Source organism: Haemorhous mexicanus, chromosome 1 (assembly GCF_027477595.1).
Source record: "Haemorhous mexicanus isolate bHaeMex1 chromosome 1, bHaeMex1.pri, whole genome shotgun sequence".
Classification (NCBI taxonomy): domain Eukaryota; kingdom Metazoa; phylum Chordata; class Aves; order Passeriformes; family Fringillidae; genus Haemorhous; species Haemorhous mexicanus.
Genome location: NC_082341.1, coordinates 144,525,479 through 144,657,188, shown reverse-complemented (window position 1 = coordinate 144,657,188; position 131,710 = coordinate 144,525,479). Strand labels below are relative to the sequence as shown.

At 40.9% G+C, this 131,710-nt stretch overlaps 3 protein-coding genes across 27 annotated transcripts; 1 reads left to right on the top strand and 2 right to left on the bottom strand.

The window, feature by feature from the left end:
- Positions 1-26,910: 26,910 nt before the first annotated feature.
- MAL2 (mal, T cell differentiation protein 2) lies at positions 26,911-37,751 on the bottom strand. The gene is made up of 5 exons (XM_059865964.1): positions 37,529-37,751; positions 35,265-35,435; positions 31,106-31,264; positions 28,689-28,775; positions 26,911-27,734 (listed from the first exon to the last, which is right to left on the bottom strand). The coding sequence occupies exons 1-4, from the start codon at positions 37,661-37,663 to the stop codon at positions 28,695-28,697; spliced, it is 546 nt and encodes a 181-aa protein (XP_059721947.1). The 5' UTR covers positions 37,664-37,751; the 3' UTR covers positions 26,911-27,734; positions 28,689-28,694.
- A 39-nt stretch (positions 37,752-37,790) lies between these two features.
- Positions 37,791-131,336, top strand: TNFRSF11B (TNF receptor superfamily member 11b). Of its 25 annotated transcripts, XM_059865823.1 has the most exons (15): positions 37,791-37,974; positions 38,252-43,675; positions 43,776-43,907; positions 44,136-44,278; positions 45,002-45,189; positions 81,639-81,741; positions 82,682-82,784; positions 85,039-85,216; positions 89,937-90,016; positions 91,321-91,562; positions 95,578-95,731; positions 124,501-124,870; positions 128,384-128,578; positions 128,913-129,137; positions 130,199-131,336. In XM_059865823.1, the coding sequence occupies exons 11-15, from the start codon at positions 95,726-95,728 to the stop codon at positions 130,585-130,587; spliced, it is 1,185 nt and encodes a 394-aa protein (XP_059721806.1). In that variant the 5' UTR covers positions 37,791-37,974; positions 38,252-43,675; positions 43,776-43,907; positions 44,136-44,278; positions 45,002-45,189; positions 81,639-81,741; positions 82,682-82,784; positions 85,039-85,216; positions 89,937-90,016; positions 91,321-91,562; positions 95,578-95,725; the 3' UTR covers positions 130,588-131,336. The 25 variants fall into 25 exon arrangements, 18 of the variants coding, with proteins under 18 accessions (XP_059721806.1, XP_059721789.1, XP_059721799.1 ...); XM_059865806.1 differs by lacking the exon at positions 81,639-81,741; XM_059865816.1 differs by lacking the exons at positions 81,639-81,741; positions 82,682-82,784 and adding an exon at positions 47,912-48,177.
- Positions 49,824-69,400, bottom strand: COLEC10 (collectin subfamily member 10). The gene is made up of 6 exons (XM_059865922.1): positions 69,221-69,400; positions 59,352-59,423; positions 57,916-57,987; positions 55,780-55,833; positions 54,713-54,808; positions 49,824-53,264 (listed from the first exon to the last, which is right to left on the bottom strand). The coding sequence occupies exons 1-6, from the start codon at positions 69,366-69,368 to the stop codon at positions 52,873-52,875; spliced, it is 834 nt and encodes a 277-aa protein (XP_059721905.1). The 5' UTR covers positions 69,369-69,400; the 3' UTR covers positions 49,824-52,872.
- Positions 131,337-131,710: the final 374 nt, after the last annotated feature.

The window sequence follows — 131,710 nt, the reverse complement described above, 5'->3', positions numbered from 1 at the left end:
ATTTGTGGCTGCTTCCATATGACAACTTATTAAATATCAGACATAATCTTGTTCTTGGGATTAGCTTTTAATTTATTACAATTTATCATTTTTAGCCAGTCCTAATGAAAAACCCAGTGCTAAACAACATTATATCAATAATTTAATCAAATCAGTCCCTACTATTAGTTTATAGTTTAGTTCTGGTATTTAATATCTAGATATGCTTAATCTATAAAGAGAGTGGGACATGGTACATGCAATTTAAGGCCAATGCATGTGAGGTGCTTCTGGTGGGGCCTGGAAACAGCAGGTAATGTACAGGATGCAAACTCAATTGCAAAGTACTGAAACCAAGCTTTGCTTTACCAGCTTTCTCTTGACAAGCTATACAAAGCATAGAAATAATAACTACAAATATTTTCTTTTATCTATGTGACTAATCTTGGTTGGCTTAGACTTGACACCCCTGCTTTTTATTTCAAAGAAGGATCAGAAGATTGAGAGAAAAAAAAGAGTAAGTCTTGAATTAATATAAAACAATAGTGATTTATACTGTCCTGTGAATATTTTTTTCCCAGCTCTGATTTTAACATTTTTTCCTGATGTTCTGACTAGCAAAATGCCACTACCAGTTTGAAGAGAGACAAACTCATTCCATTATGACACAGCAGCTATGACAACCTCTTTTATTGTTGCTTAATGGTATGTTCAAGAATGTCAAAACAGCTTCCAAATATTTCTGGTTTTGCTGTCTCAGGGACATGAAAACAGCAGCTTCACTTGTAGTGAAATATTCAGAACAGCTTAATACTTTGAGAGCATTTCTTGGCATGAGTGTGCTTGCCCATATTTCTAGTCATAAATTGTCCACTAGTCTTTAAAAAGTTGGACTTTTTAAGGCAGACGAGTAAGCTATACTCAATAAAAGAGAAAAACAGAAGTGCTGATTAATTGAATGTGGAGACAAAATTCTTGGTGGTGACTATTTAAATCTTCATTTCTCATTCACAAAAAATCAAAGAATTGTCCAGTTCATCATGACCTGTGGTTTCCATTTGAAATGACTGTGTATGATTGCCTGCTTTGATATAAAATGACTTCTGAATGTTTTTTGCGAAAGTGGTGCCAAATCATAAAAAATCACCATAGTAAATGACATGGCTTATCAGCAAACTTTACAGACAGAGGAAGGAATTTTCTGGACACATTAGATGAAATAGAGTTTAAAAAGATTAGGCAAAATTATTATATGCTTTCTTATACGTACAGTTTGGGGAAAATGTAATGAATCATTGGATCATAGAAAAACTCTTGTTGGAAAGGAATTTAGGATGTCTCTGTGCCAATCTCCTGCTCAAAGCAGGAGGGTCAGGCCAGATGGCTCTTGGGTCAGGCCAGATTGCTGAAGGCTTTGAGCAAGCCCTGTTGGGGTTGGCTCCCCACCTCCAGGATGGAGTCACACAGCCTCTGGGTCATCTGCTCCAGTGCCTGACTGCCCTCAGGGGGAAATTCCAGAGGGAAATTCTGAACCTCTCCTCCTTCAGCTTCTGCCCAGAGTCTCTCATCCACCCAGCAGGCACAGCAGTGCAGAGCCTGGCTCCCTATCCCTTCTCCAGACTGAGCCAGCCCAGCTCCCCCAGCCCCTCTGCAAGGACGTGCTCCTGCATTTACCATCTCTAAATTCAGCTGCACTCACTCCAGTGTGCCAATCTCTTGTGTTGGGGCTGCCAAAACATACAATACATCTCAAACTCATAAAATTATTCCTGTCTCCATCTTCCCCACTGTAGAAGAGCAGCTCATGGGGTGACAATCTGAAACTTTCAAAAGGCAAATCAGGTCCCAGGTGGAAAACCACAGGTCTTGATTCTTGGTCTAATGATTTTCTCTTGTTTGTTACTGATGTTTCTTTTCAGTTTTATACTCACACTGTTTCCCATTCCTCAGACTTGTATGAAAAATCAGTTCAGATTGCTGTCTACCAGAAGTGCAAATGTGCATTTTCATTTTTCTTTTCTTTAACCCACACTTCACTTTGCTGATCCAAATAGAAGTCTTGCTCTGCATCAACTAACTAGAGAATGGCAAATACAGCAATGGCCAAACCACACTGCTTTGCTTCCCGATGATCTGAGGGCTAACAGGATCTTTATCCTGCTGCCAGAACTCACTGCTCAATATCCTAATGCTGGCCTGACTTCTGCTGCCTTTATAGGTGGTGGAGGGTAGAAGGAAAGAAAATTAATTTGATCAAAATATATTTAAAATCAGAACCACTTGAGGATGTTAAGAAAAAATCAGTAGATGTGACACTATCATGACAGTTTCAACATAAGAGCAATTCAAGTTTTTTCATTTCTTAGGTGCAGTGCCTCCAAAATGTGCTGACTTCAGAGCACATTCTTTACTTCTTGGCCTTTCAAAGTCAGAAAAAATCCCCCAAACAAGTGCAAAGCTGCTAATTGCATTGGCTGTTCTATGCAATGAAGAGCACACTGAGTTTCTGTAGTTGTCCAGACCCTGACCTGCTGAAGCTGCTGAGCACGTGCTGCCCAGACTTGCATTCCACAGCCCATGGGACAGGAGGACCTGCTTTCAAAATCCCAACCTCTCATCAGGAAAGGGCAAGCAGATTGTGATGTGCATTGTGGGAATGGCTGCCAGGGAAATCTCTGAAATCAATGGGACTTGAGGGAACCCAAGGTTTCACCTGTGGGGAAGGGGCTGGGTACCCCACAAGACTCTGGCACAGCACTGACTCCTCCAGGCCAAATCTAGCCACCTTAATTTGGCCCTCTGGATTCCAAAGACCCTCAAGAAAGGTTGGCTTTGGCAAGTGGAGATAAAGGCAATACAATCTAGTCCACTGATTTCATTGGGGTCCTTTTAAGCTGCACAGGGCCATAATTTTCTACTGATCTTATTTCCCAAACAGCCTTGTGGAGGGAAAGCTGACTGACAACAACGTGGTGCTGGTCTGAGGGTTGAGAGGTGAGCACTCTTTGGCAAGCTGAACCTTTTCACATTCCTCTATGGCCACCATCATTAACAATTTATAACTGGCTTTTTCAAAGCACACCAGCAATATCATGGCTGCATGGAAAGCTCAGAGCATTCCCCACGGCTGACTGAGGTAGTGCAAGCCCACTGTCCATAGCTCTAAGGTAAAGAAGTTTCTTTTCTTGGGCTCCACAAGGAGTAGCTTAATCTGCAAGGTTTTCCTGATTGGGATGCATTTATAGTCATAGAAATGGAAAATAAATTATTTTAAAAGATAAAGGGGAGTATTATTTCATACTGAGGTGCAAATTATAAAAAGCCTTTTATCCCGGCTAAAATTTAGTGATGATAATTGTGGCATGAGCAAGGGAAATGGCTATTTCTTTTAAAGAGCTGTGGAAGAACAACTTACTGCACATGCCAGCAGTTTACAGCTGATATATTTTTATTAGCATACTGGTATAAGTGCATTTCCTCCCCACCCCAAAATTGTCTATGACTAGAGATTTAAATCTGAACTTTCTTTCATTCACACAGAGCTTTTCAGAGGATCCTGAGCTTGCACTCCCACACAAATCCCATTTTTATCTGCCACTGCTCTGGAGAGAGGCTGAGAAGAAAAGTGTGCCGCGAAGAGGAGATTCAGGACTGCCCTTCCCTGGATTTAAATAATGAATAATCATGACCCACACACCACCAACAATGTAAATGGCTTTTGTATTCTCACTAGAAAATATTCTGTGCCTTCTTATAGTTGTGGTTTTTATATTCACATTTTCACTTGACCATGCCACTTAGCAAATGATCCATGAACCCAGCTGGGGCATTGTGTGTTTTAGAATTGGTTATTCCTTTTGTAACTCAATAATGGTTTGGTCCTCGGTTCCCCCCATGAACTTCCCTCACAATGGTTTCTCCCTATTTCCTCCCTTTTGGAGCTGCCCCACCTCCCCTGCCTTTCATGGTAACCACCCCCCTTATCTCGAGAATTCCCTGTGTCAACCATCCCTTATTCGATGAATGATTTGCCCCTGGGGTTTTTCCCCTCCCCTGTGTGATCCTCAGTGGCTTAGCAGTAACCCACGCTCCTCCCTGGGTCCTCGTTATTGGTTAGTTTTGTATCTTCTCCCATCACACCCCTCTCCCTTTATCAGCTCCCCAGCAAGACCCCCTCCTTGTCACCCGTCCCTAGACGCGCCGGGGAAGATTAAAAGATCCTTGGTTCTTATACGGGTGTCCCTCCTCCTTCCTTTGCTTCGGTACCTCGTAGTCCCAATCCCACCCGCGCCACCCACGCCGCAGACGGTAACCACTACCAGGGTTCCGGAGGGAATCCGGGAGTGGCGCTTCGTTTGGCCATCCTCGGCCGGGCCGGAGGCGCCCAGCCGGGCTCCCGTACAGCCCCAGAGGCCGCGGGGAGAGGCTACACCCAGCTGTCCCCAAAGCTGTGGCTTGAAGAAAAGAAGCAAGAAGGGGAGATCAGTGACAAAACTGTGTTTCCCTGCAGCTCTGGGGGTGAGGCTGCCCTGGACTCCTGGTGTGGAGGGAGAGTGTGGACACTTTGGTTTCTACATCCTGCAAGAGAGGCAGAGGTAAGGATGTGTACCCAGGCCTCATCCTGGCACAGAACAGTCATGGCCAGGTTGAACATAGGCCTCATACTGAGTTAGAGTCCTGAGAACCTGAGAGCAGGAACCCTTGCCTCCTGAGCTGAGATGATGTCTAGAGTTAGGAAACAAAGGCTATGTAGTCGTCTGCAGTAAAATAATTTTCAGGTTCTGTTTTGGGTGCGTGCTCATCTCAGCTCTCAGTGAGGCGCTGGAAGAGCAAGAGCATATCCAGAGCCTAGGAGATGTATCTTTGCCTAAATATAATCCAGAGCCAGATCACAACACTGCACCTTTGTCCCTGTTTCAGGCACCTGGCTTTGGTGAGTATGGTTCTCAAGCGAGAAAATGAAAGAACTGTGGAAGAAATGTCAGCATTCCTTGGGGAATACCTGCCTAATAGTATATAAGAGGTCAGTGTTATTTGTATTTCAACAGTCCTTGATGGATTTCCCTTTGTTAGGTTAAGAAGTGAATATAGGTATTTCCAGTTCCCTTTACCTGATTCAGGTGCCTTTTGGGTTATGTAAAAGATCAGGAGTGCTGTGTCCCAGGTCAGTTAAATACTGCTCTGGTTCTAGTCATATGCTTCCATTCTACCAGCAGGAGAATTTATCCCAGAAGAGAACAAACAGAAACATGACAGAAAGAACTTACTTACTGTCTGGTATGCACCTTCCTTATCTCTCTTTTTTTTTTTTTTTTTCCAGAAGAATGATATACTATGGAGTGACACTGCTTTGAACATGTTTTCCCATCACTGCTCTACCAGCTCTAAAAACTGCTTTTGTTTGGATATTGTTATCATATGCTAGACACTGATAGGAATGTGGAGTCACTCACTGAGAAAGGGAAACATGCTTCTCATCCAGAAGGAATGCAGCTTCAGCCATGCAGTTTACAGCTCAGTTGTATTTGAAGTTGAGCCGTGAGATCTTGTGGCAGTAAAAATCATTGTGATTTATAGGAAAATATCACTCTGGCTGTCTCCTCTATAAAATCTTTTTACTACTCTTGTTGAATATAAATCAGAATTATTTGTCCAGCAATATCATAGTTTTGGCAAAATGTTGTGAAGACAAAAAATAATCGTGTTTGAATTGTCTTGGCTTTATTCTACAGAGAGATATTAGTGGAATTTATTGCCTTGCCAAGATCAATATCCTTGTCCTTAAAAATAGGTGTGTGTAACTGTATGTCTAAATTGATATCCAAACTAATTTAAGGATGTTCACCATGAAGTATACCTTCAAATTGCAATCACAGTAGAAGTAACTGCTTGAAATGAGGGTGACAGAATTTCAAAATCCCACTCTGACCGCATTTGTAGCACTGGACTTCAAAGCCTTTGGGGTATTTTTTCTCTTTTCCAGGGTGAAATTTGATGTGTCTCAGCATATTTGACTCTTTTCAAACTTCACCCAGGAATTGTTGTAGGAGATCAGCCTCCCTTCCCACGCTGTATATTAGTTCAATTTCTAAGGAAAAATACTTGTGTTGCAAGAAGTAAATGGTAAATGAATTGTTTGTCAATCCAGTTTCTGCCTCTGCAGTGAAGCCAGTAGGGAATGGACAAAAGTTAAAGGAAGGTGAAGGAGGCCAGGAGACAATAAGAGAGGTGATGAGAATTTAAGGCTAGACCTGAGCCACCCCTTTCAAAGCCAGTGCTAGCCAGGGCTTGCTGGCCGGCAGCATTTTAGCCATGTGTGGTTCATGGGTGTGTAACCAGTGTGGTTTCCTGAATTAGGCTGAGAACAGACTCAAGCTGCAGGGACAGTATCTCCAGTGTGCCCTGAGACCCAAGCAAAGGCCCAGCTCTGCCTCATTCCTGAGTGGAGCAGAAAGATTCATGGAGGCCCAGGGACACCTCTCGCTGTTAGATGTTTGTGGAGTCCTCTGGGGATGGTGGATCTTGGTCAAATGCAGATAGTGGGGGAAAAGGGTTAACTTCCCTTGCACCATACAGGAGACTGGGTTAAGCAGAGATTGTAATCCTCCTTTCTGGCCTTTTTGAATTCATGAGTTCACAAATCCTTCCCTGTACTAGAAAGACCTCTGCTGCTGGTAGAGGAGCATCTGTGCATGACTTGTGTTCAGAATTAGCTGTGGAGCAGCTGGAACAGGCAGCACTCTCCTGGTCCATAAATTATTCAGCATACCCAGTTCAGAGTGGTGCCCTGGCCAGAGGCACCAGCCAGAGATGCACAAACCACAGAAGGGCTTGTGCACAAGTGAAGGGCAGGAGAGACTCATCTGTCCTACACAGCCAATTCCTTTTTTCTTAGAAGTCCACATCTCAAATAATATTGAGCAGTATTGAACAGGGGTATAGAGGGCAAAATAATCCACTCCTTGCTTCTGTATCAATGTCAAAAAATTTCTAAAAAGTGAGATGTAAGGAGTAGTACAAGGCTGGGCAGAACTCGTTCTAAGGGTTTGTTCTTTGGTGGAAAATGTGTCATCTAGGCCAAACTAGCTGAAATAGTGATCCACAAGTAGTTAACAAATGGAGAAAAAAAAAATTTATGTCAAGTAATAAATAAAAAGGGACTGCAGGATGATTTAATCAGAAATGGATACTGACTGGATAAGCCAGAGCTGGTATGGACTTCAGAAGCAGCATATAATATATTTAATGTTCAGAAATGTGAATATATATTGGTAAGAAGCCCTGATGTACTTTTGTTTCTTTCTATTTTCTGTGTATGAAAAATGCAGCTATATCTCTGTGAAGAGTCACTGTGGCATTCCTGAAGTATACTGGTCCATTTTGACCAGTCAGCTGAGTATTCAGGATTAGGTGATACAGATTTCTGACTTCTGAATTAGAGGTGTATTTTGTAATAATATTATATGTAATTGTATCATATTACTGTATTATATGTAATATATATTATATTTCTGCCTTATTTGTGCAGTGGAGGTAAAGCTATCTACTTTCTTCAAGGAAGCCTGGTAGGATAAGAATATTTATTTAGGATTTTAAAAATGGAAAATATAAGACAGGCAGAAATTGAATTTATTATAAATGTGCATTTCTTGCCTTACATGCACAGTGAAAGGTGTTTCCCTTTGCCTCTATTATGAGAAAATTGCGACAGCCCAGAACATTCAGGAAAGCAATCACAGATGTTGACTACACCCACATCTTTCTGAAGCTGTTGGTGATAAGCACACAGTCTGCATACTACAGGAATAAGCATGTACTGGTTCACATAGAAAATGAAGATACAGCAATTTAAATCAAGTGCTGACGAATTGTGTCTATTCCCCTCTAGCTATTTTCTGCAATATAAAAAAAAAAAAAAAAAAATCTGTATTTTTACTTCTTCCTACACAAAACAATAGGCTTTCATTTCTCTTTCTTCTATTATGCCAATGTGTCAAAGATGTCAATGTGATATCTTTCAAAGTCACTTCAGTAGGATCAGATATCAAAAATCAAAGTGAGAAAGAAACTGGAATAAAACTCATATTGAAATTTCAATGATATATGTAAGTGTTAGAACTATAACAAACCTGGAGGTTTATAGCTAGCTACTGTATTTTTCTGTGTACACAGTTTGTTAGCCAATACTTCTGGCAGAAGGGGAAGCAGGAATATGGAAAACTATTATAATATGGAGAAATGTAGAGGCTTCAGCAATCTATAAACTCTATTCAGGTTTTCTGTGTCTCATTAATCCAGACTAAACAAAAGCAGTGTAAATAGGTACAAATGTAAATATGTGTTCATATGTAAATATGTGTACCTATACATATGTAAGCATTTGTATCTCCTGGAAGCACAGGCTTGTTTCAAGACAGGATAGCTTAGGTATAATGTTAACATAGGCATGAGAGAAACTGTTCCAAAATAACCTTCATGTGACCTTTTGGACCTAGGTAGATGTTACCAGAAAATCCATTTATAGCAGGCATTGGGAAAGGGAGGAACTCTAAGCTGTGTAATGTCTGTTAGTTTAAAATCCCAGAACACTCTCCAGATGTAAAGAAACAAGGCTGGCAACGGTGCTTGTGCATTTGTTATTTTATCTGAATATGTACATTGCTTTTGCTAATCAAAGAGTAATTTTGCTAAATTCATTTGTTTCTGCTATCACATTCCTCTACAAAGTTAGACATTGCTTCTGCAAATGGGTCACTCTTGCGATCTCCATCCTCAGAGGGAAGAAAGAGAAGATCTGCATTGCACCAGCAACCACAAAGTAGAGCCAGTGCCTGGTTGTGCTACTTGGAGAAGTTTAAAACATAAGGACTGCAACTCTATGCCAAACACAGAATAAAAACTGGGAGACTCAGATAGGGCTGTGGCTAACTCCAAGAACCTTGCACCTCGTTATCCACTGGTAGAATGAGTGTCAGGGAGTTTTCCTAAGAAAGATTTTCCCACTTATTCTCTTCTGTGGGTGACTTTTCTGTCTGCTGTCAGCCATGTGGTGTCACTGCAGGGGGAAATGCATAGAAAAAGAGTGCACCAAAAGCTGAAAGAGCAAACAGCCAGGACTGTTCCACTTTACCAAACCAAATGTCTTATCTCAGAAGGAACTCTGAAATACTCCTGAGGGCAATTAACGGCCTTAAGGCCTCTTTAGCGCAACAGAATAGATGTAACCAATGGGTCTGTGGCTGCTCACAACCTTAAGTGCTTCATATTTAAGGAAATGGCAGCAGAAATAGTGAGAACGTAGACTAATAAGATGGTGTCTGATATTTGTAGAGTTTTAACAGAACTTGGTTTACTAGCAGATGACACCAGGATCTCCCAGCTAACACTGAGTCAGATATGAAGACACAGATGGAATAGGAAACAATTTCTGCCAAAAGTACTAAGAAGGAAGAGAAACCATTGTAATCCCCTGGCTCTGTCCAGTTTTAGAAATGGCTGATAAATATCAGTGAGCACCATATATTTTTTTGCTTGGCCTTCTGGTGGGCCACATAATTGCATTGCTTTTAGCTGTTCTGGCGTTCCTTACAGGCCTGGGTAGGGTACACATAGGCTCTGCCATTAAAAATAGCCCTATGAGAAAGAAAACAGCATTTTGGAATCTGAACTGAAAGAAAAATACATGGTTTTTGCCATAAGTTGACATAATTTTTCTGTCTTATTAATCTTCATAAATCAAGTTCCACAAATAGATTCATAACATGATTCTGCTGGTAGAGGGAGTCTGACGTGTAGCTGATAAGCATCCAATCTAGAGGCCTGTGCTTTCAGTGCTTTCTTAATTACAGACTCTGTTTTTCATTCCTCCAATTAGATGAGCTGCAGCTGGGAGGAGTTCTCCCAGTGCTGAGGTCACGTCAGAGGGGAGAATATGACTTCGGCTGTACCTGCAGAAACCTCCATGCACAGCCACACCTACATCTGCTTTTCACTGCACACAGGATGCAATTGCAAAACACATTTGTTTGCAATTGCTGTCTTCAGAGGCCAGACACAAAAATGGGAGGCAGATTCTGCAAAGATGAAGACAGAAAACTATGCAAATCCAGGTTCTGTCTTAAAGCAGGCTATGAGATGGCCCATAACTTCACTTTCCAGAAGCCATTTCCTCAAGCTCTTATGGGTACATGGCAAGCTTATTCAGCTGTTGTGCTGACTTTCCCTCATGGCCCAAAGCCCTGGAAACAGGATTGAGACCATCCCTGCTGTCACAGACCTTTTATCATCAAAGCAGGAGCTCAGAAGACTGGTTGTACCTCCCCTGCTCTCTCTCATTCATTGGGTACTGCTAGAATCTGGAGACACAGTACAGGCAAATGTCTGTGTAATTTATGCTCCTTTATGTCCCTGCAGACTCTCAAAAGGAGCAGTCATGATATAATCCCCTGTTAAAATGCCATCTTAGAGATATTTGTTGAGAGTTCTCATGTGCTGCTGTGTCACTTGATTTAATTCTACCACCAATTCAAATGGAGTGCTGGGCTGCTTTCCTGTCTCTGTTTGGATTTTAAATCCTCTCTGGATCCTGCTGAAATAATCTCTGCCAGAGACAACTTATCGCTAGGTATTACTGAAATGCTCCCAAGGAGCACATTTATTTCTTTCTTATTCTTGGCCTAGACAGGTCACAAGAAATGGGAGGAATTTTAAAGAAAATTCACATAAGTGGATGCCAAAATACTCCTCCTTTTGCCCCAAAATCTCTTCCCCAGGTTTAGGGGGTGCAAGCCAAGCATGGCTTGCTTTACCTGTATCAGTGGTCTGTTTCCCAGGAACAAAACACAAAGCAATGTGCATTTTGCAGGTAAGATCATCTCCCTGTTTGGGAACAGAACTGGGAGAGCTTTCAGGTAATGTGGAAGGCTGAACTGACTCTCCAGTCTCCCAAACATCCTGGCTAAAAGCAGATGGTTGTTACTGGAAATTTGCTTGTTTAAGATGTTGGCACTAGGCTTCTGCAGACTTGAGGATTTATACAGATTTAGCTATAGCTATAGATTCAAAATGAGTGTTACACCTGCTGCCTTTTTAAAGCCCTTCACATAACTACTTCCATTTTCCTGTCTCCTCTGCAAGTTAATGGGCAGGGAATTTGTGCAACACCTGAATTTAAGCACTTTTTTGTAGGCAGCTGTCCCAGTGGCTTTTAGCCAGCTCTGACCATTCAGCAGATCCTTCCTCTAGGGCAACACCCCAGGGACATCTGGCAATGGCTCCACCACAACTTATTTCCTCTTCCAGCCTCATCAAGCATCTGGCTTACAGTGTGGAGCTTGTGTACCTGGTGCTTAGCCAGCGTCCAGGATAAAGTGTTAAATATTTGTGATACGTCGAGAACGAATATAAATATAGGCAAGGAAGGACTGTTAGCAAACCTTCCTTTAGACTAGTGGAAAGAAAAGGGTAAGAGCAAGTGGAGGATATTCCTAGAGCTGGTATCACAAAGCCAGCAAGTGTGTGACATAAATTAGTAATAAAGGACTCATTATAGATGCTGGAGACATTTAGGAAAAATGAATGTGGTAGATTCCAGTGTTTCAATTTTTTAGAGTTAACTCCTGCAGGAATGCTTAGAGTTTTATCTCCTTCAGTATTTTAGCAGGATATCCTATTTGTGCAATGAACAGAGGTTTGTATTCCTTGTAAGGAGGTGTTCAATAGTTTTAAAAAATATGTTGTCAGGAAAATAACTATGTGGCTTTATGAAAAACATGTTGTTCTTTATATGTAGTAAACCAGATTCATTAGAAGCAGTTGACATGACCTGTTTTTCCACCATATTTTTCAGTTCTTGAGACTCCAGGTTTTGACTATCAAAGGGCAGGAAAATGTGCCAAACTTCCACTGTTAAGGACACCAACTGGTAAAGTCCTCCTGCCTGGAGCAGTTGGGAGGCTCCAGTCCAAGGGTCTGATCCTTGCACAGGGAGCTGCTGCCCCTTCCAGAACTCCTTGGAAAGCAGTAGGAAACTCTGTGGTTGTAAAGGTTTGTCATTACTTCTGATCTTAGACTTGCATTTCAGATAATCTAAACCTGTGTCAGGCTGTTGTTCAGGAAATTAGCATTATCTCCAAAGAATCTGAAAACAGTTTTATACCTATACATACATAGGTATAGGTACACCCTATTCAAAATGGCAGGGAAAAGGAGTTGCTAACTATTTTAAAGAAAAGTAACCATAAAAATATGAGTCTTGATTTTTCTGCGGTATTCCTTTTCTTCTCCAATAAATAAAGTAAGCCTTAATGCACATACAATAGATTTTACTAGAATGCAAGTGTGCTTGGAAAAGTATAAACCATTTACTGAAGGAAACTTGAACTTCCTGTGAAATGGAAACAATTTGAGAGCAAAATATTAAGATCATTCTTTTATTATATTCATTGGCCTTAAACTACTTATTTATGGACAGTCAGAAAAGATGGGAGAGGTGTTAGACATATCCCAGCCACAGTACGTATATTTCCATTATTGATGCTAAATCCCAAGCTATTTTAAAGAGCATTGGTGCCTTCACCTCACCTTCTGCTTTTAATAAAAATACCATTTTCATAGAAAAACTAATAATGGCTTCCTGTCATTCCTCCAGATTTGGATTTTACTGTAGACTTTGGTATTAGAGTAGGCACAAGGTACAAGGTAAGACTTCCTAATGATTGCTTTTATGCCTAGCCATGGCAATAAAATCATGCTCCTTTTATACATGTATGTGTATACACACACACACACAGACACACACACACACACATAGAAAGTACCATATCCTCTTTAAAGGTTAGGAGAACATTCTATGACTTACTGATGTGGTGGAGATACACTACATGCATTGTGTATGTTCTCCAAGCCTGTGAAAGTCATGGAAAGTTCCAGGCCTATGGAAAGACTGTGGTGTTCCTTGGAGGAAATTGGATGAGGCTCTATATGATTTGATTAAAGAAATGGATTAAACACTTCTGTTGCCCTAACTCACTGCATATAGAAATATAGAGAATATCATTGAGTGATTTTCTTTGGTAAATTTCACGTCTTCTTTGGGCATCTAACACAAAGCTTCTGAGTGTTGCAGTTACTGCAAGAGATTAAATGCTGAAAACCTGAAAAAAAATCATCTCACCAAAATTCATGAGAAAGAAATATTATCATCAGGGACACAATCTCAACTTGACCAGAAAAAGGGAGGAAAATCCCTCAGTGGTATAGATTTGGAAAAACTAAGTGAAATACCCTTTGAGAACTATGCCTTGAAAAATACTCAAAGGAGTATTTGAAGTTGAAAAGAAGTTGAAACTAAGGTGAGTTGCAAAGCACTCTGCAGGAGACAGCAGCACTTAAGGGTGGGTGATTTCCATTACCATCTGCACCCAAAGGTGCATCCAACAGTCCTTGGACTCTGCAGAGAGGAACTTACTGTGATGCATTTTCAGGGCAGTAGAAATATAATTGGTGTTTTGGAGACAGGCAGCCTCTGGGACAGTCACTGGGACACTGAAAGTAGTGGGAAGAGGAGGAGGAGGTGAAGACTTTTGAGTCCAGAGCTTGCTGGAGGGCAACTTTTGATGTGGGATAGTTTGCTGCTGTTCTTTATTTCAGTTGTGAGTTTAGTGAAAGGAAGCTCTTTAAAAAACCCTTTTGTAAATAAATACATATTTTTTTTTTCCTGACTGCATACTTGAACCTTATTAACTGTTTCTCATTCTAAGGGAAATGACCCTTGGTGGGTTCAAATATTGGCTAAGCACTCATATTTAGAAAAAAAAAATGTGTAAACTGCTTAGGAACATGAATAGGATGGAGGATGAAACCTTACTGAAAAATAAACTGCAAATTATAGCCTCTTGTCACTAACCTATTTTCCTGGATGATTTTCTTCATAGGATCCACTAAAGGCATTAGCAAATGCCAAGGACTTCATCTGAGGTTATTGGACACCGTGTCCTGCTGTCAGTTGTCTCGGAAGCCACTTGGTGTGGCTTCTCTGCCACATTATCCATGTACAGCACATCTGGCACCTTTCTCACCCTCCCTCTAGAGTATTGCTCTTGACCAAATAGCAAATCCTGGCCCTGTTCCAGTTCCAGGTCAGACTCAGCCAGGACTGGGACACCCATGTGTGCTGTGATGATGCGCTGGGAGAGTCACTGCTCCTCTGCAGAATGGGCTCAGTTTGTGTGAAGCTGCTCTGGTGTGGGAGCATATGGCCTCTGTAAGTCTTAAGTCCTGTCAGCCAAGCTAAGGAGCCATGAAATACAAAGTGATTTCAGCAAAAGCCAAATGGGGATGGAATACTGGAACTGGGAGTTGGTTTTGTTCTGACTTGTGTGCACAGATGTTTGTGTGAGCCCCAGCATGAGCACTTGGCAAGGAAATTGTACAAAAATTACTTGCCAGAGGCTTGTCGTTTATGCCTGTATATATTTCTGTGGTGAAATTTCACACCTGCTGGCCAAGCCAACCCGTACTTGGCACTTCATGGGAAGAGTACTCACAAAGGCGTGCCTGTAGCCTTCCTGAGACACCAGTGCTGGAGCCTTTTCCACTGGCATCCCAGTTCTGCTTTTCATTCTGGGACACTCAGTGCCTTGGAGCATCCCAGAGGCAAATTCATAATCAAACATGTCTTTTTGGTATTCCACAGCAATGTGGTTTTGCATGGGTTTCCATCGTAGCAAATGTCGTGGTTTAACCCCAGGCAGCAGCCAAGCCCCAGGCAGCTGCTCACTAACCCCCACCAGCAGGACTGGTGGAGCATTGGAAGAGTAAAAGCCAGGACATTCGTGGGTTGACAGAAGTGTAATATAATAGGGAGAGCAAAACCCTTGGACAAGCAAAGCAGAACCGGAATTCATTCACCCCTTCCCATGGGCAGGCAGGTGTTCAGCCATCCCCAAGGAAGCAGGGCTCCATCCCACATAACAGTGACTTGAGAAGACAAATGGCATCACTCTGAAAATCCCCCCTTCCTTCTTCTTGCCCCAGCTTTATGTGATAAGCATAATGCCATAAATTATGGAATAGCCCTCGGGTCAACTGGGATCAGCTGTCCTGGCTTTGTCCCCTCCCAGCTCCTTGTGCACCCCCAGCCTCCCCTCTGGTGGAGTGAGGAGCACAAAAGGCCTTGGCTCTGTGTAAGCCCAGCTCAGCAATAACAAAACCATCTCTGCATTATCAACCCCGTGTTCTGCACAAATCCAAAACACAGCAGTCACTGTGGGGAAAATTAACACTACCCCGGCCAAAACCAGCACATAAGTGCTAAGCCTTAGAGCAGAAAAAATGTTAAGAAACTCCCTGTGGAAATACACTTTTTTAATCCTCTTCTCATTGCTTCTGATTAAGCTAGATAAAGCCAGAATGTATTAATGATTTGTATGCCTCATTTCTGTCCCTAATAATGAAAATTTTCCCCTGAAGTGTCTGAAGGCTGACTGTACAATGTGAATTTTGCTCAAATAAAAATCACAAAAGGATTTCTGCAGGGGTCTGCAAAAGAGCAACGAGGTTTCAGGGGGTAGAGCACAGCATTCTATGAAGAGAGCTTCTTCTCAACCCCATGAGGATCTGCAGCTGTAAGGGAACATGTAGACATCCTCCAAGATAGTCCTTTGGGATTTCATGGTCTGACTCCTAGTGAGACAACAAATAGAGTCCTTCTGCAGAGCAAAAGGTATGTGTAAGTCTTTACCAATGCAGTAAGGTGAATAAATAATTTGTGCCTTGCTTAATAGTGCAGGACTTCTCACAGCAAATCTCCCAACTCACTGCAGTCAGCTCCTGAGTTGTGGACTTGTTTGCCTTGGAAGAATTGTTCTCAATAATGGCTGTCTGCAGACACACCCCACAGATTGTCCTACGTGTTGATGTAATTCTCTGACAGTGAGTTCTGCAACAGCTTGAGGGAATAATTCACCTTATTTAGCACTGGTCTCTGCTCCAGGTCTTCCAGTGTAGCACAAAACCACATGAAATTCAAAAGCTAGACCAGATGCCAAAAGGAAGAGGAAAATGGGGTATTTCCTACTAAGCTGCACCTCAGCATCCCTGCTGGGTGTGGGTGAGGGGAGCAGTGCCCTGTACAGAGCAATCTGTGCAGAGTCCTTGCCTTCAGGCAGGGGTGATGAGGATGAAGCACTGTGGTGAGTGCAGCACCCTGTGCTGTGGGAGCACCCCTTGAGATTAAAGTGAAATACTGCACAGGACTTTTCAAATTAGGAACAGAAAGGCAAGCACAGGGAGCAGGTGCTGCCTTTTAGACATTTGATGGGTGCTTCCTCATCTCTTGCATCCCTTTCCAGTGTATTTTGTCACGTGGTACCTTTAAAAGGAAGTGACAATTGGCTGTGGACACCACAGTGTCTCCTGGCCATGCACTGGGACTCTTCACCTGTCTTCTCATTCTGAATCCAGTTAGGAGACTCCTGTTTGGACACTGACTATCTATACTTATGTATGACAAAAATGGTCATAATTTTGGCCTCTGTGGAGTTGGCCCTTCATGACTTAAAAAGCAATGGGATTTTTAGCCTTCCATATCCTATACATGGTTTTAAAAATGAGCTCATGTGGCATGTTGCTACAGCTGATTCACTACATCTTCTTATCAAAGACATTGTCTTGTCTTTTCTGTTCCTCTGTTGATAAAAGCTGTGAAGGACTACTTGGAAGCTGAACTGCAATCTGCTCACCAAATGGCAGCACAGCCAGCATCCTAGAAAAAAGCAGCAGAAAATCTCAGGCCAAGCATCCTATGAGGTAAGAAAATCTATCTGACATAATTTCTTTCTTAGAAACTTTCAGTGTTGAAAGTCTTTAGACTTTGGCCTTTCACCAAAATCCACAATCCCTACCACAAAATTAGAAGATATCTAAATAAGAAGTCCCTTTCCAGGAATGACACAAACAGAAATGAATACAGTGAGAGGAAAAAATCTCCCACTGTTCAGGGTAGATTAGAAAGAATATTTCCCTTTTAAACTTATGGAGCGCTAGGAATTTGATCTTAAAGAAATTATTATTTTTCAGTTAAAATTCTCAGACCTGAGTTCTGCTCTTCCCACAACTTATTATTTCCCAGAAGTTATATTTTTCATATTTTTGCTTGGTTTCTTTGGTACTGAACAAGATGAAACCAGAAGTCTGAAGAGGAGAAAAAACTAAGACACTTATCTCTAAAGAAAGTCCTTTTCCCATTTCTGCACGTAGCAAATTTAGTAATTTACCAAAACTGCTGTAAATACAACATTTTTTTACCCAGGCAAATTCTAGCAATGTTGACCATCATTCTGTCTGGCTGAATTCTACCATATTGTTTTAGGCCACTGAATATAAAAGAATCTGTTCCTGCAAAAAAACTGCTGCAGCTTCAGTTCACATTTCCAGCTCATTTGCTTGTGGCTTTCACAGAGAGAGCTGTTTTTCTATTCTTTGGTGAAGTTTATTATACTGTGGGCAGAACATCAAAGGGGAGTGCTGGGCTGAGCTGTAGAGTGAGCCACAAGGGGCACACTGGTACACTGGAGCAGTCTAGATTTTTTCAAATGTTAAAGATAGGAAATACTTGAAATCCTTTTTTCCCCTTTCTGCTGGATGTGCTGCTCAGTACACCCTGCCCATGTCTGGAGAGAGAGAGCTGCCAGCTCCCTTCAGGACAGGTACCCTCCCTGGGGCCAGCAGCCCGGGATGGGACATGCAGGAGCATCCTTGGGCTGGCAGCAGCAGCCAGGGTGGGGATGTCCACAATTGCCACTGGAAGCAGGCTCACCTGAGCCTACATTTGGGGACAGATGTCAGCACACTGTGGGCTGTCAGAAGAGTGGAAAATCCATCCAGGCTGATAGTGGCTATGGGTACTGGTAATGACATAAGAGTCCAAGGATTTGGCCATTCTACAGCTATTAAGATTTTAACCTGCATCTTGTCAGGGATATTCTATGGCCCCTTGGTAATGGATGAGAAGGATATGATGGGAAATTGATTATCACCTGAAGTTTACTGATGACTGCCACCATGAGAACACAACACCCCTTTATTCACTACAATACAAACTGAGCATGTTTGTGTATGTTTGATGAGAGGGTGGTGTTTAAGGATCTCTTTTGACAGTGGCAGAGGTGAGTTTAAACCCTTTAGGTGAATGGGCAATAAAAAGAGCAGCCACTGAGGAAAGCTTTCATCACAGGAGGGTTATGTGAAAAGATGCAAAGGAAAGGACTTCTTCTTAGACCTTGGTTTTGGTGAAATTCTTCCCCCTCTAGCTACAGGCTTTGTTTATGTGTGTTACCAGCACAATAGCATGAGCTAGAAGGTCACTTGTCTCCCTTTGGACTTACATGACATTATTGCTAAAGCCAGCAGGCTGGAAAATGGAAAGCTTTCCAGGTCTGCCTCGCCTCCTGTTAAACACAATCCAGGCAGTTGTGCAGCCTCTCTGCTGGGAGTTATAACCCAGAGATATATGGCATCCTGTGGTTACTTGCTACCCTTTAAGGGATATTTTAATAAAGAATACTTTCTGAGGGAAGCATGTTATTGTGAACCTCTGAAACACTGAAGTTTGTCCTCTCCACCTGCCCCTTTATGCTCATATCTCTCTCAGAGAGCCATTGGTCTTATTGTCAGTTTTCCTCACCATCCTGGTGATTGCCAGGTAAAGAAAAACAAAGCAGAAGGGTTCAAAAGGAATCTTATTAATGACCAGGTTGTATGCCCAGCTGATGTGAGCTGGCACAGCTGAACAAGCCAAGACAGTTGCTCCACAGCAGCAGGAGAAGAGCTCCTCAGCTTCAGACCTCCAGGAAATTGGCACATATGCTCAGGGGAAAAGGGGTACTTTAGAGTGGTACATACTTCCCTCAGTCTGAAAAGCAAACCTCAGTCTCCTTTACTCTAGAAAAATGGCATTTAGATTGTAATTGAGAAAACATGGTCATAACAATACAAGCATTTTCCAGTGATGACCACCGAGCTGGAATTTTGTCAAAAAAGGGCAGTGTTTCTTCAGTGTCAAGGGGCCTTGTAGGTGTGAAGGCTTTAAAGATGCTAAGGCCAGAGTAGGAAGCATTGCCTATCATTAAAGAAACATAACACTTTCATTTGAAAGGCCTTTTCAATTGCTTATGATTTCCCAGGTTTTAAACCAATTCTCCATGCTGGTTGCTTATTTTCTGCTGAACTGTTTGGGAAAGGTTTCATCAAAAGTCATTCAATCCTTTCAAAAAGAGTAACTGGGAAAAACTGCTTTGCCTATAGTGAAAAAGTAATCCTGTCTCCATAGTGCCAGGCAGCTGCATGTTAGCAGGTACCTGACCGCCTCTGAGGCCCCTCACTCAACACAGAACTGTGGCATGCCCAGCAGCAGAGTGTAACTCCCTGGTTACCTGAAGTCCCACAGCCCTGCTCAAGTCATTTGGAGCATGAAATCCGTGTCTTGTGTCCTAACACAAGTGATGAGTCAGTCATAGCCTGACAACAGGGAAGACAAAAACATGACACAAGGACTGTGAGAGAGGCAGGGATGGAACATCAGCAAGGCAAATGGGACACAAAACACTACACAGAGACTGAGACTGTCTTAAAAGAAAATAAAAGAGAGGGAGGAGAGGGGATGGCTGAACCAAGTGGCATGAGGAAGTGAGAGTGTGTGTGTTTGCATGCATGAGCATGGGTGTAAAGACAGCCAATCATAGAAGAAAAGGTAATGAACTGGGGAGAAAAATAGGAAGTATCTAGGAGATAACATGGAAATGTCATTAATCTTTTTTCAGTTACTTCATACATATAATTAGTTTTGACAATTAGCTTTCAGCTTGTCACTGCTGAAAAATGTTTTTGGAGAGAGTCTGAGGAGCAGTACTGAAGGGTAAGGTAGAACCTCCTCAGCTGACTCTTTCTTGTACCTATTTACTGCTCCCAAAACTGTGTATAAGAGCATGACCTGATTTTACCTCTTGTTCTCCCATTGCCTTGTGAAGGACCAGGAGCCAACACTGTTACTCATTTGTACCAAATCAAGCAGCTCTGTTTATGCTAGGATATACAAGTTCTACCTTTTCCAAGAAATCATAATTTACCTGCCTTGATTTTCAGCTATCAGCTGGCCAATGAACTCTGCATTTTGGTGATGGAGCAAGGACTGATTGTGCAGGGGAGGCTGTATCTCACAGGGGAGCCTTGCCAAGGGGAAGAAGTCCCAAGCTGCATATCAGAGACAGCCTGTTGAGCACATAATGAGCTCCTCACCCACTGCTCTGTTTCCAGTAGTGGCAAAAAGAAATGCTCTTTAGGAAGACCATGTGAGGCTGGTTATATCCTTTTCCCTAATAAGCAGCATTCATAACTGTTGTATTAGGCATAGTAGAGGATATGCTTCTGCCTTATCCTTTTAGCATAAGGCACATTTATTTGTCTAATCCTTTTCTGAACATGCTAACACTGTCTGCCTCCACAAGCTCCTGTATTGGCAAGCTCCAGAGGTTCACCACTCACTGTGTCAGCAAATACTTTCTTTTATTTCTTCTAAACCAATCTCTTGGTAGATGCCTCAAGTGTCCCCTAGATCCCATAAAAGGTCCCTGTAAACAACAGTTACATGTTTGGTTTAACCAACATGTTCATCATTTGGTAAATCATCAATACCTCCCTCCATTGTCTCCTCCACTCCTGAGTGGAGTCTCAGGGTTTTCAGTCTTCATAAGGCAGCAGCTTCAGCACCTCAGCTATTTTTGCTGCCCTTTAAAAGAACACACCACAGGGCTTTTTGGGGTTTTGTTTGTTTGGTTTTTATGTAGCAGTAACATTACACCCTCTGTCCTGTTCCTAACAACCTTCTCATGAGTTCCAACATTTTATTGGAGTTCATTTGCCATTGCATACTGAGCTTATGATTTCAGAGAACCATCAGTAATGGCTCAGAGGTCTTTTTCCTAATAACTCTCAGTTCCAGGTCTAATGTGGATAATTTTTTCCTAGATGCACTGCCCCAGATTTATCTATATTAAAGTTCATCTGCCACCTTTCAGCCAACTCAGTTTGGTGATGTCTTCATGGCCTGCCCAGCACTTGACTGTCTAAAAAGAATCAGCCCCAAACAATGCAATGACAGTGACTCCATGGTATGAGCTCGCTCAGTTGTCATTTTATATCAGTTGACTGTTTAAATTTATAACTCCCTAGGAAAAAGTAAACCCTCCAAAACTTCCTGAAGGCTTGAAGGCTAGTTTCTATTTCTCTAACCTAGTGGAGCTACATGGATTTCAACCACAAATGGTTTATAAAAGGCAATAAAGCCAGGGAGAAGAGTGAAGAATAGTGTCTGCAGCTACTTCTTACCATCACAAAAAGGGAATTTGCATTGTATTTGTGTCCTGGGATTGTTCTTGATAAATATGAAGTTTGTAATACAACAATAAAAACAAAAGTATGAAGTCATGTACAATGCTAAGCTGTTGCTATGTCTCCTCATAATAAAAAGATGAAAAAGCAAGCCTGTTTTTTTCAGATCAATCACCTGCGTTACAGCGAGTGCCCTGACTGCAGTCCGGGGAGCTGTGTTTGCCCGGGATGAGGCTGGCAGGCTCCGCGGTGCGCGGCTCCCGGCGCTGCGGCTCCATCTGCCGGCATCACCGCCCGGGCACCCCGGGCTGCCGGCAGCGGCTCCCTCCCCTTCGCGGGGCTCCTCTTCGCAAAAGAGATACAGGAAACGCAGCATGGATCTCTTCTCCTGCTATCCTTTCAGCCAGCCTGTAACTTGATGATAAGGCAGAAGCTTTTCACCTTAGGAGCTTTATGTGGCATTGTACCTCATATACCCTGCCCAGCATTGCTGACCCTAAACCATTCACAAGTCAGTCAAGTTCTCCAAAATAATGAGATCCTACAAGTGCTGGATTTTTATCTTGAAATCTTCACACTTTCTAAGCCTGCTATGGCTACAAAGGCTATTTGTCCCTTAAGAGCAGCAGCAACATATTCCAGCAGCAATTCACCCTAGCAGCAGGATCCTTAGTAGAAATAGCAAATGACACAAGGCCAAGGAATTCGTAATTCCATTTGTTTCAAAGGTCAGCTCTACTTAGTGCTGAGGGGAAATTCTGCTCTTGCTTCCATTAGTGAAATTTCTCACTGGCAACTAGACCTCAAAAGAAGTTGCATTTATATAACTAAAAGAATAATTTGGCTTTTTGTTCACCATTAAATTTCTCTCTGAGTTAACTCTTTTTCTAAGAACATTTGCTCCAGCTAAGACTCAGGCTTGTTGTTTGAAAATGTCATTATTTTTATTCTAATTTTTATTAATTTAATTTACTGATTTTTATTTTAGGTTGGGGGATGGATCTTGGACTTGGCACAGAAACAGCTGCCACTGCTGTGGGTAGGTCAGGTGTATCTCAGATTATTCTGTACAAGTCCTCATCTTTTCAGTCCTGCAGCTCATTCTAGGTCCGTGGTGATTGCAGCCAAGGAATGAAGGTAGAAGAAAACCATTCCTGCCCTACTCTCAGCTCCTAGAGCTGGTAACAAGTTGGAAAAAGGTCATGCAAACAACTCTCTTTCTCCTCTGCTCCTGAATTTTGAGTTAAAGTATCTGGTGATGATTCACCTTTCCTCTCATTCCAACAACCCAAAGCTCCAAGTTTGCCCTACAGGTTCCCCAGGGCTTTAGATGCCAGGCCAAGGTATTAACAGTTTGAAAAACAGGTATATTCAGGAGCTAAGTGCTGGATTTGATGCCAGACTTGATACAGGAAGCAATTGCAGCCAACTACTGAGCTCTTGGGCACCTTTTCTATCCGGTAGGCCTCCCACCCCATTTCCCCTTTTGCCAAAACTCTGTATTTTATTTTGGTGGAAACACCTCAAGACTGTCTATGCCCACAAGTGCTACTGAAGAGTGAATCACACTCCAATACACCACATTAGTTTTTTTGAGTTGTCCAGCCTGTCTAGATCGTGCTGCAGCTCTCTTTTTGCTGTCCAAAAATGGGTAAGAGGCAGGGAAAAGGGAGGTGCTGCTTTAGGTCTTACAGAGGCATAGGGATACAACCTATCTGGGGTGTTCTTCTGGACCCAGGAGTCTGGAAATACTTCCAGGCCATGAAGTTTGTGAGGAGTAAGATCATTAATTACATTATTAAGTTATGCTAAAGTATGTTTTGCACTTTCAAAATAATAATAAAAAAGGCTGTGATCCCTGTTTGGGAAAAACACGAGTCAGCAAATCTTCCAGCAAATCTTCCACACTTCTATTTTATATGGAAATAAAACACTTTTTGCCTCATTAGTTTGTTTGGTAAAGCTTATTGAACCCAAACCACTTGTAACAAAGTGATGTCAAAAGCCAATCATTGGTGGGCACTGCAAGCAGAATTGCTCAAGGAGGCAACCAGATCACTGGGAAATCCCAGCACCTCTGCACAGCTGTGGGAGGTCCCAGCTCTGCAGCAGGAGGAGTGCAGAACCTTTAAGACCTCTTCCAGAGCCAAACTATTCTATGATGCTTTTCAAGCTATGCAGAGCTTTTCTCAGGTGTTTTCTCTGCTGTTTCTTGTGTCACAGCACTGGTCCAATGACAGAAACCACACCTTGCTGAGACAACCAGGAAAAGGTGTTTAGATGAGATTCAAATCTGCAGTAATTCTTTTAAGATTACTAATAATGTTGCAACCATAATCAAACCCTGTATGGATCCACTGGGTTCAGTTCTTGCTTAAGAGCCCCTCTGTAGCCAGGCACAGTAACTCTGGACATAAGTGTGTGAATATACCGTCCACAATCTCCAGAATCTTTACCAACATTTGCAATTATCCCATGCCAAGAAAGATGTTAAAACCACACCTAGACGTAACCTAGTTTAATCATTGTGTTCCCCTGAAAGGTAGCGTGACAGGTTAGCTGCCAAAACTTAGCTCAGGTTTCTGAACTGAAAGGTGCTGTGTCGTGGCAGGCTCAAGGCAGGTAGTGTTTTGTTAGTACCAAGAATTTAAGGCTCAAACATGTCACATAGCAGGAAGCATCAGAAACCTACAGATTCCTGAGGACCTTTATCCTCTCTTAAGGTGCATAGGGTAGATCAGCACCTCAAACAGGAACTCCAATTGTCTACTTACAATTGGATAACCAAAATTTGTTACAACACCCGGAAACTATGATGTTTGATCTAGGAATGCTGATTTGGCATTTTGAACCTCCCTTTGACTCATAATCCTCCACAAACAGTCATGGTACCTTTTAACCTCATGTAACTAATTGCCAGAGTAACACCACCATGACAGAGACAGGAGTGAGGTCGGGTCACGCACAGCCCACATTACAATGCTTCCTTCCAGCCCACAGTGGCAGCAGTAGAGGCTGCTGGGCAAGGCACCAAGAAACTCTCACTTGAGAAAACAGGCTTCCTCTTCCTGCTCCACAGATCTCCTGAGAGAGGCCTGTGGCAAGCAAGTTGTTCTTCAGTGTCTCTATGTCCAGGTTTCCACCTGAAAAATGGGAACAGCACTTATTTTCTTTACAGGAGCACCTTGAGGATAAATACAGTAAATTTTGAGCTGGTCAAAATAATAATGTTAGATAAACACCAAAATTGAGCAAAAGAAGGGGGGAGAAAAGAGAACAATCATGCTGAATTCAGCTTTGTAAAAAAAATTAAATACTTTCCATTTCTGTTTACTAATTTTAGTACCTAAGATTTGCTTTTTCTTCTGGTATTTTTTTCTGGTTTTCTTTATGTCTCAACAAAGACGACTGTGTCATGACCAATTGTAAAAATACAGCTAATAAATAAAGACAACATGCTCTCACTTTCAAGTTTTTCCTTTCTTAAGACTGAAAAGAGTAATGTTCTATTTGCATCTCAGTCTGAGGACTAATGGTTCACTGTTATCTTTGGACAAAAACCTGGGAAACCTTTGTGTGCAACTTGGGCAGCCTGGCAGAGGAGCATGAAATGCATCAAGATGCTTTTGTTCAAAGACCAGTTTCCCAGTGTCTAGATAAATATGGAACAAACAAGTTTTTAGTTTTAAGCTCTCTTATTTTTTGAAATTCAGATGGTGACATTATAAATGTCAAAATTCTTTAAAGTTATAAAGCAAATGCAAATCTACAACAATTAGAGGAAGTGCAACAGGAGTCAGCATTGTCATCTGGTTTTGGAAGTGAAAGAGATAACACAGGTCTAGTGATTATCCAGTGGTTTTTCTTTTATTTTTATGAAGGGCACAGATTTGAGTAGTCACTATCTTTTAAAAGTTGTGCTTTACAGCTGTGTTTTAAGGAAACACTTCACAGTAGCACAACTTTACTCACATCAGGAGTTATAACCAATATATGCAGCCACAGAAATCATGAGAATCTGAACAGACTAATCCCGTGCAGATCAATAATCCTGCAGGACCTCTGCCACTTTGGGTTATTTCCAGACATTTAGCAAGGCAGAAGCAGAGTCAGGACTTCAGTGAAGCACGTGCTGTGCATATTTTCTGCCAAAATTCTAACAAAATTTTAGCTTTCTAACATGTGCACTTTCACTTATCTTTAGAAAGAGAGTAACTGCAATAACTGGTTTTTATCTCGGCACCCTTTGAAGGAAAGTCTCCTTTGAGGCTCCTTCTCCTTATTTACCAGCAGCTACCACAAAATGCTATCCAAAACACCATGAAATATTTTCTAAGAATAGGGACCTGCATGGTACCTTAGATAGTGCTGCACTGCAGCTTCACATCAGAAAGAGATGTTTGATGAAAACACTATTAGGCATCTGTGGTCTTGTTCCTTTCACCTTAAATGAATCGAGATAAATAATCTCCCTATGTCCCCCCCACATGCCTTCCATTCTTTGATGAGGTCTAAGCTTGAGTCCTTGAAGGTCATAGGCTTGGAGGAGTTTTCTTACAAGGAAGAAAGATTTTTTAGAACCAGCGTGCACATTTTCCCTGGAATACCTATCACAAGGATTACCTATTACACTCGTATCAGTATTTGCAGTACTTGCACACATCCAGCATGCACATACCATTTCTAAGTCACACCTACTTTTTTAGCTCCCAGTATAAAGCAATAAAAAAATTAACTACTGACTTTTTTTCCTTTTTTTTTCTAAAAGAACATAACTGCATATTCCAGTTTGACTGTCCATAGATCTTTCTCAAAGTACCGCAAAACTCTGTCCTTACACAAAAATTATATCCTTTCACTTCATTTTAGCTGTGAAAGTTGTTCTTCATTACAGTAGTTTTTACCTTTATCTGTTCTCTGTCCTTTGTTTGTCTTTGATACTTAAGAGGGAAAGTTCAGTCTTTCCTCACTATGCAAACATTTCCCATGCTACACTAACCACACTCTGCTATCTGGACTTCCACAAGTAGATTAAGGGACTTGAACAGCACTCACCAATCAAGGGTTTTACACCTCAGGTTTGAACTTGGAGGTTAGATACAAATGCCAACTAAGCTTGGACGGCTCTTTAATTGACTCCATGTGAAAGATTCATACTCTGTAGGTTTAAATATGCAAAACATTAAGATCTGCCCTCCATGATCTCAGCTGGCTGCAGAGACTGCAGCTGTGGCATGCACAGTCTGTGGTGTGCAGGGCACAGAGAGGGTGCAGGGCACAGGAAAAACCAAACCGAACATCGGCATCTGTGTGAAACGCTGTAATGTTGAAACATTGACTTTTATCACCAATATCCACACAGTGTCACATGGCAAAGTAGCTGTGACACTAATTAAGTGTTATGTGAAACCAGCCCCAATGCAACTGTGCCTTCTCATGAAATCATAGCCTCAATTTTCTATGTCCAGCATCAGGTGAGTCAGAGTACCAAGGTAGTTTTTTTTAAACTTTCCAAAGACAAAATTAACAACCAGACTACTGCCATAAATATATTAAGTAACTTTAATGCTGCTTAGCATAAGTCTTTGTTATATACTTTCATCCATATACTCCAGTGTAAATGTATTTTGTACAACATGAAATATTTTAAAAAGTATATGACTAGGTAAAATGTTGAAAAAAAATTTCAATGCAAGGAGAGAATTAGGGGAAAAAAATCAGGCAGAGTGCAAAAATCTTAGAAAACAGATAAATGACAACATCCCATTGTAGTAATTCAGGATGACCAAGTGGTTCCATAGTCAGAAGGGTGCCACTCACTGCTGTGCCATCCCCAAGAACCTGCCCTGGATCAGCAGGGCACTGCTGAGGGTGGCTGCCCCTCAGAGATCCTTGTACCTGACAAGTTTGATAAAGTAACCTCCATGGCAGACACCCTTGTTGGCTCAAGGAGAGTGAGTAGGCCTGGGAATGAAGGAAATCCTGTCTTCCATTATGCAACCACTGCTGGTCTCTGCAGAATAATCAGGTGCACTGGCAAGATGTAGTGAACAAGTTGTTTTACAAATGACAGGGAGCCTCTACTGTCCCAGCTTATCTTTTTGGCACTATTCACAAAAGCAAAAATTATTTACTAGCAAAATAACAAAAGCTTCACCATGTGCAAAACAACATGAGTGTCAGGGAGCAGAGCACAATGCTAGAGTTTAGTTTTGCTAAATCAATTTTCTGTATATAATATTGCATGTCATCACACACCAGGATATCCAAGAGAGGCTCAATGAAACATCATTCGTGCGAAAAGCAAACTCCATAGTGGGCGGACCGCTTTGCATCCCACTGCTTTCAGCAAGATGTTGCACAGGCATCTGTCCAAATAAGAACACCTTTACAACACTGCAGCTTCAGAATGCAACAAATAACACACTGCAAGAATTGAGGTCAGACATTATTCACTATTTGGTAACATTCCATTCAAATGGTACTGACTCATATAATACCTAACAAATGCAGAACTTGAAGTAGCAAGAACAAAGCTGTACTCCAACAATGTTAAACAGTGCAAAAATTCCTGTTAAACAAAAATATACCATGTATATACACACACAACACAAATGCACTGTTTTGTTTTGTAGTATAAATAGATCTGATTAAGCTAAATGCCTAAAACTAATAAACGACTGATTGAAAGTCCCAGTTTTCATCTAGTATGGAACACAGTAAGCTTCAAGGCTCAGGTGACCCTAACCAGACACAGCAATAAGAGAGTATAAAAAGATTAGACTGGATGATTTTTTAAAATATTTTCTCTGTACATCAAAGTTCATAACATATATATACTGAGTTGGAATCTCAAAGTCAGCTTGGGCTCTGATCATGCAAAGGGCAGCACACAGAACACCCATGACTCTACCAGGAGCCCCAAGGCTCTGCCTGTGTGGAGTGCACTGTAACGAAGCTTACAGCCCTTAATCCCAGGGCTTAAAAAAGGGGCAGCTTTTTAGCTCTCTGTGCAGTTAACATCTTGACTTGGTTTCCATTTTCTTCCTCTTCTGGTGTAGCACTGGAGTTCTGTTGTCTGCTAATGACATATCTCTTCATCCCTAAACTCTCCAATACCTTACAATGAGTACACAGTAAAAGTAATTATCAGAAAGGGAAGAGATACAAACTTTTTTTTCTGGTAAAGAAATCCTGATTAGGGGTTACTTGCATTTAAAACAGATTTTAAGCAGGAAAAAAAAGTCTTTTTAGAATTAAATTACAGTAAAACAGACAAGTAGCACTTAATTTGATCTGAAGTGGAACATGTGGGCATTAACCTGTCTTCAGCTGTTATTTAGCCTCCATCTCCTTAATGCCAGGGCTGTGCTGCAACCATAACAAATAGCTGTTGCAAAGGCAAAAATCTAGAGAAGGAACAGAGGAAAAAAAAATGAAAAAAAAAAGTCAATCATACATTGTTCTACAATATTTTTCTATTCTAAATGAATACACGAACACAAGTGATTCAAAAGGTACCTCCTCCAATCAAAATGCTTAATAAGGTAGGATAGGTTTGGGATTGTCTGAAGTCTTCTCAGGAATTTCTTTGTTATAACCCCATTTTACTGCTACCTCATGTTACTACTTTTCACTTGCTTGAGCAGACATTTAGAAATAGAATATGAAATATAATTTCTGCATAAGTTATCATGAAAGTAAATATGTGTATGTACACTGTGTATTTCAGTTCTCTTATCTAGACTGATCAAACATCAATCTCAGATGTTTCCAACTGAATGCCTTTACCCCAGCAAACATCAAAGCAGAAATCCCTTTAAACAGCAGAACTTTTTTACTAGCAGAAACACAGAAACAACTCCCATCTGGCCTCCTTGACCAGATACTCAGCCATTAGAACAACTTTCCAGGCAATGCCAGGGAAGTTGCTCAAGAACTGAATTGGACAGATTTGAACTGAAGGTCATGCCACAATGAAAGTGAATATGTAATGTACACTTGACAGAAGACATGAGAAACTGAATTTCTTAAAAACAATTCTCATATTGTCCAGTGATAACAATGAATTCTGTCTCTTTCAATATACCAATTCAATCATCCTTTACATACAAGTGTTAATTTGACTAATTAAAGTTTTGAATAAATGCTACACCATTGTTAAAATGACCATATATATATTTCTAATCACGGTACATAAATGTCATCTTAAAAGACAGAATGTTAGCAATCTTTTTTCTTTTTGTCATGTGGCTGACAAGACTGTTTTAATGAAATATTTTATATATTCAAAATCTTCTTCTGTATGTTCTGACTTCCTAAATATACACTCCTGCAAAAAAATGCAAAGACTACATTCATCTCATTCACTGTTTTCTAGCTATTCTTAATTAAGACACTGAGGCAAGTTACAAAAGAATCTTCTACTCCTCTATCTTGACAGGAATTTGAGGGGCTTGAAGAACTGAATTCTCCCTTAAAAAAAATAGTATGGAAGCAGGGAATGGTATCTTGGAGTGCTCAGTATTCTGTTGTCAAACAAAATAACTGCAGTGACCATATATTCAGTGTGATCTGAACACACTAAACTAGGACTGAAGAGGTACCCTTAGAAGTAGAATTTAATACAGTTGCTTAGTATAAAGATCCTCTGTTAGGCTCAGCCACAGCCGGAACACCATCTCTGTCCTTGTGCCACACAGCTACCCAGGGATCAGACACCTGAGTGTGTTACAGGCAGGGGGGTGATGTGAGGAACTCTGGCCTTGGGACACTGACACACCCACTTCACCTCCTCAGGGCCTGCCTTGCCAAAGCTAAAGGCTTCTCCTTTCTATTCTGCTCTTGCAGACAGTGTGAACCTTCAACCTTCAGTTCACCTCTTTTTATCTTAAGATGAACTGAGAGTGCTCACTATGCTAAAGTCATGGTGCACAGAGCTTTAAGGACAACAGATAAGCACAGAAGGTTTGGAAGCTTAATAAATGTATACAGTTCCCTGGTGTGAAAGTCTCTGGATAAAAAATAAAGAACAGTGGTTTCAATTCTGTAAGTTAAGGCTGACACACCTCTACTCATCCCTGAAGAATCAGCCAGGATAAAAACTAAAGCCTGAGATATTTTCTGATTCAGCCATGGACACCCACATCACCAAACACATTGATTCAGTGATGATGCAACTACAGGGAGAAAAATGTATTCTGGGCTTAGGCTATCAAGAAAAGCACTCTAATAATTGCAGTAAGAGACAGCAGAGCTCTGATGTAGTAAGCACATATGGGAGATTCACAGAGATCTAGTCCAAATTTTTTTATCTCCATGGCATGTTCAGGACTATCTAAATGGTATTAAAAAAGCAACTTTGAGCACAGGTGTAAATTTCATATCTTATGCTCTGATAAAGGCTCAGTTGTTCTTTTTCTTCTAATAACTAAAACTGTTTTTACAAAATACCTTGTCTAAAAATTAAAAGCTGTAGTGATCATATATTTAAAACCCTACAGTGAAGAGTATGAACCCTACACTATACTGAAGAGTAAGTAGGTATCCATAAGCATCAGCTTACACCAATATTTTTGAATGTTCCTGGTTAGACACTACTTGCTGCTGTCAAAGGCAACTCTTCTCTCACAGCTGCTCTTTCAATTCCAGTTTGCTGTAAATTCCCAAGCTGAATGGCTGGCTACAAGTGCTTGCTACAGACTTCTGCTCCCCCAATACAAACACACAAAACACATACCGAGGCTGCTATGCTTATGTTATATTCGCGACCACTTAGAATCGTCTCTTGTGTGGTGGAGTTGAATTTGCGGGGAAAGTAATGCAGAGATGTAGTTGCTGCTTGCAGTAGAAATGCTCCAAAATAAAAGACAAAAGTAGCCCCATGGAAAATAAAATCCTAAAAAGCAAATAACAGAATCAGTCTGGACTCCAATACATATCTAATTCTTCTGATCTCAATACAAATGAAAACACTGAAACATAAAACAAGAACTAATAACACTAACTTGAGATAAGCAGTGTTAAATCCATCTGACAGCTTAACCTGGACATGTTTTCACAGCTTCTTGCAATTATAAGCAACTCACTAACATTATTAGTGATAAAGGGCAGCTCTCCCTCTCTCCAAATCTTATATTCTTTCAAATTAAGAGGCACATGCTCATCTTTATATATACATGCTGACATTTTAGACCACCTTTAAGTTAGTGGAGTCTACAGAAATCTCCCTTCAGACAGACAAAAAAGAAGACATATACAGGCCAACTTGATCACAATTCAAGCAGTACAATACAATCTTGCAGTCCCATAATCAAAGCTTCAAAAATCTTCCCTCCATGCTTTGATTTTGCTTCTCTAAATGCCCAGAAACAATTCAGCTTTGACACAACTGAAATGCCCAATGTCCCAATACAATGAGATTCAAGAACTGAGGTATTTCCACAACTCTCTCTGACTCAGCTCTACCCAATAGTCAGCTACCTGACAGTTCTTCACGATATTGTGGAATAAAATGTCCAAGACTTGTGCAGACAGGTTTTAGGATTTACTTCAAATATGCTTCTCTCCTGGCCCTCTCCAGGCAATTCCCTCCTCTATGATGAATGCTAACTGAATGTAAAGTTTAAACACCTAACTTTCATTTCTGGGTTCCATTACTGACACACATAAAAAAGGTCTGATGTCTTTGCAGGCCCTAGTTCAGAGCCTAGTGTTCCAGCAACAAGATGTAAGGCATGTTCCAGTACAGTTTTAAATATCTAAAGTATTCTTCCAACATCTCCTTCTGTTATTTCGTCTGAAAAGCTGACATTTGCAAAGCACTCAATTTTTGATCCATACAACACACACTCTGTGTCTATACCTGTCAAGGTCTGCAAGAGCCACAGAGACAATTTTTAAAACATATGCAAGTATATGTATGCTTTATGATACCTACGAGATGCAGTCCAACTCCAGCACTAATGAGTTCTTTATGGACTTTAACTTCACCTGGGAGCAATGGACTATCAGAATGCCTTGAGTGAGAACCCAGCACTTTGTGTGTGTCCAGCAGACAGCACTCGCCTGCACTAGAAATTACTGTGAGACATCCCTACCTGCTGCCTGCCTGAGAGCAGTGAGAATATGCTGCACTACCCTGTCCAGAGAAATGCATTTGCTTCAGAGATGGGAGATTTTCTTTTAATTGAAAGAATCTTCTTTTCAAACTCATTAGTTGTTCCATATTTGATTGCAGCTAAAGCTACTTAAAGCACACCCCAGCCAGTTTTGATAAGTTATGATATAAGCTGCTACTACAGTTCCCCATTCCACTTAGATCAGGACTGATTGCATACAGGAGAGATATTTTGCAGGAGAGACTCTTTCATCTCCTTCATTCTCCTGCCTAACCCTCTAATTTCCTCCTCCTGGCAGCAATTATAGTGAAGCTTTGTAGCATCAGTAAGGTTTCACATTTACATGGTTATGGTTTCTGTGACCAAAATCCCCAAGACCTTATGAGGGACCTTTTTTTGGGATTTAGTAATTGTTATCATAGTGCCTAACTCTCCCTTGCTCCCACACTTGTATAATCATTGAAACCTCATACAAAGTGCATGCAAAACACGATCAGAGCAGCATGATAATTTAGTTCACATCTAATTTTGTAAATGAGTGTGTTGTGAGTCAGGCTGTAAAGGGCAGTACTTGTCATACCATCTGCTTTAATACACTGATGTACTGAGCAATGGAGCTCCATAAGGTCCATCTTTTCCAGTGTGTACCATCTTATTTTTTTAAATATCTCTATTAGTATGAGCAGATATACTTACAGCAAAAGGTATTACTAAATCCAGGACTATCCATTTATAGTAACAAAAATAGTTTTAGTGTTTCCAGTAATTAATTGTTTATTTGCAACAGAAGGTAAAAAACCCCCAACTTGTCACAGACACAAACTAAAGAGTTTAGTGTCAACAAGTTACAAAATATTTGGTACCTGAAACTAGTGGTCAAGTGTCTTCTCTTATTTTTGTTGACAGGTGGAAGGGGCTGGGTTTCAGCTACCAAGTTAGAGATAAAATGATTCCCTCTGCATTTATTTAAGAGGTTGACTGAGTTCTGTCAGCTTTTTTTAAAGTCACAGATGCAGTTTTTATATAAGTCATGTATCCATTTCCTGATATAGAAAATTTTCCAGCAATTTTTTATATACAAGGGACAAAATTAACTTTACAACAAACTGCCAGCATCAAGTAGCCAATGCGTAACACACGCACAATTGTTAGAAGATGAAATTTGTATACATTTTCAATCTAAGGCTTTGTCCTTACCCAGCAGCTCTTAAACAGATGCATGACTGTAAACTGGCAAATAGTTTCAATGAAACCCAGGACACTATTAATTTACTTTAGTTATGCTCAAGGGCTTTGTTGCATCATAATTTGTGAGGATGTTGCAGCATAAATCCCTGTAAAGGTCTCTGTGATTGTAACTGATTATTAGTCTAATTACTGCCTGTATTGTGCTGGAAAGCTGATGCTGTATGTATGTTTATTCACGATCAAAGTGCTAAAGTTTGTTTTTTAATAGAATCCAGTCTGTTAGCACTGATGGGCTTTGATTTATCAGAGCTCCAAACTCATAAGCTTTATGATTTGCTTTAAAGAACTTTTCTTTTAAGGGCTTATCCATAAATTACCTGAACAGATAAATATCCACAGTTGCTGATACTGAAGCATGCAATTCCAGCTATGATCAAGGGAAATGTCAATAGGAAAACTAAGCTCCCCAGGAGCAAAGTGAAGGTGATCAGCAGTTACAGGCAGACATACTTCAGTGGTTTAGAAGTTGCAATCCTTTTGCAAGAATTTTTTTTGAAAATTAAAAATTCTGATCACAGTTATGCCACTTCTTACTATTCACTTCCAGTAATATAAAAGAGTGTGATATAATCTCATGCTTAACTACCTGAGTACTAAAGACTCAAAGTAAAACACAGTTAACAGTTACAAAGGAGCATGTAAATTACCAGTCAATAACCTGAGGTATCCATGTGGTTGGCAAAAACTAATACAAAAAACTTCCCTATTTTAGGAGGAAGCTATAGTCTTTGAGAACTACTGGCACAAACCATGATAATCAATTACAGCAAGACTCAGGCTCTGTTTTCAAATTTTCAAAATTCTTTGTCTTCAAAATCTCAGCAAAGAATACTTATATCTGTAGTCTCACCGAGCTTCCTCTAAGAAACATGAAGACATTAAGTCTCCTAATAAGATGTTAAGATGTTTCATAGTGCAGATTATGATGTCTTTTACCACCTAAGGTCTAGCAGCCACTGACCATTGCTGCCTCAGCTTTGAGGAATTGACCCAAAAGTCACCAGGAGACCTTCTTAGGAACTGGAAAGGACCTTCTGGGTGCTGAAGTCCAGTCTGTGCTATCTCAGACAACCACATCACACAGTATGTTCACAAATGCATCCTTTCCTTTATAATATATGATATATCTTTCTATATCCCATTATTCACAAGGTGTTACTACCACTTCTCTAATAGTCAGGAAGTATTTTCTGATTTCCAGTGCACAATAATTCCTGGCCATTTAAACCAATTTCTTGTCACACCTTGTTAAGTTATTCCTCTTCCTGCTGTTCATACATTTTATGTGCTCAGAGAGAACAAGTGTACTCCTTCAAACAGCTTCAAAAGCTCCTTCAGCCTCCATCATAAAACAGTTTCCTCTGCCACCTCTGTAACCCTATTCTTTCTTTTTCTGGTTTTGAATTCCTGTTTGAAAAACTCTGTGCTATAGCAGAAAGCCAAGTGCTAAGACTTAGGATCAACACTTCTCATTAAATAATTTTCATTTTCTAAAACAAAGGGAATCCTTAAATAAAGAAAAAATCTTACCGCCTGGTTCCAGTTGACTGCAATTCTATTTGCATAACCAAAGAGGAACACAGAGAGGAAGACAATGGACAGGCACCACGCTGTCACTGCCACAAACATTACCCATCCCTGCAGCAGTGGCAGTGGAATTTGGGTAGAGGCGACCAAAATCCAGACTATTGTTCCAAACACCTGGAAGGAAAGGAATATAGAGAATAAACTGGACAACTCTTACTCAGTCCTTTCTGCCTAAGAACTGATATCACACATTACATATCATCAGATGACTCTCATGAACCAAGAGGAAACACTTCAAAAGTACTCAGAGAGCCCAAGTCCTCCTCTCAGAAATGATAGGCACTAAGTGGTGAAAAGACATAGCCACTCTGAAATTCCTAAAAGCTCTTAAAATAGTATTGAAAATGGGATTTACAAACCCAGGTGATTTGTGTGCTGCTGCTGAAAATTTCATCCTTACTGTAATTTTGAGCAAAATATAAGAAATGTGAAAACACAGTTCTCACACATCCCTCCCTCCCCCCCCGCCCCTATATACACAAATTAGCATGAAAAGGATGTACTACTACTTTGGATTCAATCTCATACTGTTTTGCTTTGTAGTCCTAATCAGATGAGATACAGAAAGGACATAAAAAGACACCCATTTTTTCAATGTATTTGCAATACCAAACTGAAAGAGGACACAAAGTATTAAAGGAAGAGAAAAAAGCTAGAATACTTAGAATACTAAGGTGAGTTGTAAACTATGCTGTAAAGACAAGAAAATATAGAGCTTTCCAGAATCATCATAACTTGGAGCAGAATTCAGCCAATTTTCATTTCAGCAGACTCCTCACAGCAAATGAGTGGTAGGGATGCTGTGCTAGGGATGGCCTGATGGAGAATTTATGTACTCTAAGGCTTTCCTTAATCAACTCTTGGCCTAAGGAACACTACTATTCTTCCTGCAAATCCTGCCTCTTAATAAAAAAGGATAAATAGATGACAATTATGACTCACTCCAAGTATGTTTGTTTATTACAGAAAGATTGAACTTCTTAATCCAACCTGTTGAATGTCAACTAAAATCTTTTTCCAAGCACAAGTTACTTCTTTCCTGTTCAAATTCTACAGATTTACAAACCAGGAAGTCAGAGGTTACATTTTCAGATTCAGAGAGGTTTCTTTTGTATCACGGTTGGATAAGAGATACCTTTCAAAAGACGCCTGCTATAAAATTAGTTGGTTCCCCTCTGGCGTTACACTGCAGCAGCACATATGTAAAGATGCATTGCTAGTCTCAGTTCAAAGCTCCCATGGGTTTATGTATTACTGTTCAAGTTGTTCTCTAGGGTTCCTTTTTTAAAAGAACCAAACTTTCTCTAGTTTCACAAGACTGCAGGTGCAAGTCTGTTACTTGGTGACCAGAGAGTGATGGGCAGTGAGGAAGCAAAAGGGATAGCAGAAAGTGTCTGTTAAACAAAAAACAGACACGTGAAATGTTTTCAGTATTTTAAATGTGCAAACTTGCAGGGTTCCTTAAAAATAAATTTAGAACTGTACAGTAGAGACTGCTAATCTCAGCAGCCACTGCTGTGCTATTTCCCTCACCCTACACCTGTCCACTACAGCTTGGCTGTCAGATGTACAATGGGTTGGCCAACCGAATTAACCTTTTGTCCCTGCTGCCTCCGGGCCTGATTTAGTGCCCGGACTTGTGTTTCGAGTTTCGACTTGTTCCTTGATCAGGTACAATTTTACAGCTTGTGAGGTGGGATCCAGCTCACCCAGGCTGGGACACAAGCAGTATTCTGCTCTGATCATAAGAAAAAAATTAAATTAATAAAGTCAGATGAGTTCTACCAAGCTTTTTTGGTTTCTATCTCCCCCTAATCAGTGGCACTACAGAGCGTGATATCCAGCCTCAGCTCAAAGGTCCTCAGCCCTGCGTACACCAGCGAGGTCTAACACACACATGACATTGAACACACTTGTAGGAGTAACAGAGGACGCGGAACACGCGCGCAGACACAGCCCGGTGTAACTCTCCGTGGTGCCTTTTCGGGCCGGGGCAAGAGCGCGCCTCAAAGCCCTCGGCAGCTCCAAGAGCCCCGCGAAACCCATCTGCGTGCGGGCTGCCCGGCCGCGGCCCGGCCCGAGGGGAGCGAGCCGGGGCGGCCGCAGCCGCAGAGCCCCGGCCCGGCCCCGCACCTGCCCCGCTCACAAAATGGCAGGTGAGCACACGGGCAGGCCCCGGCCGCTCCCACCCGGCCCCTCGCACTCACGATCTCCAGGAAGATGACGGCTCCCGAGAAGGTGCGCAGGATCTCCAGGCCGGAGGGCAGCGTGACCCGCGGAGGCGGGAAGTAGGGAGTGGGGTTGGGAGGCGGCGGCATGGACGAGGCTCCCCTGGGCAACATGTTGCTGCGGCGGCGGCTGCTGTGCCGAGCGCGGCCAGGTGGGCGAGCAGGCGGCGGTGAGGGCGGGCGCAGGTGCGGGAGGGCCGGTCCGCGCCTCCCCCGGCCCGGCCCGGCGCCGGCACCGCCCCGCAGCCGCCGCGCCTCGCCCGGGGCTGGGCGCGGCCCCGCCGTGCCGGGCACCGGGGCTGGAACCGGGCCGGGTCCGGCCGCTGCCTCTCGGCTTCCCCAGCAGCGCGGCGCTCCGCATTCACGAGTCCTGAATCAGGCCAGCCGGACTCGGGGCGTGATTTCCTAATGCCGGTTTGCAAAAGGTTGTTATTTAGCTTCTGGTTACGGATATTTGGGCTTGGAAGTTGCGTGGTTGCACTTTTTGTCTATATTAAGGGAGCCTACTATGTTATCCATTCAAAATATTGAAAACATTTCATTTGTATCTTCTTTTTGTTCAGTCTGGCTCAACTTTGTGTCACTGCTTTAAAGTAGTAGAAAATGTTTGTAAAAGTTCGGGGTAGAGAAAGGTGCACATTCACCAGACCACTTACAATTCATTTCTTTTCTTTTGCTTCTTTGTATCTGCATCTTCTCCAGATGAAGGATATGCCATCCAGCAGTACTTCACTTATTTCTCCGATCCTGACTTAGGCGGAGATAACCTGCCTCTGGAATGACCAAGACTGAGTTTCACCCAGTGTTTATCCTCCACACGTACAGCTGTGACTAGGGATTACATTTTTAAGAAGGTTCATGGAAGTGTGTGTAGCTGCTCTGGAAGTTGAACTAGCTTGGGCATGAAGATTATATTCCTTTATTTTTGGATGCGTGGTGTGTCTTGGATATTCTTTTGTGATGACGAGAAATGCCATATCCTGAGATGCCTGTCTTCCCCACCCCAATCCAAGCCCTAGGTGGAGAGCAGTTGGCTCCATCAAACAGGACTTATCTGTGTTTCTGCCATACCATTCTGTACTTAAATGGGTTTGTGATGCTTTCAATATGCATTAATAGCTGCTTGGCTTTGAAATCATGGCTTCTAAAGGAGGAAGAAGCAAAAGTTTGCGTTCTTTCTTGTGCTCTGTCTTCACCCCTATGCCTCTTGTAGCTGGATGTCTCTTGAATTCTTAAGTAGGAGATGTGGGCTTGAATCCCCATTAGGCTGAAGAAGGCACTAAGCCCAGACTCCCCTCTTTTCTGAGTGCATTACCCCATCACTTATCCAATGAGATATTTTATTCTCTATACGAACCTTGTGTCCTTTTATCTTCAGGAAAAAACTTGAGGCTCTGGAAGTGCTTGCCTACAGGACCTGGTTTGGGTGTGTTTTGGAAAGGAATGGCATTCATACTTGTGCCTTCTTCTTGGGGTTGCATTCTGGAGATGTCAAATTAACGTCATGTTCTGGCCCTAAATCTGTTAAGACTGCCCTGCAGAGGGAGAAGTCTGAGTGGGTGGAAAACTGAGTTGGTTTATGATTCAGAACAAGAAATGTGATTGTCCTTATCTTACAAAAAGGAAGTGCAAATAATGCTTGGTCGTAAACATTTCCAGTGTTATTAGCCAGCTGCATAGTTAATCTGTGTGAACTCCAGCAGTACTGGATTTCACTAATGATTACATACCATGTGCAATCACTGTTTCTTGCTTGTAAATTCCATTTCTTTTTACCTGCACATTCCTTGTAACACTTATTTTATTGAAATTTAGTAGAAATTTATTAGAAATTTTGACAAAAAAATCCAAATTTAACTTTACCTAGGTATAGATCCACTGAGTAGATTTTTGGCTGTGCTTTTTCCTAAATCCTAATCATTTAAATTAAAGTGGCTGTTTAAATTATTTTTGTTGTGTTCAGGCAAGATGAGCTGCAGTGCCATGTGGGATTGCTTTTATACTGATTCCTGTACTGTTTGAATCTTTAAAGAACTGGATTTTTTAACAGCTTAATGTCAGGATTGCATTTTCAAGTTTCCATGGAAAAGGATGTTTGTGTTGAGCTGCATTTTTGTGTAACTAATTGCATCTTGGCATGTTACAAGGTAAACTAATGATGCAGCTTCCAGTCCACCAAAGTCAACAAGTAGACAGAAGTATATTGATTCACTGTGCATAGGAAAGTCTGTCTGTACAACCACAAGGACTAAAAACTGCTCTTAAATGACTGTAAAAAGCTCTTTCCCCTTTGTGTTCTTATGCTTATGGCAGTCTAATATAAAGGAGGCATTGTCACAGAATTACTAAACCAGTTGCTATCAGTTTTAGATTATGAAAAATAATTGATGATTTAATTCCCCATATTGTGATTTGCATATTATATGTAAAAATTAAAATATATTTTTGGAATGCTGTAATTCTTCTCTTCCACATGACCAACAATTAGAAAAATGCAGTAAGTTATAAAAATGTGTAGTCAGTTAGCTATATTAAAAGATGAATCAGTATTTTGAAAAAACATATACATCATACTGGATATGAAAATTACACAGCAGTCCTATGCAACAAGATTCAGAGTACCTTTGGTGAGGTATGGCAATGATACTTCTGGAAGAGCTGAATATTGGTAAGGATACTAGAATAATAGGTGAAAGTAATGTCAATTTCAGAATTCATGGTCCTTAACACCTTATCTGAGTCTGTTAACAGAAGCACTTTAGGGAGAGATGTAATCTCATGTCCTATATTACAGTGTGCACAAGCAGATTTCCCCAAGCCAGATTGGAGCTAAGCAAGGTTTTCCAGACAGGGTCTGCTTCTTCCTGCTAGTTACTTTTTTGTTCTGGAGGAAGTTGCTCCCAAAAGTCATCTGTGTTTCTTTTAGATTTGCAAAGCTGTTCTTTCTTAAGATGGAATACAAACTCTCCTAATCCTATAGTTAGTTACATATCAAAAAAGAAAGCCTGGAGCTGATCATGCAAAACAAGCTTTTTGTTAATGGATGAAATAATTTAACATGCTCCTGGAAATTGCATGCAGGATTTTAATCTCATACTGATACAAACTCTGGAGGCATTCCCCTTTAGCCAGTGAAATTAAATTTGCATAAAACTGTTTTGCATAAGATGAATGATAAGGAAAGCCTTTAGCATCATTTGTGTAGTGTATTTACTCAGAGGTAACAGAACTTCAGGGTCATGGTTGTACCTATGCGTGTTATGAATTAATGTGCAAATACAACCACATTGTTGGGGTTTCTTGGGAGGCAGTGCAGCAGTTTTAGGTTTTTTAACAAGCAGGGCCAGGCTGGTGAATGCATGCTGCCCCTTCTTGCATCATTACACTAAGGGAAAAACAACTGTTGAAATGTCTCACTTCGTCCAGTTAAACTGAGCTTGGAATGTGTGCTGAGGAGAGGAAGTGAAGATAAATGTGCCACCTGTTTGGTCCACCAGTGCCAGGGATGGCTGGTTACCAAACTAGCCCCTGGGGCAGCTTCAAGCAGTCTCAGAGTGGCTCTCTGCAGTGTTTTCTGGCTGGCTCATAAGGCTGTGGTGGTGCTTTGGATGTGGCCTCTTCCTGCACAAGTGTCTTCTGTGCCCAGAGCTGTGGGAGGAAAGGCATTGGCCCGTCTGCTTTGGCTCTCAGGGTACCCTCTAAAGCAGGGAATCCTTTGCTGGCTGGTTAGAGGTGTTTGAGGGTCCCTTCACACAGGCACCACACAGCTGGAGGCTGGTGTGGAGCCAGGGACCCTCCTGGAGTAAACTGGTGCTAGGGAGGTCAGGCTGAGGTTCCTCACCTGTTCTGATAACATTGTTTCCATGTTCCTGAGCTTACCAGCACTTCATTTTTGACTTGGTGGCACTGCTGTTCTCTAGCAATACAGTATAAGGTGCCAAGGGCCAACCTTTGTTTTATTTACTTTGAGAAATTCCTTTTAGATGTGTGAGGGTGCAGCAAAGGTAAAAATGCAGAATCTCACCATAGCATAGAGGAAGATCCTGACCTGAAATGGTGCAGGAGGCAAGGTGGGTAGAGAGGGACATGGCAGAGCAAAGTCAAGTTACCTAATGGGAAAATGTCTCAAGAAGTCAGTGTCCTGCTCTTGGTATAGGTGAGCCAGCAGGAAAAACGGTTTGCATGGATTGTCCTCAGAAGAGTGTGAAAGTCTCTGAGGTACAAACTGGGAGCATAATGTTGTTGTAGATAAGGGATGAGTAAATAGCACTGGTTGTTTATGACAGAATTGCCCAGGGAAAACAGTGGATAGAGTACACAGCAACAATAATTTTTTTTTTCCTGTCCCCTTCCAGCTTCATGGTATTAAAGAGGACCAGTTCAGCTGGTTGCAGAGGGGCTGAAGGAGGAAGTGCCAAGTGCTGCCATTGCAGGATGCAGCACAGACCTGTGCCATTAGTACTGCTGGTAGCACTCCAGACTTGATGTAGTAACCTTTGCTCATAATGTGTTGGCCTCTGATCTTATCTCTCATTGGGCAGCAGTGGGTATCCATTGTTTTCATGAACTATCAGTGCTTTCAGGAAGTCACATTTTTCTTCAGTTGTAGTTTGTTTGCCTTTTGGGGACTGTTTGTTTTATTGAGCAAAATCCTGGCTAAAAATCCAGTAGAAGGCAAAGGATAATTAGACAAAAGACAATGGTGGCTTTATTTTGTGATGACTAAATTCAGGAAGGAGAAGCATGGAGACATTAAAATATGATTATATAAAAAAATCAACATAGTGGTTTGAAATGGCATAAAAATGCAGCTGCAATAGGAGTGAGTTTAAAGATTTCAAAGCACTCAGAGATTATTTATTTATTTGTAATATAAAGGATTTATCAGTGTTACAATGTACACGAATAATTAGGACTTACCTGACGACTGTTAGTAGGATGGTGAAGAGCTCTTTGTATGTAAGTATAGGCATTGTTAAGGGAATCATAAGTAACTTCTCTATTTTTAATTAGTTTCAGTTTCCTTAAAACAGCAGGGTCTTATTCTAAAGACATCTGTTGTTACTTACAGTAACTACTGGAGCTATCAGGCTGAGAGGGAACTCTTCAGCTACAAATCAATGGCAGACCTATAATCCTTTTACAGACTATGCATCATTTCAATCTGTCCTCAAGCATCCAAGTGCCTCTGGTGTTCACAAAATTAATTCATTTCAGTACTAACAGAACATTTTAAAAATAAACACAAAGCTTATGAGTCAGATACACTGCCACATTCTACCTTCTTTGTGGAATGTACAATACATGGACATTTTTCTCTTTTAAATGATAGATGGAAAGCCATTATTGGGGTTATTCTTTTAGATAAGAAATGCTGATACAGCTTCTAGAAACCTTCAGGTGGTCTGAGCCGTGCTTCTGCATCTTTAGACACTCTGTTGCTGTTCCCATATTAATTAAAGTGAAAAATGAATTGATCACAGTTGTTTGTTTGTATTGAAAGAATATTGATTTAATTATAAAATTGAAATTGTTCATAAAGAGTTGTTTTATTGTTCTTATGTATAGGTGATTTTAGGGATGTTGGTACCTGCAGTGTAATTTTCTTGAGTGAAGTTTACAACATTTTATATCCTGGAGGACTCCAAGGGTCTCAATTGACATGAATGATTTATGATATATCAGCACTGGTCTCTCTTGGTTTTGGGTTTTTTTTAAACTTTGAGTAAGCACAAATACATGCTCCCTAACCTTGAACTTCAGATTTTGAGTTTGCCTGTTCTCTGCAATGATAAACTCTCGTGGGACAGTCGGGTGTTTTCAGGAGCTGGATGTCCCTTACAGAACATGAAACTTCCTTCTAATGCTTGATTTTCTTATGTCAGATTGAGAAATGCTGACTGCTTAAGTGCTCAGACCCTCCGAAAGCTCGTCCTGATAGTGATGGAAAGTTCTACACAGTAACTCTTTCTGAGCCATCAAGTCCTGAAGCTACATCAGAAATTAACATAACACATGAGAACGATATCTATATTTCAGGGAATTACTGTGAATATATTTCTGCAGGCCTATCTCAGCTACTTAGTTCCTATTGAACCTCACCTCAGACTCTTTCACAATGTTTTTGTAAGTATAAGTATTTGATCAAGTAGTTTTTGATTCACAGGAAAGCAAACAGGTTTGAGGTTTTTTTTTCCTTTTCTTTCTTTCATAAATCCTAAACCAGCTAAACCGCATTCTTGTTGGCCTGACGTCCTTCATGAAGAAATAAGTGTTACACACAGCATGTATGCAATTTCTGGATAGAAAACAATCTGTGGTTCTGCTGGCAGGTTTAGCTTCTGCATCATCAAGGAAGGTGAGGTGGTTTGTGCTATCCTCATGTTGAGTCAAACTCTGCTAAGATGTGGTTTAGACTATGAAAAATTAGTTAAAAACTATCTCCCTTTCCCTCCACAATTTTTAACATGACAACCACATTAATATTTTATTTCATTCACACATGAATATTTTATTTCATTCACAGTTACTTGTGATTTCTTGTGTTCGTTAGTGTCTTTGTGCTTTGTTTCCTGATATATTTCAGGATGGACATGCTTGTGCACATGCTTCTCCTATGTAGAGAGTGTTTTCATCCACTACAGTGAATAACTCCTGACAATGGACTTGCACATTGTTCTCAGATGTGCTGGATGAGGGGAGAGAAGGGGATGGTGAATTGGCGACCAGGTAAGTTTTGTAATTTATTTACAAGGCAGTAATTAAAGAATAAAACCAAACAAATTTTAAGTAGACTACCTACACATTTAAACAAAATTATTTTTCTACCCTGGAATTTGATTTGGAATGGGACTTTATGTTCACATATCCTTCAGAGTATTTACACTCTGTAGCAGTGCATTTCAAATACTTCAATAGCCTTGCCTTTTGCTGCCTACCCATAGTTTTGTGGAGCTATTTAAGTAGCTTAAATTTTAATCCACAGGTATTTGGAAGCAGGATAAATCAGTGGTCAAAAAACACAGCTCATTAATTTTACATAATAGCAAAAGAATAAATAGGTCAGTATTCTGTGCATTACTAATAGGATAGTGTAATTGCTGTGTAGTTAGTCTTTATGGGGTGTTTGAAGATGTAATTTATTGTACAGGACTAATGTCTTCATGCATCTCTACATTTAGCTATACTCAAAAAGAAATGCTTAAACTCACATGAAGTCTTTTGGGGTTTTTGGTGCACGGTGAAAGAAACCAGCCTGGGATTCAGCTGATCAAGTGCCTATGTGTATGTCCAGTTGCCTGGCTAGACCCTCCACTACAAACAGGAAAGCAATAGCATCATTTGATGAACAGTTTGTTTTGTACTTTAGTAGGTATCTGGATATAGATCATAGGAATCGCTTGTGTCTGCTTTGTCCTTGGTTTTGCAGAAAATGTTTTTCTGCTTCTTCAGGTCCTGAGAAAGTGCTCTCTCTCCCACAATCATGGACTTGCAGAAAGCTCTGGTATTCCTGAGCTATTGAATTGAAATTTCTTGTTGGACCTACTGACAACATTTTAGATTTTCTCTGGCAAACTTTAAAGCCTTTTCAAGACCTAGAAGTTAGCTCACAGTGGGAAATAAATCCATCACCTCACATGGTAAGCATCTGCCAACTCTGTATTCACATTTTTCTGCAATGTTTTACCTAATCTTCTACTGACTGACTGATCATCACTGTGACCCCTTTCACCCTCCACATAGTAGAATGTTGCATGCACTCTGTGAATGTTATGGGAACTGATATAAAGACTTTTATTGTATGAAGTTGGGAAAAATAGCATCTTGCTGCTGAGAGGTTAACAAGATAGAAAACTTGCAGCATCTAGTAAGAGAAAAAAAAAAAGAACAGGGGATTCATCACTTAAATCTTCTTTCAAAAAGATATTACTTATACTTTTTATGACTCTTAAGGTTTGAACTGTCCACATCAATAAAACAAAAGTTATGATAGACATCCAGCTACTTTTTAAAAGTTACGTTTGTTTTGCAAAACATATAAGTAAAGAAAAATATGACAAAAAAGAGGACATGTAATGAAATTGCATCATTTGAGGTCGTGCCTCTGCAGATGCATCCATGATGTACTGCCTCATACCAGTGAGAAGCTTCAGTTCCTTGACTCCCCCAGCATCTGCATATCTGCACTTGATTAAGCACGAGACCTCGGTGGGATTTAAGCCCAGCTGTGGCACTGGGGGTGCTAGGGCACAGCACTAAGGGCCTTAGGGACTCAGAACTCAAAATGCACCGTTCACACACTGCCCAGGCACAGGCAGCTCTGTGTGGTCAGCCACTGTGCTTCAGGAGGCTGCTGCTGCTGTCTGCAGAATGGAGTGGTGTGAGTTCCTGGTCCCACCCACTTAAAAATCAATTGAAACTTTTCCTCCCTGTGTTGAAAGATCTGCATGGAGCAACCTTTCCAGGCCAGGAGTGGGTGGGGCCCAAGCTTTACTGGGCACACTGCACACAGCAGGTAGGCAGAAATTCTTTTACAATTTGCCATTCTCCCTTGACACAAAAGCATAAGAGAAATACAGATTAAGCTACTACTTTGATCTTGCTCATTCTTTTTTCCCCATGTTGAGGAGTTTATGTATGACTTCAACAAATTAGAAGGAGGAAAAAAAAAGAAATAGCAATTTATGTCTTCTGCACCCATGAAAACCTATTAAATCAAGACAATCTAGGGCAATGCTTTCCAAATAACCATGTAATCCCTCTCTCTGTGACACATTTACTGTTTTTGTCATCACACAGGGTGTCAAATTGCATCTCAATAACAATTTCAGCCAGCTGAACTACAATTGCAATGTACTTTTTAAGACTGTATGTAAAACTACAGAGATGCCTATATATTCTTGTGGCTGTGGTCAAGAATCTGGCAATCTATTGCTCTAGGTGCTTTTAAAAAAAAAGTTATAAATAGCAGTGAAAGAAGTAGAAAGAAAGAAATGGATCAGCTGAATGCCTATGTGAGACTGTTTGAAATGCTTGAGGTAAATGTATTCTAATGGGATATATTGATTCTGTGATCATTTTTGTTAGTATTAGTTTCTAAAGCATTTTATTTACCATAGATATCTGTGTCTTATATATGTTATGAGCCTTGGGAGAACAGGATGATAATACTTGTACTCAGTGACATTCCCCAGAATACAGAAGATGACAGATTCCTGGTTGTCCAAGAGCAGGAGGCATGCTGAAGTATTCTTGCTATCTTAGGCAGCACTCTTGTTTTCACTGCACATCTACAAGTAGCTTTGTCAGGAGGCTGGTGTGGCTGAACAGGGAGCTTGGTGGAGCTCCAATATGAAAAGGTAATATAGAGGAGATGGAAGAAGTGGCAGGCCACAGTGGAATAATTGAGAAGAATTACCTGAGTTTGTAGGAATAGTCTTGGGTGATACAAAGCCTAAATGCAGTTGAGACTTACATGGGAAGCACAACACGAGCTTCCAGTGCTTTGTTAGTATGAAAAGGCTGAGGAAGGAATATGTGGAACCATTGCTGAATGTAGGAGGTGATGTAGTGACAGCAGACACTGATAAAATGGAGGCATTCTAAGGTTATTTGCGATCTCTACCACCAAACTATCCCATGCATCTGTGCTTAGGGAAAGGGTCCAAAGAGAACTACCACCAGTGGATGAGTATTTAGCTGGGGGTTACTTGAGAGAGTTTGACCAGAAAACACCATGGGAGCAGACTGGTCATATCCAAGGTGCCAAAAAGCCCAAGATTAGATGTGTCTGCAGGGCCACTTTATCACATCAGAAGGGTTATGGAGATCCTGGAAGGTTCTTTAATAACTGGTAATATGTAAATGTTGTGCCATTTCTTCAGGAAGGCCAAAGACAATCTGGGGAGCTCTGAACTGACCAGCATTGCTTTGGTCCCTGTGAAACTTCAAGGACTGGATCTCCTTGGAGCACATTTCTGGGCATATGAAGGATAAGGTGATCGAAAACAATCAGCATGGATCTACCAAATGTCAGTCATGTCTGACTGCCTGATTGTATTTATGATTCTGTGACTGGATTTGTGGATGAGGGGAGAGAAGTGAGAAATTGACCTCAAATTTAGCAAGGCTTTTGACATTGTCTCCAACAACATTCTTGTACCCCAGTTGGATGTTATGGTCTGTATAGCTAAAAATTCATTGAGTTTGCTCAGAGGAAAATGGTTAAATGCATTGTTCTCTACTCAGATAACATTTTCCTGTTTACCTAGTAGAATGCCACAGGGATCTAGAGACTGGAACAGTCCTGTTTAGCATCTTTGCCAGGTGCTTCAAGGAGGTCATAAAATCCACTTTCCTCAGATTTGCAGATGATACCAAATTGGAAGGAACAGTGAATATGCTGTGGGCAGTGCTACCACACAGAAGAACCTAGGCAGGCTGGAGGAATGGGCCAAGAGGAACCTTATGAAATTCAGCAAGAACAAATGCAAAGTTCCTGTCACCTGGGAATGCTGAGCCCTTGCACCAATACATGGGGGTGACTGGCTTTCCTGCAAGGGCTCTGGAGAGTCCTGGCAGACAGCACACAGCCTGTGCATCAGGAGTGTGCCCTGGCAGCAAAGAAGGTAATGGCACCCTGACTGTGCTGGAGAGAGCACAGCCAGGAGCTTGTGGGAAGGGATTATGCTCCTGCTCAGCACTTGTCAGACCACATCTAGGCACTGTGTCCTTTTGAGCCCCTCCAGGAAAGGCAGTGAGAAATTGAAGCCAAGTTTAGCTGAGGCTCCCCAGAATGGCTGGAGTCAGAGCCACATGTGGAGGAGATAGAGGAACTGGATTTATGCAGCCTGGAAAAGAGGTGGCTTCAGGTGAACCTGATAGCAGCCTGCCAGCATTTGTGAGGGTGTCTTCAAGAAGACAAAGCCAGGCTCTTCTCAGTGCTAAGTTAAGTGCTGGGAAGGACAATAAGCAAGCATAAATTGAAACAAGAGCATTTGGCCTTTGGAATGGAAAGAAAAACATGTGAAAAAGTAGTACTGGGGTTGGGTAAAATGGTTTAGGTGTCATACATTAACAGACCATAAATCGTGAATAGCCAGGCACCATTTCCTATGTTCCTGGCTCCATCCACCTCGTGTATAAAAGATACTTTACCCACCACAGTGAATTTCCGTTGGCTAGCAATGGAAACCTTTTGATGTAGCCCAAATTCTTAATTATAGCAAGCATATTTTTTTCTACAAAATGTGGCTATAATAGTTCAGGCTCAAGCCTGTGTCCACAAGGCATAGGGCAGGCACCTGCCTGCCAGGTTTCCTCAGTGGTGTGGGCTTTTTAATTTGGCCTGGCCTATGAGTTCAGCTGCTTGGCAGAATTTATTAACTGGGACTAGTGCTGCAGGAATGGGCACAAGCACCTGCTCACACTTATGCCTGACTGGCTTGAACATTGGACACCTGCTGTGCTGCTCTGCTGTCCCTCTTCTCCAGCTGGCAAAGGAACTGCCATCCCAAGTCTGTTTGTTTCAGCTGGTGTAGCTCTGCCCAATGTTCCAATAATACAAAATGGGTAAAAGCGTTGGTTTTGTTTATTTTTTTTCTATTTAAGAAAGGATGATGATGGTGTGGTGGTAGAGGATGAGGATGGAAGAACTGGGCAGTCCCAGCCTTTCCATTGTAGAAACCCAGCACAAGTTCCTCACTCACTTCATCACTCAGCCGTGGAGCCAGAGGCTGAGATTGTCATTCCTTCCTGTACATGGAGCATGGTCCAGGATTACTCATAGTCACCTAAAAAATCCCTAAAGTTTTAATTTAAACGTGTATTTACTCATTTTAAATGACTTGGAGAGCAGCTGGTCTAATCTAAGGCAGAGATTCCTCCTGCAGCAAAGTATTGCTCCACTTTCACCTTCTCCCAGCTCTGAGTTTTCCTCTTAAGATCGGGAAAATCTGTGTCTATCTGTGATGGATGTAGCATTAAGGACACCTCTAAATCTTGTCAGCCAGTGGTCTCAGTATGGCCAGAGGTTTCAGAGTACGGACCTCCCATAAGTCTGGTAAGCATGTTTTGGTGGTTTCTTGAGTCAGAAGTAAAGATGAAGTGTGGAGAAGTGATTGTGCCTACCTACAGGGATATTACTATACCACTTCTGCATGACTAGTAGGAACTGACTTGAACTTCTAAAAGGCATTTTTCCTCAAGAAGCTTTTTCTTGAATTAATCATTAATTATTTATCATTACCCATTAATGCTTCTAAAACCAAAGTGCTTAGCTTAACAAGTTTATTACAATAGATCCTAAAAAAGTGTAATTCTGCCTAGTTTTGAGGAATATCAATTCCCAGAGTGGGAACAATTCAGACTGAGTTACATCATGCAAAGTGAATTTGTTTGCCCAAATAGTCTCATAGCATAGAAGGGGAGTAATGAGAAGAAATGTGGTCCCTCTTCTTTATTCACAGGTTTGAATAATTTCCTGGAGGGTGTGTAGAACACAGATAATTTACTGCTGGTAGCAACAGGAGGTGTTCTGGAGGAACAAGTATCAGAGAAACCAGATTACAAGAGTGGTTCTGAGTCACAGAGTCAGACCTGTGTTGGTCAGTGCTCAGGGGTGAACTTGGAGTCAAACAACCAGGCAAATGGTCCTGTTCAGGGTGAGGTTGAGGACATATCATTGTTTGGTTGCCTTTGCAGTGCTGTACTCAGCAGGAGAAGAGAGACTTGGAGCTGACCCTCCACATTACTAGCTGATGGTATGTCCAGCTCTTTGTATACCCAGAGGAGGACTGTGTGCACCTGGTGCTCAGTGACCTGCAGGCAATGTTGCTGTGTGGTGCTGACCATCTTGCATTCTCCTTAGCTTCCAGATATCTTTCCTTAATTTTTAGTGTTAGGTGGGAAGGAAAACCTACAGACTTGCATTGTAATGACCCTCAGATTTCTCTTGGCATCTCCAGCTGTGAGGAAAGGCAAATAATGACTAAGCACTTGATATGTCTGAAGAAAAAAAGCTCTGTCAGAATTCACAAATATATGAAAATGTGATTCTTGTGGTCATTGTGACATGGAGATCTAAGTAGCCAGGCAGTGACAGCAGAGCCTTCATGTTGAGTGCTCATAATTTTTAGTGAGTCCGTTTGAACTGCATGACTAAGTTGTTCAGCCACACCTGAATCTGGGTTCTTGGGGGATAAAACCTGTTCTGTAGCTTCTTCCTGTGTTACAAAGGCTTGGGTGATTTTAACATTAAACATCAAACATTACTGGCTTCTGAGTTAGGGAGTTAATATGTTCCTAGAATCACTTGTTAAACCAGCAATGCACATGGTATAGCTTATATTACATGTGCCTGTTTACAGCCTACAGGAATGGTATTGCTTCCTTAACACTCTTCTCTTTGTGCTAGACTTCTGTATGCTTATCACAGATTTTGGGGACTTCAGACACTAGAACTACTCCATCTGTTTTTAGGTTCCCTACAAGCTGTGTAGGCTTGCATGCCTATGTATAATTCCTCACATTTCAGGCCAGCCTGATGGATGATAGAGTTGAAAACAGAGATAAGCGAAATCTCTTCTGTGTAGGATCATAGAATGGTCTGGGTTGGAAGGAACCTTAAAGATCATCTAGTTCAAACCCCCATACTGTGGGCAGGGCCTCTTTCTACTAGACCAGGTTGCTCAGTGCTCCATCCAGCTTGGCCTTGGACATTACCAGGGGCATTCCCAATTTCTCTGGGCTCACCATCCTCACAGTATGGAATTTCTTTCTCATATCTAACCTAAATCTACTTTCCTTCAGTTAAACTCATTCCCCCTTGTCCTGTCCCTACATGACCTTGTAAAAAGTCTCTCTCCATCTTCCTTGTAGGCTCCTTTCAGGTACTGGAAGTCTGCAATTAGGTCACCCCAAAGCCTTTTTTTTCCCAGGCTGAACAAAACCAAATCTTTCAGCCTTTCCTCACAGGAGAGGTGCTCCATCCTGCTAATCATCTTGGTGGCCTCCTCTAGATTTGCTCCAACAGGTCCATAGCCTTTCTGTGCTGGGGACCCCAGAGGTGGATGCAGCACTGCAGTTGGGGCCTCACCAGAGCAAAGTAGAGGGGCAGAATCCCAGGGCTTTGGATGCAGCCCAGGACTCGTTTGGCTTTCTGGCCTGTGAGTGCACATTGCCAGCTCATGTCCAGCCTCCCATCCACCAGCACCCCCAAGTCCTGCTGGGCAGGGCTGCTCTTGATCTGTTCATCCCTCACCTGACTGAGTCCAGGGGTTGCCCCAACTCAAGTGCAGCACATTGCACTTGGTCTTGTTAAACCTCATAATGTTGCCATGGACCACTTCCCTCATGTCATCCAGATCCCTCTGAATGGCATCCCATCCTTCAGGTGTGTCAACTGCACCCCTCAGCTTGGTGCCATCTGCAGATGTGCTGAGGGTGCACTTCATGCCTTTGTCTACGTCATTAATGAAGATATTAAATAGTGCTGGTCTCAATACAGATCCCTGAGGGATTTCCATTGTCAGTGATGTCCATTGGGACTCTGAGCCACTGACAAACACCCTCTGGATGCAGCCATCTAACCAATTGTTTATCCACCTTACAGTCCCTCATTGAATCTATTTCTCCAATTTAAAGAGAATATTATTGTAGGGAACAGTGTCAAAGGCTTAACAGAAGACCACATAAATACCTATCAGGCAATATAATTGCACAGCCAAATTAAGGAGAGTATAATAACTTTTAAGTTTGAAGTTGGTCCTGCTTTGCATGCAAGATTTAACCAAATGACCTCCAGAGATACCTTCCACCTCAAATTATGATTCTAACAAAAGAAGGATTTTTTTCAAGAGATACTTAAAACCTTTTCTTTGAGTTCTGAAGTCATAAGGGAAATTACTGGGACTCCCTATGCAAGTCAGAGGTTAATGAAGGTCATGCTCTTTCCATCTGTGGACTTCGCAAACCACATCAGTACTTCATATACCAATGATCTTACTATTTCTGGAACTGGTGAAATTATATTCACTTCTGCATGCTCTAAATTTACCCCTAAGTTACACATAGAAATGCCAACCCTAAAATGCATGTAGAAATGAAATAAAAATTCACAGCTGGCTGGATGCCCCCTGCAGATCTGTGCTGACTTTTCGGTCACTGATGACTAAACTGTAGTTACTCTTGCTTAGCCCAGTGATGTGAAGGCCGGGTTGAACCCTGTCCCTGGTTTCCTATCCCTGATTTACTCTTCCTACCATAAATGAATGAGGATGGGTTATTGTATGTACAGCAGGTGCCAGGCACATTCTCTGGCACTTTTATTTCCTCTTCTTGAGGAATTCACAGACGAAGTAGATGGTGACTTGGCACTCTGAGTCGTTCCACTCTCCTGTGCTGAGCATTTCCACACAGTCCTCGTGACCAGCTGGGTCATGAGGCTCCCCTTGCTTCCAGTTACTGTAGTTCTGCAGTGGGCTGTTGTCTGCATACACAAACTGTCCTTCTCTTTCCATGTCATTCAGCCCAATGAAGGCTCGGAACAGGCCGCTGTTGGAGATGTAGTCAGCAATCAAGGCATTGGTTGCCTCGTCTTTAGGCATGGCCAGTGATCCTCCTCTGTCCCTGCAGTGGATCAAGGCTTCTCTGTAATTCTTCTCTTCTTTCACAATGTAATAGAATTTCTCATCTGTCTCCCTGATACCTGCTATAACTTTGAAGAAGAAAAATTGCTTAATGGCATGTCAACAGATGCTGAAGGTTATTCTATTCCAATATGACAATAAGATGATTTTTACATTAGAATTAATAAAAGGGAAGGAGGAAAAGTGTCCCACCACTGTATTTATGATGAATGATGATGACATGATCAGAGATTGATGTGACTAATGGGATTGTCAAGCTCTTAGCACACATTAGGACAAGAGCTACTCAGTCCTGATTGGCATGTCTCCTGTGACACTTCAGTTTTTTTTCCTGGATGTCTAGTACTAATCAACTTAAGGCAAATGTCAAATGGCAATGTCTAATTCTGGATCACCCTATTGCTTTGTATGTTTTTGAATACAGATTGTGAAAGAGTGCCTAGGGGTAGAAACACAGTGGTATAAATAGCTTTTCAAGCCCTTTCCATGTAGAGGCAAATGAATGTGACTGCTAAGATAAGATATTTTAGATTCAGCCTTATATTCAGAGCTGCTGTAGCACTGTGGCATTGACTCAGAAGAAAATTGTGGTTGCTGAGCAGCTTTAAAAGGCAGACTCTCAACCAGTGAGTTTATAGCCTAGTGAATTAAGCAGTGCCAAGGAGCATGCCTGGGTTGCTGGAAATTGATTGTCTCTGCTAATGGATTGCTGGAGTGGTCCTGAGTAGAGTTTGGCCTTGGAAAATTACCACTCTCCCAAATGATTCAGGAGTTACCCCAGGCACAGCTTAGAATTTAGTAGAGGGAGTGGTCCTGAGGGACATTCTTTGATAATGCATCATTCAGTTTTGTAGTATTTTTAAAATAGATGAGTGTTGTTCTGTGCTGGATGGCCACAGTGACAAAAAACAGTCTCCAATTCAATTAATTAGTGATATAACCCTAGTCCTGGAAGCTGTCTCAAAATCACTTTTATGCCAGGAAACTCCCTTCCTTTTAGTGGGGCACTTTGCACTGCCCACCCAACAGCACTGCCTGCAAACATGCATTCTTATAACCCATAGCCTCGAGTGTTGGTCCCTTGTTACAAGAAAATTGTGCATCACTGAGGGGAGCACTAGGAGTACTGAGTCTGCAGCCTTCCCAGGCAGCAGAAAGATCAAGAGGTTCTTATTGCCCTTCCTGTCTCTCTGGAGCAGACTGGCACAAGCTTCTGCCTTACATTGCCTGACTGGCCACCAAACCTGAGCAGAATGACAGTGCAGAGGTGGTTAGCCAATCATTCCTTGTGCTTTTCTTGATGTATTCTCTTGTGCTGTTGATAACTTGTGTATTTTTTGCTTTAGTCATCTGGTCCTTTTATCCTTATAGATGTAAGATTCAGAGTGCCTGAAACAGAGGACCCTCTCTCTGGGTCATCTGTGGACACTTCCATAGAGCAACAGTGGTTGAAGAATAGCAATGATATCTGTTATTGGAGGCAAATAAATCCTCTCAAATACTTAAGGATGCTTACCATTCTTCACAAACTTGATGGATGTGTTAAGACGAGCCACATTGATATTCAGCTGTCCGACAAATCTGCGGTATCTCCCACAGTCACAGACCGTGCCTGATGCAATACAAAGGGTAGAGGATTTACCTATGTAGAAGCATTTGGGGGTGTGTGTGTGCATGGAGAGTCACCTGTAACCCACTTCCAAAGCTTCTGAAGACCTGGGCTCCACTTATGGAGGGCCAGTCTCGCCTTACCCCACTGGCTACACTTCTGTTCATGTTTAATGTTTTGGCTCTGTCCACTGTACACTCCCTTGCTAACTGGCTTAAGCAAGTTAATACCAACCCAAATAATCAATAGCTTTCAAGCCTTGAAGTCTCAGTTAATAATTTTCTTTTTTTTTTTTTAACTGGAATTTGGCTTGCTAGAGGTTTTATTTGTTCTTTTTGTTTTTCTCAGAAAGAAAATAAGTTCCTGATGGTTTCCCATTAAGCACCAAATGGTCATTTTATATGCAATCTCTTAAAAATAAACACTAGTATATGTTCAAGGTGGGTAACCATTCAAGGTTTCTAGGTTTCTAGTTCATCAGAGTCAAATTATCCTCCTGTAAGCAAACGCATTGCATTAATTTGACAACAGATTATATTTCTATCAATATCACTTAGTTTTTCATCCCCATGCTCCTATTAGGAAACTGTTAAGGGGCTTAATTCCTTTGATATTAAGAAACTTTCTTTTAGTATCCAGTTTAAATGCATACTGCTGGCCTGTGTGTTAGTTTTTATGATACCTAATATTACCCATGAATTTGGGTGACTTCATATTTTGTGTATGCTGGTATATTCATAGGAATCAGTCATGTCCCTGCACTATCCTTTACATTTTTTAACAAAACATTTTCAGTCTCTTCCTTACATTTCATCTATTCTCCTTGGGCCTCAATTACATTTCGTCTATTCTCCTTAGGCATTTCAATGTATCTTCCTTGGGCCTCAAAATTTCATGGAATTCCATACAAACCAACCCTGAAATCAAAGATCCAGCAGATTTGGCCATTCTGCACAGAAGGATGCATAGCATACCTGCTTTTCCTTTTTTTCCTGAAACCCCTGGTAAGCCTTTGGCTCCTTTGTCACCTGAATAAAGAGGAAAATATATTCTCAGATCTCAGACAGTGCATGTGTCAGGGAAGCATATTTAAAAGCCCTTTTAATAATATATTAACAGTGTGCTTTTGATAGGAAGCTCTGATGGACTGTACTGGAAGACATGCCAAGTTAAACAAACCACAATTAATTCTGGTGCATGGAAATGTGAACCCTTTAATAGCTAACTCACTGATAACACAGGCATCTTGTGTGCTGCTGGCTCCTGGTACCACTTACTTTAAATATAAACTGCAAAATGATCCCGAGAGGCTGAAAGCACTTAAGAAATCTTGAAAAGGTGAGATCTGGGTTCTCTAGGGTCTGCAGGACAGAGCCCTTCCCCAGGTTCAGCAGTTCCCTGGTGAGATGAGGCAGCAGATGTGCTCTAAGCCCCTGAATTCATGTGTGCAAGAGATTGTGTATGTGGGCAGCAGTTGGCACCTGCATGGAGGGAGGTCATTAAGGAGCAGCATTTCAGTTCAGTTTATGGAAATGTGATTTATTTGCATCCAACTGCAAACTCTCCAACTCTCATCCAACTCTCTTTTGTAAATTATAAGAATGATAGAAATACTTCTCCAAATGCTCTGCTGCTATATAACTGGATGTGACCTGTTCTTTAAAAAATCTCAGTTGTTATTTGGGTCAGGAACAGCTGGACTTAATCTGAAATTCATGTCAGCTCTTTTATGAATAAAACCTTCAGAGGTCAAAACATACTAATACTTGCTTTGCCTTATTGATGACCATGTTCTTATGTACTTTTTACTTTATATGGTAGTGGTTTTTTAAAGAATTTAGATGTTGGCTGTCATTTTAATTAGCAGCACACCCACTGAACACTTGCAAGCTGGAATTTCAGGCTTGCTTCATTAAGAACTCCAATGTTTAGGCATAGATTTAAACAGTGACCTTTGCTTCCACAAATAAAGAAAATGAGAAACAACTGTAAGGGGACAATAAATTTTGCATTCACATTTTAAAAGAACTTGATTTAAAAGCTCAGAACATTCGTTTACTTTCAGATAAAGAAAAGCAACTTGTGAGATTCTTCTTTTTTGTCTCCTTTGGGGATTGAAGACGTTTTAAGAGATAACTCTCTGAGTTTTCAGTTTTCTAGGTACTTCTGAAAATTAATCCCTCAGGTCAAAATATTTTCTTCTTGTCTGATACTGAGGCTGGCTGGAGGCCATGAAAGGTTTGTTAAAAGCAGTGCTTTGAGAAGCTCTCCAGAGAGACTGTTCCACCCACTCAACAGTATATCCAAGCTGATTTGCTGGTTTGAGACCCCAGAGTTCTGGCAATGGCAGTGTCCCTGATCAACTTTCAAGACCTCCTTGTGGCAGAAGCAATATTCCTTCTCAAGTAGCTCTTTAGGAATATCAGAAAGGAATGCCTGAGCTTCTTCTCGAGACAAATAGAGCACAATTTCATTAAATGATTGTCCAGACAGATTTGGAGTCTACCTTGATTTGGAAGTAGTTGCCATCCCTGCTTATGTGAGCACCTTCTTAAAATTCCTGAATTCGTTCCTTACCAGGACAGGGATGTCCTGTGCATTGCTTGCTCACATGACCCACAGCAGTGCAGGTGACAAGGTGTGGCATCCTCAGCAGCAGTAGGACATTGACTTAGGCCTTCAGCATCCAAACCAAAGGTACACATTTGTCTCTTAGAGTGTTCAGAGGATTTACTTCACAGGAACTGGATTTCTCCCATTCTCTTTTACCAGAGAATCATAGAATAGTTTGGGGTGGAAGTGACCTTAAAGGTCATCTAGTCCAACCCCCATGCAATGATCAGAAACACCTTCAACTAGATCCTTCAAAGAGGATTGATGTCTTAACTCATAAAAGAAATTATTTTAGCCAAATTAGTTGGATATATTGCATGAAGAAAATAAAACTAGGGTATTTCAGTTCACTTTCATCACCAATCTTTATGCATAACTTTATTTGGAGAGCATTGGTCGTACCATTATTTAATATTGCTCTATATCTGGAGCTCTCATAAAGCACATATTTACCTTGAAGGAAAAAACCCCAAGAAAATGCCCAGACCAGAGCTTACCCTTTCCACCAATTGGACCAATTTTACCAAGCATTCCCTGGTCACCAATATCACCCATGGGTCCTTTGTTTCCTAAGAGAAGAAAAGAAGAGGAAATGAGTATGGGTGGTTGCTGTAATTTCTTTTCTGGGGCACTGTTTAGGTCTCTACTGCTGCTGTTTTTCCTGAGTGTGGCCAATCTGCCTGTGTGGCAAAGTGAAGTGAGCTCAGCCCTGAGGTTATTTGGAAGAGTACAGCCAGGTCTCTGCTCCTGTAGGGTACGACAGTAGGACATGGCATAGAACCTTAATAAAATTGCCTTTTCAAACATCATACTGTCTTAGAGAAAATAGAAACTAAAACTGCTAGTGATTTACTTCACAGTCAAACCAGGCTGACACTTTTTATTTTTCTCCACCCCAGGCAAAACACTTTTCTAAGTCCTTGTGGCTTTGCTGGGAGTCCTTGTCAAAGCAGGACTGCAAGTAGGGAGCTACTAATTTTGCTCTATGTGTTTTCCCAGTCTTCAGAGCACAAAATAACAGGTGTCCTTTTTAATTTATTAATAAATAGTGTAAGTTCTGAGATGGCTGTCTAATGATGACAGGCCAATCTAGGGAATCTCAGTTTGCAAAAGGACTTTAACATCAATGAGATGCTTTGTAAATGCTTGATTCCCTAAATTCCTTGTATCTTACCTGGTGTTCATTTTAAGGTAAGAAGTGAAATCGTAAGAATGCACTAAAAAATTGAAGAAGTTTTTTATTATAACAATAATAAGAGAGGGATTTTACAGTTTCAATAAAAGTAAAAACTTTCCTGATTAGTCTTAAGCCACAGTCAAGGAAGGAAGATCTTGGAAATGCATTGTCATTAAACTCTAAAGATAAATTAAGCTTTCAAATTAGAGTATGCAAACAAGGCTGACATGGTCACATCTGGTGCCTCCAAATGATACGCCCAGGTCACACTGTGGATGTGGAACCTATTTAATTGAGCCAAGTCCTGAAACATATGCAAGTCCTTGTTCTCATCTTGGATGCTGTTTGATCAGAGGAACTTTTTAATTGTGTGTGTATGGCTTTGTTTGCTTTGTCTGCAGAATACAGACAACTGAAACCAAATTTTATTGAGCACCCTGACATATTGCTAGGCAATAACGCTCAAAATTCAATTTCAACTAAAGGCTAATTTTAATAAGAGTAATCTTTCTGATTATGTATATGATCTAGGTTTTCTAAATCACGCTCATGACAGCCATATATATTTGTCTTAAGTATCAATAGGAATTGAACCAAGCTAAGTATTGTTATGTTTGCCAATTAATGTTTGACAGGATTGTGAAATCCACTGGTGAAACAGAAATGAAAAGCATTAAACACCAGTCATATGCATCAGTACAGTTGTGTATAATGATATTCATATGCCAGCAATAGCCAACAAACCATTATAAATACCTTTTGGTCCTTTTGGTCCAACCTTTCCTTGTTTGCCTACTTCTCCTCTGTCTCCCTTTTCACCTTCATCCCCTTCCAAAAAAACAGAAAATAAAACATCATGGTACATTTCTCTCAGTGCAGTAAGTACAGCTAAACACATTCAGAAAGAAAAGTTCATGGGGTTTTTTTTCCCCTACTGATTTCTTTTTATTTCACATTGAAGGCACAGCAGCCATGGGATAAATTTTCAGAAAAGAGATGAGGAATCTGACCATCATTAGGAAAAGCTAAAAACTCTCCCTTTCAGAGAGGCTGTTACAACATGAAAATTATACAACAGCAATTTCTACTCCTACACTTTGAGCATTATTAGCTATAAAGCAGATAAATAAACCAATCTTTTGGTATTGGGAAACTTGAGCACATAGGGGCAAACTGCCAAGGGAGGCAACAGGTGTTTATTAATTGTTCCTAGTGGTTCCATTCCTAGTGACTCTGTTCAGGGTATGCAGATGCATTCGGAATGAGAGGAATGTAAATATGTTGAAATAGATCTTGACATAGACCTTGGCACTTAATATGACACAATTCTTGCCTTCATTTTTTGACAGTTGGCATTTGTATGTTGATACAAGAAACTTGTTTTGCAATTACTCCAATGCTTTATTTTGAAAGGTCATACACAGAGTATCTGTAAGAAGCAAAATCATTTCATTTATTATGGTAGTGCAAAGATTTCTCTAAATGAGATTGAGACCCTATTACACAGGTTCCTGTGTAGTTCTGTACAGGCACTTTCACTGTTGGAAGACAGTCTCTCACTGTGCAGCATATTGGGTAAAGGTGCAAGGCAGAAGTTTGTCAAAAAGAAATGTTTCCTTCCGTAAGTAGCATACAAGGTTGCTTTGCATGGAAGGCAGGAAGAAAGGAAGGAAAGAAAGACTAAAAATGACTTTGTCATCTCCTTAGTTTGGAGCCAGATCACAAGAGGAAGATTTTTTTTTTCTCCCCCCAGCAGAGGTGGGGAGGAGACCCAGAACTCGCCTGCAGCAAAGGGCCATCAGTGACCAGGGCAGCCTTCCAGAGCCTCTCCCATTGTTCCCTGCCCTTGTTGGCAATGAGCCTTGCTGTGCAGTGGGAAGCAGTGCCACAGCCTCTTGGCTCAGCCAGGATCTCACATGGTAGTGGCAGCCAGTTGTGTCTGTGCCTGCTGCCCAGAAGGGGAGAGGGCTGTTGTTCAGTCTATGGAGAGCCAAGGGAGGGAAGCCTCTCTGGATGTCAGCCAGAGAGGTGAGGACAGAACAGCAGTATGTGACAAGACCAATAACCTGTCTCACCAAGGGTGGTGCCTGCAGCCCCAGCAGAAAGTGTGCAGGGAGCTGAGGTGTACTGGGGGTGACTGTAACCCAGGCAGCCACTTCCAGCCTCTCACAGCAATGGTTTCCTCATTTGTGAAACAGCTAATCCTAAAAATAGAACCCAGGAAAGAAAGTCATTATACAAGTGGAGAAGCTGTGATCACTTTCTAAAGATGTTTTATTCCTGTCTCAGTTTCAACATTTTGAGCCACTGAAAGATCCAGTGACTTTTCCTCATGGACTTTGGAACAACATTTTCACACCTAGGGCTGCTGAAGTTGAAGCTACTTTGTCCTGTATGTTCCATCAGCCTGAGAGCTGAGGGTGGGAGGAGTGAAAGGTGTGGCAAAGTTTGTTCTGGGGGTTTCCAGAGGTCAGGGAGTGCCTTAACTTTTATTAACACCTTATGTGATCCAAATTTTTGCTTAAGACATCTAAAAGCCTAAGGGAGAGGGAAATAAGTTCCATCACCTGTTTCATCTTGGTGTAAAGAAGGCTGCCACACTCTGTGTTACTTTTCATATCCAGGAAAATGGGAAGAACAATAATTTGTCTGTCTATAAGAGAGGGTAATCCTGCTTTTCCCCTCACCTGTCATCTGAGAATATGTAGGCCATTACAAAACAAGGGTAGAAACAAACAGTGTTAGTTAGTGATACCATTTTATTGTTAATTTAAGATTAGATTAAGCCCAGTACCTGCTGATACTGTACGTGCTGTGACCTCCTTGAGCTGCTGTGCGCTGTGATCTCAAATTTTGGCACGAAAGGTGAATTCTTGGGTCGGGCTTCCCTCTTGTGGTCTTGCCATGATTTGCAACCAGGGAGGGGAGACTGAGAGGTTGGCCGACTGTTTGGGCAGGGGTTGAGTTGGCTTTATTTCTAGTTTACCATAAGTATCCCTCCCTTTCCTCTGAGACTTCATGTGAAGTAGCCATGCCACTACCTTAGCCACCTTTTTTTTTTTTTTTTTTTTAAATCTTCCAGGAAAAAAAATCCTGTCCTGCTAGTACTCTGGACTGGGTTTTTGAGTTCTGTCGTACTGTGCTTTGTGCAACACAAATTTTCTGATCCCTGACCTCATATGCTTCTTAGCTATACCTAGAGGCTAACCTCTCCTTCGTGCTACTTTGCACTCGGGGCAGTGTCAGGTTAAATTTTACCTAATTAGCAGATTGTCACTTTAAAACTGTGGTCACAGAGATGTCAGATATTACACTGCACTGGCATTTGAAACATGGTTGAAGAAGCACTTGGAGTGATTAACTGAAGTAAGACTATTTCTCAGCCTTGTTAGTATTTCCTCAAGTTGATTGGTTTCTGGTGTGTCACAGATATGAAATACCAGATTGCTAAAAGAAACACCTGAAGCAGTAAATTACTAGACTCTTCCAGCTTGGGATTGTGCAAGGCAGAAGAGCAGAAGCCATAAGAAATAAGTAAATTTTGCAGCCATTAGAAGATTTTAATTGTAGTTGAGGGGGAACCACAGACCTTCTGTAAACAAGTTCAGGAAAATGCTGGAGGTCCAATTACCAGCAGGATTTTTTAGGCAGTTGAAAGGGGCTCCGTCTTTTTTGGAGTTTGACTAAAAAACACTAAATAACTAAATGTTGAGAGGTTACCTTTGGTAAAAATTTAATTAGTAAGAATTTATCGACCTTTAAGTGACTTAGATTTCCCTGATGAATCTTTTGTAGGGAATTTATCTGGTTTGTATTCATGAACTCAGGACGTATTCAAGTTCATAGATCTTGTTCACAGACAGTTAGTTACTCTCCAAGTCTTGTAATCAAGGGCTGACCATGGCTCTTGGAGAACCTGGGTGTAACTCCTGGGGGTTTCAGAGCCCATGATTATCTGCATCAGGCTGAGAGCGTGTCTGCAGGCTGAGAAGAGACTCTGAACTGGGCTTATGCATGAGTACCTCTCAGCACATTTGGAGCTGTGCTGAGAGACTCCCTGGGACCACTTTGTCAGCTGTGCTGGTGTGCCACGGCCTCAGGTCAGCTAAATACCACAGAAATGTTAATGCTCTCTCATCCTCCCTTTGGCAGGTGTGTCTCCCTCCAGGATCCAGGACATGCCCACCCCTTCAAAATATAGAAACATCACTTATGCTGGGCTACAGCACAGTTGTCCTCCTACACCAGATACTCTAAATAGAAAAAGTCTCAGTGCCAGCCAAAGACTCTTTGAAAAGCCCTGGGACTAATGACTAATTTAACATGAGGGGGGAAGGATGAGAATCTTTCTTTTAATCTTGATGAGAATACCACATGATGGAATTCTCAAGCAAGGCGAGCAGCTTTGCACTGCTTGCCTTAGATGCATTTATCATTCCTAGGCACAGCCAATGCCCTACCACAAAGGCTTTGTTACATGTGTGACACAGTTCTGCTGAGCTCCAGGTTTCATATCTTAGTCCCACCTCCAGGTGGGACTTTGTGGGTGGCAGATGGACCCTCCCCACCCCCAGAGACTGAACATGCCGAGTACAGGTGATTTCTGCCTCTCCTTATCCAAACTAAAAGGATAAGGAGATGAGCATAATTCTGAAGCCTTGAGAACCCTGCAGGAGCGACTGAATGCCTGCCCTCCTGGAAGAGCCTGACAGGGTTAGCTGTGTAGCTTGGGACACGGAGTGACCCTGAGCAGGAAGAACCTCTGCAGCACTTGGGCATGCACAATATCTGCCGAGAGGGTTTGTCACTAGAGGGAGTCACAGACTTTAAGAAATAAGCAAACACAGCCCTGTTTGTATTTCCAATGTATGAGCGCGTCACAGTTACGTCAATGGAAAGACTCAAAATTTCCTCTGATTTCACTTTCAGTGTCTTTTAGATCCTTAGCAAATTTCCCATCACAGTGTGCATTCTTGCTTTCATGCTGCATTTGGCCACTGAGGACAGGATTTCTTGACATCAGCTGCCTCTTTGACGTGATGTTCCCTTCCCTGTCCTTCCTCCTCCCCTCAGTTCCCAGCACTGTCCTGCATGCCTCCTTTCCCTCTGCCTGATGCTGAGCACTCTTTTCGCCCTATTTTGAAGGAATTCATCTCCCTAAACAGAGGAATATCAATAAGGCAGATGCACATTTTTAGTGAGAGAGCTGAAGCAGCTCAGTGAAGAGCCAGGTGTGGCCAGAGCCCTGTGCTGCCAATGCTGGGATGGTGGGTTCAGTCCCTAGATGGGCCATTCGAGTAAGAGTTGGATTCAGTGATCCTTGTGGGTCCCTTCCAACTCAGAATATTCTGTGAGTCTGTGAAATAGCTGAGCCAGCACAAGGTGAAGTGGGGACCACACGGTCAGAGTGGAAGAAAAAGAAGATGTTTGGCCTCCCTTTTTTTGTCAGAAAACCTGAGAGCTGAGTTGTATGTTCAGCTGTAGTGTGAAACTGCACCCATGGTCACCTTCCCAGGTGTCCTGCAGGAACATGCAGGGCTCTTACATGTGCACCATTCTTACACAGATTATCTTTCTTCACCCAGGTTCAAATTAGACAATACAAGCCCTTCCCTTGTAAAATAAAAAGAATCTTAAAGAAAAAAAATGAATTCTCTGATTGCTTTTCTACTTATAAATTGGACTTCATTAGAAATACCCTCCTCTCATATTGCATTGCATGAGGCATAGCCAAGCCTTCAGTAGGCTCAGTGAACCTCTGCTGACTTGTATTATTTGAAAGTGAGGACCTTTGTGCATGAATGGAATATACATTATTTCTTTAATAACACAGAAATAATTTCAATCATTCTTGATTCCCCTTTTACTTGGTCTGCATGATTTGATTTTCCCAGCCTCTTGTGCAGCCATTCTGACATGAACTCAGAGACCCGTGAATTATGGTGGCTTCAGTGAGGAATCAGACTGCCATTGGTGAGAAATACAGACCCTCTATCTCTTGAATTTATGTATTTAAGTCCCCTGAGCTTTGTAGTTCAGGCTGATAATTTCCAGAAATTTACTGTGTGCTAAAATGAGGAATTCTAGAAGCCACGAAAAATAGAATTATGCATTGAAATTAAAGGACTCTTCAGATCAAAAATGAGGCACTAAGAGGGAAATTTAGTTATAGATTTGAACAGCTATAGGATGTGGTAAGGCATTTTATATTTTTGGAAGGCAACGTGGATAGCAGCATATCTGGTTTCTGAAAGAGTTTGAGATTTTCCAGGAGTGGAACTGCGTAAGCACAATTAAAGCTGAGAGATGGACAGCTATACTGGTGACCACAGAAAATGCTATTTTGAGGTGCCAGCCAATGTCACAGAGTTTATAAGCATCATTTGTCAGAAATAATGATAAAGAAAGATTTTACATCTAAACTGCTATGGGAAACTCCCGGTGCTCTTCAGATTTCATCTTATTCCAGTTTCTCAACCTGGATCTGGTTCAAGACTTTCAAAGTTCTTGTGTCTGGATTTCAAAGAAAATCAACTGGGATCAGGGACAGATAGCAAGACCTAGAGCCAGTCTTCTGAAGTGCTGAGAGCCCATGAACCCATGTGAAAACAGCTTTTGCAGTGCCAGCCCCTGCTCACATATTTAATGGGAGTTCAGAAGTCAGTTTTGGGTTGTCCTCTGTTTGTTTCTACCCTCATGTTGTTGCTTATTGATTTGCTCAGAGCAGGTCAACTCCTGTCTCATCTATGCCAACAGCCCACTTAAAACTTCCTTTGCAGATCAGAGCTTGCAGTCTCCAGGGGAGAGCAGGCTGGAAGAAAGGACAGAGCTGGGACACCCCCTGAAGGCAGAGTCCAGGGGAGCAGAGCCTGATCCTCCTGATGCTGCCAGGGCCACAACAGCTGGTGCTTTTGCTCTCACTGTGTTAGCTGCTGACTGCCCACAGTCCCAGACCCTTTCTCAGCAGCAGCAACAGCCAGCCTGCTTTGCTTCCAAGCTTGGAAGGGTAGAAAGTAAGCAATAGGGCCATGACTACTTTTGCTAGGCCAGTAACCTGGCTGCCCTGGAAAATTCATTGTTTCATTTATGCTTCATTTCTTGGTCCTCTTTGGACTCAAGAAGTCAATGAAGAATAAAGCATGGTCATTATTGCCCCAGTTACCCTGCTGTGAATCAGTGTTAGCTGATGTAAGATGTAAGTTTTCAGTTTCTGTGCCACAACAGCCCAGCTAGGACCAAGTTGTTCCTAACATCTTGGGTCAAACATCGAAAATCACTAGCTATGAACACTGAAAATCTCTATTTTTTTTTTTTTTTTTTTACTTTTTCTTTTTTTTGTTTTGTTTTTGGTGGGGGGGCAGTGGATAAGAAGGGCAGGGGTGTTCCCAGGGTATTTCAATAAGAATCCTAGAAAATACATCACACATTTCTGTTCTTTACTGCCATATAAGCCAGCTGGCTGTGTACCTCAAATCTTTTTTCAGGAAGGCAGTACAAGACAGCCATTGCAGTGGGCTCTTTTTATTGAAAATAATCCCCTCTTTTTGAGAAGAGACCTGAGTGTTACCTAGAAAAGGAAATGGAGAAGAGTGCAATTTTGCCTCTCTCTTCTTTTTATTTTTCTGCTTTTCTGGAGTGCCCATTTGGCAAATTTCTTTGCATAATTCTTGGCAAACAGGCTTCAGGTTTCATTTTCTTGCCCCAGTGAGGGGAACCAGGAGCTGGGGGGGACAGGAGCACCTGGTGGGCACCACGTGAGCCCCCAGAGGTGGGGCTGGAACCCGCTGGGTTCGCTGCACCACGCACCGGAGCCCGGACATGCTGCTGTCCTTGCAGCACAACTGCAAACCTGACAGGACATCCCCTGCATTCCTTCTCCTCCTGGGAGTCTGCAGTCTTCCAGAGTACTTCCTAGCTCTTGCTCTTGTGCACAATGGCCTCTGCTTCTGCCTCATGCTTTCTGGGAGTTGGTGGGGCTGTCGCAGGTGATTTGAGGACTTTTCTGGTAATCAGCCTGCAATTACCCTTTCTTTTTTTTCATCCCACTGCTCATGTCATACTTCTCTTGTGACATCTCAGGTGTGAGCATAACAAAGAGATGTTTTTGAAGGGGAAGAATGCACAAAGTTACTTGGGCAAGTTACATGTGGATTGTGTAAGTGGCCTATCTTCACAACCCTTCTTGAACAGGTGATTTTCAGGGTGAGCACGTGAAGAGGTTGAGAGCTTGCTCCTGTAGCAACTGTGAATGCCTAGAGGATTGAGTCATGCAGCCTCCAATAGTGCAGGCAATAAAGAGTTATCAATTCTGAATTCTCCAAACCCCCCCACTTCTCCCTCAGTGTTCTCCTCTCCACTGTACTGTGTGATGGAAACAGCTGCATCTATCTCAGCTGATGGACCAGGGTCTACTCCACTTGGAGCACACAGATTGGATCTAGCCTGTAGGATAATTTACACCTCGCACTGGGATAGGCGAGGTGAGGCAGTGTAGGAAATCTTACAGCTATTGAATACCTTTTAATTCCTTTAATTCTGGTTGCTTTGGTCCATTAGACACTTCCATGTTCTCATGGAAGAAGGAAGTTTCCACAACAGGAATCTAACCTGTGGTGGTAAAAACAGCTGGTCAAAGTAGTGTGTGAGATCAGCACCTCTGTCTTCTGGGAGCACCACCATGTTTTACCCTAGCTGAGATGCTGAGCAGGTGGAGGTGAGGGGGTAAAACTTGTTCAGGATGAGTCAAAACCCAATTTTAAGAGAACAATCAACAAAGGGACACAAGAGATATAGCACAGAGAAAAAAATCTACAGCAGCAAAAGTCAGAGGCTTGTCTGTTACCAAGCTTAGAGTTTAAACAGCAAAGTTCTGCCTATGGCTGTGGTCATAAGCTTGGGATCATGTGCTCTGAGTCATAGACATTAGATGGATGAAGGAAAACTGACAGCAGGACAGACTTTCTTCTGGCACACTAGGTAAGCATTTTTCATGCTTACATATCATACAGGGGATGCCTGAGAAGTAACAGGGTAGTTCATACACTCAGCCTGCTTTGTCTTTAATTGCCCAGATGACTGGAAGCTAGAACAACCAGTGCCATTAAGGGCTACTTGTAACTGTCCTGGATGAGCTCAGCTCTGGTAGGAACTGAAATTAATCCTAAAGGATCATATCACATAGTCTCCAAAATGTATTTGATGACCTGCAGTGCATATGAGCTAGTAATTTGGAGGTGATTTATACTCAATACTTCTTCCAATCGTGGATCTTGGGGATGGTGATCTAAAGTAGTAGATTGAGCTGTGCCAATAAACTGCTGGTCTCCTGTTTTGATGTCAGCCAGGAAGAATAGGACTGGAAATTACTAAATCCTGATTTTCTCAGTACTTCACTTACAAAGAATAATAATATCTACCCTTCAAATGCTCCCTATACAAGGTAGACCACAGAAGCCAGCTGGAGTCCCAGCTACTCTGTGGTATCATGAGACACCCTCATTAGCCTTGTGACTTGTTAAACACAATTCTGTCAAACTTTGTTCTCCAGCCTGCCATTACTTAGATACTAACTAAACCAATACCCACTAGCTCCCTTGGGGATCATTACATCTCTCTGCATTTATGCTGTGGCAGCAAAAGTTTAAGCTTGGATTGTAATCATAAAGAAATTAATTTCCTGATTAAAAATGGTCCTTTAAGCAACATGCATTTGAATAATCCATCATAAAAACAAATGAGTCTGTAGCAGTGCTCTTGACTTGATAATATTTTTTTCTGCTTTAAATTTAAATCAGCTGCATTTTTCCCCTCTCAGTCTGTAGCCTATAGAAAAATACAATGAATTACTAAAAAGAAAGCAATAGTTTGAAACCGCAATAGCCATGGCGTGGAATATATATTTTAGATCTGTCACTGCAAGATAGATTTGTATGTCATGGACCTAATAAGATACCCTTCAGGCAATTCCGCTGACGTTAGTTGTCTTACAGAAAAAGTAAGTTAATGCAGAAAATTTGGTTTCAGATATTTGCAAAGTGTTTCGAAGATAAAAGACCTGTACATGCCAGATTTAATCTAGTTATTGTTGAAATCTCTAGCAGAGGTCCTGTTTAATTCAACAAAAGCTACTGGATCAGGTCTGATGAATGTAGCAGAGATGTATTTACAAATAAACATTTGAAAATAATGGCAGTTTGGTCATTTTAAATTTTGTGTATCTCTCCCTATCTGTAGATGCAAAGCAGACCATTAACAGTTCACAAAAGGTGCCTACTTTTAAACAAACAACTCCCTCAGTTTGTATCTCTTAGCTGTTTTCATTGTGTGATGAGCACAAGAAATAACACAGTGAAGATTTGTGTAGCTGAGGAAAGATGCAAAAAGACACCTCTAACTTATATGAAAATACATGACACTGTTCCTGAAACTAAAGAAATGAAAATTTAAATCTCCTTGTTTCTTCATTTTCCCCCATTACAGTTACAGTTTACTAGATGTTTGTACAGTCTGCAATATTTCACATCTTTCATGCCCAGCCCATGCCACAAGCCCTCCAAGTCTCCACTGATAAAAAATCAGCTTTTATCAGTACTGGTCTCAGCATTAGCAACCTGATAATTCCTCACCTTTTGGTCCAGGTAAAATTGTGTGTGTTGAGCAGACATCTGTTGTAGGTCGATTATCAACATCAAAACCAAAAATCTGAACTTGCAAGATAAAAAACACTACAAGGGTCCCATATGTCGTTAGCTGCTGTTCTTTCTTGCTGCTCATCCTTGCAGTTTCTCAGGAAATGCCTTTCGTTGTTACAGTCTAAAGAAATGCAGCTGACTCAAAAATAAAAGCTTCACTAGCTGGAGCAGTGGAAAGCTTGGGAGCTACATGCAAGAACAGCTAAATAAAGTGAAGAAAGGAGTTTGACAATGCTGTAGTTATTTCTGTCCTGCACATTATCCAGGATATTTATTTAACACTGACAGCTGTTTATTCCAATTTATCTCTTATCTGAGTTAGACATTTAGCTGCTTTTGCCATGGAAAATTTCTCCAACATATGGGAATATCTCTCTTGTAACTTTTTTGCCTCTCGGCACTGATTCTTCATGCCCAGCATTTCACTTACTCAAGGGACAAAAGACTTTGGTATTGTATCCAAGTGTGTACTAATTAGTTATAGGATACATTTGGCTGGGTGTGTGCTGGAAGAGTAATGCAGACTGCCTATAACATGTAGAGATACTTTTCCATAAAAGCTTTCCACCAAGAAAACTGTTAGTGACAACAGACGAGCTGCCAGTCCACTGTGGGTGGAAATCCCCAGTGCTCTATCTCACCTTTTGGCTGTCAGGTACCCAGAGCCCCAAGAGCAGCAAATGAAAAGTTGGCATTATGCATGGGTGTTTTAGCCTGAAACCCACAAATGATGGGTTTGTGCTTACAGATAGCTCCACAGTGCTAGCCCCAAGCCCAGATCATGTTGGTGGACAGAGCACAGAAGGGACAAGCTTCAGGACGGAAGACAGAGAACAAGATGAGCTTGAGTGACTGCAATACCTTCTCCCACATCACTCTTGCCGTGCACCGGGAGAGGCCATTTATGGGGACAGTGGTGTAGCATAGATCCCAACAGAATGTTATCTTTGGCTTGTCCAGAGGAAACTCCAGCTGGTTTGAATCCTGAGGTAACCTTCTGGTGTTCAGTTGCGTGCTGGGACCCTGAAACCAGTGCAGGAGGTCCCTTGGGTGGAGGAACAAGTTGCAAGCATCCTTCCTTTTGGAAGGAGCTATGACAGATACCTACCTGTGTGCAATCCCTTCTAGAAAAAACTCTAGCTTTCTCTAAAGGAGAGCACAGTAACACCAGGGATAGGAGGATGTTCAAGGTAGCCTGGCAGAAAAGAAAGGACAGATGACTATTTGTAACATTTCCAGGAATTTTCTTAACTTCTGGTTTCTCACACAATGAGACAGCTACTAAAAAAGCTGAACTAGGCTTTTGAGCTACGTAGTGTGTGAGAGGGTGTTTGCTTTCCATCTTAGGGAAAAAAATGTATTTCCTACATTAATAGCTTTTGAGGGGCTTTCCTCATTATTTAAAAGAGTATTTGGTTCCCTAGTCCTGTGTTTCAGTCTTTGGGCATACAGAATAAGTAGTGATATACTGATGTAAAAGTGACTTTACTTAAAGTCTGAAGGAAGGCTCTGACTTCAGGCTTTCATCTGTGATAAAATGTTGGCCAAAGTCCCAAGAAGGGTCAAGATACTCCTCTCCCTTTTTCTTTCTAGCCTGCTCACAGACTATCCCCCTTTCCAAAACACTTTTTTTTCTTGTTAAACTGTGTACAGTGCTCTTCAGAAATAAATAGTGGTCTCTGTCCTAAAGAATGTCATCTAACATACCCTTCAAATGTGGCCTTGATAACGGGTACACACAGCTAGAGGGGGAGGAAAGACAAAGCCAGGATTATAGTTGAGTAGAGTCATACCAGAAATAAACTTGTTCCTCTGTGATTTGCATTGGGCACTGTGCCTCTGCCTTGTACACTGTTAATCTGTTTTATTTAACTTTTTCTTCTCCTCACTTTCCATTTTGTGAGCAGAAGGTCAATGTAAGAGCAAGAATAGGGAGCGTAGGAGTGGGAAGCTAGTGTACTCAGGGTTGGAGGAGGCATTTTGGGAAACGTTGCCAAACTGACATGAATGATGCTATCTGTTCCATGGTACTGAGAGACTTACAGTGACTTGTTTGTTATTTATCAGGGATAAAGAGGGGTAAAGTGTAAGTGAGAGAGGAAATCATTTGTTTAACTACTTCACTTACTATCCGGGACTAAGCAGGGAAAATTTTTCTGACAGTGGTGTGATCATTTGCAAATGTTTTCAGTCCACTTTAGAAAATAAATCAAGACTCTGTTCTTCCCCAGCCCCCACCACCCCCCCCCCCACCTTCCCTGACAGTCACAATCCCCCTGAAAATACTGTGAGAAATTAGATTTAATGGATCTGAAAACTTGGAAAATGAAAACACTTAATCAAAATGTAGGAGATCTAGGTTTTAATTATTTCTCTCCTAGTTCAAACCAGTGCTTGCAGTAGAGCCTTAAGGTTATATTGCTTTATTACAAGGGTGTGTGCTAATCAGTTATGTCTTCCTATGTGTTGGACCAGGAATGCTGTCCTGGAGCTAGAAAACCTGCCTTAACAGGCAGTCCATCAAAACTGATGTACTACGACAAAAAGCTTGGGTTTTGGCAAATCAATATTTATCAAACCAGTTTCACTGAAAAATCTTCAAGCAGCTTCATTGCTGATGGAGATTTAATGAAGCAGAGTGCCTATTGTGCATGTTAATCCTCATTGAATCAGGCTTAAAGAAATGACTGCAGGCAAGGAAGAAAAACTAACTAGGCCACATCATCCACACATAAAAGTCACAAAACAAATGCTTCCAAGGGCATGAATGTTTTACAAGGAAACCCTGAAAAGGCACAAAAAAATATCCAGAAAGATTCTGTTCTTTGAGATGAGCACTAGTCAGGTAACCTTTGTCTTGTGCATTGTCTATTTGGAGTCCAAGTAACTTCCTTGGAGATTTGCATAACCCTCATTTTCTTGCTCCTCAGATGTTAGTAGTTAAATGTAAACAGACTGCAAGGAGCACAGACAACATGCTGAAATACTGTTCATCAAAAGGTGGCCAGATCTACAGCCAATTTTCATCATTTGTAGACTCACAGATCCTGTGGCTGGACTGCAGTTAATACATCCTGCTTGTAACCATGGGCTGATTCAGCCATAAGTGTTGAGAGTCCACTGGCATATTTTCTGACCCAAATTCAGCATCAAGGAGAACATTCCCCTTCTGTACCTTCCTGTACTGAATAAACTTTGGAGCACCTGAAGGAAAAAAAAAAGGTGGGATATTTCTTTGCTTTGGTATCCTAGATGGTTTCTCTTCTTGTGTCAGGGGTCATGATGATTTGGGGTGTTTCATTCTGTCATGCTGGATACATCAATCAAGGTGGCAAAGCTTAGAGAAATTGGAAAAGGAAGGGCAGAGTATTTGGTTTGCAATATGTAGGGAATAAAGTAATCCTAGGGCTATTTTGTAAAGTGCTGGTTTTGGATTTGACACCATGCAATGGCTACTTGAGCCTGTAAGCACAGTTTCCACCACTTGTTTTTGTTCTGATTAAGATATAACTAATGACTAGATTCTGATATGCCTGAAAATACAACTGACAAAACCAACCAACCTAAGGACAAAATTGTCCAAAATCTTATGGCTTATCTGTTAATAAAGAGAGCATGTAGGACTCTAATGATTATAGATCATCAGCCAACATCTTGTTGGATGTTTGAGAGGCTTCATCAGCCTCAGCTGTGTAGAAATTTATGCTCCACTATCAACTATGATCTCTCTGGTTTCCTGCTGATGAGTTTGGCTCTCTGTTGAGTTGGGTACCTTGAGGGATGGGTGTGAGTTTTTTCTGGTCTGACACAGGGATGGCACTCTTGGAGAGCCTCAGGTCTGCACTAGAACTTACAACCCCTTCTTGGGATGCTCCTACCTCCCCTCTCCCACTCCTATTCCCCTCAGCTTTTAGCTCTAAACAGAAAAGCTGACACAGGTTCCAGCTGTCTGTATCTGCTGTGAGGCAGGAGAACAGAACAGCACTGAACTCTCAAAAGGAGCTTGGGTTGCAGACCCAGGGAGCTGCTGGATGCTTCATGAGGTGCAGTACTGACCCCTGGACCTCATCTGGCAAACAGACCTCAACTGTGTGGAACTTCTGCTCACTCAGGTGAGCATTACAGCTGCATTACAACTTTTTGTTTCTAAATTTGCATTCAGCAAGAATGTTCTGGCTCACTGTGAGTGTTTTATAAGCACTTTTATTTGGAACACTTGGACTGAGAATGCTTCTCTGTCTGTTAGCCTGCAGGCTTTCAGTTCTACTGAAGGCACCTTTGACATAATGGCACCAGGCTTTCAGAGAGGCCTAAGAGATACTTATTGCTATTGTTTTCCTTGCAATCACTCAGAGAAGCTATCCAAAAATGCAAGGCATTCACGTATGTAGTCAGAGATGTGATAGAAATGAAATACTCAATGTGGCTTGTAAATGTGTTTATCTAAGTGCAGCCTCTTCCTGTGTCAGAACAGATTTTTGCAAACAACAGGGCAATGATTCAGTTCCAGGGGAAGACTGACAAAATAAACCCCAGCTTCTACTGACCTGATGCAGTGCTGAACAGTGTCCTACCCTGGGAAAATATTTCCTGCTTCATTTTCATAAATATTTATATAATTCCTTCTGGGAAACATGTCTTCTTCAGAAAACTAAACATGCTGCTCCCTGACATAAATTTAACTGTTTGTTTACACATGAGAGATTATGGGCATGTACCCAGCCTCAGATTTTTGCATTCTTATCTCAGGCATTTTTGTCTTTTAGAGTTCTTTGCTCTCCTCCAAGAGATCACATCATGTCTTGAGCTATAGAGCTCATTTCTGGCTCTGGAATTTGAGCATCCCTGATGCTCTTTGGAGAGTTGGTATTTTGGGCTGCAGAAATAGGAACCAAATATAATGTTCTGCCTGGAATCACACTTCTGTGCTGCTTAGTTATACCCCTCCCATCCTGGTTTGAGGCTCCTTTCTTAAAAAAATAAAAATCATGTAAGCAATTAAACAGAGGCTTGCGAGGCTAATGAATGAAAGTATTTCTATTTAGAAACAGACCTGGACACATAGCTCTGAACTGAAATAGCACTGGTGTGCTGTGCAGTCTTTTGTGTTTGCTTTCTAAGTTTATAGTGTGGATTAGTGACAAAGTGGTGCACAAATTGCCCCAAGAGAATAGATATACTACACACCGTGACAAACTGAAAAAGGATGATTCTGCTCTCTTTAACACTTCTTAAGAGAACAGAGAAGTGGCTGACATTGCAACATAAACTGACAGAACTTGTACAAAGCCTTGGATTAGGGCAAAGCTGAGCTTTGCTTTCCAGCATGCTCTGAAGCCCCTCAATGAAGTGATAAACTGTGTGGAGTGCTCTGGGAAAAGCAATGTGATGGGGCAGACACAGTCACAGGAGATGGCAGATGTCAGGCTTGTGTCCAGGAGAAAACCCTAAAATGACTAAGTGGTACATAGGTGATGTGCTGATCTGTGGATTTTATATGAAACCTGTTTATCCTGCAGAGCAACAACAAAACTTCAAAGCTCAAGCTCTACCAGTCCTACTTGATCTTACTCTCCTGGTCCTAGAATTCAGATGATGTGTCCTGCATTACCCATGTTATAGGTTAACCTTATAGGTTCTTATTATACAGATAATCTGGATTTATAATTGTTTAATTTCTCTTTTTTCCTTCCTTTTCAATTCAAACTCTGCTGCATACCTTCTGAAGAGAGCTAAAGCCAAATAGCTTTTAGCTCTTCTTTTGGCAGTTTGACGAATGAACTCCAACAAACCAGGGGGCAGCTACCTGCCCAGCAAGATCCAGCTAAAAGGGAGGGCAAGGATGTGAGGAACACGAGAGAGCAGGAAAACAGAGAAAGCTTGAAAACCTCCCTCCAAGCCCAGAGGCTCCTGGCCTTGGTCATTGCCTGAACTCTGCTTCCAAATGGGTCTCAAGACATCTGTCCTGCCCAGTGAATTCTATCTCATGGCCTAAGATGTTCCCTGCTGTTTGGGGACGCACAGTGTTGTGCAATGTGTTGTAACATTGGTTTCATGTCTGTGTGGGTGTCTTTCTGGCAAGAAAAAGAAAGTTTTGAGCCTCATTCTCCCATCTTCCTAGTTATTGTCTGCCAGACTGTTTGCTAGTATAAAGGAGGCAGGGTGATGGTGGTGGCTTATTTTCCACTTGAGAGCATAACAAAACTACAGGGAAAATACTCCTTCACTCAGTTCATACTCAGAAAGCCCTTTGTTTTGTTGTGGGTTTATTCTGGGGTTTTTTGTTAGTTTTTTTTTTTTTAACCTGCTAATGAATTAAGTCTTTTACAAGTTCAAGTTTTGTGTCATGAAGATTTTAAAATGATAAGGTTTTCCTGCTCAGTGATGGTTAGTGCTAGTACCTCTGGGGATTTTGACATGTGATTTGGAAACTGGAAGGCTGGATTCCACTCCCCAGTTCAAACTGGAAGGCTGGATTCCACTCCCCAGTTCAAACTGGAAGGCTGGATTCCACTCCCCAGTTCAGACTGGAAGGCTGGATTCCACTCCCCAGTTCAGACTGGAAGGCTGGATTCCACTCCCCAGTTCAAACTGGAAGGCTGGATTCCACTCCCCAGTTCAGACTGGAAGGCTGGATTCCACTCCCCAATTCATATACACGCCTCTGAATTGTGGATACTTGCTTAGGTGTACAATGTGATGTCATTATGGCTGGGTTTTAGTTTAATAGTGCTTTAACATATAAAGTACAGTACTAGCACAGACTGGATAAAAGGACTGCTGTGACCTCTACCAATCCAGAGTAATTCACATCGAATAACTGCCGAGCCACCTCTGGCAAGGAAAAAAATGAGCTACAGGGCTTATAAAAATATTTCTGAGTAGTAATGATTTTGTCATTGATGGAAACTGTTGAGAACCACAGAGCTTTCTGCATTTTTCCCTGAGGCAGGATTCTCCTAGACTTCACATTTTTGTTTGCCTCATCCCCACATGGGAAGTGATGCCTACCTGGATGTTCTGCTTTTTAATCTACCTGCTCTCTGGCTGCAGCAATATGAGTACAGATATAGAAGAAAGATTCATAAATCAACCCAGTAATTCTCATCACCAAAAACTGGGGCATGGTTTTGTTTAATGTATGGAATTTTATGACAGCATTCAAAAGAATTTATGAGTTTACAAGTAAGATTAAATCAGTTCCAAAGACAGTGTCGGACCGTGTCCAACAGTATCAGTAAAACATTGTGTAGCACTGTCATTTCTCCAAGTGTTTTGGAGATTCCAGCTTTATTCTTATGGGTTTCAAGGTCACTTTCAGCCTAAGGGACAGGAAATTGCCACAATCTACTAAGTGCTTGCAATTTGGTCAGGGCAGCATGAATTGGGAGCAAAGAGTAGATCCTGGCAGGTTCTTGTGCTGTTCTGTGGTAAAGAGGTCTTACTCCTCGGGCAGTTAAAAGCATCCTTAAGTTCTTACCAGGACTAGTTAAGAATAAACCTGAATTCATGAGCAGTTGGGTTAATGGTAAGAGATTACTTCTCATTAACTGGTCCTTGGCTTTATAGCACAGAAGAGGTTTGCCATGCAAAGCATCCACAGTGCTGCATCACAGATCAGTTGCTCTCTTTGCAAAGACCAACAACTTAATCAAAAGCACAAAGGCTGTGCAAAGAGCAGGGAGAGCATGAATGTACAGCCCATCACAAAGTGATTGCTCTTCTCCTTCTTCACCTCTTTTCTGCTGCAGTATATCCCTTGGCAATGAAAACGGCTTCACTCAGAGAAGGAGGCTGTTTGGCTGATATCAGAGGTGATTCCAGCTTCATGCTGTTGACACGGCCCATTTACTGTTGAATCTGTGCTTACACTCCAGCCATGCTGTTGCATCCACATTCCTGGGCTTGGATTTGTGCCCTTCCTGCCCACAGGCAGTGTGTGCACATGGTGGCTTGGCTGCCCACCCTTGTACCCGTGCAGCAGGATGGCACAGCGCCTGCTCACAGAGGTGGGAAGCCAATTTCACAAGGGTACAGATGAGCACTGGAAATAGAAATGGACTTGCATTCTGCTCAAGGCTGCCTCTGCCAGTTCCCCAGCTGGAACTGGCTAATTTTCAATTGTAACTTTAAAAAAAATTTTTTTTCTAGGCTTAATAAATCTGAAAGTGAATTACTGCCAATTAGCACTAGGAAGATATTCACGTGTTTTACTTTAAGAGGAATTTGTGGTGAGGAATGAGTCAGTAACTGAATGTTTAGTGACAGCTTCCCCGTATGTGATGAGTGTACCTGCTGTCATGCTCTGCCTACAGACAGGCACATGTCCAGTGAGTGCTGCTCCATGGGGGGCTGGGCAGGCAATGGAGTCAGAAACTGAATGCTGAGCTGCCTTTTTCCAGGAAACAGAAAGCAAGAGATGAGATTTGTTGACTAGAGCCACTGAACATCAGGGCAAATATTATGGCTTTATACCTCCGAAGATTTGCATCAATCAGCACTTAATAAATAGTAAATAACAGGGGCCCACAATAATAGAACAAGGAAATAAGGGAATTATTGATCTTAAAAAGAAAGCAGGGATGAGGCAGAGAGAAGTTATGATTTATCTGTTTTTCTAATTACATGAGATTAGAACCAGACTAGAAACATCTGCTGCTTTGATTTTGCTGCTCCTGGGATTGCTCAGTCCTTTCTTCCTAAGTGGAAGATTTCAAGTGAACAGGATCTGGCCTGAAGAAGTCCATCAAGCTGTATTCATGACTTGGGTTTTCTGTTTGTGCTGATTTAAAGATTTGGCCAATTTGATTTTCTTTGGATTAGATAAGCTCAATGGAGCTCTCCAAAGGAATGTGTCATTGGTTTTCTGTTCGTAGTTTTTTATGTGATGCAATTCAATAAAACTTCCATGTAGGCAGTCATTAATTGTCAAAACCAAAAATACCCCTAAACTCCTGTCTGCAATTATCCATGCTGTGCTATATTCGGGACACGTAATGGTTTCTATCATTAAGGAGGCCTCCTTGTAATTCCCCATCATGGATAAAACATAGCCACAAAAATGATGCATATGCACAAAATATAAAGTGAAATTATGGGTTTCTATACTGAAATGGAACTAGCGATGATGCATATGCCAGACACGAATGACACACAGAACAGAACTGTTGGTAAACAGGGGGAAAACTATAAATATGCTTAAGATGAGACATCACACATTGTTTCAAATGACAAACTTTGTACTAAAAGAAAGAAAAAGATCGCAAATCTAGACAGACAGCTCTGTTAAAAGTTATATAGCTGCATGATTCATTCCCCAAAGAAATCAATGTCAGGATGACATTTTTCTTCAGGCAATACTGGCAACTGCTCGTAATTTGGGTAAACTTTCTCTGCCCTCTAAAAACAAACCATCAAACCAAAAGGTAACCACTGAAACAGCTACCACTCAACCAAAAAAAAAAGTGTTTTGAACTGAGCACAACATAGAACTGCATGAGTCAATCTACCGTAAACTTTCAGCAAATAGGATGTGTCACCAAGATCAACTTCGCTGTTTCCAATGAGCATAGGCTTTACAGCAGGCTTTTTAGAAACAGACTTTGCTCCAAATAGTAATTCCCTGCTTTCAATAAACCCTGACTGGGTGCAACCAGTTATTTCTCCTGATACACACAGCCAAAATAACTGACACGTAAACAGAAGCCTATGGAGCTAGATTAATTACAGGGATTATGTATAGTATTCAGAGCACTTAAACCAGAAGGGATCATTACGGTGATACAGGCTGGCTTCCTACTGTTGTGGTGGGGGTGATGTGAGAGGCAGAGAACGCCTTGATACTGTGTAAGCACTGCCTAGCTGTGACTAAAGCATCCCTGTCTTATCAATGTTGTTTCCAGCACAAATCCAAAACATAACCTCATATCGGCTACTGTGAAGAAAATTTCCTCTGTCTCAGTCAAAACCAGCACACCTATTATTGTGGCTCACCCCAGCCAGCAACTAAGCCTCAGGCAGCTCCTAACTCACTCTCCCACCAGCAGGAGTGGGGAGAGAAGCAGCAGAGTAAAAGCCAGAACACTCGTGGGTTGAGATAAAGACAGTTTAATAAAGAAAGCAAAAGCTTTGTACAAAAGTGAAGCAAAACAAGGATCAATTCACTGCTTCCTGTGGGCAGGCAGGTGTTCAGCCTTCTCCAGGAGAGCAGGGCTCCATCATGTGCAATGGTGACTTGGGACAACAAACACCATCACTCAGATGTCCCCCTCTACCTGCTTCCCTGCAGCTTTGTATCCTGAGCATGATGTCATGTGGTTTGGAACATCCCTTAGGCCAGTCTGGGTCACCCATGCTGGCTGTGTCTCCTTCCAGCCTCCCAGGCACCCTCAATTTCCTCTCCACTGTGGCCATATGAAAAGCAGAAAAGGCCCTGGCTCTGTGAAAGCCCTGCTCAGCAACAACAAGAAACATCTCAATATTATCAACTTTGTGTTCAACACTAATCCAAAGCATGGCCCCACAGCAGCCACTGTGAAGAAAATTATCTCAACCCCAGCCAAAACCAGCATGTGTATGTAACATAAGACTGGGAATTTCACATAATGATTCCTGCTCAGAGATGCTGGTGGTGATTGGAAGATGTGTCATCCCTATATTACTACTTCAAGTGAGTGAAAATACAAGTACCCTGTTCTTAATGCCTAGTTACCTTGTTTTGTAACCTGCTGGGTCTTCTGAAACACATATTTCATAAAGTGTATTTAATATATTCACCTGTTTAAATAAACAGTTGTATTTGAAGAATGTATAACTTTCTATCTTAGGCCCAAATGCCAACTGGTTCTGCATCCTTTTTCCTAGAAACTGATTTATCTCATGACGTATTACAGTTAGAGAGCAGCTTTCCTCCTGAAGTGTAACACTTACCAGTGAAGTTTTCCAGCCTACAGCCTACAGCAGTGCTTGGTCTGTTTCCATTAGATAACAGTCCCAAGGCCCACTGCCTTAACTTTCTGCAGCATGTAGTGTTCTTGACAACTCCTTGACAGCTATTTAAGTTAGAGCCATGTCTTACCTCTGTCTTTCATTTAGACAGGTGGCTGAGATGTTGTTTTATCAACATAGGGAACATAATATAGAGATGTTTTCATTATTACTGAGCAGGGCTTACACAGAGCCAAGGTTTTTTCTGCTTTTCATATGGCCACGGTGGCGAGGAAACTGGGGGTGCCTTGCTTTCCCAGTGACCTTGGTTGTTCTCACATGGTGCTCCATTTTGTCTCTATTGGGAAAAAAAAAGGGAGTCTCAAACTGGGACAGAGTTAAGATATTTGCAAATACCTTTATCTGAGGTTAAAACCTCAACATTTTGCCTAAGTAACCTTTTAGATGACACAGACAATTTGCTTGATAAAAGGAAGAGTCATCCCCCATTATGCAGGGGAAGACAATTTGGTTTGCAGATCAACCAGTGCAGTGGTTACAGAGACAGCTAAGATGATCCTGTGAGTCAGTCTACATCCAGCAAAGCTAAGAAGTTTTGGCACAATGCCAGAGTATTGTTTATGCAGTTGTTCCCAAGAACAGTTCAGCTCCAGAAGTTGTGACTGTATTTTTCCTTTGGCTATATCTCATAACTCCAGAGTGGAGAGTTGATTCTGTTAGATTTCCACAAATCATTTGTTTTTGTCCTGTATGTGGGAGAAAGAAATTTCACTATGAATGAGAATAAGACAGCCAGGTAGCTTTTTCAGACACACCTTGTTATACCTGATAGGTGTCTAACAAGGGTTGGGAAGGATGCATGATGCAAATGGAAAAGACATGAGAGCAACCAAGAATATCCCTTTTTTTTTTTAATTTTTTTTTTTTGTGGAAAGAAGAAATAGGGTAAAGAGAAAAAAAGGAAGCTACAGAACTGGAATGAGATTCTCCAGCACATCTTTCAATGCAAATGAATGAAAAACTCAACTTCCCCGAGTTTTGTACCAAATCCTTTGTGAATATAGAATGGAAAAAGGAGTGTTTAAATATGAAGAGCCCAATTCACCTCTTCACCAGGTTCATTTCAATGGAATGATGTAAATTCACAATGGAAACAGGGATATGTAGAAGAACATAAGAATGGACAAATCAAAGGTCCTTCCATTAAAAGTGACTGGTTTTCACTTGCTTTGGAAAGTAGAAGAAATGCAGGGTGAAATCACATGACACATAATATGATAAAGATAGTGAGACATGCAGAAAGGTGCCACTGAAGACAATTTTGTGCTTTTGTCCAACAGTACAATTTTTGTCCATAACAGCTTTTGTTTTGACATGGCTTAGCAGTCTGTATTGTTTTCTTCAGAAGTTTCAGATGTTTCCAAAAAAGAGAAAAAGCAAAGAAGGGTTGTTACACTTAATGCAGATGAACAGCTTATCTATTGTCAACATCCCCATGAGGAAGCAAGGTATAGTTCATTTCACCTCCACGGGAGCAAGGCCACAGATTGGATTATTCAGTCAATCATGCTGGAGGGCAGTAAAATGGGCCAACTTTCTCAGTATTTAGTCAAGTTCACAGAATTTTTCTAATTTAACTTGGGGGTTTTTTTGTAAGACAAAAAATCCAATAAACCATAAAACAGCCTAAATGTCAGATCTCAGGTAAAAAATACTTCTGAATGTTAGAAGACCAGAAATTTGGTACTGTTTCTTCAATTAAAAGGTTTATTCTTTAAAGTCATAGATGTGTTTGCTGACCATCAGGGCTTTTTAGCTCTGATGGAAAATTCCTGACTACCTAACTACAAATACTACAGTTGGTATCTGCCAGAGACTGTGACAAATGCTACCAGTAATTCAAAGAGTCATCCAAAATCAATTGTTGATATGACCTTATGGATACAAACTTTACAAATTATTAGCTTCTAAGCAATTTCACAAAGCTGGGCTGTGCCTTCCCTTAGCTTCCTGAGAAACTCTGCTATCATCTGCATCAGAGGCTGAAATTGCATGCTCTTGATAGTCACTTGGGAATTATTAGCATAACCTCTGTTTTTCTGTCCTTTATTTTTATAATGCTCACTGACTGGAAAAATGAATAAACATGTAACTGTAAACGGCCCTTCGGAAAATCCAGAACTTTCACAGAACAGTCATGTGGACGATCACTTGTTCCCCATGTCTCAGCTTTGTGGTGGTCTGGGAGGCAAAAAAGACCTTCCTCTGGTAACCCCCAAAGATAAATAAGTTAGAAAAATAGTTGTGCTTGCGTATTATTTTCCTGACATCAAAGTGTCTTGAGAGAGACATGAGCTATTATGTGACATTATTCTTTTGTTCTTCCTGTAATAGTTGTGGCAGATACTCAACATTTATTTTGCACATTTAAAATTCACATTCATTTAGGAAGACCAGACAAGAAACCTGCTGAGGATTCCTCTCACCCAGTTGACAGTGATAGCACTTTTATTGGGACAGTCTGGACCAGCAACTTGCAGCTCATATGTGGGTATGGAGGAAAGGAGGAAATTTTTCTCCACCCTGTGGTAGGCTGTACCTTGCATTGCTTTAATCATCAGGGTGGCAGTTGTTCTACCTGCACACCTGGGAGCCCTGACCCATTATACCATAAAATGTTCTTGTTACTTCATCCTGAGAAGTTGTAACATCTTTGGTGCTTCAGCAGGGCTTTGACATGTGGTTGAGGAGTGTACACACATGTATGTGGCAGGACAAAAAGGAGAAGCTCTTAGTGTAAAAAGAAATATATAACTTTTTTCTTGCAAAATTGTTTTTGCAGAGATGTTGCTGCCTCTCCCTGTCAGAGCTCAGGGAAGCTGTGGCAGCCTGCCAGCACCACAAGCCGATGCTGGTGTAGCTCCACTGCAGCCAGCACAGCAGAAGAGGTTACAGAGATGCTGGAGCAGCTCTCTGGGGAATGGGGGCTGGGAAAGGCTCCTCCCTTTGCCCCACTTTAGGAGCCCTCTCCACCCCGTTTTCAATCAGTTCTCTCCACTGGAAATAAGATGTGTGTGGCTGGCAGCTGAGTGTATAAATGATTGCTCATAGAGCTGGTTTATGTGCAGCTATCACAAGCAGTCAGAATCAATGTCCCACTGATGATGAGAGGTGGTTTCATGTGAACAGAGTGGACTTTTTTAAACTAAATAAATTAGCAATATACACTTGAAACTCACAATTTTAGGTGTAAAATCAAGTCCTCTGAAGTTGAGAATTGCCAGATATTTGCCTACCTGGCCAATCCAAATTCAGCCAGTTTGTTTTATGCCCTGCTACAATCTTCAGTTGCCTTTTTCATGGCTCTTTCCTCCCTTGGGTCCTGATTCACATGAAGTCAGATCTGGTTACAAAATCAACACTTTGAAATAAGGAAGTACCAAACCTGGGGTTTCCCAAGAACCCTTCATTCTGCAATGTTGCATGCCTGCCATTCCCCATTTAGTCATGCCCAGACTGAAGACAAAGTGTAATAGTGTATAACAACTCCCACTGAATCCAGTAACCTGAAAGGATCAATGACGTGCATGGACTGTGATTACCAACACAGCATTGCTGCACTTAATGGATCAGTCATCCATTCATATGTACCTGTCACTTTTGCAGAACCTAAACCAGAGGCAAGTATAAGCTGCAAGGTATGGGAAGGAGAAAAGCAAATAATAGGTGGGCTGTAAGCAGAAATTGAGCTTTTGTACTGAACAGTAGAGCAGAATTGTAGGAAAATTGGCAGATAGGAAGATAACCCATCCAGTCTCCAAATCAAATTATGAAGAAGCTGTAAAAAACAGCTTCAGCCATAAAGAAGACTAAGTATTATAGACACTTCTTTCTTTTTATTTTTAGTTTTAGTTTTTAGTTTTGGACCAGGTTTCTGAGCTGAGGCTTAGCAAACCTACTCCTTGATTTTCAATTTCATAGAAATTCAATGTTGGAAGTGACCTTAAAGATCATCTAGTCCAACTGTGAACCCAGCACTGTCACTGTAAGCCCTAAACCCTAAATCACATCACCCAGCGCCAGATTCAGACACCTCTAAAACACCTCCAGGATGTCATTTGTCACTGGCTTGCTGCCTGACACAAGCAGACCCACACTTTAGTGTTTTGCTTAGTTACCAAGTAGGCATTTATGGCAAATTGTCTCTTTCCTATGACTTTTTCTTCATGTAGAAATCTACCTCTGAGGCCAATTTAATGACAGCAATATATTATGATTTTCAGCCCTAAATAATTTTCCTTTTTCACAAAGAATCTCTTTCTGATGTTTTGCATATTGTAGGTGAACAGATACACTTGAACTGTTAAGACAAGTATCATTCCACAAAATGTGAGCTCTTAAGAGAGCCCTTCCCAGATGGCTTTTCTTCACTGTAACATACTGACTAAATATGACAAAGTTTTCTGTATCAGCAGAGCTTTGCTGGGTCTGACTGTGGTTACCATTTCTCAGTAAAAGCTTTTTGATGCAAGTGCCCAAAGGCATGTGAGTTCCAGTTGTTTGTAACTATAAACTAATGGTTAAAAGTGACTTGAGTTGCAAAAGATTTTACTGTAAAACATTTTTTTGTCTGAAGCAGCATGGCACTTGACAAAGTTTTCAGGCCAAAGAACTATTTTGATAGTTCTTTGATATTTTCAATTTTAAAGAAATAGCTTAGTACCTCCGTGGGGAAAATTGTTAGGAAGGTTGGTTTGGTTTGGTTTTCTGGATGTTGACTTGGTTTTTTTGTTTTTGTTCACCAGATTATCCTCACCTGCTTTACTTATTTCAGCAAAATAAGTGCACCACTCTGTTGTTTTGGGAATACATCTACTCCTGGGACTTGGTGAAGAGTGTGTGAAAAAGATGTGACTTTACCCACATTCTTCCCTTATCCTTCAAAGCAACTCTTACAAATTGTGTCTTCAATCCCTTCAGCAGGTATGTGTGGCCCGAGATGAAAGAATAGAGAAGGAATTCTGGATTAGAGATCTAGCCTCAGAAGAAGAATCAGTTATCTATAGAAACATTATTCCGTTTCTCTCCATCACACAGTAATCTTCCTTCAATTACTGTAATATACACTAATTTTTCCTACTGTATCTATGCAAAATAGATATCATGAGCAGGTAGAAGGAAGATGCATAAGGGTCTCTGCATTATCAAACCTTTAGAAGGTAGGACACAAACCTCTTTAAACAGCTTGAGTTTCTTACAGTTAACTTGAACAAGAGCAGAGGTAAAAAGCGCACTTGAAATTCATTACGTGTTTGGGATGTCACTATTTTCAGAATTAAGATTATAATCTTAGTCCTTTCCTCTGTGTGCTTTCTTCTATGACCTTTCTTCTACACAAATGTGGCTTTTTTTTTTAATGAGTGTAAGGCATATTTATGGTGTCTATTTATTTAATTTGTTTATTACTTTTTTTAACAACTGTTAATTACTCTGATCCCTGTGCTTGCTTATTAACAATGTAAACAAAGCTCTGGAACTCAACAGAATTCCTCAGATGCTTAAACCCAAGTATTTTGCATTCATTTAGAATCGAGTTCTTTGTCATTTTCTTTGTATCTTGCTCTAATACAGCAATTTTTGACACTTGAACTCAGCTTCCTTCACCAGAAAATTTGTGTGAGTATATTTGTGCTGTGATCATGTTTTTATTGCAATGATAAATCCCCAAAGGAGGAGTTTGTAATGGAATCACTGACTAATTTTTAATGACTATGGAACCGGAAGGCTGGGCAATACTTAAAAAACACAGGGGCATATTTTAAAATTAGACCTACCATTCTTACCTTTATAAGGCCTAGAGGAAATTAAAAGAAACCTTCAATCTGGAGGCAAAGCCAGCAACACTGACTGTATTGCAGTGGGCACAAACTCAGTCCAAGACTTTAGATATTCTCAGTTTTCCTAAGCTCTTACCACCTACCTAGTAGTAGTATCAGACAGCCAGGGGAATCCTGGAAATAAAACAAAGTGGCACAGGAAGTGGCCTCATGATTCAGAAAATGACATTCTTTACCCTGAGTCACTCATGCCCTGCTGGGGTGCTCTCCTGCAAGGTGAATCCCAGCACTGAGGCTCTGAGTCCTGACCACTCCAGGCTGTAAAATATTGGATGACACTTGTCACAAGAATAGCAGCCTTTATCCTGGCTTTGGGCTGTATTACAGGCTGGGTAATTACCTTAAAATTCTGGTTACTTTAATTGCCTATGTTTTTTTCTTCTGTACTTCCTTCCCTTTGTTCTGTGCCAAATTGCTGGCATTGCCAATAACAGTTGCTGTGTTTCTAGGGGTGTCTGGCTTTGCTTAATGCTCAAGGGGTCCTGGCTGGATTTTATTAATTGCTGAATTGCTGCTTCAGTCATGCCTTTTTAGCTTGTGACACCATTGAAACAAAAGCAGAGCTGCCTTTTGTATTTGGAAAGTGCCCAGACTACTGGAGTTCATATGCAAGAAAGGGTACTGCTAGGCTGAGGAAGACTGGAAATTTGTGCTATGCCAGTAAACAATCTTGACATAGCATCACAGACACCAAAAAGCATAAATTACAACAGGCAGATGACAGCATTCCCACAGAAGACATAATGGACTTAAGTAGTTCTTATATTTTATTTCTAGTGCATATCTTAACACTAAGATGAAATTGTCAGTCACACATATCTACATCAGGAACACAGCACAAAGTCATAAGGAATGAGCAATTGCTCTACTTCTGCAGGTTATTTTTAAAATAAGAAAGCTCTTTATTACAGTTATGGAATAATAAGCATTGCAATTAATGTTAAAGACCAACGTTTGCTAGGTAAAAGAAGTGCAAATATATTTAATGCTCCTAAACATCAGTTGAATTGTTATCTAGAATGCCAGTTATTATAACTGATTTGATTTAATTCAGTGGAAACTACTTGATCAAATGCAAACATTACAATGAGTCTGAAGTTCAGAAAGCACACACCAAATATCTGGGTTCAGTAGGTTTGTATGGTGGCTTATAATAGAACTGCTGATAGAATTTAAGCCATTGCTCTGCTATCACATGCCTCTGTAATTCCAAATCAGCGTGCTTCATGTTATCTGCCACCTCAGCTGCTTTCTTTGCATTCATCACGACATGAGAAATGCTGGTTCCCTGGTAATTTTAGTAATTCTGATGTCTGCAAGTGGATGCTTTGGCATTTGGTCTTCTAGTCAAAGAATATAGCAGCAAACACTGTTTTAGTGATCTGTAAGAAACCTGATCTCAGTAAGTCCTGGGTGTTTCTTGACTTGGTTCTGTTGATTTCAAAGAGCTGAGAGTACACAATGACTCACAAGACACGTCAGCACCTGGCAAAATCATGTCCTAATATATCTGTGTGGTGCTTGGTGGTTTCAGTTGGCAAAGAGTCATGCAGATATTGCCTTTCATTGTATTATACATTCCCACCTAAGTGGTTTTGAAAGCCTTGAAGTTGTCTTTGAGAACCAGATTCACATGTTTGTGAAGCATGAATGTAAAAGTCCTTCAAGGTACCACATTTCTTGATTTTCATAATGAAAACATGCTAGCTGTAAATTTCATAAAATTGTGGTGAAGGAAAATAAGCAGTGTTATTAAGATTGATTATTAAGGTTCAAAAGCTCTCTGAGTCTTAATGGACTTTTTAATAGACATGTTGAGAGTTAGGGGTCTATTTCTAAACTGTAAGAACAATGCACTTCATGCAGAAAATAAAATAAACACAGTGGATGCTGCCATAATCATCAATTATTTCAATCAGTTGTTTAGGAAGTGGCCAGCCTGCCTTTAGCTTTTGCCAAAACTTTCACTAAAGTCCACTGAGTGCTTGAACACTTAGCATATCCTTTTGCTTTATTTCCTTGGTTATTTTTGAATAGTGCTTGTACCTATGCACTTCTACATGTCCTTTTAACACCTTAATCTGAACTGGTTTTATGGAGTCCTTTAGCAACTACAGAACACCTGTTATTTTGCTTGTTTTGCGCAATTACAAAGGAAGCAGATGAAAGATTTTAATACCAGAACTTAAAAAAAGTCTTAATGTCTTAAGAAAAGCCAAATTTTAAATTGAAACCTGAGTTTCAGGTATATTTCAGGTATATCTTTTCTAGAGATTGCAGAGCTGATTTCAGTTATCCTTTTCTAGCTGACTTTAAACTCAAATCTATATATCTCTACATTATGCATGATGGTTCTTTTAACTTGAGATATTGATCTGCCAGAGAGGTTAATCTAAACTTCAACTAACACAACTTTTCAGTTATTAACAGGATTCAAGCTGCCTCCTCTTCTTTGGTGTTAGTCTTGTACTGGCTGTCCAAAACTTCTCTCTTGCACAAAAAAGGCCTCTCAATTTATACAGGAGCATTTCAGACCCACAGTTCAGCTGTTCAAAATCCAAGAGCAAGGGCTGTCCAAAGAAGGGCAACATGTTCAGAGAAGGGCAATGGAACTGGTGAAGGGTCTGGAGCAGAAATCTGAGAAGGAGTGACTGAAGGAGCTGGGGCTGTTTAGCCTGGAGAAAAGGAGGCTCAGGGGTTGTTCTCCACAACCCTCTAAAAGAAGGCTGTAGCCAGGTGGGCTTTGATACCTACTCCAAAGCAATAAGAGACAGGACAAGAGAAAATGGCCTTGAGTGGCACTCAGGAAGGTTTACATTAGATACTAGGGAAAATTTCTTCACTGAAAGGGTGGTCAGGCATTTGAATGGACTGCCCCAGGGAGTGGTGAAATCACCGTCCCTGGAGGTGTTCAGAAGGGGTGTGGATGTGGCACTTGGACACAGGGCTTAGCAATGGACACAGTGGGGTTGGGTTAACAGCTGGGCCCCATGATTTTAGAGGGCATTTCCAACTTTAACAATCCTGTGGTTCTGTTGCAGCCCCAAAGGACCTCACAACACAAACAAGTGACTTCAGTCCAAACTAAGAAGTTTAGGTGCACTTCACAGTGTGGCCACCTCTATCAGCATGGGGCTAAATTGAGCTTAGATAACAGAACACCAAAGTTGCTCTCTCATATTCTTCAAAGCATTACAGAATGTCAGTCAGAGTTACATCCTTCCATGCTTTCCAGAAGACCTCAGCTCATTTTCTGTATTCATTTGTGCAGGATAAAAATTCAGTGTTTTCCAAAAGCAACGTCCAAGTGAGGAAGGGACACAGGAAGATATGTATGCCAGGGCCTCTTCTACAGGTTCCATATTAAACAGTTGCTAAATGAAAAGGTTGTTTGCTGTGCTATAAAATAAAGTCATCTTTCTGCAGACCTACAGCCCACCGGAACAAGGGGACAGGATGGAGTGTGCCTTTTCCAGTATTCCCCACCCACTGACCCAGAGCATGAAACCCACAGAGTTCTTGGAACTGCAAACAGTGTTTGAATTCAGACTAAAACTGGAAAACAGAAACTGGCCTTTTTTTTTCTTTTTTTTTTTTTGAGTCACATCAGTCAATGCTATTTACAAAATCGGTTTATGGAGACCACAGGTGGACACTCTGACTCATTACACATGAACACTAAATATATCCAAGACAATCTTGGAAAATCCCATAAAGAAAGAGGGAATAGCCGTCTGATTTTTATATTTGTAACACTGGGGTTTGGATGCCAGTAATGGAAATTACATTGTTTTCACAAAAAGCAGGTGAGGGACAGTAAGGGACTGAATGATTGCCAGGATGCATGTGGCTGGAAGGAGAAGGCAGCTCGGAGCTGGACACGGAGGTAGGTTTGTCACGCTGCCGTAGGTTGCTGTTTGCACTTGTGGCAGGCTGTGGTGAGGTTAGCAATGCATTCCACAATTGTTGGGAGTTAAGAAAATGTTATGTCCCTTAGCCAGGGCGAAAAGCACACCTGCCCAGGAAGCCAGCATAAAATTCAGTACTGTCTCAGCCCTACTTCATTGCTACATGGAGAATTTGAATAGTACTTTCAGCCTCATATCCTGCCACACATTTTAGTCTCTCTGATCTTGAAAACCAGGCAGCTCCAGGGTCTGTAATATATACAGGAAAGCAGATAATGGATCCCTTTATATTTGTCATCACTGAATTCTGTTTTGATGGATGTTCCAGTGCCAAGGAACATTCCCTTATTCTCCCTGCTGAAGGAGAGCTATTGCTGGACTCCCTGGAGTCCCTTGCTTAGCCCTGGGAAATGTAAGTGTGAAACTGAAATAAGCCATATCAGTTCTAGCATAAAGCTTGTTTTATATGTAAACTGAGAAACAACAGACTCTGTTAAGAGGAAGTAAATGAGCAAGGAGTTAGTGATTTCAATCTTAACTCTTTCCTGAATGACCAGTAAAGTGAATAAACTTGATGCCAAAATGCATATTTTTACTTGTAGGTCAACCCAAACACATATGCTATTTCTCATTGCCAAGATCACAAGTGACATACTATCTTGGCAATTCAAAACAATTCTTCACTACTCCCCACTTTGAAACATTCCCAAGAGCTAGTAAGAATTCTGCCACTGCTATCTTGCTGGAAATAGCAATGTGGTACTGTGAATATAGGCACAATGAGAAACTATTGATGCAAAGTCAAATGAAATAGTTATGATTGCTCGAGTCAAAGCTGTATAGCAGAGGTATCACATTTTTGTGAAGGAGTTTGTATCAAGTGGTCCATTAGCTGAGCTGATATAATGGGAGCTTACTTGACTAAGATCTGCTAATTTAGCTTGGCTTGCTGATATTTTAGCAAAATAGATACAGCTTCAAAAAAGTCACTCTTTTGGTAACTTGAATGACTGAAGCTCTGGAGTTGGATGTGGAGATACCCAACCAGTCTATCTGCTTGGCTTGCTGCAGTCAGTCTCTAGCGAGCTCTCCATTTGTTCTGTGTCTCTAATGCTCCTTTCAGCCTGCTGCTAAAGTGCTTCTAATGCCAATTTCTGGTTTTTTTCACTGCTTTCAAAGGAGTTGATTCTTCAGCATATTACACCCGTTTCCATCCACTCGCCTTTAATACTACCTACTTCACTAGGCTTAAACCAAAATAAAATATTGCTTTAAATTTCAGGATGTTGTTGTTGTCATCTGTTGAATTTAACCCATCACCAGTACGGAAGACACAAACAGCACAGCACAAACGGAAAAGTTTATTGCAAAAACAGAGGGATGGCAAAGGAGCATCCTTTTTTTTTCCCTGTGGAAGAATGAGTGTCTTTGTTTCAACCTTAGGTTCAGCAATTTCTACCAACTTACTGTCTGCAAATCTTGGTTCTGCGTTGATCATCATAGCCATATGAAATTATTTAAAAGGTATTTTATTGCAAAGGTCACATGAAATCATTTAATAAAAACTTTAGAGTGAATTTTCCAGCTCTTCTCTCATTGAAACACACTTTTGGCCTAAAAGAACCTGCTGAGTTGTAAGAATGAGCAGGGCTGGGCATTTTCCCAGTAATAAATGGCAATAACAGGAAGGAATGCTTGGCTATGTTATATGGTAAGGGAACAATGCTTCCATGAATTTTATGTGTTTATATTTGTAGACACTTCATGGTGACTTAGTTCTGTGGGTTTTTTGAAATTACCCAGTGCAGGAAAATCACATAGGAGGTCTGCAGCCATCATTAAAGAGTTTTGTAAGTACCCCCAACAAAAAGTAAAAGGAAATGTAAGTCTTTTTGTGGCAATTAGATGGAAAGGAAATTTTTGAGGGTAAAGAGTAGTTTTATGAGCCTAACTATGTTTCATTTAAAGGTTTGCAATGACTCTTCAATCCAGTTTCACTCAGTGTGCACTTTAGTCTCTCTCACAAGGAAGCAGCACTCCTGAAGATTCTCTGTCTTTCATGAAGTAAAAGGTCAAAAGACAACAGAAGTTTGAGCGTGTTGATACTGAATACCTGAAATCTAATCCCTGCCTCAGAAGCAGAGATCACACACAGCTGAGCTACCAGCTCCAGGTCTGGTTGTTGCTGTCTCTCTGAACTCATGGACCTCAAATTCAAGTTACAGAGTGTCCCAATTTCAGTGAGAAAGAATAGTGTACTCCTCTTCCCCAGTCTGATGGTTAGGCTCTGTCCTGTGGAACCAAAGCCATGGATTTGGGCTCTGTCACCTAGAAGGTCCATATGCAAGCTCTCCTACTGGAGCAAGTGCCATCACCTTGGAGCTGGAGCTCTGTAGCTTGCCCCTTCCCATCATCTTTAAATGAAGGTGACTGTGGCTCAGTCCTCAGTGCACCCTACTTTGTTGTGAGCACATCAATTTATCAAGCAATCTATGGCTGCATTTTCCTTTTATATGAATCCCAAACAGTCCTAGGAAGGAGAATGTCTTCTGAATCTGATCTCAGACACACAGGCTTATGATAAGAAGTAGTAACTGAATGTGCTGATCCAGTCACAGGTGCATATTTGGATTAGATGCAATTTTCCTGCATCACTTGGAGTCAAAATCATCCATTTAATTTTAGGGGTCTTTTTTCATTGAAAAGGAGGTTTGTCAATGAATGAGTGAATTGTTGTATCATAGAATCACAGAATATGCTGGGTTTGAAGGGACCTATCAGGATCATAGGGTCCAACTCCTGGCTCTGCACAGGACACCCCAAGACTGACCTCAGACCATGTGCCTCAGAGTGTTGTCCAAACACTTCTTGAGCTCTATCAGGTTTCATGCTGTGACCACTTCCCTGGGGAGCCTGTTCCAGTGCCCAAACACCCTCTGGATGAGGAACCTTCCCTGATACTCAACATAAACCTCCCCCAACTCAACTTCAGGCCATTTCCTCAGGTCCTGTCACTGGTCATGAGAGTGAAGAGATCTGTACCTGCCCCTCCACTGTCTGTCCTGAAATACCCATTCACCTTCTTTGGCTATTCAAACACAAAACTACTTACAGGACTTCTGAGGCCCAGAATTCATCTGAGTAAGAATGTTCTATATTTCAATGAAAAAGGGATGAGGCCTTTCAAGAAAAAAATCAAACCCGTTCTTGTCTTAAAGGAAATTGCTCTTTGACTGCTCTGGCTGCTCTGCACCCTTCAAAGGAGACCACATTGTGTCAGCTAAATGACTGAAAAAATAGATTTTTTTACCAGACTGTGTAGAGTTGGACTCTCAAAATTGTTTTAAACAAAGTTGAGACGCCACAAGACTTCAATTCAGTATGAGTTATTCTTTGTGCTGCTTCCACTAAGGAAAAACGCATAAAGTATTTCCTGTGCTGAACACAAAAATTCTTCTAACTTTTGCTGCAAAGGATTTGTGTTCAGTTCAAAGGCTTCACTTTTAAAACCATAAAATTTTCCTGCTAGACACTGTGTATGTGTTTGCTGTGTTTGTATGAGGCAGCAGCTCCTGCTGAGACTGGAATGACATCCTCCTTATTTTCTTGTCTCTAGTCAGAGCACTGGTCTCAATACATGGATTACAGAAAGACATTAAAAAAAAGCAAAAAAAACCAAAAAACAAACCAAACAAAAAAGGAAGTAGAGCATTTACATAACTCATAAGCACTAAATTTCCCTCTGTTCAAATCCTGCCTCCACTGCTAATGACAAGAAACTAGTACAGCCTAAACTAGCACCTACGGCCCAGGAAATGAGCTGACCAGATCTCTTATTCCCTGTTGACCCCCTCAGGCAGCTATTAAATATTGTCAGGTGGAAATTCCCAGGGACAGGGCCTGATTCACTTTTACCCAGAGTATACTGGTATTTCCTAAGTGGAATACAATAGCACAATGCTGCTTGTTCTCACAGAGTCTACTGAGCACCAGCTTTTTGAGTGTACTGTACACTGAGCTATTTACTCAGATTTATCAATTGCACTGGAAAAATGCAGCATCTTTTTTTTTAACCAAATGCAAACCAGTGGATGTATATGTTTGCATGTGCTCTAGTGAGTAATGATTAGCAGCTTACATGTCTCAGCAGTTTCTTTTCTTTTCCTTAAATACTAAATAAATTGCAGTGGCAATTTAAAACTCTGATTTGTATTCTTCTTTTTACCCACATCATTTCTCAGAGCTGTCAGATCTCATTTGCAAGCCTCCCTTCTTCTGTCACCAGAAAATTACATCAATATTCCACACCACCTGAGACATCCTCTTGACACTTTATCCAAAGATCAGAGAAAACATGGAAAAAGTACGAACGAAAGTGTGAACAGTTGTAACTGTTGGTCCTGGAAACAATGCACTTTGCAAAACATTGTCTTTATTATAACTTGCAAGAATTGTCTCCAAGTGAAAAGCCTGGGTGTGTGCAGTGATCTCACACACCAGGTATTGCCTCTAAGATATAAACACTGAAGGAGCTTTGGCAATGAGTTGTTTCCCCTGAGTACTGGAAAGAGCACAAGCATAACACAGTCTGAATCTAAGACCTCATTAGGGTTTGCCTGTAAGGGGTGTGTTATGGAGAACACTGGGAAAGCTGAGAACATGCATCAGAGCTATCTGCACTGATTAAAAGACAGAAAAAAAAAGGAGAAAGGCAAACCTCTTAAAATAGAATGGAATGCATTGTTTGTGTTTATTTTTTCTCTCCAGTTCCATAGTTCCATGGAATGAAGCTCTAAGTAGTTGATTCGCAATTAAGAGAGTCTTCAACTGGAATGATTGAAGGTCCCTTGAGTTTCTTTACTGGAAAACCCTGTCAGCAGTCAAAACTTTGCCCAGGAAAGGAAAATGCTGTTGTGATTCAAGTGTGAATTCTGCTGTTAAATGAATTTAAATCCACACCAGTTACTAGCAAAGCTTAACCTTGGGATTCTTCAATACTTTTGTTGTAGATAATGAATGACTGAAGAGAAACTTGTGATATTATGCAGTGTCAATATCTTTAATACCAAATTGACTATGGTGTGATATATCTGTGGTGAATATAGGAAACCAGAAAAAAAGGCTCATAATTACCCCTCCACTTCTTAGTCACAGCCATTGGCAAAATCTTGCAATGGCTACAGAGACAGTGCCAACCATTCTTGGAAGAAGCACCACCACAGAGGGCAATTAATACAGCTTGTTTATTTTCTGGCAGCCTGCAATATTTATTGGGCCACTGAGGGAGAGCCAGAGGCTGCTTTAATCTTCAAGAATTAGCAATAACACACTGTGGCAGAATTTTAGAGATTGGACTAGATCCATATTAGCTTTATTGCTCTCAAAAAACATTGAGACCACATAGAGGCTCATATTTTCCAGTATAGCCATAAAAGCCACTCAGATTCTGACACTGAACATATTTTATTTTGTTTTATTTTGTTTTGTTATTTTATTTTATTTTATTTTCATTATTTCATATTTCATTGTTTCTCTCCAGAGTTACTTCCCCTATACTCAAGCCTGCCCCCTGAATTTCCTGTGACTGAAGAACACATTTTCTTCTATCTTCTGCCTCTGACTGGAAGAAACAGCCTCAAAAGATCAAGAAACAGACCGATGGACTGTTCTTGGTGTTTCTTTCAGGAATGAAGGTTTGATTGCCAGTGGCCTTAGTTTCATTGGAAGAGGCAGCTACAGCCAAATGGGAAGATTAAATTATTTGGGGACAGTGAGTTCACCCAAGAGAGAAGGGGTGGAGAAGACAGTATCTTGGCAGACTGAGTCACTTTTGCGTTGGGAGAGCAAGTGCCTGGACCAGGCTGTGCTGGGAGGTACAGACTAACCCAGAAATGACTAAAACAAATGGTCCTTGAAACATGATTTGGAGCAGAGCCTACAGCACGTGTGAAGCACACCAGATAAATCCTAGAAATGGTTGGAAAAGACATCAGACAGCAACAAAAGGCTGAGTCTAGCTTTAGAGTGCTTGGAAAAGGCTCCCTAGAAAAATTGACTGGGTACAAAAATGACTGACGCTCCATGACTTCGGGAAACTTGGTACCTGATAGTGCCTGTGGGATGGGCAGAGGACATGCCTGGCTTAGATAACAGTAGTGTGGTGTATTTCAATGCCTCAGCCATCTTTGAACTTGCTTTCTAATTCTCCAGGAGGGAGTGGTGTAGAGAGGGGGAAGATTGTTGTTCCAGATGTGCATCTGGGTTTCTCTCAAGGGCTCCCCTGGTCACAGGGTTTTATTAGAAGATTCTCCCCTGCCATTGCAAAGCCACTCGGGTGAATTAAGAACATTCACTTTATGGTGGTAAGAGTCCACAGGTGTATTTCCCTGTGTTTCCTCAGCTGTTTGGTGTGAATACCTTCCCCACCTTCTTGTACAGAATAGATCCCAAACTCAGTCCTGCACTTTAAGCTCCTTGAAAATCTGAGCTTTGCTACTTCCCCTTTACCTAATCCAACATTTCAGACCCATTCTGCACCTACTTGCTTCTTCTTAGACATGGTATTTAAGGTCCATCAGGGAGGTAAGGAAGGTAGCTCTACTAGGAGATACCTTTTTTCCCCTCTGTTTCCTGAAAAAAGACCTTTGGGCCAGAATTAGGAGAAAGTGATTTTTGTCTGTAAGCCTTCTTGTTAGTGGTCCTGGCAAAAAACAACGGACAGGTTTGGATAGGTCCTGGGCAGATCTTTTTTTGAAACCAACATCCCCAGCTCAAGCTCTCTTGCAGACTGTGTGGCCTCCTGAAGTGCCCCAACTATACAACACATGAGGTCCAAGAATTTATAGGAGATTTCTGGAACTGCAATCAGAGGAAAAGGCACACAGGCTTCATGGTAGAAAATAGCAATACCGCCTTATGAACGATAAATACAGAGCTCTTGCCTCATAGCTCTGCCAAGAGTCTGTTAATTTGGTTTCCTGTCTACCCATGTAAACACTCAACAGAAAATGTCCTTTAAGCACATGGCTTCATCCCTTCACCAGTACTAATGCTCTCTCTCCACAGTGACAGTGGGTGAAATGGGCCTCAAGTCTTCAGGAGTACTCGGAAAGCCTCTCCCTAAACCTTTCAGAAATGTTGCCTGGTTCTCTCCTGAGGCTTTCATAACTTGCAGCTCTTGTTATTTCAGTGTCAGTAAAAGGGGAGCAGAAGTTGAAGAGTTTATTCAGGACTGTGGCTGTTCCCTAGAAAGGACCCTGAGAAGCCAGTGAAGCTTCTTCTGGTCTCCAGATAAAATCATTTGTAGCTGACAAAGGTTTTTATAACCTCTACTTATACAATCCTAGTGACACTGAAGTCATGGCTTTTTCACACAACCTCTCCCAGTATTCAAGACTTCCAACCAAAAGGTATTTCCAGGGTGCAGACCACAGCTCTCTTGCTGTCTTTTAGCTTAATTTCTTTCTCTTCTGTGCTCAATATGGGTAGAAAATGGGTAATTTTGCTGTTGTTTTTTTTAGAAGGTCCCTTTCTTCAGACTAAGTCATGCCAGTTCCTTCAGTTTTTCTTTGCACAATGTTTAATTCCCCTCTCTTTCATTTGTCCATTTGCTTTTTGTTTTGGGTAGATAAATAGCTACAAAAATGTTCAAAATGGCCCTTGGGGGATTCTGAATAAAAACCTTGTAATCTCTGTAGTCATCAGCTCCTTTATCCATACTAACAAGGCAGAATGAGGTATGGGTAAAAAAACAACCCCAAGGCACAGCTAATGCAAAACATGTATAAAGCAGAAGGTTTTGTAGGTCTGGAGCTGTTTTCACTGTACAGCTATTTCAATAAGCAGATTTCCACAGAGAAAAGCAGCAATTCTGAAATACAATGAGAGCACCTCAATCAGGAAAATTTCTTTGTGGAAAGGGTTCTTAAACATTGGAATGGACTGCTCAGGGAGGTGGTGGAGCCACTATCCCTGGAGGTGTTCAAGTAATGATTGGATGTGGCATTCAGTGCCATGGTCTAGTTAACAAAGTGGTGATCAGTCAAAGGTTGAACTCAATAATCTTGGAGGTCATTTTCAACCTAAATGATTCTGTGATTCTGTAATTCTCTCTGGCACTTGACCATGCTCAACACAGAGGGAAAATTTGGGCTCAGTGGACCCAAAAGACAACTATGAGTAAATGCCATTTCCCATTCTTCATGCCTTTTATCTCAGGTCTTTCATTCATGTGCAGTGCTAGATGTCTCTGTTGCAGGTACCCTTCAGCCCCGTCAGGCGGAGCTCTGTTTCCTGTGGAGCAACAGACCCAAAACTTTATTGGTCTGTGACAATACAGACTGGAAATACCTCCTGGAGCAAGATCATTTATTCTCCTTATCACCTTGGGCTATGGTAATGGCTGTCATGCCCAGCTACACCTAATCCTGAAAGCTGGAGAGTCTGTAGTGTTGTCCATAAACCACTTCTCTAAAGCTTCAGGCTACAGAGCATGCTTATCATTTGCTTGGATTGCACAGCCTTCTGAAGCTGTTTTCTGTAGCATTAGGTTTAGCTACTGGCTAAATAGATGTATTTGGCAAGGCATATTTCTGGTTAAGATTCTGAAGATGTATGATGTAATGAATTAAATGCTTTCCAATTCTGAATATTTAAAATACGCCATGCTGTATTTAGCATAGCTGTGGAGAGGAAGAAAGAACGTTTCTCAGCAGGCTGGGTGAATCAAGATGTCAGGGTAGTTTTTGACAAACTTTATTTAATTTGCATCATTACTTATATGCATTTTCAATGGAGTATGATAATTGCAAAGGGGCCATATTTCAATGTAACCTTCTGTCAGGGAAATATTTATGATTTCAGCCCAGAGTACAGGGCTGAAATACTGGGTAAGTACTGGGTAACAGCCTTGTTAGCAAGATGTGGATTTGAGTAAGACACAAGTCTCTTACACCATCATACAAATCAGAGAGGATTCAAATCTCTGAGTATTTAACTTTGGATCTGTGGATTTGCTACAGGTGCATCTCTTTCTGTTTGCCAGCATCAGATCTCTTAGTGGAATGGAAATTTGAGGTTTGTGATAGTCCCCAAAGTGGACCTTACCAGATAATTTTGCCAGACACTTATTCCACTTTTTTTTCAGAGGAACTGAAAAGGTATGCTTGCATAGCTGTCAGAACTGTCCTCTTGTGTAAGTATGTACCAAGCAGATATTTACCCCTTTATTTGGTCCATATGGCAATATTAATCATCAAAAGCTTTTCTTCTTCTGTGTTTTTTCTGATGCAATTACTTTGGGAAAAGACAGAGGGATTTGTTCAAGTGATTTTTTAATATGATTCTATGTGTAAGCTGACTCTTGAAGCTCAGAAGTCTGCTACAGAGAAATGGAGGGGTAAAAACTATTTACAGTATAGTTTTATCCTACCTTTATTCTGACATTTTAAAATTGTTTAGCGTGACATGAAACATTGGCACCATGGAGAAACAGAGATGAATAACTGGGGGAGCCTGGACTCTGACTTTCTCTAGAACACTCAAGAGAAGCAAAATCCAGTCTGTGCTCAGAGGGCTATATCTGTTTGACTGTGATAGATATGACAGATTTTCCTCCCTGAGACCAACTGGAAACCAGAATTGCTCTGCTGCCACTCACCCTATTACAGCATTATAACCTTACTAAAACCAAAGTACTTCCAAATGTGTTGAATGTTCACATTTGGTATCTAAGTAATTTTTAGCCTTAGTATGGCCAGACCAAAACATCCCAGTCCAATTTTGAAAAAATGGGTAAGCCATGTTAGTCCCAGGGTGAATTCCCCCTTTCAGTGCAATAACTGAATTCTAGGTTTACCACCCCATGTGGGAAAAAAGGTTATTTTACATTATATTTTCATGACTACATCCAAAACTATTAAAAGTACCACTGTGGAGACAACATCTCTTTTTTTTTCTTTTTTTTTTTAGAAAGTCTTCTAAAGAAAGCCCTTTGAGTAACAACTGTTTGGAAGATCTATCTATTCAATTAAGACATACTTTGTCAATGAGACTATAAAATGATGACTGAATGACAGACAGATATCTTTCAGTGAGAATTGAAGGAGAAATACTCAAACTTCTAAGAATGACAGGGACTTAACCTTCACAAACTGACAAAGGAAGAAAATTATCTTTCTTGACATTTTCACACCAGTGCTTTCCTAGAGTATTTTGTTACAGTCATACATAACATATTGGCAGTAATTAAAGAAAATTCTTGTTATGCAGGAGACAAGGCTACATGACCCAATGGTCTATTCTGGCTTCTGATTTGTTTAAATACAACTAGTTATTTTATGCTTTTTTTTCCCCCAATTCAACATAGTTTAGCAGTTAGTCAAGATGGAATTTGGTTATTCCTAGTACGGAAGTGATAGAGAAATGTGGGTGATGTTTATTTGAAGATTTCAGTGGTCTGCACATCTTGATGTGGTTTCTTGCATGGTTTTGCACATGAAGGATTCCACAGAAAGTGAGATGTGATTGAGCTCATGGTCTGAGGTTATACAGTATGACATTCAGTTCTCACAAAAAAATAAAAAGCTGCTTTGAACAGCCTGCAGGAGTCCTTTTCCAGGGAAGTCACCACACAGGGTCTTCTCGTTTAATGCCATGTTTTTCATAGTGAATTTCCAACTGGTCATGAAGACAATAAAGGTCATTATCAGCTGGGCAGGGAATGTTCATGGAGGGCACAGAAGATCAACACCAGCTCTGATCTTGCAGTTTGTTCAGCAGCTGCCCTGGGAACTGCATGCACGGCGTATGTTGGGTGTGCTGGATGTGTTCCATCTGTTCAACACCTACCAAGGATGTGTAGGAAGCCAGATTTGCTTTCAGTCATTTTGTACCTGTTTCTATTCCTTTATGCATGCTCAGGCAATTACTCATTTGGAGAGGAAAAATATCCCAGTAATTTGGAACTGACTTGCTCTTGAACTATAAAAATACTTTCTTACCTCTTGCTCAGTGGCAAGTGGACTTCTCCAGCAGGGAAAGCACAGTGTGTGGAACAAATCACTTGGGGAATGGATGAGCTTAAAAACTGATTGAAAGAAAGTGATACTAGACTCACATCTTGCATCACCCTTTCTCCTTGGGCTTCATTACTTCCATGTCTGCAATTATTGGGCTGTGTTTTCAGAAATTTTATAGCATTTTTGGGGGGACTAAGAGTGATACCTGTTGCAAGTATGCCTTTCAGTGCAATATATAACAGAGAACAGATCAGCATGTAGTGACCTAAAATATTAGTTTTGTATTTTTTATATATTATGAGATCATATTTATCCATAAAACCATGAGAGGGCAGCATTCTCTCTATCATCCATATTCTCTTTCTGCTAGAAAATTAAGAGAGACTTTCATCTCATAAACCACAGAGAAGTGTTATCTATAATTCAGAGCTTGGTTCAATATTCTTTGTAATCAATAGGAATGTTTCCCTTGATTTAAAGAGGTGTTGGACTGAGGCTTCAGTTGTTCAAAAATGACATCAGGAAGAACAGTCTCTGTATAATTTAAATCAGAAGATATCAAAAATAAGCAGCAGGGAAATTATTTTGGTGGTGGATAAGCATGAGGACAAAATAGCAAGAATATTGGTGTATCCCCCAATTCTTTGTGTCTTTGAATACAGACAAAGATGTCTCTTTGGAAAAAGTGAACAAAAGCTGCTGGACTCAACACTGAGGTAGCAAAGCGGTTGCTACAGTTCTTTGAACTGTATGGCATAAAAGATAAGCTGATGCTCCGTGTAAAGAGACAAAGATAAAGATAAACCACACAGATAAACCACACTCTTCTTTTTTTGTGCTGTTTGTAATTAATGAGTGGAACAATTTGGACTTGCAGGGAGTGATCTTACAATCAAAATGGTATGTATCCAAAATGGACAAGGACCTACAGCCATTAAAAAAAAAAAAAAAAAAAAAAAAAAAGAAGTTTCACCTCAATATGAGGAAGAATTTGTTTACACTGAGGGTGGCAGAGCACTGGAACAGGCTCTCTGGGGAGGTCATGGAGTTTTCCTCTCTGGAGACATTGAAAACCCATCTGGAAGAGTTCCTGTGTCACTCACTCTAAGTGACCCTGCCTTGGCAGGCTGGACTACATGATCTCTAGGGTTCCCTTCCAACCTTAAGCATTCTGTGATTTCCACATGTGGGGGTAGAACTAGATGATCATTAAAGGTCCCTTCTGACACAAATTATTTTATGATTATGTAATCTTCTGTAAGTAAGCACCAAGCATTTGTGTCATCTATGCTGTACAAGCAATCAGGTTACCTAAGCAAAATTATCCCTCCAGCTCTGGAGCTCCTTGATGTGTCCAATACCATTAAACAAGCCAAGAGTTTCACTGTAAAATGTTGCAGCTGTCACACGATCCTTTGAGTAGCACCAATACAGTACCGTAACAATAAGTGATTTGGGGTTTTGGAAGCATTAATTGTGCTTTTTTTGCAAAATTAGAACAGCTTCAGATGGAAAGAGAGGTGTTGAAAAAGAAAAGCACAATTTTTTGCTTCTAAATAACTGCTTCAGAAATAAGTTAGGTCACAAGAAGCTACAGTTTTTTAGTCAGATGAATATTTAGGTATGTCACAGTGTCGGTCCAGAGTGGCAAGCACTAATTAGCATTCTTGCTAGCAGTTTCAGCAGAGAGGAGTACTATTTAATGAACATGGAAACCAAGCTATTCTTTCTATACAGCTTGACATGGTGACCCAACCCCAACCCCCAATGGGTTTATGATGAAATTGAATTTTCTTACTTGTTTACTTCATCTCCTGCTGGTAAGGGAAATTCTTGTATGTCTCTTACTCACAGCATTTCAGTAATTTCAACACCCCTAAAATGATGCACAAAGTTTTCACTGTGAATACTCCTAGGAAGTACCACAAACTGTGGTTTCACAGAAAAGTCATTGAGACAAATGCAACGGTGGGCAAACGCACACAATTCCCAAAGGCTGCCCCAAGCAACTTCGCAACATGTGAGAAAGCAAAGCATCTCCACAGGGGTTGGCAGTAAAAGAAAAAAATTATTTGATCTAGGAATATTTTCGTATTGGTGCTATTTGATCTATATCATGCATTTTCTTTCATTGATATGAGCTGCTTAAAAAGATTGCCAATTTTTTCAGAGGGAAAGAAGTTGTGTTTACCTGTGATTTTTAAATAGGACCATCATAAAGAAAAAAGTTAATTTTCTTGTTATGCTTTGAAGACTACTAAAGGTTGCTAGCATTTGATAACTTCAAGTATTTGCACATAGTTTCCATAAAAAAGAAAAATATGAGGTATTATTAATTTTCCCGTAACCTGTCATATAAAAATGAATTCAATAACATGTGAGCTCTGCCAAGATGGCTGTATATTTTTTTTTAGAGAAATAATGTAGCTGTTAAGACTAGCCTACATTTTACATGGGGTTTGAATTAGCACTTTTCAATGGATCTCAAAAGCATTTTTCTCTGCTATCCAACTCAATACTGAAGCTCCAGTTCAGGAAGGAACTTTATTGTGTGAGTAATCCTATTCAAAGCAGTGGGCCACTGACACTCTTAGAGTTGCACATGTACTTACATATCCCAGGAATGAGGCCTTGGCATACAATGAAAGCAGCTGGAGTATGAGGGACCCTCTTATGATTTGAGTCTCACGTCGTCTCAGATGGAGTTGGGAGCTTCACTGCCAAGGCAGAAGCAACAATACATTTTGTTGGTGTAAGACAGTGAGTTATCAAAGTTCAATGGTAAATGTGACAGTGGCTTAGCAAGGTTCAATGGCAAGGTATGTGCTGCATAGGGGACAGTGCCAGGCAAAACTGTGAGGAGACCCTCCCTTGAGTCATGAGGTTCAGAAGAGATCCCCTTGCATTCTGAACTCCTTCCCAGCAGGGATTTTCAGGTGTGGCTGGATTCAGGCTTAGTCTCAGACTTGGTTTATGTCTGTATGATCATAGATACACTGTAAAGCCCTTCTATAACATAGCTAAGATTTCAAAGTTTCAGTACTCCTCTTTCAAATTCACCTACTGGGTGTATCTGGTGTGATAAGGATTCTCTCAGCCTTGAGGAGGAACCCTGAGAGGCATCCCCACTCAAGGGGAGATCCTGGCACACAATTCTGCAGCTGTGCAGGAGAGTTCAACAAGTCCTGGGCTGTCCACTAGTTACAGGATAATTTGATTGCCTTATAGTGATATCTGCATACCAGTCATATTTTGGCTGGCATATGCTCAACTAGCCCTAGGCTGCTGAGCAAGATTTATAGCCCTTAGCTGTTTTGTTGTTATCTCTCTCTCCAGAGTCCAACAATACAGATGCAGCAATTCTGAACACTACTGAGGAATTTAGATTAAGTAGAAAAAGGACAAGGGATTGGTACAGCACCATACACTGGAGTTTTGATCTGATGTTTAATGTAGTGCCTGGCACTCTGCTCTTCATGGGTGGGGTGCCATTGCCTCATGCTTGACCTTACATTTATTTGGAAACTATTCAAGAGTTCACAATCCCATTGTGATTAATGTAAAACAGGGAAGTATGAAATGCAAACAGTCAAGACAGGCCCCAAAAGAGAAGTCACAACTTGCAAGGAAAGTGAATATGGTAGTAGCAGCAAAAAACATCATAGCTTTATACTTCTTCCTTTTTGGATAGAAGGTGGAGTAAGGTGGGGGAGGGAGGGGCAAAATAAGGGAAAGATGGTGAGGCTGCCTGAACATAAACAGAGATAAGGAGAGGCAAGAAACAGCTCTTCACTGTGGGACAATGAGATTCCATTAAAAGAGATCATTAATTTGGGTTCTGACCTCCCCCATTGTTGAATCAACTCCAGCCACCAGGAGGCAGGGAGAAGGGAGATGGAGAGATAACCATCACTGTCTGCATTTGCTGTTGCCAGAGTGTCTGAGGAATCTCCTTCACCCTTCTCATCAGCATGTCTGGATTTAATTTGGTTTTCTTTTGGTTTTCTCTTTTCTGTGCAGTGCTGCTGTGGAAAGCCATGGATTTTCACTCATTTTAACAGTCAGCTGATATATTCAACAGGGAGCTTATTTTGCTAAATAAGCTACAAAGCAAAACACCAAGAAGCACACTGCAGTGAAATAAAATACAGACTCTAATTGATGCAGTAGTTTTGAATAAATCTTTCCATTGTCGCAGTCAGCATGCTAAATGCCAAGGCCTGTCAGCACCACTTCTTAGTTACCTACCCAAGGTAATCATACAGCTCTTCTCATTGCAGAATCCAGCTGTTAGCAATACCAGTTTATGATGTTTTATTCAAAAAGAATTTTTAAAAAGGAAAAAAAGAAATGACAAAATAAATGGTTCCTGTTTGCAAGATTGTCAGATCCCATCTCTTCTTGCAGAGCCAAAAAAACTTGGAGACCAGTGTGGATGTTTGGCTGGGAGTGCATGGGAGTGATGCCCCAGCAGAGAACTGAAATCAGTTTGTTCAAAAGCCTTACACTGGGCCACCCTGCCCTTTTGTGGAGAAATGGCCTTGGGGAAGTAAATATCTGCAAACAGCCCATTCCACACAAGGTTTATAAATAGTAAATTTGCTGTCTTTAGTTACGGAATTGTGATACTTTCTTGTCTGTTTGCAATTTCAAACTCTGCATATAAGCAGGAACAGCAGCCACTTTGTCCTTGGAGTTGCTTGAGTCTATATGAAAAAGAGGTATCCAATGCACATTTAAGACTGAAATTTTATGTGTCCTTCTCAGGGGTTACCAGAGTACATTTACTCTCTGAACATGTAAAGTCATTATATAGGCAGAATAGGAGGAAAAATGAACACCCAGTTTATGAGAAATGGGAGGCACAGGGACCAGAAAAGGGAATGCCACTGATTGCAGTTTTCTGTTATTGCAGGCCAGACATCACATGGCTCCTTACACAGAATTAACAGTTTAGTGAAAAAAATGCTCTGATACCAGTCTGGCCCCAAACTCTGTGCTGTGCACTTCGCTGATTTCAGCTGGCATCTCTGAGTGATGTGCCAGATTGTAATTAGACCTCTGAAATTAGAAGATAAAGAAAGCATTTTGGCATTTTGTGCCAAAAGGTTTAAATAATTTAAGTATTTAGTCGTCCAGAAATGATAATATATTTTTCAGGGGAAAAAAAGGTGATTTTTATATTCTATTTATTTTCTTATGTTTTTCACAGGTGGCCCTTTCTTGTTCTTCTCTGACACTGAAGAGTCAAAATTTGTTCTGGTAAATCTACCTGTAAAATCAATTTAGCTCAAGATTCCACTGTTGTGAAAAAATCACATTTTGTTTATCAAGGGGTATTCAGGCAGGTTCTATGAAAAGTATTATTGGCCTGAAAAATCTTCCCTAAAAACATTCTAGAATTTATTCATGATAGTCTGTAGAGGTTTTTTTATTCCCCAAGCTACTGTATGGGAAGGATGAAATTTTGTATTAAATTCTAACAGCTCAAAAATTGTACGAAAAGATAATAATTTTGTATTAAATACTAAAGGACTTTCCTCCATGAGGATATAAGTAAGTTCCACAGGAACTAGTAGTTATGGCTGCAGAAGGATTTTTCAGGCTTAAGAGAGCTTGGGGGAGGGTGTTTGAGTGCATTAGTATTCATTCCACATTCTTGCCTGCTGTTCCACATGCACTATTTTGTGCCTCCATAAACTGCTCTGGATGCAGATCAAAATTATTTAAAATAATTCACAGGGAAAAAAAAAAACAAAGCAGCAGTTTCCATGTATTTCTACATTGCTTTCATTTTCATTGACATTTACTGTTAGCCTTTTTACAGCAATATGAAAAAAAATGGCAGAAGCAGAGAAGGGAAAGGCTTTGTCTGATAAGAAAGGCTTTTACATTTTAGGGAGAAGTTCTCACAACAAATCAGAATGCTGTTAGCTTTCCTTGTGCAGTCAGCATCAACAATTTAAAGCAGCAGCACTGAATTCTTTAACTGAAAGGCCACTTTAAAGTTGTTGTTATTATTATTACTATTCTTTCTTGTTTGCAAAATCTGTTTTTACACAGGAAAAAGTATATTGATCTCTTCTGTGTTAATACTTTTTAGTAGGGTGAAAACTCACTTCCCCTGATTTTATTTTCCACTTCTCAAGCCTCCTGAGTCATAAGCCAGTCCAAGAACAGGAGCCAAGGAGCCAAGCTTCCATCTCCTGGAGCAGAACTCGCAGCTGCAGGAACACTTACTGGGAACCTTCACAAAAGATCAAGTGGGCACCACCACCTGCAATATATGGATTTATCAAGCAAGTTCTGCTTTACTCCCATGAAAAAACAGGCTTCTTACTAAAAGCTTGGGAGGAACCTTTAATTTCTTGTTCACTGAAAGGAGCCTGGTTCATGGCCCATCACCACTGGCTCTAGGCTCCTTCTTTAATATTTGTCCTTGTAGGGAAATTCTTGAATCCTGATTGAAAAGGAGCATGGTAATGTGCAAACTTGTCTTAAAGTACAAAGTTGTATTGCCTACTCTGAGAGCAGGCCAGAAGAATCCCTGTAGCCCTAGAAACATGAAGTGCATGGGGATCTCCATTAAAAAAGAAAAAAAAAAAAAAAAAGACAGAGAGAGGCTAGAAAGTTAAGGGAAGTTAAGGGTAAGCTTCAAAAGCAAAATCCCACTTGGAGAGGACAAGCTTAGAAGAAAGCTGAGAGGGAAGTTTATACATTTTTGGAGGCAGGTGGATTCAGGGGATTCAGGGAAGGGGTGCATCTTACACACACATACATGCACAGAGAAGTCAAATGTCCACTGTTCAAGATTCACATTGCATGAAACACAGTGAACTCTCAGTGCTAACTGAGGCACAGTATGGTAGATGCAAATTCTTTAAATCAGTGTGTTCCCTTGTGGACAATAATCACTGACTCTGGGCAATCTCTTTAAAAGTCCTGGTCCCTGCTGGGTGAAGTGCTGGAATCTGTGCTGTTGCTCTCAGGGTGCCACCCTGCTGCGTTCAAGATGAAGAATAAATATGCATGAAGTTGACAGTTAGTTTGGCTTCCACCAATGCTTAATTTAGCTCACTTCTCAGTGCTGAATAAGATAAAGTAAAACCGATAATTAATAGTTCTTTTAACACAGGGACTAAAGAGCAGCATGTGATAAAAATGCTAAATCTGGGGAAACTTCGGTGCTGGAAGAAAAAGACGGTGTGGTGCATTCCACATTGGTGAGGAGGTACCACATACTTTGCAGGGCACTAATGGACTAAACAAAAGAAAATGTCTGGTCAGAGGAAACAAAGGAATGCACTGCAGCATCCAGGAAGGATGTAGCACAGTCCACACCAGCTGGAATGCCTCTCCTGAGGAGTCTGAAATTCCTTCCATCTCCTCCCCCCTCCTGTTTTTGGTTTTCAATCTTTGCCAAGAAAAGGACAAAAGCTTTATTATGCTTGAAGTCTGGCCACAAACAAAATTACCTAAAAGGTGCTTCAGATCATTTAGTACATGAGCATGTGCTATTTCTGCAGGGACATGGCAAGCTTTCCCAGTGACTTTTGCCACCATCCACAAATTGCATATTCCCTCTATGTTACTTCACAAAGGCCCCTCCTTTTTTTTTTCTTAGCTTGAACCACTGCAGTCACTTCCTCTGAAGCCAGAAGCTGCAGAACTGACATTGTACAAAGAATTTCAAATAAATTCTGGTAGCCATTTTGAAGAGGAAATATTGGGTGTTCATTATTGATTTTGTTACTTTATTATGATTGTTTCTGTGTATAGTTGTAAATGGGAGTTTTTTGTGGGTGTGCTGTGCAACCTGGCTGAGGCAGGCAGAATATCTAAGAAATTTTAGAATGTTTTTTAAAGTGCAATAAGTACAAGGCAGAGAAGTACATTTTTTGTAATATGCATATACACATATATTACACATATATTGCATACATTTATGCCTGCTCATCAAACACTCATTGCTCCCAGACAGAGAGGGTGGGTAGAGTATTAAGTAAAGAGTCTTCAATATTCACTCAAGAAGGGTGATCTATGAATGATGAAGACATAGAGGTGGTTGGGATAAAATGGGCAAGCTGAGGCTGGCCTCAGTGGCATGGAAAAGGAAACAAAAGCCACATGAAAAGAGACATAAAGATAAATAGTAAGGGAACGAACCATGTCACTCTCTAAGGTGTGGACAAAATTCTTAAACTCAGTTCAATGGGAAAAGGAAAGGTTGTTGGGGAAATTCAAATCAGCATGGCATTGATATGTCAGATATGTCAGCAAAGCCAGGAACTTTCTATAAATAAGGAGAAAAGCAATGATCTGTGTCTGAAATCACTGTATTTGTAAATGTTATCTATAGAAATGTTAACTCATAGAACTGTCATGCAGATTGCTTGATATTTTCAGCTGAAAGATATTGCTTTTATACCAAATATTCTTATTTTTTTGATTCCTTTAAAAGACTGTACTCTCTCACAGTAGCTTTTCTGTCCAACCTCAGTAAAGTCTACACTTGAGGTTCCAGTCTCCTACCTCACCTGGTTTTCTGACTGTACAGCACTGAAAGCCCCTGCTGTAATGTAGATGTTTGCCTTCATAAGAAGCAGCCATGGTCCTGTGTCCAGGAGGAGCCAGCTTCTTCTGACAGATGACAACTGCCTTTAACTACTTTCCTGGTTGAAAGGGGAGAACCTACCAATCCACAGGTGGTGAAACCATTTGGATGTCAATTATACAGGCTGTCCATCGAGCTGCATGAGCCAATAGCTGGTTCACAGCTGAATGAACCCAGTGTCTGAGAGACTTGAATTCAGAACATGTAGCAAAAAACCCTCAGACCTCCATGCAAAATTCGTTGAAGGCCGAAAGTGGCATCATTTTTGGCCCGACAATCCTGCGTATGCGGAAAACCAGAAGGAGGGAAACTTGGTGCCATGTTAATGCTGCCCAAATATACACAATGAAGTCAGACTGAAAGCAATGAAATTGCAGACGCTCCTCATGAGCTAAGAGGACCATTTTCCTTAACCAGTGACCTTCAATTACAGAGTAGCAAGCAAATTAGTAGAGACAAAAAAGAAAAACCTGTTAGCCAGAAAATCTTACTGGCTAAAGCTTGTCTTGTTTCAGTTCCAGTTTCCATAGCTTTTCGGTAAAATATGTGCTGTCTCTTTCTCTTTTGGAGTACTGGTGTTAACTGGAAATGTTGATTCTGGGAACAATGAATTCCTTCTTATCAAATGGGGTTTACAACTGAGTTTTTCAGAAAACTACAAAGGTTTCTGAGTACTTGAAGGATCTGAATCATTGCCTCAAGCCTCCTGATGTCACAGAGATCAAGTTAGGAAAAAAATCAAGGCCAAAAATGGCAAGGGCAGGAATGGCTAAATAAAACTGTCATTTCTCAGTTCATAGATCTTCAGCAATCCTTATGTTCATGCTGGTTTGCCTGTAGGTTGGAGTGACTGTGAAGCAGGCTGGGATGTAAATTTACAGTGCAGCAGTTTGGTGACCCCTATACAAAGAGGAGGGCTTACCCTGAACTATAGTCATCTGAAAGGTAGGGATCTGATCTTATCCAGTTCAAGTTGTTCATACAACCTGCAAAATTCACAAATCCAGCTGAATTATATGGTGTCAATCCACTCCAAAGGGAACTAGAGAAGATAACATCATCTACCAGCAAAGGGTGTCCACACAGGGAACCAACACACTTCAAATTCCCAAGCTGACTTAATTTCCTAGGTAGACAAACCCAAATAGCAAAGAATTTATGTCCTTCTTCTCTTTGAAATTGGAGATGATGTTTCTATTTTTTTTCTTTTTTTTTATGGCTAATAATGCTGTACATCTTTTGTAACCTAATTTTCCAGTTCCTCCGTTGCAACCTTCAAATCCTATAATCCAAATCAAGTTCTGTTTTGATAGGAAAAGCTCCATTTTTCCTTCTCCGGACACAGTTCGACAAAAGTTATTTTCTTTTTTGTATATTAGCCTCATGTATATGCCCCAGATTCACAAAACAAGCCAAAGTCTCAATAAAAAAAAAAACAAATTAGGCAAATCCACTTACAAGATAAAACAAGCCACACAGTTAAAACAAAGATAATCATATAGGTATAAGCTTTCTCTTGACAACACTATTAGCTAAATATCTTTTCTCTTTCTTCAGTATATATTGGCATGAAATCTTTTCCCCGAGGTTTCTGAGTTATATTAGAGAAAAAGGATGGGGTAATAGCTGCAGAAGGTTTTCTCCTACTTTGGTCAAATCTGACACACTTTCCTGCTACCTGCACCACCACACTGCCTGCAGATTAACAGTTTTCTTTAAGCCTCCATCTCAAAGTGTTCTCAGTTCAGATCATCAGCTCTTACAATTTGAAGAGAGAGATTCATTTCTAAGGGACAGCTATAATAGCATGGTAGAATGCCAGATTGTTGCCTTCTTGCTACTAATATGTTTGCTTTCAGAGCAAATCAATCTTTTTAAGATTCCTCTTCCCCTTAGTTTGACATAAATCTCTTAGTGACGAGTCTCTGTGTGTTCTCTAAATGCAACATGTGGTGAACTCTAAGTCCCAAGGCTGAAGCCACAGTCTTCCCACTGTTTGTTGCTTGGGCTCAATAAACATCACGCTGATATATTGAGATGACTCAGTGAGGCAGTGCTCACCTGCCAGCACCAACTCACTGGCTGGGACTTGTGAATTTTTCCAGATATCAGACAGGCTGGAAGAGCAAAGCCATTTATAGACCTGGTGATTATAATGATGCATGAGAACAAAAATAGATTTACAACAATAATAACATCCAGGACAGCAATACAAATAGTGGGGATAGAAACCAGAGAAAGATAAATACCTGTCTGGAAACATGACTACTAGTGAATCAATAAGTTGATGTTCTAGCCAAAGCACATCACTGCAGATTGAAAGCAACATAGTGTTGGTAACCTTCAGTCTGCCCAGTGCAAGTTGTCCTTTTTCTCCAGTCTTATGTACTATTACAAGTTGCAGTGAACCATTTCTGTTAACTAGAGGACTGTTTCTACATCATTTTAACTAATGACTATTAAAATAAATTAGTTGTATTCCCGTAACAAGGAATGGAGTACTTAACACCTGTAATACTCAACACTTCAGATTTGTTAGTGAAAGAAGGAAACCTGATTTTTTTGTTTCTTTTCCTATAACAGTTTGTAAACTATACTATGAATAATGAATACTTTAAGGCACTTAACTTTCAAAAAATAGTTTCAGGTTGTGTCCCTTCTCTGTTATAGCATGTAGTCACAAACGTGGTTCTTTTAAACACTGCTGAGAACAACTTTGTTGTAGCACGGACAAGTGTTTATTACAGGGTTTACTGCCTTGTCCCATGATTCTATGCTCTTCAAATGCACGTCTTAACTAATTCCCAAAGGCAAAGTGGCAACATTGTAAAACACTTGTGAAAACATTCAAACTGCAGTTTAAACCTTGTTAAAGCGGAGTTCTTCTTTGGAAAGTGACACTGAAAATGGCAGTGTGGGATCCTGTATTTATTGTCTATGTGTGATTTCAGGATCTAACATGCTAAGTACAAGCATATAGTTCTCTCCTAACATCCACAGCCAGCTCTACAGAGATTAGATGGCTGAAAAGTTCATGTTCATGTATGGTTAAGGTGATGGTCTCCTTAGCAGCTGTCCCAACAGGCTGTCGTCGTTGAAACAGATACACCTTGTCCCCCTTCCATCTAGCTGAATTGAGGAGGATCTGTTTTCTTCTCATTAACCTCTGCCAGTTTTTTCACTGCTTAAGGATGAAAAATATCTTTTCAGAGAACAACAGTGAACAAAATATAACTCTGAACAAAAATTTACACAAAAGAGTTGTGTTGAAGAAGATCCCTCTTCTTAACAACAGCACAATTTTCAGCTGAAGAATTTCAACGGCTTTCCAATTTGTCTTCTGCTCTGGTTAATTGCATAAAATATTTCCATCTCTAGAAAATTCTGTTATGAACACTATTGTCCATACACATTAACCTGTTTAAATAGGCTTAGGAGCTATAGTTTTATTTCTTGAGAGAGTCAGCTGTTGGGCATTTATGGCTAGTACCAGCAATGAGAAGACATAGCCCCATCCAAAGCCCACTGAAATTCAGCTAACAGTGTTAATCAAACCCAGGGAGCTTGCTATGCAATTGGTGCTTTTCTTTCTGCTGTATCTGAGATGAAAGTGATCAGCCTCACCTCCCTCCTAGGATCCCCTGACATGACACTGGACCTGCTTCCAATCGGAAGAGACACATTGCCACGTCTAGCTCTTGGCCTTTGAGAGAATGAAAGTAGTTTAGTTTAAACTTCTATTTATGAACTTAATAACTTCTGCTGATGGAATTGCTGTAGCATTATAGTTGACACTTGAAGTTGGTCCCTGCTTGGAGAACACCATACTCACACAAAGCTATCCTAACATGCTCAAGGATGTCCATGTCAGAAACAATCCTTCCCACTGCCCCACAATGAAAATGTGGGAATGTACAGGTAAAATTCATCTATTGGCACTACTGTGCTTTTACCTGGGGGATACATTCATAAATACATTTAAGAATAAATGCCAAAGTAATAAAAAGTTGTGAAAAAATTAGAGGAACATTTGCATTCATCCATCCAAGTGGTGACTACTACCCATCAAATACCAGCAATGCTCCCTCAGGTGGTAGGCTTTCTGTGCCAGTTTTCACACAACTTCTCACAGAGAATTTACTACTAGTTCAAGTGTCTTGAATTTTTATCATCCTGACAAGTGTAACCAGAATCTGTTTCAATCTTAGGTTATGTTTGATGCATGTTCAAATGGCTATAGATTTGTAAGAAGGCACGTGTGAGACTGTCCTTGAAGATGATGGTTTCCAGACAGTGTAGCTGAATTTTTATGAAACAATATGCAGGCTTTTTCCACCTAATTCTTGCCAATCCTTGTGACTCAAAGGGGAGAAACTGCACAGCCCAGTGCCAACAGGGGCCCCAGTTTCAAATGCTCAAGAGCTGGCATATCCAGAGCTGAGGTTTTGGTCTGGCCTGTGAAAAGGGAGAAAAAACCATCTGTGAAACCTGGAGGAATATCAGGTTTGGCTTCTTCCCCAGGATCCCACAGGCTCCCATAATCCTTTATAGCTATCTGCAGGTTGGGAAAATAAATCCTTTCTCTGCACTTTCCTCTGCTCCACACCTGGCACACACAGGTTCCCCGGGGCTTCCATGGAGCCCTCGGAGCATTCCCGGGAAGCATGAACAGCAGGGTTTGATCCTTATGGCTTCAGAAAAATGCCCTACTCTAACCTAAACTGGAGAGAAGGAAGAACAGCGCCCTGAGTGGGACTTGTCCTGCGGGCAGGAGCATGCTGAAGACACGTTTGTCGCTGGAAAATCACAGCAAGAGCCCCGCGCCGCCGCTCGCCCGGGCCTCTCCCGGGCCAAGCCCCTCGGGCCGGTGCAGGCCGGAGGCGCCTCGGCGAGAGGCGAGCGCCGTCCCTCGCATTCCTGCCTCAGCAGGGAAGGGGAGCGAACGGGGACCCTCCTTCGCCTCAGCTTCCCCGCCCTGGCCTTCCCTTCCAGCCTGCCCCGCTGCTGGAAGCCCCCGGGGAGCCGAGCCAAGGGACCGGAGCCTCTCCTCCGACCCTGGTGCAGAGCGGAGCGGAGCGCAGGGCGGCACAGCCAGACAGCCAGACAGGGAGCAATTAAACCCTCCCCTGGCCAGCCCCCGACACTCCCTCCTGCGTTTTCCAGTCTGTGGTTACGGCGCTCAAAGGGTTCCATTAAGTCACCAAGTTTTACAGGTTCCTTAAAAAAAAAAAAAAAAAAGGAAAAGAAAAAAAAAAAAGGAGGGGGTGGGGGGTGGGGGGAGGTGAAGGGGAGTGCGCGAGAGAAAAGTTTGGTCATGGCAGGGAATGTGTGATCAAAGCTGAGCCCAGGCTTCCTGTTACACCGGGACTATATATATATCGTGTCTTTAATGTTGGGAATGTAAGCAGCTGCTGGAGCCTGGCGCTGACTCTCTGCCTGATTCCCAGCGCGCTGAGGTTTCTTCCACCGACCACAATGAACAAGTTCCTGTGCTGCACGCTTGTGGTGAGTCCCTTCGCAGAGGTAGATAGGCTCTGGGATGCATTGCAGCTTCAGACATCAGGCTGGAGAGACACAGCTTTTCTTCTGGGCTTTTGTTTTGGGTTTGGGGTTTTTGGGGGGGGTTGTTTGTTTGTTTGTGGGTTGCTTTGTTTCTCTCAGTTTTCTTGGTAAACCTTTTGTTTCATCGCTCCAAACTTTCCTGGTGAGTTTGGAATGTGATGGACGCGTTCAGCTCCAGGGAGACAGCAGGGATTTTCATCCCATTCTCAAGGTAGTGGCATGATTTGCTTTTATTTTGCCTTTCTTTTCATGACTTCCTCTCTCCTTTTGAAGGCCTCATCATACTGGTCTGAAGCAAAACCCTGTATCAAGTAATGCATTTAGAAACTGTAGGCTGGAATGTTTGTTTCTGATTTACAAAAGCTCCATCCCTGCCTGCCTCTAATCTCTGCTGCAGTGGCACTCTCAGGTACTGGGTTGGCTTTCTTACCCAGGAAAACCACTGTGAACTCCACAGAAAAACCCCACAAGTGTGTGGTTCTTGTCTTGGCTTAGAAAATTCAGCTTCATATGCAAGGTGATAAATTAGTAGCTGTGTCAGTAGCTATTACAGAAGAAGTTGGGTTATTAAATCTGGTATAAGTCCCTGCTTTAATAAGTTTTTGTTTACTTGGTGATTTAGTAAGATACTTCCAAATGCAAATTAAGAGATGTTAGCAGTGCAGTAAATCTTTCAAAATGTTATTTAATCCATTTAGTCATATGAAATTGTATATGAGTTCCGTTTAATTAAAACCTGCCTACAGACAGATCCTGTGTAACATCTATTTGGAGGCTCTTCATCTTTTGCAAAAGCAAACTTTAAAAGAAAAACATTAAAAAATAATATTCAGAGCAGTCTCCTGCCAGCTCAGTAACTTGCTTCTGGGTTGTTTTGGTGAGCACAACGGCATTAATGTTGTGGCAGAGCATTAGAACTGAGATGCATTTATTCTGAAAGCTTTTTATAAATGCAACGAGATTTCCAGGATTTCATGAGTAATGCGTGTTTATTACTCTCTGTACAACTTTCTGAAAGAGCTTTTTGAGAAGGAAACCCAAAGTAATTAATGGTGCACGGGAAGTAAAATTTGTCAGGCTTGTGGTTGGCAGATTGAAACGCAGGACAACTTTTTTATTCCATGTCTGATGTTGTGCCTGCTTTGTCAATATAAAATCACAGGAAGTTAATCTGGGAATTTCAGCAATATCTGGTTATCAACCTGGCTTCTTATCTGTGGCTGTCATAAAATAATTACATCAGGATTTTGATTTTGATTAAATGCAATGTGCTTGTTCATGTTCTCCCACAAAGTAATAGCATTTGGTGAATTTCAGCATAATCCTCTGGCAGATGAGTCTTGGAGCAGAAATACATCAGTGGCAGTACATAGCAGAGAGATCATCATTCAACTGCATTATTATTGTTATTATTATTATTATTACATTTATTTTAAATTATTGTGAGATGTAAGTAAAATTAGTGAAGTGTAAGTACTGTCAGATGTGCTAGAGCTCAGAAAAGTAGCTTTAGTATCTGTTTTCAGGAGGTACAACAACTCTTGTTGGAGGTACAACTATAGATCAAAGTTCTGTGTGTCTGGCTCACATACCTCTTAACCTAGTTTGGGGACATTGTATCTAAAAAGACTTTTGGGGCATGATGCACTTTCAGGCTTGGCCTCTTTGCTAAGGTTTCAGAAAGGTTATACCTGATGTGGTGGTGCACTCATGGTTGTGTTGCTTGCTTGGAACACTAAAGCTGCTTACAAACATTATGAAATTGGACTGAATGGAAAGAAATTTCCCAGAGCTGAATCTCATTACTTGTCACATAACTATCTTGACCCTTATACTTGAACTTTCTCTATTTTGGATCTCTGGGCACATGTGACATTCTTTTTCTGGCCTGCCTGTTGGGTTTGCTGTGTGTAGGCAGCAGTGGCTTTGCAGCCTGTGAGGGTAGGAGTTATCTTTCTGTCTGACTTTCTTTCTGTCTGCATGTCTGCATCTTGGTTAAAAATAAAACACTAAGGTTACCAGAAGAATTTTAAAAAAATATTGTCACAATTGAAGTAACACCCACTGTTCAAATCTCATGGAAAACCTAATTTTGTTCCTTCTGTAAAAACACCTGTTTGCACATGGTATTGGACATACATCCTCTAGCTAGCAGTCAGCTGTTAGTAATTCTGTCAGTGCAAAGGCAGACTGTAGTTACAGTGGGAACATCCCAGGTTTGGGTTAGCTCTAAATCTTGCTGTCACTCTGGTGAATAATGTTCCAAAATGTAAGACAAATATTTTGGAGAGTTATCTGCTTAGTTTTCCCTGCTTTCTCCCTCTACAGGTTTAAAGGCAAATGTAACTCATATAAATGAAGACTTTCAATTTAGCACTTCTGATAAGATGTAAATCTGCTCTTCATCTGAATTTAATTTTCATACCACTGAAAATGAAACAGTAGTTTAGACCCCTAAATTGCTTCTGAATGACAACTAATGGTGCCTCAAAAAGGTCTCTACAAGACTTGACTTTTTGACATACTGCTTTACTGGCAGAGAAATGAAGACAGTGTTTCATAGCCTCAGTTTTGAATAGAGGTCACTCAGGAGAGTCACCGGTAGAACTCCTCATGTAAAAGAGGAGTCTCCACTTCATAAAGCGTCTTCCAAACAAAAATAGGTCCTGTTATGTCCAAAGTGAGTTGATTACAATGAAGCAGTTGGTAGAATGGTAGAAGAGTTTTATAAGCTGAACTCCAACCAGTGAAGATGACTCCATGTCAGATTTCATTGTGTACCTAGCACTTGGCTGTGGTCTGCAGAAAGGTCCTTTGTCAGGGCGGTGCTCCCATGAGTCTGCAGCAACTCACAGGTCAGGTCAGCAGTGCTGCAGAGCTGCTGGCCCAAACCAAAGAGGTTAAATCTGGTGATTGCATAGGCCTCCAGAACAGCAAGATGAGGTGGATGAGAGCTAGATGGGAGTAATTTCTCCCAGGATGGCAAGTATTTTTCAATAGGTGGATGTGGATCTGATCCAGCATGGCATTTTCACATACTGGATCTGAGATACAAGCTATTGATGAGGAGGACCTTGATAATATCATCCAGTGCTATATTTTGCCAGTAGGATTTCTCTGGGCCTGTGCATGATTTCAGTGAGGAATTTTGCCTAAGGGCTGAGGATATGTGAAAGCTTCCTGCCTTTGCTTTGTCCAAATATTTTGTATAGAAGGCAAAGTAGGAGAGTTGTGAGGTTTTACTTTGAACCCTATGCAAACACTGGGAGCAATCTGACAGATGTCTTGAATGATTATTTATCACACAAGAAAATATGCTTTAGAATACTTGTGGAATGCAAAACAGAAACAGATTTATCTTTCTCAGCAAATTAAACATTCTCCTTTGGTCTACAACCCAAAACCACAAAGCCAAGCTATATAATAATATTTTCATATGCTGAAAAGCCACTCTCTCTTCTACCACAAAGGACTGATTTAAAGGGATAATGCTTGAAGGATTTTTACTTCATCTGCTTTGTCTTCTAGTTCATTTTAATTCAACAAGAGAAATCAAGCAGCTCTTTGCCTTACATTTAAAGATGAAAGAAAAGGGCGTGTTTTTTTTTTTTGCCCAAGATCTGAAATGAAGTTTTACAATCACATTATTTCTCTTTCAAAAGCGTCTTCTAAGGAATCAAACAAATGGGCTGCACAGGCCTTTTATGTGTATGCTGACATAAGGATGGTATGGAGAAATATAGCTTCAGGCCTAATGTGCTGAGTGACACAGTGAAAGAATTGCTGTCTAACCTTGGGTAATTCATCTTGAATAAGTTCTCAGCATTTGCTTGCATCACACTGACTTACACTAGACTTATATTTCAGTATTTACAGTTCATCCCAATTCCTCACAGTGAGACAGCCATCCTGAGAGGTGCCCAGAATTTCCCCCAGGGACATGGAGGAAGATTGAGTTCTTCAGTCTTTTTAGCAGTGAGCCTATGACACTAGAACTCCATTTCACCCAATAGGTTGTTAAATGTAGTTAATTATATTAGGTTTTGTTCTAGGTGTTTTTTGCTTTTTTTTTTTTTTTTTTTTTTTTGCTGTAGCAATTTTGTTATTGGTAGCATTTCATACTCATAGAACAAAACAACCCCTAACCTTTAGGGTTTTTTAAAAATTGAGCCTTGCATTTTACTAACCCTAGGAAAACTGTTTACAAATGAATCACACTAACAATTAATTTGTCAGGATGAAAAAGATACTGAGCATTATTTTCTTCCCTTAGTGCTAGCATATAAAGAATTGGCTGAGGGTTTAAAACTGAAAGAAACTGCCTGGATCTCTTCAGTCCATTTGCCATCTCTTTTAGGAAACAAAATGTCATATTTGCTTTCAGAAAGGCATTGAGAGCTATATTTAGGATACATGGGTTTCTTACACCTGCTTCTCAGTGAAAGGCTGTTCCCAATCTTCCTCTGACAAGAGAATCCCCTTTTCATTTGCCAGTATTATCCTTTAATGGAAAAAGTTCTTCTCTCAGAGTTCACTGTCTATCTGTATTGAATCCATAGCTTCTCTTGTGACTTGCCAAGCTATTGAAAAAGTCCAGATCCTCTCCAAGAAGGAGCCCTCCATTTCCTTCTAAACTTTCTCTGTACCGCTTCCTAGTGAATTATCCTTTCCTAAAAAAGGATGAACAGAACTTTACATAATGACAAATCCATTAATGATTCTGAATAACAAATCTATTAATTTGGTTGTGTGCAGCACTGATGGATGCTAGCTTTGGTTTCAGAAGGGTTATAGGGTGAACACACTCATTGTCCCTACTTCTGATTCCAGTAGACTGAAGCTGGACTTGCAATTTCTCCCTTCTTTCAAATTAGCACATGACACCTTTTCCAGAAAGAGTAAAACAGGCCAGGCATGTTTATGGAAGAAATCTTGCTTTCTATGAAGCTTTTGGGGAGACCACTGTTCAGAACTAGTAAGTTCAGATCATGGCACTTTCCTGTGCTCAAATAGTGCTTAGTGAATAGAAAACATTCCGGTGCTTAGTATATAGATCATCTTTCAATATGGGCATTCAGATCAAGCAGAGGTTTTGTGTAGCTATGAAACTGCTATCAAGTTGGTCATAGCATAGTTTAGGAGAGGAAATGTCAGGAAAGACATAACATGCATTTAAATGTCATTTTAATTTGTCTTAGGAACATGCTTTTGAAGGGCCTATCCTGATCATCTTTATTTACTGTATTTTAGTTTCCATATCAGAGTAGCCCTTGGGTACACAAAATGGATTTAGCAAAGTAAACTGAACTGATGAAAGCAAATCTAGAGATGGACCCCAGAGACACACCAGATGCACTGTAACCACTAATGTGTGCTTGTCCATGAGAGCAGATTGAAGTTAGTCCAAAATATCCCCTCAGAATAATACATAATGTGGATGTCAGGTGCTTGGCACCATCTGTTTTGCTCTGCAAATCTGCTGTAACAGGTGATGCAAATTCCTAATGTAAGCACAAACTCAGTGTGTGTTAGGCCAGGAGAAAGGACAATTTAGTGATGTTCCCCTCCAGCTTATTCTGTGAACTGGGGGACAAAAGAGTCTTTTCATTCTGTTTGTGCCAAGTTGCTGCAGTAAAAATAGTAAAAATTATATTTCATTATCTTCCACCATTACTACTGAATTTTTGCAAAACATCTGAAAAATAGATTGACTTTACTTTGGCACTTGATGTAGGCCTAAAGATAACTTCTGATTTTCAGGTTGCATATCAATATTCAGAATACTTAGTTGTGCTATGTGTGTTTGGACTGCATAGAAAACAATCTTGCAGATCTTTTTTTTCTTAAGTATTATCAAGTAACCTACAGTAGTCTTATGAAGTGTGGTATTGGGGATTGAGGTCTATAAATGTACTTAGCAACATTCTGATGGCTATATTTGGTCTAAAAAAAAAATCCAGAAAAAATGCCTTAAAAAGACCCATATGCTGTCTATGCTGTGGTTGATATCTGATGCATAGAAGAGATGGAAGAAAAAGAACGAGCAATATCACTATTTTTGTGAATTCAATTTTTGATTTGGGATTTCTTGATCAAAAGGTGATGTTGATGTTTAATAGTCCTTTATTGTTTTCATCCATTACTATGTCAGGTAACATCTTGAACTCGACTGTTTGCAATCTCCTATGGCAGTGAGTTGCACAGCTGCCTGTGCCAAAAGGCCCATAGTAGTCAAACAGTAGTAATGGTGATCTAGCTCTGTGTTGAAAATGATGTATAAAATGCTCTGGTAAAAATCTGAGATATTCATTGCATATCTTTAGTTTGAAGGATCTTTTTGTCATAATATTTTACTAAATAAAATAGTTAGTTCCTGCATACATGTGGCTCAGCCACTGATCAATGGATTACTGCAGCTACGTAATGTGTGTTCCTGGGAAAAAGGGAAAACAAGTGTGATGTGCTTTTCTTTTAAAAGCAAAAAGAAAAAAAATCAAATGGGAAGACTGATTGTTCTTTTAGTGATGCTGATTTTTTTAATCCTATTATTATGGGGTTTGGTTATGCTCATTGAGATTAATAATATTCTAGTTGCCATTATTAGTTTATAGTTATTGGTTCTTCCAAGGACAAAACTCAGTATGTCTCACACACATATGGTTCAAGTATTGTTTTGCTCAATTTTTAAAGTCAATTCCTCTCAAATTGTGTTGAAATGTTTTCAATTTTTATTGGCTTGTTTCCCACAGCCGTAAGTTCTTCAGGGAGCAGATGCCTCCATTTTTCCCTACAAACCCTATGCTTTCATACCCTGATTATTGAATTCTAATTAATTTTAATGCTGAATCATCCCCTGCAGCAAAACTCTTTATTTGCCTCATACATGGTTTCCAGTGTAAATAGTTGAGTAAGGAAAATAGATAAAATCTTGTTATTCTTGCACCTACATGTTGCAGAGTAGAGTTAACAGTTATGAAATGATTCACCTACCTGTTCATTACGTGAAAATGTGTCACCACGGGTAGAGGCACAACCCAGAGGAGCAGATTCTACTGCAGTGACAGCTCTGGATTTGTGGGGAGCTGTGCACTGCAGAGCAGGAATACTGATGTTTCTGCTCAAGGACTGCTGCTCATATGACTGATTGCTGTCCCTAATAATTTTCACAGTGTCAGATTTTCACCCCTGTTGGGAATCGTCTTGGGTTTCCACAGATATCTGTGTGAAGTGTGGGTTGATGCTTATCTTTGTAGTGCCTGTGCCACATGTTGTAGTCAGATATGTTCTGTGAAGGGAATGTTTGTGTCCATGCAAGTCTTGGACTCTGGGATGCTGTATTATCGATTACTGAACTAAAACCACAGAAGAAAACTTCGCCGTTCACATCAACAATTAATGAGATAACCAGGACTTCCTTATTACTAGAGTCATAGCTGTAGGTTTACCAAGGGTGGGGGCATTTTTCCTCAATGTAAAACCACTCACTATTAAAAAATGTGCTGCACCCTCTTTGTTAAATAGATCATATAAAACAAATCCAGTCATTTAAAGAAAATGGGGTTGCTAATCAAACTTCAAAAACTAATAAGGAATTTCTCACGGTGAAAGGTATTGTCCATTGAGACCACAAGAAAAGTGAGATCTCCACCACTAGAAATCGGATAACTTATCAGTCAAGGGTACTATTAGTCAAGGGTAGCTACATGAGTCTGTAGGGAATATCCAAACTCTTTGCATTTCATTCCTCAGCCCAAGTATAGCTGTATGAAAAGTGGATTCATAGATGTGCAACAGGAGAATGCATTTAAGAGTACTTGCTTAAGCAATGAGTTCCTAAGTTAAGCATCTCGTATCACTTGTTGATTACTGTGAATTGTGTTAATGCAGACAAAGTTTTAAATTGTCATTTCCAAACTTAATAAGACTATGGCTTTAGAAGTGCCATGATGTGGCAAAAGTGAGGCCCTTAAATGAAGCATCTCAAGAACATACAGACTTGGGAAAAAAAAAAAGTTAGTTCGACTTATATTTTGGGGACATTTGGAAAAGAGGAAATACATTTTTGAAATTGAATTGGCAACTCTGTGTTAGCTGACAAGGATTAAATTTGCAATAAAGACAACTCAGATCTATAATTTTATTGGATACACTGAAAAATGTCTTAAGTCAGATCCAGTTTACTTCATCTTTATAAAATAATGTATAAGTTTTGGAAGAGCAGTGGCACATGCAGCCATGCATACAGTGCTGGGACAGAGCTGGGTTATCAGTGAGGAGAGTGAGCTGTTGGCAGACCCTGTGGGGATCAGTATGGTTCTCAAGAGTTATTTTTGTGGTAGACTGACAGAATCACAGAACAAAATTTTCAATTATAAGACCAGAACAAAATGATTTGGAGGTTGTCTCTGCAGCAAGGCAGGCTGTCTCAGATCACCAGATCCCCAGTCAAACCAGCAAAGTTGAGTGTTGAAGGAAGCAGGAGGACTCTAGCTGTCATGGCATGTGCTGGTACTGAACCAGCTTTTCACAACAGCTGTGAGCATGCGGTTGTAGGTAGGAAATGAAAGCATTGGCCTAGTCTCTTCCAGCTCATGCAGTTGAGTCCTTAATGTGTTCTTCATACCCCACATCATTCTTTACCTTTGTCTCAAGCCGTGTCTTCTCCTTTGATGTAGTTACCACATTACATCCCAAATGCTTCTGCATATCAGTGCAAAATTGAATGGAAGGCATTAAAAAGTAACCTCTATTGTTCTAGCCATTAATTTCTGTAAAAAATAGTGTAAGAGAAATAGTGTAAGGAATGACCTTCAAGGGTATCTGTGGTGCTGGTGCACTACACTGGTCATATTCATATGCTCAGGCAAAATTTCTTTTGCATCTAAAGTAGTCAATGCTTAAGAATACAAAGGTGCATAATCCCCACCTTTGCTGTGCATTGGACAAATTCTCGGTTGCCAGGCAGTAAAAGGTCATTGCCCAGTGATATTAAAAGAGTGTAAATCAGAGAAGAATAGTATCTACATCTATGGAAGGAATCACTTAGGTGGGGAAGATTTGCTAGATGAGATCCTAAAACTTTCCCATTCTAAGATAGACATGGGAGAGTCTGGAAGCTTGCCGGTATCTCAGAAATTTCTAGTGCAAATATTTGTTTGAAAATGAGTGACATGAGTAGACTCTTAAATTCATAGAAGTGCAGGTTTCCTTGTGATCACGGTGCTCCCCGGAACTAAAAGGAAGTGATGTTTTATTTTCCTCTTGCTAGCTCTTGGACATTTCTGTCAAGTGGACCTTCCAGGATGACTCTCCCCCCAAGTATCTCCATTACGACCCAGGGACATCTCGCCAGCTGCTGTGTGACCAGTGTCCTCCCGGGAGCTACGTGAAGCGGCACTGCAGCGCCAGCAGCCCGACGCAGTGCGCTCCGTGCCCGGCTCAGTACTACGCCGACGAGTGGAACAGCAATGAGGAGTGCCAGTACTGCAGCACCGTCTGCAAGGAGCTGCAGTTCGTCAGGCAGGAGTGCTCCAGCACGCAGAACCGCGTCTGCGAGTGCGTCCCGGGCAGGTACCTGGAGCTCGAGTTCTGCTTGAGGCACACGGAGTGTCCGCCCGGCTCCGGGGTTGCCCAGGCAGGTGGGTCCCGCTCCTCCATAGGCACAGACGTAATCAGAGCTCTGCAGCACGTCCACGACTTGTGGCAGTTACAAGACTAGGACAGAGGCTTGTCCAGACTAAATTGCAGGACAGTAAATTGTAAAGCCAATTGAACTTGTTCTAATCTGCATCATTTGGACTGTAGCCAAAGGAAGGTTCTCAGTGGAATACCCTGCTCCTGCTGTAATATATAACTTAATGGCAGTAGCAAATGTAGCAAATTGCACTCTAATGAGAAACATGATGGATTGCCTCTTTTAAAGGAACATTATCTGGAATGTAGTATTTGTGTGTGTGATAAATAATAATGGTTTTCATTTTGAAATCTGCTGTTTCAAGCAACTGTATATCTTGACAAACACCAGGAGCGCTACATGTTTGACACCAAGTATATAATTATAACAACATTAATATAGCTCTAGTGTCACTGCAATATGTGGTAATAATTAATTATCAGCATCCTAAGTGGAATTTTCCTTTCTTAGGGAAACTGTTACTATTATCAAGCAAACAACCATTTCTTTGTCAAGCAGGCTGGCATAGTGCTGAAAGTCTGGTGGGAATATAGAGCAGAGCAGCACTTTTCAGTGGAGTGTATTCTTCATTTAAGACAACATAAGTTGTTAAACCAATAATTTGTTCTTCCCTCAAAACCAAATACATCATTAATTATTTGGCAAATGCTGTGGCCCAGTTTAGCTGCAGTATTTAACACAACCTGAAAGAATTGTAAACTGTCATTGTACCAGAGCTTGATAACTGCCTGGAGAAGAGCACTAAGGAAGGAAATGCAGAAAATCAAAGTGTCTCAGACACCTGCTGGCAGAATGATTTCCCTAGGAATGATGTACCTGCAGTGAGAAACACTAGGGCTGACCTGTGCATTTTAGTGCTGAGCTGAATGACAGGCTGGGAGTCCTTTCTGGGTTATGAACCTCTCAGTGGAGAGCAACTGTGGCAGAAGGAGAAATGTCACTGCTGTAGCTGTTCACTAGTCCTTGAGTAATTGGTTGATGAAGCTTTACCCTGATGCCCTTCCACTGTTAAGCATTTCCACCTGGCAGTTACCACATCTCCATATTGTAAACCTTCATTAACCTAAACTATTATACCCAGGGGTTTGGGTTAATGAGGTTCCACTGTATCTCAGCAGTAAGTCAAAAGGGACCAGAAACAAAATCCTCAGAAAGACTTTGGGAGGTGAAAGTATAAATTGTCTGAGAAACCAGCATGCTGCACCCCTCTGAGCACAGTGAAATATGGCAAATTTCAATCCCTCAGATCAGAATTAAGCAAACTTTTAAAGAAGATAAAATGTTGAATTTTGTAACATCTTGAAAAGTTAGTTTCCAAAAGACCATCAGATTGAACCAGCTAAACCCAAGCAGACCTCAAAAAAGGAATGAAAACATTGTAAAAATAATTGCATCCCCCTGTGTCAATACCGCTTTTTAAGGTGAGGCGACTAAGAGTTTAATAAGCATGTACTGCTTATTTGTAAGTAATAAGTAAGTAACTGTGTTACTGCTTTTTGCCATATGATAGCCTTGAACTTTGTAATGATGCACATTCAAGTGAAAGAAAACCTAAGAACAGAAAAATATGATTCCACTCCCACAAAGGGAGATGGTGTGGTCCAGTGCCTCATTGAAGGCTTAAAGCATTAGAAATCCGTTTCCCTGGTGCCCATTGCTCAAGATTACACTGGGATATCACCTTCCTTTGTAGCCCCTTTTTGTGAGTGAAGATTAAGGCTTTGTTTCTTTCTGCCGCGGCCAGCTCTGTATGAGGCAGGGTTTATAGCAGCATTGTAGTGGGAAAGCAGCGCTGCTGCGAGGCAGCTCTGTCTCCCCGGTGGCGGCTGCCGTTTCCCTGGGAAGAATGGGGGATTCCAGGAGGGTTGGAGGGAGTGCCAGAAGGGCAGGCAGACAGCGGCAATTCGTGCCCTTAACAAGAGCGGCGAAATAAACAGTGAAGAAGCTGGCAGAGCAGGTGACTTTATGCTCGGTCCTGAGAACACTGATGGATTACGCGGTATATTCCTCCTTTGTGCAGCAAAGATTATGCAGCAAACTCTGAGCAGAGCGACGCACCATTTGCAGGAAGACTTCCGCTTCCTTGCTGCCAGAACACAAGAGCAGCCTGTCTGCGGCAGGGAAAGTTGCTGAAATGCAGCTGTCTCAGGCCAGCTAATCGCTGCCCGCGCGGTGCAGGTGCTGCCCGCAGCTGTGTCCAGCCCAGAGCTGCGGGCAGCGCTCAGTGCGCAGGGGCAGTGCTGGGGCTGCAGAAAGCACCGGCTTTGGGAGGGGGCTGGCACATACAGGGTCCCTGCCAACTATAGACTCCTTCGTTTTCACTCGTTGTCTGATGAAGTGCTACGTCAGGTTGTCTGCAAGCACTCTTCTTGATTTCACAGCTGATTGAAAACTTGAGATGCGTAGTCTTTTTCTCTAAGAATTTCCCAAAATAAAGAAAAGATTACTAAAAAGCTGACAGGGAAATAAACATCCACATGTAAATACTTAAAAAATACACTAGATGGAGGCATTTTCTTATTCAAATATAGTTTCCAATTTTTAAAAATAATTTTTAAGCATGTGCTTAAGTTCATGTTCAATAATGCAGTATTAGATACCAGACTTCAGGCACTTGTTAAATGTTGGATGAATAAGGATGAATTAGGAGTGAGTATACAGCAGTTATTGGTGCTGTTACTTTCCTGCCACTGGTGGTTAGACTGCATAGTTTCAGATTTCATGGATTCATTTTCTTACTCTTTGTAAATGTGCTAGAACCATATGTTGTCACTTTGTTGTTGAACCATATATTTAATTCTGTAAATAAAGTAAGTAGTAGTAGAAGTAAAACTATGCATTATAAATCACCAAGCAGAACATGTATGTCTATTAAATATTTTTTTTAATATTGGACACCGCTTTTTTGCTTTTAATAATGCTTTTTTCAGGCCCCAAAACGAATTACAAAATTGTTGTCTTTAGCTGATATTGAGTTGGATTGTATTTTTATCTAGAACTGAAGTAACCCATTCAAGTAAGGTTCTGGGCAGTTATTGCAGAGTGAAATTCAGAACATATTTTTTTCCCACTTATTTACTTTACAGAATATTTGTATAGTTGAAGGATGAAGATCAGACATAGTGTAATGTCTGAAAAGACTTGAGTAATCAAGGTTTTAAAGATTTTACTTTACTAAATTACTGATTTAATCAGTAATCACTGCTTTTAAACTTGGTAACAAGCATATTTAAGAGTACTATTTACTGTACTATATCAGCAGGAACATCCTTCTCCTATGGCATCTTCTGTCTCTTTTTCTTCCAAAGTGATTCCTTAATAGATCACAAACATGAAAAGCAGAAGCATGACAGTTTCGAGAGGAATGTTTTTTGCTTCCTGTTTTCTTTTTAATTTTTTTTTTTCCCCACAGCTGAGGTCATATGTAATTGGATGCATTGTTTTCCTGTTTCCACAGGTACCCCTGAGAGTGACACTGTATGTGAGAGATGTCCAGAGGGATTTTTCTCAAATGAAACCTCCTCCAAAGCAGCCTGTCTGAAGCACACAAACTGTAGTGCCCTGGGTTTCAAAATAGCTTTGAAAGGAAATGAGTTTCGTGACAACATCTGTCAGGAAAACACAGATACGACACCTCAAAAATGTGGAATAGGTGCGTATCATATTAAAGAAGAGTGCTCTGAAAATGTACCTTTAGTTATATTAAAATTATTTTCCAAAATCCGGGATAAAAATACCTAGCTTGTTAGCTGTTTGCCCGCTTTGGTGATGGCCATAGCAGAATTTTAATTATTGCAGCTCAGACCAAAAAGAACTCAAGCACAAAGAGAAACAGCACTACAAAGACAACTTCTTAGTCTGTTTTTAAAATACTTTTTCTTATCATTCTTGCTGCTAGGTTGTTGTTGTTTTTTGCTCTTTTTTTTTTTCTGAGACGGTTAAGGTAAGAGATCAGAACAATTGATATCTTCTCTTTCTCATTTCAGATGTAACCCTGTGTGAGGAGGCTATGTTCAGGTTTGCTGTTCCTACTCATGTCACACCAAACTGGCTGAACATACTAGCAGACAGCTTGCCTGGGACAAAGGTTAGCACAGAAAATATTGAAAGGATTAAACAAAGGCACAGCCCTCAAGAGCAGACCTTCCATCTTTTGAAACTATGGAAGCAGCAAAACAAAGAACAGGATATGGTCAAGAAGATTATCCAAGGTATTTTATTGTGATAGCATATGCATTATAAAAACCCTTCTGAATGGCACTTAAAAAATTGCTTGGCTCAAATACCCCCTGGGGATGTGTTGTGCTTGGAGAAGGGCCTGCAAGCCTTCACTGAGATACATCGATGAAGTAAGCATAGAGAAGTTGAAATGAAGCAGGAACAGAATTCCACTTCTCCAGATCAGTCAAGAACTTAATTATTCCCAGACTTGTTGCCCACTTTGGAGCATGTGTTGTGCCATGACTAAGGTCCCCTTTTGAGAACTGCACAACATACAAAGAATTTTGATCAAGTGAGCAAAGTGTTTCCCACTGTAATATCTGAGCAACTGAGGTTAGAGGGAGCTGGTTCCCTGCAGCTGAGAGTGCAATTTGTCTTCTATAAAGCAGAGGTTGATATTTTGGACTGGGACATTTATCCACAGGGTGGGGGCACATGGGAGTGAGGAATACATAGACACGCTTTCCCTTCTTTTTCCCTTCTGGTACCTCTTTGTCATGCTGATTCATTTGTTCATTTGATTCGGCTTTGTTTGTGCTGAATCTACCAAGACACGTTTCAAAGATGAAATAGTGCTGCAGTATTAATAATAAGGTTTTTTACAGCAGTAAGGCCAACTCTTTTCATGTAAACCACCATCAAAAACCACCACATTCAAATGCCAATGACATTTTGTCCACTCATCAGAATAAATTTGAAAAATGCTGCAGAAATGTTTTTTTTACCCCTCTGCTATTTAGTATATATGCTTATGTCAGTCTATTAAGTGTCTAGAGTACTTCAAAATTGCTATTTTAACAAAGTTTGCCTAGGTATTTCTGAAGAGAATGAGCTAAATTTTCATTCACTAGAAGCAAATACTAGGAGTCCTATCACATACACAAAACATTTTACAGGATAGATGGGCCCAAGTAAGCAAAGATGAGAGAATTATTTGAAGCAAAGAGATTTGGAAAGCAAATTCAGCTTGAAAGTTTGGAAGGTTTTTTGAAGGCCACAGGAAAGTGGTAATGTGCTGTACTTACCTCTCTTCTCTTTCTGCTTTCTATAGATATCGATCTTTGCGAAAACAGTGTCTTAAAGCATGTTGGCCACCTGAACCTCACCTTTGAACATCTCAACACGCTGATGGCAAGCTTGCCAGGCAAGAAAGTGGGAAAAGAAGATGTTGAGCGCACAATGAAACTATGTCAACCCACAGAGCAAGTTCTGAAGCTTCTCAATCTGTGGAGAATAAAGAATGGTGACCAAGACACCATTAAAGGTTTAATGTATGGACTGAAGCACTTGAAAATGTACCACTTTCCAAAACGAACCATCCAAAGCCTGAAGAAGGTGATAAAGTTTCTTCACAGATTTACAATGTATAGATTATACCAGAAACTCTTTTTAGAAATGGTAGGGAACCAACTTAAATCTGTGAAAGTAAGATGTGTCTAACTCAAGATATGTTTCTTTCTCCACTGACTATTCTTTCCCTAATTACTGCCAGCAGTAATTAAACTGGAACGTTATTTCGCTACATTTTGATTTACTATTTATAGAAATGCCTGACTGGAATAGTTCTAAGTCTCCTGCAGTGGTTTTGAAGGGTTTTTTGCTGTTTTTTTTTTTCTTTAATAAAAATCACTTTTGTAAAAGCTATTAACCCGATGGTAACACTAAGGGCCTGATTCTGCATTTTTGCACATTCAGAGTTGAAAAGTCCCACTATAGTCACTAGATGAGAAAGGAATTCCAGACCAAGCTCTACTCCAGTATTTGCTATTTATATTCTTCAAGGAATAAACATTTTTGTTGTACATATTTATTAAGTTAAATGGATATGAGACTGAATTTTAGGAAGAGAATTGGAAAGCACACTGTATATTTTCTAGTTAAACAAATATGATTCCATATATTTTTCTGGCAAAATTTTGTAGCATGCCATAAGAGTTATTAATTTCTTTACATTTTGTATTTAAAAAATGTATTATTGCTTAGTATTATTTGTATAAGTTGTGGTATCTTTTGGCAAGGATGTTTTAATTTATCCAATGATTTTAACTCAAATACGGTGAAAATATAGCTCAAGTGACCTGAATATTTAAATATTCTGTGAGGAAGTGAATGTACCATATTTAAGAAGCTGGATTTTTATATAGAATTTCATAATCTTATTTTATAAAGCAATTAAATTTTTCAGTTTAGTTTTTGACTGGTGTTTTACTCTTGATTCTAAACTAGGAACTAATTACAAAGACAGACTATGTGGATTTTGCACTTTATCTTGGGCTTGGGTCTCTGCTAGTAGTCTAGTAGTTAATGTGTGAACCAAGTAAATATTGATTAGCACTGGATTTTCATAGTCACTGCAAAGGTGTAGAAGAAGCTACAAAAGTCTTAATGGTTCCAGTCTAAAAGGCCCAGGTGGTTGTTATACAACCAATTACAGCTCCATAGACACATTTGGCCCAGCACCGCTCTTGGCCCAGTGATGTTCTTGGAGAGTTCACAACCTCTGCCCTAACCACAGCTTGTAATTTCATGGAGGAAAGATGATGCATGGGCCTGACAGGCTTGG

Bases quoted from the DNA above. Each gene is read 5' to 3' on its own strand.
- TNFRSF11B (XM_059865882.1), top strand. From the start codon at position 115,146: ATGAACAAGTTCCTGTGCTGCACGCTTGTG. The intron at 124,871-128,383 runs GTGGGTCCCGCT...CTGTTTCCACAG, and splicing joins CTCCGGGGTTGCCCAGGCAG to GTACCCCTGAGAGTGACACT. The intron at 129,138-130,198 runs GTATTTTATTGT...TGCTTTCTATAG, and splicing joins GGTCAAGAAGATTATCCAAG to ATATCGATCTTTGCGAAAAC.
- COLEC10 (XM_059865922.1), bottom strand. From the start codon at position 69,368: ATGAGCAGCAAGAAAGAACAGCAGCTAACGACATATGGGACCCTTGTA. The intron at 57,988-59,351 runs GTATTTATAATG...TTCTTCTCTTAG, and splicing joins TGGACCAAAAGGACCAAAAG to GAAACAAAGGACCCATGGGT. The intron at 54,809-55,779 runs GTATGCTATGCA...GTATTGCATCAG, and splicing joins AGGAAAAAAAGGAAAAGCAG to GCACGGTCTGTGACTGTGGG.
- MAL2 (XM_059865964.1), bottom strand. From the start codon at position 37,663: ATGTTGCCCAGGGGAGCCTCGTCCATGCCGCCGCCTCCCAACCCCACT. The intron at 35,436-37,528 runs GTGAGTGCGAGG...CTTTCCTTCCAG, and splicing joins CCGTCATCTTCCTGGAGATC to GTGTTTGGAACAATAGTCTG. The intron at 31,265-35,264 runs GTAAGATTTTTT...TTTGCTTTTTAG, and splicing joins CAGTCAACTGGAACCAGGCG to GATTTTATTTTCCATGGGGC.